Here is a 108354-nt window from a genome sequence, read left to right on the forward strand (position 1 = left end):
TTATACAGCTGCAACATGATTTCCCAACTCCTGTACTCCGTGCCCCGGCTGATGAAGGCAAACATAAGCCTTCTTAATCACCTTGGCCACCTGTGTTGACCACTTTTAAGGATGTTTCACTATTTTAAAGCACCTTATAGTTGTCAGTTGTTGTCATTGATTCTACACCGGAGATTTCCAATAGAAGTCCAGGATCAGGGATGGTGATCAGGTTGGTTAGCTGATTAGCTGGTAATAGAGTTAAACGTTTTATTCTCCACTGGGAAGGAAGTGACTAACGATGTCGCAGATGGTTTGGGCCTCAGATATTGACAAATAGTTTCATTGAGAGCCTAGTATCACAGTCTGCTGCTGACACAAAGATTAGTCAGGTAGTAAATAGTGGAGAGGGGAGCATAAACTGACATCGAGAGAGAGAGTGGACAAAATCATCAGCAATGGATTCAACACAGGTTCATGTGGGGTCATCCATTTCGGACCAAGAAAGGACAAATCCACCAGACCTGTCTTGTTGGGAAACCCTGGAGAGCCCAGAATGTCACAGTCCGTGAACACAGTCAGTAAATGGAGCAGACAGATGAAAGAAGTAATCAAGAAGGTTCACGTAATATAAAGGGAAGGTTTTCCTACAGCTACACAAAACCCGAGTTAGACCACATCTCACAGAATCATTAGGAGGAGGCCATTTGGCCCAATGAACGCACCCAGACCACAATCCCACCCAGGCCCTATTCCCATAACCCCACATATTAACTATGCTAGTCCCCCTGACACTAAAGAGCAATTAGCATGGCCAATCAACCAAACATGCACATCTTTGCAGTGCGGGAGGAAACCAGGAGGAACCCCAAGGAAACCCACGCAGACATGGGGAGAAAGTGCAAACTCCACACAGACAGTGACCCGAGGCCAGAATAGAAGCCAGGTCCCTGGCGCTGCACGGCAGCAGTGCTAACCACTGGTTCTGGAGCCCTGTTATAGACAATTCACCCTTAGGAAGATTGGATTTGAAAGGAGTACAGAACAGATTCACAGAGTGATACCCAAATTATGAGGAGATATTCTATAAACTCGAGTGGTGGAGGCTGCCTCGCTAAATATTTTTAAGACGCAGGTTGATAGGTTTTTGATAGGATTAAGGGTTACGGGGAGAGGGCGGGAATGTGGAACTGAGCCACTTCAGATCAGCCATGATCTTATTGAATGGCGGGGCAGTCTCGAAGGGCTAGATGGCCTACTCCTGCTCCTATTTCTTATGTTCTTATTCATGAGAAGATGGGAAATCGGGGTTGGACATTTTACTCTTTGCGCTCACTCTGTTGTCCAGTAAGATCATGGTTTGGGGTATATACAGGCGACACAGAGTGAGCGGGCGGTGGGGGGGTAAGATTCTCTGCTGGGGAGTCGGTACACACTCACTGGGCTGAACAGCCGCGTTCTGCACCGTAGGAATTCTGATAGAAAGGAGCTACGAGGTAACCTCATGAGAGTGAACATGAAGTTCCAATCAGAGACCGAGAGGAGGTAAGAAAAGGAGAAAGCAGTGGATTCTTCATTTAAAATCCCGGATTGATGGATGTTTCACCAAAGTATAAAAGGAGATGGAGACAAAGTAGGGGATTGGCTTTCAGATACAGACAAAACATGATCTCACTGAATGATAGAACAGGGGATTAAGGGGCTGAATGGCCATCTCCTGTCCCAAGGTTATTTCCCACAAGTCCACCAATCTATTTATTTATTACAAGAATTAATGAATCTGTTTTCACCCACTTTTCTGGCAGCACTTTCCAGATGTGTCAGATTTGTCCAGATGTGAAAGATTTGATCTCTTTGGGTCTTTCTGCCAATCACCTTCAATCTCTGACTCTCCTGCCATTGGAAGCTTGTCTCCTTATCCACTCGATCAAACCCCTCGGCACCTCGAGAAATACTGCTCAGATAGAATTATTTTTCATTCATAAATCTTTATTTGTAATTAAGTTCAGAGTACAATTGCTCTCTCCCTACCTGCCATTGTGCCATACAAACAGTTTACACCATTACCTAGCTTCGGTTTCGGTAGGACAAGTTATCAAAACCTAACTGTCCGTTCGGTCCACCGCTGTTTCCTTGGATCCTCCTCTTCCGCAGCCAGTAAATAATTCCCACAATTAAAAATCCCATCACAGTCAGGATAGTCATCACGCCAACAGCAATCACAGCAATGTGACTGGAATCTGTAATCACATAAATCCAATTAAGCACCATATACCATACTCCTTCAATCCAGTGTAGAGGGAGCTTTACTCTGTATCTAACCCCGTGCTGTACCTGTCCTGGGAGTGTTTGATGGGGGGACAGTGTAGAGGGAGCTTTACTCTGTATCTAACCCCATGCTGTACCTGAACTGGGAGTGTTTGATGGGGGACAGTGTAGAGGGAGCTTTACTCTGTATCTAACCCCGTGCTGTACCTGTCCTGGGAGTGTTTGATGGGGGACAGTGTAGAGGGAGCTTTACTCTGTATCTAACCCCGTGCTGTACCTGTCCTGGGAGTGTTTGATGGGGACAGTGTAGAAGGAGCCTTACTCTGTATCTAACCCCGTGCTGTACCTGTCCTGGGAGTGTTTGATGGGGGGACAGTGTAGAGGGAGCTTTACTCTGTATCTAACCCTGTGCTGCACCTGTCCTGGGAGTGTTTGATGGGGACAGTGTAGAGGGAGCTTTACTCTGTATCTAACCCCATGCTGTACCTGTCCTGGGAGTGTTTGATGGGGACAGTGTAGAGGGAGCTTTACTCTGTATCTAACCCTGTGCTGTACCTGTCCTGGGAGTGTTTGATGGGGGACAGTGTAGAGGGAGCTTTACTCTGTATCTAACCCCGTGCTGTACCTGTCCTGGGAGTGTTTGATGGGGACAGTGTAGAGGGAGCTTTACTCTGTATCTAACCCCGTGCTGTACCTGTCCTGGGAGTGTTTGATGGGGGACAGTGTAGAGGGAGCTTTACTCTGTATCTAACCCCGTGCTGTACCTGTCCTGGGAGTGTTTGATGGGGACAGTGTAGAAGGAGCTTTACTCTGTATCTAACCCCTATCTATGCTGTCAGTTGACTAGCTGCTGGTCTTTTTTGCTCTGAGGTGGGAGTTGGCCCACCTCAGAGCAAAAGCGGGAATGTGGAACTGATCCACGACAGATCAGCCATGATCTTATTGAATGGCGGGGCAGGCTCGAAGGGCTAGATGGCCTACTCCTGCTCCTATTTCTTATGTTCTTATGGCCCAGCTGTGATGTTCCTGCACTCTATTGCAGTGAGGTGACTTGCAACATAGAATGGAATGTCCGAGCAGGAGCTGTTCTTGTGATATTTGAACTGTCTTACCTGAATGTGCTCCATCCGTCCTAACTCCTTGACAATTCGTTCCAGGAAGATAAATAACATCGTCAATGGCAATGTAACCAACCTCCTCATTATTTGATTTCACAGCTTTAAAACCCACCTACAGTTAGAAAACAATCTGTCAGCAACAGGTCAGTTTCAGTAAGAGCCAGCCCACAACCCACTGAAGAGGACATTCAAAGGCATTCTCCTCACCATGTGGCCACCCTCACCCACCTCCCAATGCCTCGAGGCTGCAACTCATCACAGTCACGAGGTAAGGAGTGAATTAACACCCCACAATTCCCACCCAAACTTCAGTGCCGCACTGTCAGAGGGTCAGTGCTGAGGGAGTGCCGCACTGTCAGAGGGTCAGTACTGAGGGAGTGCCGCACTGTCAGAGGGTCAGTACTGAGGGAGTGCAGCACTGTCAGAGGGTCAGTGCTGAGGGAGTGCCGCACTGTCAGAGGGTCAGTACTGAGGGAGTGCCGCACTGTCAGAGGGTCAGTACTGAGGGAGCGCCGCACTGTCAGAGGGTCAGTACTGAGGGAGTGCAGCACTGTCAGAGGGTCAGTGCTGAGGGAGTGCCGCACTGTCAGAGGGTCAGTGCTGAGGGAGTGCCGCACTGTCAGAGGGTCAGTGCTGAGGGAGTGCCGCACTGTCAGAGGGTCAGTGCTGAGGGAGTGCCGCACTGTCAGAGGGTCAGTACTGAGGGAGTGCAGCACTGTCAGAGGGTCAGTACTGAGGGAGTGCCGCACTGTCAGAGGGTCAGTACTGAGGGAGTGCAGCACTGTCAGAGGGTCAGTGCTGAGGGAGTGCCACACTGTCAGAGGGTCAGTACTGAGGGAGTGCCGCACTGTCAGAGGGTCAGTGCTGAGGGAGTGCCGCACTGTCAGAGGGTCAGTACTGAGGGAGTGCAGCACTGTCAGAGGGTCAGTACTGAGGGAGTGCCGCACTGTCAGAGGGTCAGTGCTGAGGGAGTGCCGCACTGTCAGAGGGTCAGTACTGAGGGAGTGCAGCACTGTCAGAGGGTCAGTACTGAGGGAGTGCCGCACTGTCAGAGGGTCAGTACTGAGGGAGTGCCGCACTGTCAGAGGGTCAGTACTGAGGGAGTGCCGCACTGTCAGAGGGTCAGTACTGAGGGAGTGCCGCACTGTCAGAGGGTCAGTGCTGAGGGAGTGCCGCACTGTCAGAGGGTCAGTGCTGAGGGAGTGCCGCACTGTCAGAGGGTCAGTGCTGAGGGAGTGCCGCACTGTCAGGGGGTCAGTGCTGAGGGAGTGCCGCACTGTCAGAGGGTCAGTGCTGAGGGAGTGCCGCACTGTCAGAGGGTGAGTACTGAGGGAGTGCCGCACTGTCAGAGGGTCAGTGCTGAGGGAGTGCCGCACTGTCAGAGGGTCAGTGCTGAGGAAGCATCACACTGTCAGAGGGTCAGTGCTGAGGGAGTGCCGCACTGTCAGAGGGTCAGTACTGAGGGAGTGCCGCACTGTCAGAGGGTCAGTACTGAGGGAGTGCCGCACTGTCAGAGGGTCAGTGCTGAGGGAGTACCGCACTGTCAGAGGGTCAGTACTGAGGGAGTGCCGCACTGTCAGAGGGTCAGTGCTGAGGGTGTGCCGCACTGTCAGAGGGTCAGTGCTGAGGGTGTGCCGCACTGTCAGAGGGTCAGTGCTGAGGGAGTGCCGCACTGTCAGAGGGTCAGTGCTGAGGGAGTACCGCACTGTCAGAGGGTCAGTACTGAGGGAGTGCCGCACTGTCAGAGGGTCAGTGCTGAGGGTGTGCCGCACTGTCAGAGGGTCAGTGCTGAGGGAGTGCCGCACTGTCAGAGGGTCAGTGCTGAGGGAGTGCCGCACTGTCAGAGGGTCAGTGCTGAGGGAGCGCCGCACTGTCAGAGGGTCAGTGCTGAGGAAGCATCACACTGTCAGAGGGTCAGTGCTGAGGGAGTGCCGCACTGTCAGAGGGTCCGTACTGAGAGAGTGCCGCACTGTCAGAGGGTCAGTGCTGAGGGAGTGCCGCACTGTCAGAGGGTGAGTACTGAGGGAGTGCCGCACTGTCAGAGGGTCAGTGCTGAGGGAGTACCGCACTGTCAGAGGGTCCGTACTGAGGGAGTGCCGCACTGTCAGAGGGTCCGTACTGAGGGAGTGCCGCACTGTCAGAGGGTCAGTGCTGAGGGAGTGCCGCACTGTCAGAGGGTCAGTGCTGAGGGAGTACCGCACTGTCAGAGGGTCCGTACTGAGGGAGTGCCGCACTGTCAGAGGGTCAGTGCTGAGGGAGTGCCGCACTGTCAGAGGGTGAGTACTGAGGGAGTGCCGCACTGTCAGAGGGTCAGTGCTGAGGGAGTGCCGCACTGTCAGAGGGTCAGTGCTGAGGGAGCGCCGCACTGTCAGAGGGTCAGTACTGAGGGAGTGCCGCACTGTCAGAGGGTCAGTGCTGAGGGAGTGCCGCACTGTCAGAGGGTCAGTGCTGAGGGAGCGCCGCACTGTCAGAGGGTCAGTGCTGAGGGAGCGCTGCACTGTCAGAGGGTCAGTGCTGAGGGAGTGCCGCACTGTCAGAGGGTCAGTGCTGAGGGAGTGCTGCACTGTCAGAGGGTCAGTACTGAGGGAGTGCCGCACTGTCAGAGGGTCAGTGCTGAGGGAGTGCTGCACTGTCAGAGGGTCAGTGCTGAGGGAGTGCCGCACTGTCGGAGGGTCAGTGCTGAGGGAGTGCCGCACTGTCAGAGAGTCAGTGCTGAGAGAGTGCCACACTGTCGGAGGGTCAGTGCTGAGGGAGCGCTGCAGTGTGTGTCGGGTTATTGGAGTATAATTGCACACACGGTAACAGAATGTTTGAAATACTGTTCCTGTTGTGGGAAAGCAGCTGTTGATGGGATTGGTCACCTTGGGAACAGTGAGGTTTTTTAGGGATTTGTCTGGGATTATTTGTGTTTTTACCCCGGTGTTTGTGTAAGCCAGGGACAATCTCAGGTTTTGAAAGCAGCTATTTAAGCAGGTTTCCCAGTGCTGGATGCTGGGGTAAAATCCCAGGAACGTGTGACCCACCTGGAAGCGGACGGAACTTTCCACAGTGATATTCACAGCTTGCCATTCGGTACTTTGCGAACCTTTAGCCTCCCAGATCACATGCTCCTGGTGACTCTCATATCGAAACAGCTTCAGGACTCCGTGCACTGCAGAATAAACACATGCACAAACTCAGGAAGCAGCAATCTGCTTGAACTGTAATTTCAATACCTGTGTGTATTGTGTGCCTTGGCCAACTTTGTTCTGGATAGAGAATGATGGGAAACACAGTGATAGACAGGCTGAATTCTTTTTAACACAATTGAACACAGTAAGTATCTGTTTCTGGAAAAGCAAAAGGCAAGTTTAATAGGTGTGTAAGAGAGCGGATTTGTTTATGAGTAGCGAGGCTGGAGAAGTTTGGCAATCTGATTAGGATTGGCCAGATTCAGCCACAGAATGATTCCCTTTGCCAATTAAAATTTGCAGCTGTAAGCAGTGGCCTTTGTTACAAGAATTGACGTGGGTTCGGTTTCCTAACGGAGGGGGGGGAACCGACAGGGGCAATGAGCTAATGATCTCCTATTCCTGGTCAAGGTGGAATGTTATTGGCGAAGATAATTGTGATTGGACACTCCAGTCCGAGGTTGGGCGGGATATTGAAATGTTCAGAATAATATAACAATTTTACAATTGCAAAATTAGCTCAGAGAGGACAGTCAATCCTCATTGGCTGTGTCTTTCTCCTGCTGCGTGCGTTAGCAAATAAATTCCTTTCCATTCTTTAACTATACGCTGTCTTTCGTAGTGTATGTATTGGTTGAGTGAGATCAACTAAATACAGGGCACCCAGTGGGACACCTCAGAAAATGCCATTCCCACTCTTGAGCTGACTGTTCAGGGCCTGCTGCATTGTTCCAGTCAAACTCAACACAAACCCGAGGGGCAGAACCTCGGGTGAGATTCTCCCGGTTGCGTGTTCCCTGCCTGCGGGAGGGTGACACAATGTTTGCTCGTGGTGGGATTCTCCAGTCCCGCCGCTGTCAATGGGAATTCCCATTGATGTCGCCCCATGGCAGCAGGAAACCAGTGGGCAGGGAGACACTGCCGGCAGGACAGGAGAAATCTGCCAGCACGACTGAGGGGAGATTTGATGGAGGTGTATAAGATTTTGATGGGTATCGATAGAGTGAATGCAAGCAGGCTTTTTCCACTGAGGCTAGAGGAGAAAAAACCAGAGGGCATGGGTTAAGGGTGAAGGGGGAAAAGTTTAAAGGGAATATTAGGGGGGGATTCTTCACGCAGAGAGTGGTGGGAGTGTGGAATGAGCTGCCGGATAAAGTGGTAAATGCAGGGTCACTTTTAACATTTAAGAAAAACTTGGATGGGTTCATGGATGAGAGGGATGTGGAGGGATATGGTCCAGGTGCAGGTCAGTGGGACTAGGCAGAAAAATGGTTCAGCACAGACAAGAAGGGCCAAAAGGCCTGTTTCTGAGCTGTAATTTTCTATGGTTTCTATGGTGGCCGGCTGGAGAATTCCAGCCTTCACCTTTCAATTGGGCACTTTGAAGCTTCTGGACTCAACACTGAGTTCACCTGTTTCACATCACACCCTCTGCCCCCAGCTTGTTTCCACATTTTGGTTTCACTTCAGTTTTTCTCTGTTTGTTTCAGCTGTTCCTCACTCTGCCATTCACATCTCCACCTTTCCCCACTCTCCACCATTCCCTTTCACCTTCAACCCGCAACATTTTCCTTCTTTAATCTCTCCCCACTTCCTGAACAAAGAAAACTGAGGGGTGTCTTGATAAAGATGTAAAAAATGATGAGGGGGAGAGATGGACTGGACAGAATAAAATTGTTTCCCTTGCTGGAGAATTCTAGATGTGGAGATGTCGGCGTTGGACTGAGGTAAACACAATAAGAAGTTAGGTCAAAGCCTAACAGGTTTATTGGGGTAAACACAATAAGAAGACAGGTTAAAGTCTAACAAATTTATTTACTATCAAATTTATTTACTATCAAATGTTTACTATCAAATAAACCTGTTGGACTTTAACCTGGTGCTGTGAGACTTCTTACGGAGAATTCTCGAACCAGGGGAATGATCTAAGTGGCAGATGGTGTAGAAGGAGACATGAGAAAGAACTTTTTTTACACAGAGGGTGGTGGGAGTCTGGAATCCGCTGCCTGAGTTGGTGGTGGAGGCAGAGACTCTAAATTCATTTAAAACGTACCTGGATCTGCACCTTAAGTGATGGGCAGGTGAAGGAAGGGGGGCACTAAAAGGACGTCCTTGAAAGGGTGTCCTCGAGCTGGCATGGACAAGATGAGCCAAATGGCCCCATTCTGTGCAGGAACGTTTTGATGATTTCACCCATTACAGACTTTCCATTTTGTTCTTTTACCCCATCCTGCTCCCTTTCATTTCCTCAAACCTCTTCCATCTCCAATTTTTCCCTATTCTGATTGGGCAGCACGGTAGCACAGTGATTAGCACTGCTGCTTCACAGCTCCTGGGTTCGATTCCTGGCTCGGGTCACTGTCTGTGTGGAGTTTGCACATTCTCTTCGTGTCTGTGTGGGTTTCCTCCGGGTGCTCCGGTTTCCTCCCACAGTCCGAAGATGTGGGGGTTAGGTTGATTGGCCGTGCTAAGAAATTGCCCCATGGTGTCCTAAGATATTTAGGTTCAAGGGATCAGTGGGTAAATATATGGGGGTAGGGTCTGGGTGGTCAGTGCAGACTCAATGGGCCAAATGGCCTCTTTCTCTGGTTCTCTGAAGGTGACTGAGCTGAGATGTTAACGCAGTTTCTCTCTCCACAGGTGCTGTCAGACCTGCTGAGTATTTCCAGCATTATCTGCTTTTATTTCAGATTTTAGTATCTGCAGTATTTTGTTTCTGTCTGTAACGTTCCTTCACAGTTTAGGTGTCATTCTGACACTGGCTCTTATTAGTGGATGCACCAAAGACCTGAAACCCCACCATGCTCCAAATTTCCTCTGCTTCTGACCATTTTTCAAACATTCACGTTTGGCACAATGAACTCTGGGGAGGGGGGGCAGTGTGCGTATACCCTGTGTATGTGATGCGGAGATGCCGGCGTTGGACTGGGGAAAAGACAGTAAGAAGACTCACAACACCAGGCTAAAGTCCAACAGGTTTATTTGGTAGCAAAAGCCACTAGCTTTTGGGGCACTGCCCCTTCATCAGGTAATGGGAGATGTGTTCACAAACAGGACATATAAAAACACAAACCCAACTTACAAAATAATGGCTGGAATGTGAGTCTTTACAGGTAATCAAGTCTTAAAGGTACAGATAATGAGAGTGGAGAGAGGGTTAAGCACAGGTTAAAGAGATGTGTATTGACTCCAGCCAGGACAGTTAGTGAGATGTTGCAAGCCCAGGCAAGTCATGGGGGTTACAGATAGTGTGACACGAACACAAGATCCCGGTTGAGGCCGTCCTCATGTGTGCGGAACTTGGCTATCAGTCTCTGCTCAGCGACTCTGCGCTGTCGTGTGTCGTGAAGGCCGCCTTGGAGAACGCTTACCCGAAGATCAGAGGCTGAATGCCCGTGACCACTGAAGTGTTCGCCAACAGGAAGGGAACAGTTCTGCCTGGTGATTGTCAAGCGACGTTCATTCATCCGTTGTTGTAGCGTCTGCATGGTCTCCCCAGTGTACCATGCCTTGGGACATGGAAAGAGGAAAGAGTTGAATTGGACCCTCCGGAAGGCTGCTGCCGTCAACTTGACATGTCTGCCCAAGCCGTCAGGAGGTGCGTCAATGCCAGATTCATCAATCACACTCACAAGACAGCCCCGAACGTCACCCAAGCACAACCCAACACCATCCGCACTCTCTAAGCCAACCGCAACATTGTCATCAAACCAGCAAAGGAGGGGCCATCGTCATACTGAACAGAATGGATTACTGTAAAGAAATGTACTGACAACTAAACAATGAGGAACATTACAGACAGTTACCCACAGATCCAACCAAAGAACACACCCGTCAACTCAACAGACTCATCAAAACCTTTGATCCAGACCCTCCGTGCTCTCATCCCACGTACTCCCCGCGTTGGAGATCTCTACTGCCTCCCGAAGATACACAAAGCAAACATACCCAGCCATCCTTTCGTATCGAGCAATGGGACCCTGTATGAGAACCTCTCTGGCTATGTTGAGGGTATCCTGACACCCATTGTACAAAGAACCCCCAGCTTTTGTCGCGACACTACAGACTTCCTACAGAAACTCAGCACACGTGGAGCAGTTGAACCAGGAGCACTCCCCGTCACAATGGATGTCTCGGCACTCTACACCAGCATCCCCCACTACGACGGCATTGCTGCAACTGCCTCAGTACTCAATGCCGACAACTGCCAGTTTCCAGATACAATTTTACAACTCATCCGCTTCATCCTGGACCACAATGTCTTCACCTTCAACAACCAGTTCTTCATCCAGACACACGGAACTGCCATGGGGACCAAATTCACACCTCAAAATACCAACATCTTCATGCACAGGTTTGAACAAGACCTCTTCACCGCACAGGACCTTCAACCGATGCTATACACTAGATACATCGATGATATTTTCTTCCTTTGGTCTCATGGTGAACAATCACTGGAACAACTATATGATGATATCAACAAGTTCCATCCCACCATCAGACTCACCATGGACTATTCTTGGACAGGCATCTCCATCAAAGATGATCTCCTCAGCACCTCACTGTACCGCAAGCCCACAGACAATCTCACAATGCTCCACTTCTCCAGCTTCCACCCTAAACACATTAAAGAAGCCATCCTGTACAGACAAGCCCTCCATGTACACAGGATTTGCTCAGATGAGGAGGATTGCAACAGACACCTCCAGACGCTGAAAGACGCCCTCACAAGAACAGGATATGGCGCTCGACTCATCGATTGACAGTTCCGACGCGCCACAGCGAAAAACCACACCGACCTCCTCAGGAGACAAACACGGGACATGGTGGACCCTTCATCGTCCAGTACTTCCCTGGCGTGGGGAAGGTACAACATCTCCTTCAGAGCCTTCAACATATCATTGATGAAGATGAACATCTCACCAGGGCCATCCCCACGCCCCCACTTCTTGCCTTTGACTGCCTTTGTAACCTTTGATTATAAATTATAGAAATGTCTGAGATGGAAAAAACACAGAACACTCCAGTGCAGTACAGGCCCTTCGGCCCTCGATGTTGCGCCGACCAGTGGAACCAATCTAATGACCCGCTAACCTAAACTATTCCAATGTTATCCATTTGTTTATCCAATAACCATTTGAACGCCCTTAAAGTTGGCGAGTCCACAACTGCTGCAGGCAGGGCATTCCATGCCTTTACTACCCTCTGAGTAAAGAACCTACCTCTGACATCCGTCCTATAATTACCACCCCTTAATTTAAAGTTATGTCCCCTCGTGTTAGCCATCACCATCCGAGGTAAAAGGCTCTCACTGTCCACCCTATCCAATCCTCTGATCATTTTGTATGCCTCAATTAGGTCACCTCGTAACCTTCTTCTCTCTAACGAAAACAACGTCAAGTCCCTCAGCCTTTCCTCATAAGACCTTCCCACCATACCAGGCAACATCCTGGTCAACCTCCTCTGCACCCTTTCCAATGCCTCCACATCTTTCTTATAATGCGGCGACCAGAACTGTACGCAATACTCCAAGTGCGGCCGCACCAGAGTTTTGTACAGTTGTAACATGACCTCACGGCTCCGAAATTCAAATCCCTCTACCAATAAAAGCTAACACACCGTACGCCTTCTTAACAACCTTATCAACCTGGGCGCCAACTTTCAGGGAACTGTGCACATGTACCCCGAGATCTCTCTGCTCATCCACACTACTAAGAGTCCTTCCATTAGCCCTATATTCTGTACTCCTGTTATTCTTACCAAAGTGAATCACCTCACACTTTTCCGTATTAAACTCCATCTGCCACCTCTCGGCCCAGCTCTGCAGCTTATCTATGTCCCTCTGCAAACTGTAACATCCATCCTCACTGTCTACAACTCCTCCAACTTGACAGCAAGAAATCAACCAATCAGATAATGATGACTCCATTTGCTTTCTGATTGGCCAGTGTGGGTGCAGGGGGGCGGGGCAGTTGGAGATCACCTCGTGATGCCTCCAGGAAAATATTCAGCCACAGTTGTCAACCTTACTGTTAACACTGAGCTCCCATAGTCAGTTTGTGCAGAGTTCATGTTCCAGATCTGATTTTGAGGAACTGTCATTGACCTGGGACACTAACCCAACCTCGCTCCCTGAGCTGTCGAGAGTTGCCAGGGGCTCTGGGTTTGATTTTTCTCTCAGTGATGGTTAGTGTTTTCTAATTGACACTGGCTCACGGAGGGACTCACCGAGCTGTTTGGAGATATTGATGCGATAACAGAATTTGAGACAGGAACCCTTGGTCACAGGGAAGTCTTCACTCAGGAGCCAGGCTGTGTCATCAACATTCAGAGCCTTAGTGTCCACAAATAGGTAGTGACCTGGAGAACAAAAAAGGAAAACTTGTATTTATATAGCACCTGTCACGTCCTTAGAATGTCCCAATCTCTTTCGAGCCAATGAAATACTTTTGAGATGTTATGACAAAGAAAATGTGGCAATCAACTCATCAATAGAAATTGCCTCCAATGGCAATGCAACAATGTCTAGACATTGGAGAAAGGGAAGAGACAGTTTAAGGTCTCACCTGAAAGACAGCACCTCTGGCAGTGCAGCACTCTCTCAGTGTCAGCCTGATCAAGTGTCTTTTGAACCCATGAACCAGTCTTGAGCCAGGATTGTGATCAACTGAGATAAGACTGACAATGTAACACCAAGAGGTTAAACTGCAGCCCCATGTACACACCAACACTGAGTGCTGTGATATCAGGGCTGCCCTTTGCATGGAAATGTAAGAATTAACCACTTTGTGAATCGGGATTTGCCCAACAACTAGCACTTCCCTGGGGAAACGAAGGATAATCTATTCACTCCCCCATCACTTGCTCACCAATATCATTTCTATCACACCTGTAGGTGTTCCATTTGCCATTCTCATATTTCCATTTCCTTGTTCCTCACCTGCATCTTATCCAGATATCTCTCCAAGTCCTTCCCTCTCACTCCTTCACCTCTTCCTCACTTTCCTCTATTCCCTACTCCTGTCCTTACTCAATTAGACAATCCCACTCATGCATACACACACACTCACAGACACACACACACATTCAGACACTCTCACATACACACACATTGAGAGTGATTTTTTGGCCCCACTCGTGTTAAGGACAGAGATCTTTGTTGGGCATGAACCAAATTAGCAAATTTAAATTCTAATTGAAATATTCAGAATTGTTTTTAAGCTGAATGCACCCAGCCCCTGGAATTCTCTTAGCCTCTGGCGCAAAGACAGAGACCAGGCGTGATGACCAGGCTGGAGGAGCTCGGAGGCCAGAGTATCCTCTGATTGGTCAGGGACACAGTAAGAAGTCTCACAACACCAGGTTTATTTGGTAGTAAAAGCCACTAGCTTTCGGACCACCGTCCCTTCATCAGGTGAATGGAAGTTCTGTTCACAAACAGGGCATATAAAGGCACAAACTCAATTTACAAAATAATGGTTGGAATGCGAGTCTTTACAGCTAATCAAGTCTTAAAGGTACAGACAATGTGAGTGGAGAGAGGGTTAAGCCCAGGTTAAAGAGATGTGTATTAGAACATAGAACATTCCAGCGCAGTACAGGCCCTTCGGCCCTCGATGTTGCGCTGACCAGTGGAACCAATCTAATGACCCTCTAACCTAAACTATTCTAATGTTATCCATATGCCTATCCACTGACCATTTGAACGCCCTTAAAGTTGGCGGGTCCACAACTGCCTGCAGGCAGGGCATTCCACGCCCTTACTACCCTCTGAGTAAAGAACCTACCTCTGACATCCCTCCTATAATTACCACCCCTTAATTTAAAGCTATGTCCCCTCGTGTTAGCCATCACCATCCGAGGAAAAACGCTCTCACTGTCCACCCTATCCAATCCTCTGATCATCTTGAATGCCTCAATCAGGTCACCTCTTAACCTTCTTCTCTCGAATGAAAATAACCTCAAGTCCTTCAGCCTTTCCTCATAAGACCTTCCCACCATACCAGGCAACATCCTGGTAAACCTCCTCTGCACCCTTTCCAATGCTTCCACATCTTTCTTATAATGCAGCGACCAGAACTGTACGCAATACTCCAAGTGTGGCCGCACCAGAGTTTTGTACAGTTGCAACATGACCTCACGGCTCCGAAATTCAATCCCTCTACCAATAAAAGCTAACACACCGTACGCCTTCTTAACAACCTTATCAACCTGGGCGCCAACTTTCAGGGAGCTATGGACATGTACCCCGAGATCTCTCTGCTCGTCGACACTATCAAGAGTCCTTCCATTAGCCCTATATTCTGTACTCCTGTTATTCTTACCAAAGTGACCTCACACTTTTCCGTATTAAACTCCATCTGCCACCTCTCGGCCCAGCTCTGCAGCTTATCTATGTCCCTCTGCAAACTGTAACATCCATCCTCACTGTCTACAACTCCTCCAACTTTGGTGTCATCAGCAAATTTACTAACCCATCCTTCCACACCCTCATCTAGGTCATTTATAAAAATGACAAACAGCAGTGGCCCCAAAACAGATCCTTGAGGTACACCACTTGTAACTGAACTCCAGGTTGAATATTTCCCATCAACCACCACCCTCTGTCTTCTATCAGCTCGCCAATTCCTGATCCAAACTGCTAAATCACCCTCAATCCCACGCATCTGCATTTTCTGCAGTAGCCTACCATGGGGAACCTTATCAAACGCTTTGCTAAAATCCATATACACCACGTCAACTGCCTTACCCTTTTCCACCTCTTTGATCACCTTTTCAAAGAACTCGATAAGGTTTGTGAGGCACGACCTACCCTTCACAAAACCGTGTTGACTATCCCTAATCAAATTGTTCCTCTCTAGTTATTATAAATCCTATCCTTTACAATTCTTTCCAAAACTTTGCCCACAACAGAAGTAAGGCTCACTGGTCTATAATTCCCAGGATGGTCTCTAATCCCCTTCTTGAACAAGGGGACAACATTTGCTATCCTCCAGTCTTCCGGCACTATACCTGTAGCCAATGACGACGTGAAGATCAAAGCCAAAGGCTCTGCAATCTCCTTCCTAGCCTCCCAGAGAATCCTAGGGTAAATCCCATCCAACCCAGGGGACTTACCTATTTTCATACTCTCAAGAATTGTTAACACCTCCTCCTTATGTACCTCAATCCTGTCTAGTCTAAAAGCCTGTATCTCAGTATTGTCCTCGACTAAATTGACTTTTTCTTGGGTGAATACTGACGAAAAATACTCATTCAGTGCCTCTCCTATCTCTTCAGGCTCCACACACAACTTCCTACTGCTGTCTCTGACTGGCCCTAATCTTGCCCTAACCAATCTTTTATTTTTGACATGCCTACAGAAAGTTTTAGGATTTTCCTTGATCCTATCTGCCAAAGTCTTTTCATGTCCTCTTCTAGCTCTTCTTAACTCTCTCTTTAGCTCCTTTCTGGCTAATTTATAACTCTCCAGTGCCCTAACTGAGCCTCATGTCTCATCTTTACATAAGCCTCCTTCTTCCTCTTCACCAGAGATTCAACTTCCTTAGTACACCACGGTTCCCTCGCTCGACCACTTCCTCCCTGCCTGACAGGTACATATTTATCAAGGACTCGCAGTAGCTGCTCCTTGAATAAGCTCCACATTTCAGTTGTTCCCAGCCCCTGCAATTTCCTACTCCACCCTATGTATCCTAAATCTCACCTAATAGCCTCATAATTACCTTTCCCCCAGCTATAACTTCTGCCCTTCGGTATATGCCTATCCCTTTCCATCACTAAGGTAAACGTAACCGAACTGTGGTCACTATCATCAAAGTGCTCACCTATCTCCAAGTCTAACAGCTGGTCTGGTTCATTACCCAGTACCAAATCCAATGTAGCTTCACCTCTTGTTGGCCTATCTACATACTGTGTCAGGAAACCTTCCTGCACACATTGGACAAAAACTGACCCCTCTAATGTGCTTGAACTATAGCTTTTCCAATCGATATTTGTAAAGTTAAAGTCCCCCATAACAACGACCCTGTTACTTTCGCACCTATCCAGGATCATCTTTGCAATCCTTATTGTCTCCAGACAGGACAGTTAGTGAGATTTTACAAGCCCAGGCAAGTCATGGGGGTTACAGATAGTGTGACATGAACCCAAGATCCTGGTTGAGACCGTCCTCATGGGTGCGGAACTTGGCTATCAGTCTCTGCTCAGTGACTCTGCGCTGTCATGAAGGCTGTCTTGGAGAATGCTTACTTGAGGATCAGAGGCCGAATGCCTGTAACCGCTGAAGTGTTCGCCAACAGGAAGGGAACAGTCTTGCCTGGTGATTGTCGAGCGATGTTCATTCATCTGTTGTCGTAGCGTCTGCATGGTCTCCCCAATGTACCATGCTTCGGGACATCCTTTCCTACAGCGTATCAGGTAGACAACGTTGGCCGAGTTGCAAGAGTATTTACCATGTACCTGGTGGATGGTGTTCTCATGTGAGATGATGGTATCCATGTCGATGATCTGGCATGTCTTGCAGAGGTTGCTGTGACAGGGTTGCGTGGTGTCATGGTCTCTGTTCTCCTGAAGGCTGGGTAGTTTGTCAGGATGTGGGAATGCCGGCGTTGGACTGGGGTAAACACAGTAAAAAGTCTGACAACACCAGGTTTTAGTCCAACCGATTTGTTTGATAATACTCACAAGCTTTCGAGGGGACTGCCTCTTCGTCAGGTGAATGGAGAGTTCTGGCCTCAGACAGAGCATATAAAGCACAGACAGTATAGACAGTTTAGTTTAGTAATCTCTAAACTGTCTGTGCTTTATATGCTCTGTCTGAGGCCAGAACTCTCCATTCACCTGACGAAGAGGCAGTCCCCTCGAAAGCTTGTGAGTATTATCAAACAAATCGGTTGGACTAAAACGTAGTTTGTCAGGGACATGGCAGGGGGGTGCCAGGGTGGCAATGCCAGGTTTTATTATAAGTCTAATAACTGTCACTAGTCAGAAAAGCTGCATGAGAGGTGACAGGGTTGTGTCGAGATGCAATGCACAGCACAGTATGGAAAGCCTTCTCAACAAGCTTCAACAGCACAAACTGATCACAATCGTATAATATTGACCTTTTGGGTAAGATCAAGCCCAAGTTCGGACACAATGCCTCGTCTTGTCAGCTTGGATCTTCTTTGTCTCTCTTGTGGCAACTGTGAATTGGATTCAATTTGAATTTGGATTTTGGAGCAAGCTAGGAGATGAAATCGGGTGCAGCCGGTCCACTTTGTGCACTGGCTTTGTAACTTTAGGAATAGACTAAATTTTTTATAAAGCAACACCGGATTAGAAACATCTCCCTAATGACACCTGAAATCCAGGGAGGGATGGAACCAGCTGAGATCGAATGCTGTGTTGCTGCACAATGCACCATGCCTATAAATACTGCAGTTAATACATGGGCCAAACACATCGATCAACATAACTACAATCCAATCCTAATTTTCCAAGAATAAATCCAAATAAAAATTTCTTAGAAATTGAATGGCCAACCTAATTGCAATAGGAATCATTAATACGGGATAATGATTAACAGTGGTCTATTATAGAACAATTGGCCATGCCACCTTTTCATTATACAACACCACACATTCATTGTGAATATCTCGACATGATTTGAATTGTTAGATGTGTTAGAGAGGTTTGGCAGTGGTCACCTCCGCATCAGATCAAAGTAAATAGAAATAAAAAAAGACCAGGAAACGAAGAAAAAGAGATTGTAAAAGGTAGAAATTTGAAAAGTTGAACTTGAACTCTAGATAGAATTTTAATCATTTGGACCACTGCGTCTCTGGCGGCTGAAAACTAATTAATCTGCCTAAACATGTGAAATGATACGTGTATACACTCTGTGTTTGGGGATATAGCTCCGTCGTTGAGCATTTTACTGGAGATCAAGAGGTCTCTAATTCAAATCCTGGGGCCCCCTTTTTCTGCTTGCCATTCCATTCTATAAATATTGGTCAATCCACATTGAACCACCAGTCTGCACTTGGTCCTGGTCGAATTCTGTACAGTAGTGCGCTGATGTGGTAGAACATTAGACAGTAGATCAACAACCCCAGGAAGCCACACAGACACAACACACACACACAGATACACACACACACCCCCCTACATATAGAGACACACACATACGCATAGACACACAAACATACACACATACACACACACACACACACATACACACAAACACGCTCACTGTTTGGCTAATAGCAGCAGTAGTAACACCATTGCATACTCAGAAAGGCAGCAAACAGCAGCCTGCCAATGGAACCCACCTTGTGAGGTCCCCTTTGTGTGATCCACCTCAGGCCCTTTGAAGTAGCTGGGAGTTTGCCCACTGTTCCAGTCCCAGTCCTTGGAGTCAAGTTTGGGATTCAAGACATTCTTCCAGCCACACGGGTCCCGCTCAAAGTCACAGCTTCCTAGGATGGAAAAGTCAGATAATTCATTCCTCTGTCTTGCAGGTAAATATCTGCTCTTCCTGATGGTCAGCATCATCCAGACCCACCCAGACCGATCCACTGACCAGACCGGTCCAGTGACCAGACTGACTCAGATCCACCCAGACCAATCCACCAACAAGACCGGTCCAGTGACCAGAGTGACCCAGATCCACCCAGACCAATCCACCAACCAGACCGGTCCAGTGACCAGACTGACCCAGATCCACCCAGACCAATCCACCAACAAGACCAGTCCAGTGACCAGACTGACCCAGATCCACCCAGACCAATCCACCAACAAGACCAGTCCAGTGACCAGACTGACTCAGATCCACCCAGACCAATCCACCAACCAGACTGGTCCAGTGACCAGAGTGACCCAGACCGGTCCAGTGACCAGACTGACCCAGACCCACCCAGACCGGTCCAGTGACCAGACTGACCCAGTCCCACCCTGACCAATCCACCAACAAGACCGGTCCAGTGGCCAGACTGACCCAGGCCCACCAGACCAATCCAGTGACCAGACCGATCCAGTGACCAGACTGACCCAGGTTCACCCAGACCGACCCAGGTTCACCCAGACCAATCCACCAACCAGACCGATCCAGACTGACCCAAACTGACCCAGACCGACCCAGATCAACCCAGACCGATCCACCGTCCAGACTGACCCATCCCAGTCCAGCCTGGTACGGTCTAGTTGCCCCCAGTTGGTGGGATGTGGTGTGTGAAATGTCAAGGAGTAAGTGGAACCTTTATGATGCTATTTCAGGGGCACCCACTCTGATATCCCCAATGTGAAGCAAATGAGTCCAGCTCCATCTGGGGGAACTATCTGCAATAGCTTCATCCTGTCCCCTGACCTTCTCCTCTAACCTTGGCTATCTGGGTTCAGGCCCCTCCTGCAGCCTCAGTGGGGAGGGATTGCGAAGGGTGAAGATAGTAAAAAGTCTGACAACACCAGGTTTTAGTCCAAATGATTTATTTGATAATAGACTCACAAGCTTTCGGGTTAGTCCCTTCGTCAGGTGAATGGAGAGTTCTGGCCTCAGACAGAGCATATAAAGCACAGACAGTTTAGAGATTACTGATTAGAATGCGAATCCTTACACCTAACCTGCTGTTCAAGACCTGAAGTGGCTGACAATGTGTGTGGAAGGAGCACTGATCACAGGTTACAGAGATGTGTATTGTCTCCAGACAGCACAGTAAGTGAGGTTTTGCAAACCCAGGCAAGTCACGGGGGTTACAGATAGTGCGACATGAACCCAAGATCCCTGTTGAGACCGTCCTCATGTGTGCGGAACTTGGCTATCAGTCTCTGTTCAGCGACTCTGCGCTGTCGTGTGTCGTGAAGGCCGCCTTGGAGAATGCCTGGAGACAATACACATGATGGTGATAGAATTTCTGCTTTAAATAAAATGGTTTCAAGCTTTGCATCCTAATCTTACTGCATATCAGGGGATAATCTGTATTACTGTCAATATTGTAGTGGTTGTTTGTGTTGGGAATGCTGTTCAGAGATTCATATCTGGTGATCAGATCCAGCTGGTGTTTCCTGGACAACTTGTAACACGGTTTGTTTGGAATCATAGAGTCCCAACTGTACAGAAGGAAGCCATTCAGCCCATCGAGTCTGTACCGACCACAATCCCACCCAGGCGCCAGCGCCATAACCCCATGTATTTACCCTGACTAGTCTCTCTAACATTGAAGCTTTGCTTCAAACATGAATAAAAGCTGAATTCCAGAGGTGAGGTGAGAGTGACAGTAACATCAACGCTGCATTTGACTGAGTGTGGCATCAAGGAGCCTGAGCAAAACTGGAATCAATGAGTATCAGGGGGCAAACGCTCCACTGGTTAGAGTAATACCTGGTACATAGGAAGATGGTTGTAGTTGTGAAGTCATCTCAGCTTCAGGACATCTCTGCAGGAATCCCTCAGGGTTAGTGCCCTAGGCCCAACAATCAGCTGCTTCATTAATGACCTCCCCTCTGTTGTAAGGTCAGAAGTGGGGATGTTCACTAATGATTGCACAATGTTCAGCACCATTCGTGACCTCAGATACTGAATCAGTCCATGTTCAAATGCAACAAGATCTGGACAATATCCAGGCTTGGACTGACAAGTGACAAGTAACATTCATGTTGCACAAATGCCAGGCAATGACCATCACCAATTAGAGACATTCTAACCACTGTCCCATGACACTTAATGGTGTTACCATCACTGAATCACCCACTGTCAACATCACTGGGGTTACCATTGACCAGAAACTCAACTGGACTCACCACATTAACTCAGTGGCCAGAAGAGCTGGTCAGAGGCTAGGAATACTGTGGCCAGTAATTCACCTCCTGACTTCCCAGAGCCTGTCCACGATCTGCAGGGCATAAGTCAGCAGTGTGAAGGAATATTTCCCACTTGCCTGGGTGGGTGCAGCTCCAACAACACTCAAGAAGCTCAACACTATCCAGGACAAAACAGCCTGTTTGATTGGCACCACATCTACAAACATTCATTCCCTCCAACACCGATGCTCAGTAGCAGCAGTGTGTACTATCTACAAGATGCACTGCAGCAATTCACCAAAGATCCTTAGATAGCACCTTCCAAACCCACAAACACTTCCATCTAGAAGGAAAAGGGCAGCAGATACCTGGGAACACCATCACCTGGAGGTTCCCCTCCAAGCCACTCAGCATCCTGACTTGGGAATATGTTGTTCCTTCACAGTCACTCAGTCAAAATCCCGGAATTCCCTCTCTAACCGCATACTGGGTCAATCCATAGAACATGGACTGCAGTGATTCAAGAAGGCAGCTCACCTCCACCTTCTCAAGGGCAATTATGGATGGACAATAAATGTTGGCCAGCCATTGACACCCATGTCTCACAAATGAATAAAAAAACAGGGTTACTCACCAGAGAGTAAGGGTTAGGGACACATGATCACTCACCAAGAGATGGGAGTTGGGGGTTTCAGGGTCACTCACAAGCAGGGAAGGTTTGGGGGGTTCACAAGGTCACTTACCAGGGGTTAGGGGTCACAGGGTCACTCACCAGGGGGTTAGGTGTCACAGGGTCACTCGCCATGGGGTTAGGGATCACAGGGACACACCATGGGGTTAGGGGGTCACAAGGTCACTCACCATGGGGTTAGGGGTCACAGGGTCACTCACCATGGGGTTAGGGGTCACAGGGTCACTCACCATGGGGTTAGGGGTCACAGGGTCACTCACCATGGGGTTAGGGGTCACAGGGTCACTCACCATGGGGTTAGGGGGTCACAGGGACACTCACCATGGGGTTAGGGGTCACTCACCATGGGGTTAGGGGTCGCTCACCATGGGGTTAGGGGTCGCTCACCATGGGGTTAGGGGGTCACAGGGACACTCACCATGGGGTTAGGCATCACAGGGTCACTCACCATGGGGTTAGGGGGTCACAGGGACACTCACCATGGGGTTAGGGGGTCACAGGGACACTCACCATGGGGTTAGGGGTCACTCACCATGGGGTTAGGGGGTCACAGGGACACTCACCATGGGGTTAGGGGTCACTCACCATGGGGTTAGGGGGTCACAGGGACACACCATGGGGTTAGGGGTCACAGGGTCACTCACCGGGGGTTAGGGGTCAGGGGTCACTCACCAATATCAGGACATTCTTTATGATCAACTGTGACATCATCGATTGCAATGTATGACATTCTCGCTCCTCCACCAATCGCTTCAAAGATGAACTGAAAGAAGAGAGGCTGTCAGTAACCCGGCTCATCATTGCTCCCCTCCCCGACCCCCCTCCCCGACCCCCCTCCCCAACACCCCCCTCCCCGACCCCCCTCCCCAACAGCCCCCTCCCCAACACCCCCCTCCCCGACCCCCCTCCCCAACACCCCCCTCCCCGACCCCCCTCCCCAACACCCCCCTCCCCAACACCCCCCTCCCCGACCCCCCCTCCCCAACACCCCCCTCCCCAACACCCCCCTCCCCAACACCCCCCTCCCCGACCCCCCCTCCCCAACACCCCCCTCCCCAACACCCCCCTCCCCAACACCCCCCTCCCCGACCCCCCCTCCCCGACCCCCCCTCCCCAACACCCCCCTCCCCAACACCCCCCTCCCCGACCCCACCTCCCCAACACCCCCCTCCCCAACACCCCCCTCCCCGACCCCACCTCCCCAACACCCCCCTCCCCGACCCCACCTCCCCAACACCCCTCCCCGACCCCCCCTCCCCAACACCCCCCTCCCCGACCCCACCTCCCCAACACCCCTCCCCGACCCCCCCTCCCCAACACCCCCCTCCCCGACCCCACCTCCCCAACACCCCTCCCCGACTCCCCCTCCCCAACACCCCCCTCCCCGACCCCACCTCCCCAACACCCCTCCCCGACCCCCCTCCCCAACACCCCCCGACCCCACCTCCCCAACGCCCCCCCCGACCCCCCTCTGACCCCCACTCCCCGACCCCCCTCCCCGACCCCCCTCCCCAACACCCCCCGACCCCACCTCCCCAACGCCCCCCCGACCCCCCTCCGACCCCCACCCCGATCCCCCTCCCTGACCCCCCCTCCCCAACACCTCCCCGATCCCCCCGATCCCCCCGATCCCCCTCCCTGACCCCCCTCCCCAAACCCCTCCCCAACCACCCCGACACCCCCTCCCCAACCACCCCGACACCCCCTCCCCAACCCCCCCCGACACCCCCTCCCCAACACCCCCCCAACCCCCCCGCCCCAACCCCCTCCCCAAGCAGCTCCCTGCCCCAACCCCCTCCCCAGCCCACCCCCACCCCAGAGCACACCCTGTCCCAACCCCCTTCCACCCCCCTCCTCCCTCTTCAACCTCTCCCCCACCCCCTGCTTTGGTCAGAGGTTGGTGGGGGGTCCAGAGGTCTGAAAGCGATCCCTGCACTGAGGGACTGCAGATAGTCAGGATTCTAAGTTGTGGAACAGAAGGGGTTAGTGCCAGGAACCGGGAAGAAAATAGTTCTGGAAAGTTTTAAAAGATACTTCTGTTTGCACTGAAGTGTTACTTAGAGTTACAGCAGAGTGCATAAGTCAGAGTTTGGTGACTGAGGGAATTTAAGGGTTAATTTCGACTGGAAGTCTAGTCTCTCTTTAATTTTTTAATTAAGTAACATTTGCCGTTTGGGATGAAAAAGGTTCAGTTTTAGCCCAGTGCTCAGGCAGGGCTGATACAGAGTCTGATTGGAACTGCAATCAGTGAATTCGATAACTGGCTTCAACAAGTTTCCACAGGCTACATTCAACGTCTAAAAACAGGCAATCTTACAGTGCTTACATTGACTGTACTGGAGTACACAGGCTGTAGTAGAGTGTGACAGTCAGTGTCTCAGTGAGGGAGAGCTGCAGTAGAGTGTGACAGTCAGTGTCTCAGTGAGGGAGTGCTGCAGTAGAGTGTGACAGTCAGTGTCTCAGTGAGGGAGTGCTGCAGTAGAGTGTGACAGTCAGTGTCTCAGTGAGGGAGTGCTGCAGTAGAGTGTGACAGTCAGTGTCTCAGTGAGGGAGTGCTGCAGTAGAGTGTGACAGTCAGTGTCTCAGTGAGGGAGTGCTGTAGTAGAGTGTGACAGTCAGTGTCTCAGTGACGGAGTGCTGCAGTAGAGTGTGACAGTCAGTGTCTCAGTGAGGGAGTGCTGTAGTAGAGTGTGACAGTCAGTGTCTCAGTGACGGAGTGCTGCAGTAGAGTGTGACAGTCAGTGTCTCAGTGAGGGAGTGCTGTAGTAGAGTGTGACAGTCAGTGTCTCAGTGAGGGAGTGCTGCAGTAGAGTCTGACAGTCAGTGTCTCAGTGACAGAGTGCTGCAGTAGAGTGTGACAGTCAGTGTCTCAGTGACGGAGTGCTGTAGTAGAGTGTGACAGTCAGTGTCTCAGTGAGGGAGTGCTGCAGTAGAGTGTGACAGTCAGTGTCTCAGTGACGGAGTGCTGCAGTAGAGTGTGACAGTCAGTGTCTCAGTGAGGGAGTGCTGCAGTAGAGTGTGACAGTCAGTGTCTCAGTGACGGAGTGCTGTAGTAGAGTGTGACAGTCAGTGTCTCAGTGAGGGAGTGCTGCAGCACAGTGTGACAGTCAGTGTCTCAGTGAGGGAGTGCTGTAGTAGAGTGTGACAGTCAGTGTCTCAGTGAGGGAGTGCTGCAGTAGAGTGTGACAGTCAGTGTCTCAGTGAGGGAGTGCTGCAGTAGAGTGTGACAGTCAGTGTCTCAGTGACGGAGTGCTGCAGTAGAGTGTGACAGTCAGTGTCTCAGTGACGGAGTGCTGTAGTAGAGTGTGACAGTCAGTGTCTCAGTGACGGAGTGCTGCAGTAGAGTGTGACAGTCAGTGTCTCAGTGAGGGAGTGCTGCAGTAGAGTGTGACAGTCAGTGTCTCAGTGAGGGAGTGCTGTAGTAGAGTGTGACAGTCAGTGTCTCAGTGAGGGAGTGCTGTAGTAGAGTGTGACAGTCAGTGTCTCAGTGAGGGAGTGCTGCAGCACAGTGTGACAGTCAGTGTCTCAGTGAGGGAGTGCTGCAGCACAGTGTGACAGTCAGTGTCTCAGTGAGGGAGTGCTGTAGTAGAGTGTGACAGTCAGTGTCTCAGTGAGGGAGTGCTGCAGCACAGTGTGACAGTCAGTGTCTCAGTGACGGAGTGCTGCAGTAGAGTGTGACAGTCAGTGTCTCAGTGAGGGAGTGCTGCAGCACAGTGTGACAGTCAGTGTCTCAGTGACGGAGTGCTGCAGTAGAGTGTGACAGTCAGTGTCTCAGTGACGGAGTGCTGCAGTAGAGTGTGACAGTCAGTGTCTCAGTGACGGAGTGCTGCAGTAGAGTGTGACAGTCAGTGTCTCAGTGACGGAGTGCTGCAGTAGAGTGACAGTCAGTGTCACAGTGAGGGAGTGCTGTAGTAGAGTGTGACAGTCAGTGTCTCAGTGAGGGAGTGCTGCAGTAGAGTGTGACAGTCAGTGTCTCAGTGAGGGAGTGCTGTAGTAGAGTGTGACAGTCAGTGTCTCAGTGACGGAGTGCTGCAGCACAGTGTGACAGTCAGTGTCTCAGTGACGGAGTGCTGCAGTAGTGTGACAGTCAGTGTCTCAGTGACGGAGTGCTGCAGCACAGTGTGACAGTCAGTGTCTCAGTGAGGGAGTGCTGCAGTAGAGTGTGACAGTCAGTGTCTCAGTGAGGGAGTGCTGCAGTAGAGTGTGACAGTCAGTGTCTCAGTGACGGAGTGCTGCAGCACAGTGTGACAGTCAGTGTCTCAGTGACGGAGTGCTGTAGTAGAGTGTGACAGTCAGTGTCTCAGTGAGGGAGTGCTGCAGTAGAGTGTGACAGTCAGTGTCTCAGTGAGGGAGTGCTGCAGTAGAGTGTGACAGTCAGTGTCTCAGTGACGGAGTGCTGCAGCACAGTGTGACAGTCAGTGTCTCAGTGAGGGAGTGCTGCAGCACAGTGTGACAGTCAGTGTCTCAGTGACGGAGTGCTGTAGTAGAGTGTGACAGTCAGTGTCTCAGTGACGGAGTGCTGCAGTAGAGTGTGACAGTCAGTGTCTCAGTGAGGGAGTGCTGCAGCACAGTGTGACAGTCAGTGTCTCAGTGACGGAGTGCTGTAGTAGAGTGTGACAGTCAGTGTCTCAGTGACGGAGTGCTGTAGTAGAGTGTGACAGTCAGTGTCTCAGTGAGGGAGTGCTGTAGTAGAGTGTGACAGTCAGTGTCTCAGTGAGGGAGTGCTGCAGTAGAGTGTGACAGTCAGTGTCTCAGTGAGGGAGTGCTGTAGTAGAGTGTGACAGTCAGTGTCTCAGTGAGGGAGTGCTGTAGTAGAGTGTGACAGTCAGTGTCTCAGTGACGGAGTGCTGTAGTAGAGTGTGACAGTCAGTGTCTCAGTGACGGAGTGCTGTAGTAGAGTGTGACAGTCAGTGTCTCAGTGAGGGAGTGCTGTAGTAGAGTGTGACAGTCAGTGTCTCAGTGACGGAGTGCTGTAGTAGAGTGTGACAGTCAGTGTCTCAGTGACGGAGTGCTGTAGTAGAGTGTGACAGTCAGTGTCTCAGTGACGGAGTGCTGTAGTAGAGTGTGACAGTCAGTGTCTCAGTGACGGAGTGCTGTAGTAGAGTGTGACAGTCAGTGTCTCAGTGAGGGAGTGCTGTAGTAGAGTGTGACAGTCAGTATCACAGTGAGGGAGTGCTGTAGTAGAGTGTGACAGTCAGTGTCTCAGTGAGGGAGTGCTGCAGTAGAGTGTGACAGTCAGTGTCTCAGTGACGGAGAGCTGCAGTAGAGTGTGACAGTCAGTGTCTCAGTGAGGTAGTGCTGTAGTAGAGTCTGACAGTCAGTGTCTCAGTGACGGAGTGCTGTAGTAGAGTGTGACAGTCAGTGTCTCAGTGAGGGAGTGCTGCAGTAGAGTGTGACAGTCAGTGTCTCAGTGACGGAGTGCTGCAGTAGAGTGTGACAGTCAGTGTCTCAGTGACGGAGTGCTGCAGCACAGTGTGACAGTCAGTGTCTCAGTGACGGAGTGCTGCAGTAGAGTGTGACAGTCAGTGTCTCAGTGACGGAGTGCTGCAGCACAGTGTGACAGTCAGTGTCTCAGTGACGGAGTGCTGCAGTAGAGTGTGACAGTCAGTGTCTCAGTGAGGGAGTGCTGCAGTAGAGTGTGACAGTCAGTGTCTCAGTGAGGGAGTGCTGCAGCACAGTGTGACAGTCAGTGTCTCAGTGACGGAGTGCTGCAGTAGAGTGTGACAGTCAGTGTCTCAGTGACGGAGTGCTGTAGTAGAGTGTGACAGTCAGTGTCTCAGTGACGGAGTGCTGTAGTAGAGTGTGACAGTCAGTGTCTCAGTGACGGAGTGCTGCAGCACAGTGTGACAGTCAGTGTCTCAGTGACGGAGTGCTGCAGTAGAGTGTGACAGTCAGTGTCTCAGTGAGGGAGTGCTGCAGCACAGTGTGACAGTCAGTGTCTCAGTGACGGAGTGCTGCAGTAGAGTGTGACAGTCAGTGTCTCAGTGAGGGAGTGCTGCAGCACAGTGTGACAGTCAGTGTCTCAGTGAGGGAGTGCTGCAGTAGAGTGTGACAGTCAGTGTCTCAGTGACGGAGAGCTGCAGTAGAGTGTGACAGTCAGTGTCTCAGTGACGGAGTGCTGCAGTAGAGTGTGACAGACAGTGTCTCAGTGAGGGAGTGCTGCAGTAGAGTGTGACAGTCAGTGTCTCAGTGACGGAGTGCTGCAGCACAGTGTGACAGTCAGTGTCTCAGTGACGGAGTGCTGTAGTAGAGTGTGACAGTCAGTGTCTCAGTGACGGAGTGCTGTAGTAGAGTGTGACAGTCAGTGTCTCAGTGACGGAGTGCTGTAGTAGAGTGTGACAGTCAGTGTCTCAGTGAGGGAGAGCTGTAGTAGAGTGTGACAGTCAGTGTCTCAGTGAGGGAGTGCTGCAGTAGAGTGTGACAGTCAGTGTCTCAGTGAGGGAGTGCTGTAGTAGAGTGTGACAGTCAGTGTCTCAGTGACGGAGTGCTGCAGTAGAGTGTGACAGTCAGTGTCTCAGTGAGGGAGTGCTGCAGTAGAGTGTGACAGTCAGTGTCTCAGTGACGGAGTGCTGCAGTAGAGTGTGACAGTCAGTGTCTCAGTGACGGAGTGCTGCAGTAGAGTGTGACAGTCAGTGTCTCAGTGAGGGAGTGCTGTAGTAGAGTGTGACAGTCAGTGTCTCAGTGAGGGAGTGCTGTAGTAGAGTGTGACAGTCAGTGTCTCAGTGAGGGAGTGCGGTAGTAGAGTGTGACAGTCAGTCTCAGTGAGGGAGTGTTGTAGTAGAGTGTGACAGTCAGTGTCTCAGTGAGGGAGTGCTGCAGTAGAGTGTGACAGTCAGTGTCTCAGTGAGGGAGTACTGCAGTAGAGTGTGACAGTCAGTGTCTCAGTGACGGAGTGCTGCAGTAGAGTGTGACAGTCAGTGTCTCAGTGAGGGAGTGCTGCAGTAGAGTGTGACAGTCAGTGTCTCAGTGAGGGAGTGCTGCAGTAGAGTGTGACAGTCAGTGTCTCAGTGACGGAGTGCTGTAGTAGAGTGTGACAGTCAGTGTCTCAGTGACGGAGTGCTGCAGCACAGTGTGACAGTCAGTGTCTCAGTGACGGAGTGCTGCAGTAGAGTGTGACAGTCAGTGTCTCAGTGAGGGAGTGCTGCAGCACAGTGTGACAGTCAGTGTCTCAGTGAGGGAGTGCTGCAGTAGAGTGTGACAGTCAGTGTCTCAGTGAGGGAGTGCTGCAGTAGAGTGTGACAGTCAGTGTCTCAGTGAGGGAGTGCTGCAGTAGAGTGTGACAGTCAGTGTCTCAGTGAGGGAGTGCTGCAGTAGAGTGTGACAGTCAGTGTCTCAGTGAGGGAGTGCTGCAGTAGAGTGTGACAGTCAGTGTCTCAGTGAGGGAGTGCTGCAGTAGAGTGTGACAGTCAGTGTCTCAGTGTGGGAGTGCTGCAGCACAGTGTGACAGTCAGTGTCTCAGTGACGGAGTGCTGCAGCACAGTGTGACAGTCAGTGTCTCAGTGACGGAGTGCTGCAGTAGAGTGTGACAGTCAGTGTCTCAGTGACGGAGTGCTGCAGTAGAGTGTGACAGTCAGTGTCTCAGTGACGGAGTGCTGCAGTAGAGTGTGACAGTCAGTGTCTCAGTGAGGGAGTGCTGCAGCACAGTGTGACAGTCAGTGTCTCAGTGACGGAGTGCCGCAGCACAGTGTGACAGTCAGTGTCTCAGTGACGGAGTGCTGCAGTAGAGTGTGACAGTCAGTGTCTCAGTGACGGAGTGCTGCAGCACAGTGTGACAGTCAGTGTCTCAGTGACGGAGTGCTGCAGCACAGTGTGACAGTCAGTGTCTCAGTGACGGAGTGCTGTAGTAGAGTCTGACAGTCAGTGTCTCAGTGACGGAGTGCTGTAGTAGAGTGTGACAGTCAGTGTCTCAGTGACGGAGTGCTGTAGTAGAGTGTGACAGTCAGTGTCTCAGTGACGGAGTGCTGTAGTAGAGTGTGACAGTCAGTGTCTCAGTGATGGAGTGCTGCAGTAGAGTGTGACAGTCAGTGTCTCAGTGACGGAGTGCTGTAGTAGAGTGACAGTCAGTGTCTCAGTGATGGAGTGCTGTAGTAGAGTGTGACAGTCAGTGTCTCAGTGACGGAGTGCTGTAGTAGAGTGTGACAGTCAGTGTCTCAGTGATGGAGTGCTGCAGTAGAGTGTGACAGTCAGTGTCTCAGTGACGGAGTGCTGCAGTAGAGTGTGACAGTCAGTGTCTCAGTGAGGGAGTGCTGTAGTAGAGTGTGACAGTCAGTGTCTCAGTGACGGAGTGCTGCAGTAGAGTGTGACAGTCAGTGTCTCAGTGAGGGAGTGCTGTAGTAGAGTGTGACAGTCAGTGTCTCAGTGACGGAGAGCTGTAGGAGAGTCTGACAGTCAGTGTCTCAGTGACGGAGTGCTGCAGCACAGTGTGACAGTCAGTGTCTCAGTGAAGGAGTGCTGCAGCACAGTGTGACAGTCAGTGTCTCAGTGAGGGAGTGCTGTAGTAGAGTGTGACAGTCAGTGTCTCAGTGACGGAGTGCTGTAGTAGAGTGTGACAGTCAGTGTCTCAGTGACGGAGTGCTGTAGTAGAGTGTGACAGTCAGTGTCTCAGTGACGGAGTGCTGTAGTAGAGTGTGACAGTCAGTGTCTCAGTGACGGAGTGCTGTAGTAGAGTGTGACAGTCAGTGTCTCAGTGACGGAGTGCTGCAGTAGAGTGTGACAGTCAGTGTCTCAGTGACGGAGTGCTGTAGTAGAGTGTGACAGTCAGTGTCTCAGTGACGGAGTGCTGTAGTAGAGTGTGACAGTCAGTGTCTCAGTGAGGGAGTGCTGTAGCACAGTGTGACAGTCAGTGTCTCAGTGACGGAGTGCTGCAGCACAGTGTGACAGTCAGTGTCTCAGTGACGGAGTGCTGCAGCACAGTGTGACAGTCAGTGTCTCAGTGACGGAGTGCTGTAGTAGAGTGTGACAGTCAGTGTCTCAGTGACGGAGTGCTGCAGCACAGTGTGACAGTCAGTGTCTCAGTGACGGAGTGCTGTAGTAGAGTGTGACAGTCAGTGTCTCAGTGACGGAGTGCTGCAGCACAGTGTGACAGTCAGTGTCTCAGTGACGGAGAGCTGTAGTAGAGTGTGACAGTCAGTGTCTCAGTGACGGAGAGCTGTAGTAGAGTGTGACAGTCAGTGTCTCAGTGAGGGAGTGCTGTAGTAGAGTGTGACAGTCAGTGTCTCAGTGAGGGAGTGCTGTAGTAGAGTGTGACAGTCAGTGTCTCAGTGAGGGAGTGCTGCAGCACAGTGTGACAGTCAGTGTCTCAGTGAGGGAGTGCTGCAGCACAGTGTGACAGTCAGTGTCTCAGTGAGGGAGTGCTGTAGTAGAGTGTGACAGTCAGTGTCTCAGTGAGGGAGTGCTGCAGCACAGTGTGACAGTCAGTGTCTCAGTGACGGAGTGCTGCAGTAGAGTGTGACAGTCAGTGTCTCAGTGAGGGAGTGCTGCAGCACAGTGTGACAGTCAGTGTCTCAGTGACGGAGTGCTGCAGTAGAGTGTGACAGTCAGTGTCTCAGTGACGGAGTGCTGCAGTAGAGTGTGACAGTCAGTGTCTCAGTGACGGAGTGCTGCAGTAGAGTGTGACAGTCAGTGTCTCAGTGACGGAGTGCTGCAGTAGAGTGTGACAGTCAGTGTCTCAGTGAGGGAGTGCTGCAGCACAGTGTGACAGTCAGTGTCTCAGTGAGGGAGTGCTGCAGTAGAGTGTGACAGTCAGTGTCTCAGTGAGGGAGTGCTGCAGTAGAGTGTGACAGTCAGTGTCTCAGTGAGGGAGTGCTGCAGTAGAGTGTGACAGTCAGTGTCTCAGTGAGGGAGTGCTGCAGTAGAGTGTGACAGTCAGTGTCTCAGTGAGGGAGTGCTGCAGTAGAGTGTGACAGTCAGTGTCTCAGTGAGGGAGTGCTGCAGTAGAGTGTGACAGTCAGTGTCTCAGTGTGGGAGTGCTGCAGCACAGTGTGACAGTCAGTGTCTCAGTGACGGAGTGCTGCAGCACAGTGTGACAGTCAGTGTCTCAGTGACGGAGTGCTGCAGTAGAGTGTGACAGTCAGTGTCTCAGTGACGGAGTGCTGCAGTAGAGTGTGACAGTCAGTGTCTCAGTGACGGAGTGCTGCAGTAGAGTGTGACAGTCAGTGTCTCAGTGAGGGAGTGCTGCAGCACAGTGTGACAGTCAGTGTCTCAGTGACGGAGTGCCGCAGCACAGTGTGACAGTCAGTGTCTCAGTGACGGAGTGCTGCAGTAGAGTGTGACAGTCAGTGTCTCAGTGACGGAGTGCTGCAGCACAGTGTGACAGTCAGTGTCTCAGTGACGGAGTGCTGCAGCACAGTGTGACAGTCAGTGTCTCAGTGACGGAGTGCTGTAGTAGAGTCTGACAGTCAGTGTCTCAGTGACGGAGTGCTGTAGTAGAGTGTGACAGTCAGTGTCTCAGTGACGGAGTGCTGTAGTAGAGTGTGACAGTCAGTGTCTCAGTGACGGAGTGCTGTAGTAGAGTGTGACAGTCAGTGTCTCAGTGATGGAGTGCTGCAGTAGAGTGTGACAGTCAGTGTCTCAGTGACGGAGTGCTGTAGTAGAGTGACAGTCAGTGTCTCAGTGATGGAGTGCTGTAGTAGAGTGTGACAGTCAGTGTCTCAGTGACGGAGTGCTGTAGTAGAGTGTGACAGTCAGTGTCTCAGTGATGGAGTGCTGCAGTAGAGTGTGACAGTCAGTGTCTCAGTGACGGAGTGCTGCAGTAGAGTGTGACAGTCAGTGTCTCAGTGAGGGAGTGCTGTAGTAGAGTGTGACAGTCAGTGTCTCAGTGACGGAGTGCTGCAGTAGAGTGTGACAGTCAGTGTCTCAGTGAGGGAGTGCTGTAGTAGAGTGTGACAGTCAGTGTCTCAGTGACGGAGAGCTGTAGTAGAGTCTGACAGTCAGTGTCTCAGTGACGGAGTGCTGCAGCACAGTGTGACAGTCAGTGTCTCAGTGAAGGAGTGCTGCAGCACAGTGTGACAGTCAGTGTCTCAGTGAGGGAGTGCTGTAGTAGAGTGTGACAGTCAGTGTCTCAGTGACGGAGTGCTGTAGTAGAGTGTGACAGTCAGTGTCTCAGTGACGGAGTGCTGTAGTAGAGTGTGACAGTCAGTGTCTCAGTGACGGAGTGCTGTAGTAGAGTGTGACAGTCAGTGTCTCAGTGACGGAGTGCTGTAGTAGAGTGTGACAGTCAGTGTCTCAGTGACGGAGTGCTGCAGTAGAGTGTGACAGTCAGTGTCTCAGTGACGGAGTGCTGTAGTAGAGTGTGACAGTCAGTGTCTCAGTGACGGAGTGCTGTAGTAGAGTGTGACAGTCAGTGTCTCAGTGAGGGAGTGCTGTAGCACAGTGTGACAGTCAGTATCTCAGTGACGGAGTGCTGCAGCACAGTGTGACAGTCAGTGTCTCAGTGACGGAGTGCTGCAGCACAGTGTGACAGTCAGTGTCTCAGTGACGGAGTGCTGTAGTAGAGTGTGACAGTCAGTGTCTCAGTGACGGAGTGCTGCAGCACAGTGTGACAGTCAGTGTCTCAGTGACGGAGTGCTGTAGTAGAGTGTGACAGTCAGTGTCTCAGTGACGGAGTGCTGCAGCACAGTGTGACAGTCAGTGTCTCAGTGACGGAGAGCTGTAGTAGAGTGTGACAGTCAGTGTCTCAGTGACGGAGTGTTGCAGTAGAGTGTGACAGTCAGTGTCTCAGTGACGGAGTGCTGTAGTAGAGTCTGACAGTCAGTGTCTCAGTGACGGAGTGCTGTAGTAGAGTGTGACAGTCAGTGTCTCAGTGACGGAGTGCTGTAGTAGAGTGTGACAGTCAGTGTCTCAGTGAGGGAGTGCTGCAGCACAGTGTGACAGTCAGTGTCTCAGTGACGGAGAGCTGTAGTAGAGTGTGACAGTCAGTGTCTCAGTGAGGGAGTGCTGCAGTAGAGTGTGACAGTCAGTGTCTCAGTGAGGGAGTGCTGCAGCACAGTGTGACAGTCAGTGTCTCAGTGAGGGAGTGCTGCAGCACAGTGTGACAGTCAGTGTCTCAGTGAGGGAGTGCTGCAGTAGAGTGTGACAGTCAGTGTCTCAGTGACGGAGTGCTGCAGCACAGTGTGACAGTCAGTGTCTCAGTGAGGGAGTGCTGCAGTAGAGTCTGACAGTCAGTGTCTCAGTGACGGAGTGCTGCAGCACAGTGTGACAGTCAGTGTCTCAGTGAGGGAGTGCTGCAGTAGAGTCTGACAGTCAGTGTCTCAGTGACGGAGTGCTGCAGTAGAGTGTGACAGTCAGTGTCTCAGTGAGGGAGTGCTGCAGTAGAGTGTGACAGTCAGTGTCTCAGTGAGGGAGTGCTGTAGTAGAGTGTGACAGTCAGTGTCTCAGTGAGGGAGTGCTGCAGCACAGTGTGACAGTCAGTGTCTCAGTGAAGGAGTGCTGCAGCACAGTGTGACAGTCAGTGTCTCAGTGACGGAGTGCTGTAGTAGAGTGTGACAGTCAGTGTCTCAGTGAGGGAGTGCTGCAGTAGAGTGTGACAGTCAGTGTCTCAGTGAGGGAGTGCTGCAGTAGAGTGTGACAGTCAGTGTCTCAGTGAGGGAGTGCTGTAGTAGAGTGTGACAGTCAGTGTCTCAGTGAGGGAGTGCTGCAGTAGAGTGTGACAGTCAGTGTCTCAGTGAGGGAGTGCTGTAGTAGAGTGTGACAGTCAGTGTCTCAGTGAGGGAGTGCTGCAGCACAGTGTGACAGTCAGTGTCTCAGTGAAGGAGTGCTGCAGCACAGTGTGACAGTCAGTGTCTCAGTGACGGAGTGCTGCAGTAGAGTGTGACAGTCAGTGTCTCAGTGACGGAGTGCTGCAGTAGAGTCTGACAGTCAGTGTCTCAGTGAGGGAGTGCTGCAGCACAGTGTGACAGTCAGTGTCTCAGTGAGGGAGTGCTGCAGTAGAGTGTGACAGTCAGTGTCTCAGTGACGGAGTGCTGCAGCACAGTGTGACAGTCAGTGTCTCAGTGAGGGAGTGCTGCAGTAGAGTCTGACAGTCAGTGTCTCAGTGACGGAGCGCTGCAGTAGAGTGTGACAGTCAGTGTCTCAGTGAGGGAGTGCTGCAGTAGAGTGTGACAGTCAGTGTCTCAGTGAGGGAGTGCTGTAGTAGAGTGGGACAGTCAGTGTCTCAGTGAGGGAGTGCTGCAGCACAGTGTGACAGTCAGTGTCTCAGTGAAGGAGTGCTGCAGCACAGTGTGACAGTCAGTGTCTCAGTGAGGGAGTGCTGCAGTAGAGTCTGACAGTCAGTGTCTCAGTGACGGAGTGCTGTAGTAGAGTGTGACAGTCAGTGTCTCAGTGACGGAGTGCTGTAGTAGAGTGTGACAGTCAGTGTCTCAGTGACGGAGTGCTGCAGCACAGTGTGACAGTCAGTGTCTCAGTGAGGGAGTGCTGTAGTAGAGTGTGACAGTCAGTGTCTCAGTGAGGGAGTGCTGTAGTAGAGTGTGACAGTCAGTGTCTCAGTGAGGGAGTGCTGTAGTAGAGTGTGACAGTCAGTGTCTCAGTGACGGAGTGCTGTAGGAGAGTGTGACAGTCAGTGTCTCAGTGAGGGAGTGCTGGAGTAGAGTGTGACAGTCAGTGTCTCAGTGACGGAGTGCTGCAGTAGAGTGTGACAGTCAGTGTCTCAGTGAGGGAGTGCTGTAGTAGAGTGTGACAGTCAGTGTCTCAGTGACGGAGTGCTGTAGTAGAGTGTGACAGTCAGTGTCTCAGTGAGGGAGTGCTGCAGTAGAGTGTGACAGTCAGTGTCTCAGTGACGGAGTGCTGTAGTAGAGTGTGACAGTCAGTGTCTCAGTGAGGGAGTGCTGTAGTAGAGTGTGACAGTCAGTGTCTCAGTGATGGAGTGCTGCAGCACAGTGTGACAGTCAGTGTCTCAGTGAGGGAGTGCTGCAGTAGAGTCTGACAGTCAGTGTCTCAGTGACGGAGTGCTGTAGTAGAGTGTGACAGTCAGTGTCTCAGTGACGGAGTGCTGTAGTAGAGTGTGACAGTCAGTGTCTCAGTGACGGAGTGCTGCAGCACAGTGTGACAGTCAGTGTCTCAGTGACGGAGTGCTGTAGTAGAGTGTGACAGTCAGTGTCTCAGTGAGGGAGTGCTGTAGTAGAGTGTGACAGTCAGTGTCTCAGTGATGGAGTGCTGCAGCACAGTGTGACAGTCAGTGTCTCAGTGAGGGAGTGCTGCAGTAGAGTCTGACAGTCAGTGTCTCAGTGACGGAGTGCTGCAGTAGAGTGTGACAGTCAGTGTCTCAGTGAGGGAGTGCTGCAGTAGAGTGTGACAGTCAGTGTCTCAGTGAGGGAGTGCTGCAGTACAGTGTGACAGTCAGTGTCTCAGTGAGGGAGTGCTGCAGTAGAGTCTGACAGTCAGTGTCTCAGTGACGGAGTGCTGCAGTAGAGTGTGACAGTCAGTGTCTCAGTGAGGGAGTGCTGCAGCACAGTGTGACAGTCAGTGTCTCAGTGAGGGAGTGCTGCAGTAGAGTCTGACAGTCAGTGTCTCAGTGACGGAGTGCTGCAGTAGAGTGTGACAGTCAGTGTCTCAGTGAGGGAGTGCTGCAGTAGAGTGTGACAGTCAGTGTCTCAGTGACGGAGTGCTGCAGTAGAGTGTGACAGTCAGTGTCTCAGTGAGGGAGTGCTGCAGTAGAGTGTGACAGTCAGTGTCTCAGTGAGGGAGTGCTGCAGTAGAGTGTGACAGTCAGTGTCTCAGTGAGGGAGTGCTGCAGTAGAGTGTGACAGTCAGTGTCTCAGTGACGGAGTGCTGCAGTAGAGTGTGACAGTCAGTGTCTCAGTGAGGGAGTGCTGTAGTAGAGTGTGACAGTCAGTGTCTCAGTGAGGGAGTGCTGTAGTAGAGTGTGACAGTCAGTGTCTCAGTGACGGAGTGCTGCAGTAGAGTGTGACAGTCAGTGTCTCAGTGAGGGAGTGCTGTAGTAGAGTGTGACAGTCAGTGTCTCAGTGAGGGAGTGCTGTAGTAGAGTGTGACAGTCAGTGTCTCAGTGACGGAGTGCTGTAGTAGAGTGTGACAGTCAGTGTCTCAGTGACGGAGTGCTGTAGTAGAGTGTGACAGTCAGTGTCTCAGTGACGGAGTGCTGTAGTAGAGTGTGACAGTCAGTGTCTCAGTGACGGAGTGCTGTAGTAGAGTGTGACAGTCAGTGTCTCAGTGACGGAGTGCTGCAGCACAGTGTGACAGTCAGTGTCTCAGTGACGGAGTGCTGTAGTAGAGTGTGACAGTCAGTGTCTCAGTGAGGGAGTGCTGCAGTAGAGTGTGACAGTCAGTGTCTCAGTGACGGAGTGCTGTAGTAGAGTGTGACAGTCAGTGTCTCAGTGAGGGAGTGCTGTAGTAGAGTGTGACAGTCAGTGTCTCAGTGATGGAGTGCTGCAGCACAGTGTGACAGTCAGTGTCTCAGTGAGGGAGTGCTGCAGTAGAGTCTGACAGTCAGTGTCTCAGTGACGGAGTGCTGCAGCACAGTGTGACAGTCAGTGTCTCAGTGACTGAGTGCTGTAGTAGAGTGTGACAGTCAGTGTCTCAGTGACGGAGTGCTGCAGTAGAGTCTGACAGTCAGTGTCTCAGTGACGGAGTGCTGCAGTAGAGTCTGACAGTCAGTGTCTCAGTGACGGAGTGCTGCAGTAGAGTCTGACAGTCAGTGTCTCAGTGACGGAGTGCTGCAGCACAGTGTGACAGTCAGTGTCTCAGTGACGGAGTGCTGCAGCACAGTGTGACAGTCAGTGTCTCAGTGACGGAGTGCTGTAGTAGAGTGTGACAGTCAGTGTCTCAGTGACGGAGTGCTGTAGTAGAGTGTGACAGTCAGTGTCTCAGTGACGGAGTGCTGCAGCACAGTGTGACAGTCAGTGTCTCAGTGACGGAGTGCTGTAGTAGAGTGTGACAGTCAGTGTCTCAGTGAGGGAGTGCTGTAGTAGAGTGTGACAGTCAGTGTCTCAGTGAGGGAGTGCTGCAGTAGAGTGTGACAGTCAGTGTCTCAGTGAGGGAGTGCTGCAGTAGAGTGTGACAGTCAGTGTCTCAGTGAGGGAGTGCTGTAGTAGAGTGTGACAGTCAGTGTCTCAGTGACGGAGTGCTGTAGTAGAGTGTGACAGTCAGTGTCTCAGTGAGGGAGTGCTGCAGTAGAGTGTGACAGTCAGTGTCTCAGTGACGGAGTGCTGCAGTAGAGTGTGACAGTCAGTGTCTCAGTGAAGGAGTGCTGCAGCACAGTGTGACAGTCAGTGTCTCAGTGACGGAGTGCTGCAGTAGAGTGTGACAGTCAGTGTCTCAGTGACGGAGTGCTGTAGTAGAGTGTGACAGTCAGTGTCTCAGTGACGGAGTGCTGCAGTAGAGTGTGACAGTCAGTGTCTCAGTGACGGAGTGCTGTAGTAGAGTGTGACAGTCAGTGTCTCAGTGAGGGAGTGCTGCAGTAGAGTGTGACAGTCAGTGTCTCAGTGAGGGAGTGCTGCAGTAGAGTCTGACAGTCAGTGTCTCAGTGACGGAGTGCTGTAGTAGAGTGTGACAGTCAGTGTCTCAGTGAGGGAGTGCTGCAGTAGAGTGTGACAGTCAGTGTCTCAGTGAGGGAGTGCTGCAGTAGAGTCTGACAGTCAGTGTCTCAGTGACGGAGTGCTGTAGTAGAGTGTGACAGTCAGTGTCTCAGTGACGGAGTGCTGCAGTAGAGTCTGACAGTCAGTGTCTCAGTGACGGAGTGCTGCAGCACAGTGTGACAGTCAGTGTCTCAGTGAGGGAGTGCTGCAGCACAGTGTGACAGTCAGTGTCTCAGTGAAGGAGTGCTGCAGCACAGTGTGACAGTCAGTGTCTCAGTGACGGAGTGCTGTAGTAGAGTGTGACAGTCAGTGTCTCAGTGAGGGAGTGCTGCAGTAGAGTGTGACAGTCAGTGTCTCAGTGAGGGAGTGCTGCAGTAGAGTGTGACAGTCAGTGTCTCAGTGAGGGAGTGCTGCAGTAGAGTGTGACAGTCAGTGTCTCAGTGACGGAGTGCTGCAGTAGAGTGTGACAGTCAGTGTCTCAGTGAGGGAGAGCTGCAGTAGAGTGACAGTCAGTGTCTCAGTGACGGAGAGCTGCAGTAGAGTGACAGTCAGTGTCTCAGTGACGGAGAGCTGCAGTAGAGTGACAGTCAGTGTCTCAGTGACGGAGAGCTGCAGTAGAGTGACAGTCAGTGTCTCAGTGATGGAGAGCTGCAGTAGAGTGTGACAGTCAGTGTCTCAGTGACGGAGAGCTGCAGTAGAGTGACAGTCAGTGTCTCAGTGACGGAGAGCTGCAGTAGAGTGACAGTCAGTGTCTCAGTGACGGAGTGCTGTAGTAGAGTGTGACAGTCAGTGTCTCAGTGAGGGAGTGCTGCAGCACAGTGTGACAGTCAGTGTCTCAGTGAAGGAGTGCTGCAGCACAGTGTGACAGTCAGTGTCTCAGTGAGGGAGTGCTGTAGTAGAGTGTGACAGTCAGTGTCTCAGTGAGGGAGTGCTGTAGTAGAGTGTGACAGTCAGTGTCTCAGTGACGGAGTGCTGTAGTAGAGTGTGACAGTCAGTGTCTCAGTGAGGGAGTGCTGCAGTAGAGTCTGACAGTCAGTGTCTCAGTGAAGGAGTGCTGTAGTAGAGTGTGACAGTCAGTGTCTCAGTGAGGGAGTGCTGCAGTAGAGTGTGACAGTCAGTGTCTCAGTGAAGGAGTGCTGCAGCACAGTGTGACAGTCAGTGTCTCAGTGACGGAGTGCTGCAGTAGAGTGTGACAGTCAGTGTCTCAGTGACGGAGTGCTGTAGTAGAGTGTGACAGTCAGTGTCTCAGTGAGGGAGTGCTGCAGTAGAGTGTGACAGTCAGTGTCTCAGTGAGGGAGTGCTGCAGTAGAGTCTGACAGTCAGTGTCTCAGTGACGGAGTGCTGTAGTAGAGTGTGACAGTCAGTGTCTCAGTGAGGGAGTGCTGCAGTAGAGTGTGACAGTCAGTGTCTCAGTGAGGGAGTGCTGCAGTAGAGTCTGACAGTCAGTGTCTCAGTGACGGAGTGCTGTAGTAGAGTGTGACAGTCAGTGTCTCAGTGACGGAGTGCTGCAGTAGAGTGTGACAGTCAGTGTCTCAGTGACGGAGTGCTGCAGCATAGTGTGACAGTCAGTGTCTCAGTGAGGGAGTGCTGCAGCACAGTGTGACAGTCAGTGTCTCAGTGAAGGAGTGCTGCAGCACAGTGTGACAGTCAGTGTCTCAGTGAGGGAGTGCTGTAGTAGAGTGTGACAGTCAGTGTCTCAGTGACGGAGTGCTGTAGTAGAGTGTGACAGTCAGTGTCTCAGTGACGGAGTGCTGCAGTAGAGTGTGACAGTCAGTGTCTCAGTGAGGGAGAGCTGCAGTAGAGTGACAGTCAGTGTCTCAGTGACGGAGAGCTGCAGTAGAGTGACAGTCAGTGTCTCAGTGACGGAGAGCTGCAGTAGAGTGACAGTCAGTGTCTCAGTGACGGAGAGCTGCAGTAGAGTGACAGTCAGTGTCTCAGTGATGGAGAGCTGCAGTAGAGTGTGACAGTCAGTGTCTCAGTGACGGAGAGCTGCAGTAGAGTGACAGTCAGTGTCTCAGTGACGGAGAGCTGCAGTAGAGTGACAGTCAGTGTCTCAGTGATGGAGAGCTGCAGTAGAGTGTGACAGTCAGTGTCTCAGTGACGGAGTGCTGCAGTAGAGTGTGACAGTCAGTGTCTCAGTGAGGGAGTGCTGCAGCACAGTGTGACAGTCAGTGTCTCAGTGAAGGAGTGCTGCAGCACACTGTGACAGTCAGTGTCTCAGTGACGGAGTGCTGCAGTAGAGTGTGACAGTCAGTGTCTCAGTGAGGGAGTGCTGTAGTAGAGTGTGACAGTTGGAAATGGACATGATGTGGGTATGCCGGCGTTGGACTGGCGTAAACACAGTAAAAAGTCTGACAACACCAGGTTTTAGTCCAACCTATTTATTTGATAATATACTCACAAGCTTTTGGGGTTAGCCCCTTTGTCAGGTGAATGGGCTAACCCTGAAAGCTTGTGAGTATATTATCAAATAAATAGGTTGGACTAAAACCTGGTGTTGTCAGACTTTTTACTGTTGGAAATGGACACAGCCAGTAGAGATGATTTCTGATTAAACTCCCCAACATCCATTTAAATTAAAGTGAAAAGTGAAACTAAACTGTCACATTTTATCGAAGAACTCTTTATAGTGAGAATAGCCGGGAGATTAGGAATACTGTGAAGAATATTCCCTGCTGGATCCGTGTGGAACTGAGCAGACAGTGCTGACGAACCTGTCTCCTGCCGAAGGGGCAGTGCTCCAAAAGCTACCGAATAACCTGTCAGACTTTACCCTGGTGTTGTGAGACTTCTTCCTGAGCCTATCTCCTCCAGCGATTACAATCTTACCGATCCCAGGCATCAGAGGACCACACTCGGGGTCATTCTTGGTTGCAAAACCTCTTTCGAACTTTTTGCAAGGCTGCCAAGTGAACTGTCAGCTAATACATCGGGAAGTGTGCTGGCATGTAGGCTATTGGGGTGTTAGTAGCAGTGTGTTGAGGGCAGGGGTCAGAGGGCATCACCTTCCAGCTGTGTGCTATGTGAATGTTGACTCTGATGAGACTCCATGTCAGATCCGGGACCATACTGCTACTCCACACCTTCTCTCTCTGCTCTCTCTCTCCTTCCACGTAAATGGTCAGAGTTCCTGTGACAAAATAAAGATCTGAGTGTGGGGAGATTCACACTGGCATTGATCACTATATTCATTCTTACACAGAACGCACAGTGTGTCAACACAGATTCCTGAATAGACACTCAAATCGAAGCAGGAATCAGTCAATATTTCAACATCAGGCAGTAATTCTAACTCTGTATCTAACCCCGTGCTGTATCTGTCCTGGGAGTGTTTGATGGGGGGACAGTGTAGAGGGAGCTTTACTCTGTATCTAACCCCGTGCTGTATCTGTCCTGGGAGTGTTTGATGGGGGGACAGTGTAGAGGGAGCTTTACTCTGTATCTAACCCCATGCTGTACCTGTCCTGGGGGTGTTTGATGGGGGACAGTGTAGAGGGAGCTTTACTCTGTATCTAACGCCGTGCTGTACCTGTCCTGGGAGTGTTTGATGGGGACAATGTAGAGGGAGCTTTACTCTGTATCTAACCCCGTGCTGTACCTGTCCTGGGAGTGTTTGATGGGGACAGTGTAGAGGGAGCTTTACTCTGTATCTAACCCCGTGCTGTACCTGTCCTGGGAGTGTTTGATGCAGAAACAGTGTAGAGGGAGCTTTACTCTGTATCTAACCCCGTGCTGTACCTGTCCTGGGAGTGTTTGATGGGGGACAGTGTAGAGGGAGCTTTACTCTGTATCTAACCCCGTGCTGTACCTGTCCTGGGAGTGTTTGATGGGGGACAGTGTAGAGGGAGCTTTACTCTGTATCTAACCCCGTGCTGTACCTGTCCTGGGAGTGTTTGATGGGGGACAGTGTAGAGGGAGCTTTACTCTGTATCTCACCCCGTGCTGTACCTGTCCTGGGAGTGTTTGATGGGGACAGCAGTTCCCTTAGTTGAAGGGTCAATAACAGAGTTTTAAGGTGAAGGTCAGGAGGTTTAGCAGGGATTTGAAGATAATCTTTTTCACCCAGAGAGTGGTGTGAGTCTGGAGTGCACTGCCTGTGAGGGTGACAAAGGCAGGAAACCTCACAACTTTGAACAAGTACCTGGATGAACACGTGGAATGTCAAAACATTTGAGGATATGGGCAAAGCGCTGGAAAGTAGGATTAGTGTAGATTTAGTGTCATTTTGTCACTGCAGAGCCGATGGGCCGAAGGGCCTCTTCCTTACTGAATGACTCTGAATGGATCAGAGGACATGCATGTGATTGTGGGGGGCAGGAAGTTCAGTATCTCCAACCTCAGGCCCTTGGCCAGGCTCTCAGATACACTTCCGGGTTGGGGTGGTGGGGGGGTGTGGGGGGGTGGTGGGGGGGTGGGTGATGTGGGGTGGGGGTGTGGGGGTCAAGGCTGGAATCTGGGTCTGGGGGTGGGAAGTCAGAGGCAGGGAAGGCCTGCTGGAGGGAGGCCGATGGTTACTCCTGCTCCTTCAGGCCCAGAGTCAATGAGAGTGACACAAGCTGCCCATTCTGGGCTTCCCCGACCCCGTTACCTCTTCCCATTCAATTGACAAGGTGCCAAAGTCACAAAGATTTCCCCACACAGGCTTGTAGATAACACCACTGAGAGGCCCTGAGAACAGGAACTGTGTGTTTGGAGAAGGACCCTGCTGTCTCAGAGTGTCTGAACCGCGCGAGAGCCCCGATTATCCTGGGGAGTCAGTTTGATGAGATGCTGCAGACCTTGTGACTGGGAGTAACAAATTGGACATGTTAGCACACCGTGAGGTCCTGGTCGTGCAGGATCAGTCCACTTTCTGATGCATCTGACCCTCTGAGGAGGGAGCTCAATACTGTCTCTGGAATAAGCTAAAGTCAAGAGCACTAGCACTGCATTGAGGAGCAGTCACACGGCACTGAATGAAGTTGCTGGCCTTGCAGATGGAGAGGTCACATTGCAGAGGGTCAGGTCTCTGAGCAGATAGTGTAAAGATGTTACCTGGACTGTCGCCAGCCGTCTGCAACCAGAACTGTAGACAAACTCCAGAATCTTCTGGCTCATGGAGCGGTGAGACCAGGAGCATGGCCTCGCCGATTGGAAGAACCGCAATACTGGTATCAGCAAACATGACGTGTCCTGGAAACAACACACACAAACCACCATCAGTCAAACTCCGGCGTGTGAAAGGACAGCGAGTGATCCAGTGTCCCAGAGTGTGGGAGGACAGTGTGTGATCCAGTGTCCCAGAGTGTGAAAGGACAGTGTGTGTGATCCAGTGTCCCAGAGTGTGAAAGGACAGTGTGTGATCCAGTGTCCCAGAGTGTGGGAGGACAGTGTGTGATCCAGTGTCCCAGAGTGTGAAAGGACAGTGTGTGACCCAGTGTCCCAGAGTGTGAAAGGACAGTGTGTGACCCAGTGTGCCAGAGTGTGAAAGGACAGTGTGTGTGATCCAGTGTCCCAGAGTGTGAAAGGACAGTGTGTGACCCAGTGTCCCAGAGTGTGAAAGGACAGTGTGTGACCCAGTGTCCCAGAGTGTGAAAGGACAGCGAGTGATCCAGTGTCCCAGAGTGTGGGAGGACAGTGTGTGATCCAGTGTCCCAGAGTGTGAAAGGACAGTGTGTGACCCAGTGTCCCAGAGTATGAAAGGACAGTGTGTGACCCAGTGTCCCAGAGTGTGAAAGGACAGTGTGTGATCCAGTGTCCCAGAGTGTGAAAGGACAGTGTGTGACCCAGTGTCCCAGAGTGTGAAAGGACAGTGTGTGACCCAGTGTCCCAGAGTGTGAACGGGCAGTGTGTGATCCAGTGTCCCAGAGTGTGAAAGGACAGTGTGTGACCCAGTGTCCCAGAGTGTGAAAGGACAGTGTGTGACCCAGTGTCCCAGAGTGTGAACGGACAGTGTGTGACCCAGTGTCCCAGAGTGTGAAAGGACAGTGTGTGACCCAGTGTCCCAGAGTGTGAACGGACAGTGTGTGACCCAGTGTCCCAGAGTGTGAACGGACAGTGTGTGACCCAGTGTCCCAGAGTGTGAACGGGCAGTGTGTGATCCAGTGTCCCAGAGTGTGAAAGGACAGTGTGTGACCCAGTGTCCCAGAGTGCGAAAGGACACTGTGTGACCCAGTGTCCCAGAGTGTGAAAGGACAGCGAGTGACCCAGTGTCCCAGAGTGTGAGAGGTCAGTGTGTGACCCAGTGTCCCAGTGTGTGAAAGGACAGTGTGTGACCCAGTGTCCCAGAGTGTGAAAGGACAGTGTGTGATCCAGTGTCCCAGAGTGTGAAAGGACAGTGTGTGACCCAGTGTCCCAGAGTGTGAAAGGACAGTGTGTGATCCAGTGTCCCAGAGTGTGAAAGGACAGTGTGTGACCCAGTGTCCCAGAGTGTGAAAGGACAGTGTGTGACCCAGTGTCCCAGACTGTGAAAGGACAGTGTGTGACCCAGTGTCCCAGAGTGTGAAAGGACAGTGTGTGACCCAGTGTCCCAGTGTGTGAAAGGACAGTGTGTGACCCAGTGTCCCAGAGTGTGAAAGGACAGCGTTTTACCCAGTGTCCCAGAGTGTGAAAGGACAGCATGTGATCCAGTGTCCCAGGGTGTGAAAGGACAGTGTGTGATCCAGTGTCCCAGAGTGTGAAAGGACAGCGTTTTACCCAGTGTCCCAGAGTGTGAAAGGACAGTGTGTGACCCAGTGTCCCAGAGTGTGAAAGGACAGTGTGTGATCCAGTGTCCCAGAATGTGAAAGGACAGTGTGTGATCCAGTGTCCCAGAGTGTGAAAGGACAGTGTGTGACCCAGTGTCCCAGAGTGCAAAAGGACAGTCTGTGATCCAGTATCCCACAGTGTGAAAGGACAGTGTGTGACCCAGTGTCCCAGAGTGTGAAAGGACAGTGTCTGATCCAGTGTCCCAGAGTGTGAAAGGACAGTGAGTGACCCAGTGTCCCAGAGTGTGAAAGGACAGTGTGTGACCCAGTGTCCCAGAGTGTGAAAGGACAGTGTGTGATCCAGTGTCCCAGAGTGGGTGAGGACAGTGCGTGGCCCAGTGTCCCAGAGTGGGTGAGGACAGTGTGTGACCCAGTGTCCCAGAGTGTGAAAGGACAGTGTGTGACCCAGTGTCCCAGAGTGTGAAAGGACAGCGTGTGACCCAGTGTCCCAGAGTGTGAAAGGACAGTGTGTGACCCAGTGTCCCAGAGTGTGAAAGGACAGTGTGTGACCCAGTGTCCCAGAGTGTGAAAGGACAGTGTGTGATCCAGTGTCCCAGTGTGGGGGAGGGAGTTTCTGGACTGTAATTTATGCCTGAAGCTTTGATTTAATTAGAAAATTGAAGAGTTAGAATGGAAGAATGAGGGAGCTGAGGGTGATGTGCTGAGTAATGTGTCCTCACCTTGAGTGGTCTCTGTTGTATGGTCAGTGGTTGGCCTGTTGGTGCTGTTTCCTCCTGACAGCCGCTGCCACCTCTGCATTCCTGTCGATGTGTACTGACAGGAATTAGCTTCGAAGGAGCACATTCCCTCAGCTTCACACGCACCTCCCACAACACTCAAATCATCGATCGAAATATCCCCCATGGTGCCTCCTGGAATTGCCTCAAATATTAGCTGCAACCAATGGGAGATTTAGCTTCAGTTCCAGAGGTCCTCGTATGTCAAAGGTTAAACCGATCATGTGAAGACTGGTGTCTCCAATCTGGGTGGCAAAGAAAGCGTGGGGGGGGGGGGGTTCTCCCAGAAGTGCTGAATTGGTGAGAAAACTGTTCTCGATCCAGGCTGTTTCACCCCAATCTCCCTCACTCTGAGATCTGCAGAGGGCCCAGTTGTGAATCTCATGGAAAGCTCGGGGGTGGGGTGGGGTGGAGTGGTGGGGGGGAGTGGTGGTGCGCGCGGGGCGGGGGGGAGCATGGCCTATTCGCGTTGGAGTCTGACAGTGCTGGAGTTCTGTGCATGCTCAGGGGCCCCAATCTACCAGTCTCCCCATGCCAGGGCCAGCCCTGACTGCCTCTACCCCGTGCCCCAACGCCCAGATATCCATCTCACACCCCCCCCCGCCCCAGCAGTGGCGATCCCCCACCCCTCCTCACCCCGACAGACTCCACCCACCCCCCCGCCCACCACCGCTGACCCCTCTGGGGTCAGAACTACCCCCTCCTGGGAGGCAGGCCCCCAACTGCCCCCCCAAGCAGACCATTGCCCCACCCCCCCAATCGCTGCCCTCCCTCCATTTCAGAACGATCCCAAAGCAGAGCGACAGCGAGACCCCCACCCCCACCAATCACCCCTAGGCCCTGCCCACAGGCACCAACCACTTGGCAATGCCTGATGGTCAGTGGCAAAGTGCCCCCTGGGCATGGGCAGTTTGCCCCTTGGGCACTGCCAGGGTGCCCATGCCCAAGGGGCACCACCCCCCCCCCTCCCCGACACCTGACTCTCTCAGTGGCCCCGACTGGCCTCCCCCCCCCCCCCACTTCATTCCGCCAGGGTCTCCCGCGAGATCCCTGAACATGGGGGTCTAACCTGAACCCACTGGAATGAAGGGCTCCTGCTGGGGTGGGAGATTCAATCGGGATTGGCAAGTTCCCGATAGTGAAATGTAAAACATGTTTAAAATAAACTAAAAAAGAATGTAAATGACTGACCTGCCTTCCTGCCAGTTTCCAGCGTGGTCAGCTCTCCGATTGTTCTCCGGCTCTGGGAGATATGCACATGTTCCCGACATATGCACAAATCCCGGAACAAGGCTGGCAGCGTGCTCCCAGCCCTACCCCCCAGAAAAGTTGCAGGTCGCGATGGGGGAATCGCGCCTCCCACACCACGCTCCCCCCCACCCCGCCACCCTCTCAACCTCCGCCCCCCCCCCCGCATTTCCCATCACAGAGACACTCAAACCACATCATTACATCATTGTTCAATCAACCCCTCAGCACTGACCCTCTGACAGTGCGGCACTCCCTCAGCACTGACCCTCTGACAGTGCGGCGCTCCCTCAGCACTGACCCTCTGACAGTGCGGCGCTCCCTCAGCACTGACCCTCTGACAGTGCGGCGCCCCCTCAGCACTGACCCTCCGACAGTGCGGCACTCCCTCAGCACTGACCCTCTGACAGTGCGGCGCTCCCTCAGCACTGACCCTCTGACAGTGCGGCGCCCCCTCAGCACTGACCCTCCGACAGTGCGGCACTCCCTCAGCACTGACCCTCTGACAGTGCGGCGCCCCCTCAGCACTGACCCTCCGACAGTGCGGCGCTCCCTCAGCACTGACCCTCTGACAGTGCGGCACTCCCTCAGCACTGACCCTCTGACAGTGCGGCGCCCCCTCAGCACTGACCCTCCGACAGTGCGGCGCTCCCTCAGCACTGACCCTCTGACAGTGCGGCACTCCCTCAGCACTGACCCTCTGACAGTGCGGCGCCCCCTCAGCACTGACCCTCCGACAGTGCGGCACTCCCTCAGCACTGACCCTCTGACAGTGCGGCACTCCCTCAGCACTGACCCTCTGACAGTGCGGCACTCCCTCAGCACTGACCCTCTGACAGTGCGGCACTCCCTCAGCGCTGACCCTCTGACAGTGCGGCACTCCCTCAGCACCGACCCTCTGACAGTGCGGCACTCCCTCAGCACCGACCCTCTGACAGTGCGGCGCTTCCTCAGCACCGACCCTCTGACAGTGCGGCACTCCCTCAGCACTGACCCTCTGACAGTGCGGCACTCCCTCAGCACTGACCCTCTGACAGTGCGGAACTCCCTCAGCACTGACCCTCTGACAGTGTGACAGTCCCTCAGCACTGACCCTCTGACAGTGCGGCACTCCCTCAGCACTGACCCTCTGACAGTGCCGCGCTCCCTCAGCACTGACCCTCTGACAGTGCGGCACTCCCTCAGCACTGACCCTCTGACAGTGCGGCACTCCCTCAGCACTGACCCTCTGACAGTGCGGCGCTCCCTCAGCACTGACCCTCTGACAGTGCGGCACTCCCTCAGCACTGACCCTCTGACAGTGCGGCACTCCCTCAGCACTGACCCTCTGACAGTCCCTCGTGCTTTTTGCGATAGTTAGGATTTTGGGTGTGGTGCCTTACCTGGAAGTGTTGGTTTTGGGGTGGAATGGTCTGAAATCCACGCCTCCATTGATTTCCGTGTGTTCCTGTCCTGGTCCATAGCAGCTCCTCACTCTGGCCTTGCTGCACCTTGAGGCTCAGTGTCCCTGTGGGCAGAGCTGAGCTTTAATAACACACACACCCACCTATGCCTGGCTCCAAGAAGCTGGGGCAGCTGCAGCATCCTGCTTCACCAATTCCACAGGGTCAAACTGAATTGGGGCTGGGTGGGAGAACTCCGGCAATGTCCATCTCCAGCATGTGGGTGAATGGTTGGCAGCTTGGATGATAACCATTTGTCTCTCAACAGCTGCCAGTTCCTGTGTGTTTGAGATTGGGCAGTGCCACAAATGGGCAATCTCTCCATGACACATGGTCTGACAAACAGGTTCTCATGGAAAGGCAGGATGGCACAATCCGTGTGAAGCAAAAGACCACGGTTTATGAAGTTCACCAACACATGCTGTTACAAATGGGAGAGTTCCGTACCAATAGTGAGAATCAGTATAAGGAACGAGGTTGAGGAGGAACTTCTTCACCCAAAGGGTTGTGAATCTGTGGAATTCCCTGCCCAGTGAAGCAGTTGAGGCTCCCTCATTGAATGTTTTTAAGACAAGGATAGATGAATTTTCGAACAGTGAAGAAATTAAGGTGAGCGGGCAGGTAAGTGGAGCTGAGAACATGAAAAGATCAGCCATTATCTTACTGAATGGCGGAGCACGCTCGAGGGGCTAGATGGCCGACTCCTGCTCCTAGTTCTAACTGTACCCCAGTGAGAGTCAGTGTGTGTGGAACCCGTACCCCAGTGAGAGTCAGTGTGTGTGGAACTGTACCCTAGTGAGAGTCAGTGTGTGTGGAACTGTACCCCAGTGAGAGTCAGTGTGTGTGGAACTGTACCCCAGTGAGAGTCAGTGTGTGTGGGACCCGTACCCCAGTGAGAGTCAGTGTGTGTGGAACTGTACCCTAGTGAGAGTCAGTGTGTGTGGAACTGTACCCCAGTGAGAGTCAGTGTGTGTGGAACTATACCCCAGTGAGAGTCAGTGTGTGTGGAACTGTACCCCAGTGAGAGTCAGTGTGTGTGGAACTGTACCCCAGTGAGAGTCAGTGTGTGTGGAACTATACCCCAGTGAGAGTCAGTGTGTGTGGGACCCGTACCCCAGTGAGAGTCAGTGTGTGTGGCACCCGTACCCCAGTGAGAGTCAGTGTGTGTGGCACCCGTACCCCAGTGAGAGTCAGTGTGTGTGGCACCCGTACCCCAGTGAGAGTCAGTGTGTGTGGCACCCGTACCCCAGTGAGAGTCAGTGTGTGTGGCACCCGTACCCCAGTGAGAGTCAGTGTGTGTGGCACCCGTACCCCAGTGAGAGTCAGTGTGTGTGGGACCCGTACCCCAGTGAGAGTCAGTGTGTGTGGGACCCGTACCCCAGTGAGAGTCAGTGTGTGTGGGACGCGTACCCCACTGAGAGTCAGTGTGTGTGAGACCCATACCCCAGTGAGACTCAGTGTCTGTGGACCCGTACCCCAGTGAGAGTCAGTGTGTGTGAAACCCGTACCCCAGTGAGAGTCAGTGTGTGTGGAACTGTACCCCAGCGAGAGTCAGTGTGTGTGGGACCCGTACCCCAGTGAGAGTCAGTGTGTGTGGAACTATACCCCAGTGAGAGTCAGTGTGTGTGGGACCCGTACCCCAGTGAGAGTCAGTGTGTGTGGGACCCGTACCCCAGTGAGAGTCAGTGTGTGTGGCACCCGTACCCCAGTGAGAGTCAGTGTGTGTGGGACCCGTACCCCAGTGAGAGTCAGTGTGTGTGGGACACGTACCCCACTGAGAGTCAGTGTGTGTGAGACTCATACCCCAGTGAGACTCAGTGTCTGTGGACCCGTACCCCTGTGAGAGTCAGTGTGTGTGGAACTGTATCCCAGTGAGAGTCAGTGTGTGTGGGACTGTATCCCGGTGAGAGTCAGTGTGTGTGGGACTGTATCCCGGTGAGAGTCAGTGTGTGTGGAACTGTACCCCAATGAGAGTCAGTGTGTGTGGAACTGTACCCCAGTGAGAGTCAGTGTGTGTGGAACTGTACCCCAGAGAGAGTCAGTGTGTGTGGAACTGTACCCCAGTGAGAGTCAGTGTGTGTGGAACTGTACCCCAGAGAGAGTCAGTGTGTGTGGAACTGTACCCCAGTGAGAGTCAGTGTGTGTGGAACTGTATCCCGGTGAGAGTCAGTGTGTGGGGAACTGTACCCCAGTGAGAGTCAGTGTGTGTGGAACTGTACCCCAGTGAGAGTCAGTGTGTGTGGAACTGTACCCCAGTGAGAGTCAGTGTGTGTGGAACTGTATCCCAGTGAGAGTCAGTGTGTGGGGAACTGTACCCCAGTGAGAGTCAGTGTGTGTGGAACTGTACCCCAGTGAGAGTCAGTGTGTGTGGAACTGTACCCCAGTGAGAGTCAGTGTGTGTGGAACTGTATCCCGGTGAGAGTCAGTGTGTGTGGAACTGTACCCCGGTGAGAGTCAGTGTGTGTGGAACTGTATCCCAGTGAGAGTCAGTGTGTGTGGAACTGTACCCCAGTGAGAGTCAGTGTGTGTGGAACTGTACCCCAGTGAGAGTCAGTGTGTGTGGAACTGTACCCCAGTGAGAGTCAGTGTGTGTGGGACCCGTACCCCAGTGAGAGTCAGTGTGTGTGGAACTGTATCCCGGTGAGAGTCAGTGTGTGTGGAACTGTACCCCAGTGAGAGTCAGTGTGTGTGGAACTGTATCCCGGTGAGAGTCAGTGTGTGTGGAACTGTATCCCGGTGAGAGTCAGTGTGTGTGGAACTGTATCCCGGTGAGAGTCAGTGTGTGTGGAACTGTACCCCAATGAGAGTCAGTGTGTGTGGAACTGTACCCCAGTGAGAGTCAGTGTGTGTGGAACTGTACCCCAGTGAGAGTCAGTGTGTGTGGAACTGTATCCCGGTGAGAGTCAGTGTGTGTGGAACTGTACCCAGTGAGAGTCAGTGTGTGTGGGACTGTATCCCGGTGAGAGTCAGTGTGTGTGGAACTGTACCCAGTGAGAGTCAGTGTGTGTGGAACTGTATCCCGGTGAGAGTCAGTGTGTGTGGAACTGTATCCCGGTGAGAGTCAGTGTGTGTGGAACTGTACCCCAGTGAGAGTCAGTGTGTGTGGGACTGTATCCCGGTGAGAGTCAGTGTATCCTCACTGTGCCGTTAGCTTTCGGGACGAGTGCTATGAGCTGCTCAGCAGCTGACTCACCGACATCGGGTCCATACATGTGATACCAGAAGGAAAAGCACTGATTGGCTGAGGTCGCTGTCTGTAGGATGGATATGTACCTCTCTCTCTGATCACCACTGTTTGCTGATGTACTAACAAACAAATAACGACCTGGAATTGTAAGAGTTCTGTGTTACAGTTGACAGATTGCAACTTGAAGATGGAGAGAAATTTTCCTGTTCTTCCACATGAACAAGTGAAAATTGTGACAAGATGTTCTTCTCACACAGTGCACTGAAAACCTGAGCCTCTCTCACACAGTGCACTGGGAACCTGAGCCTCTCTCACACAGTGCACTGGGAACCTGAGCCTCTCTCATACAGTGCACTGAAAACCTGAGCCTCTCTCACACAGTGCACTGGGAACCTGAGCCTCTCTCATACAGTGCACTGAAAACCTGAGCCTCTCTCACACAGTGCACTGGGAACCTGAGCCTCTCTCACACAGTGCACTGGGAACCTGAGCCTCTCTCACACAGTGCACTGGGAACCTGAGCCTCTCTCACACAGTGCACTGAAAACCTGAGCCTCTCTCATACAGTGCACTGAAAACCTGAGCCTCTCTCACACAGTGCACTGGGAACCTGAGCCTCTCTCACACAGTGCACTGAAAACCTGAGCCTCTCTCACACAGTGCACTGAAAACCTGAGCCTCTCTCACACAGTGCACTGAAAACCTGAGCCTCTCTCACACAGTGCACTGGGAACCTGAGCCTCTCTCACACAGTGCACTGGGAACCTGAGCCTCTCTCACACAGTGCACTGAAAACCTGAGCCTCTCTCACACAGTGCACTGGGAACCTGAGCCTCTCTCATACAGTGCACTGAAAACCTGAGCCTCTCTCACACAGTGCACTGGGAACCTGAGCCTCTCTCACACAGTGCACTGGGAACCTGAGCCTCTCTCATACAGTGCACTGAAAACCTGAGCCTCTCTCACACAGTGCACTGGGAACCTGAGCCTCTCTCACACAGTGCACTGGGAACCTGAGCCTCTCTCATACAGTGCACTGAAAACCTGAGCCTCTCTTATACAGTGCACTGAAAACCTGAGCCTCTCTCATACAGTGCACTGAAAACCTGAGCCTCTCTCACACAGTGCACTGGGAACCTGAGCCTCTCTCACACAGTGCACTGAAAACCTGAGCCTCTCTCACACAGTGCACTGAAAACCTGAGCCTCTCTCACACAGTGCACTGAAAACCTGAGCCTCTCTCACACAGTGCACTGGGAACCTGAGCCTCTCTCACACAGTGCACTGGGAACCTGAGCCTCTCTCACACAGTGCACTGAAAACCTGAGCCTCTCTCACACAGTGCACTGGGAACCTGAGCCTCTCTCATACAGTGCACTGGGAACCTGAGCCTCTCTCATACAGTGCACTGAAAACCTGAGCCTCTCTCACACAGTGCACTGGGAACCTGAGCCTCTCTCATACAGTGCACTGGGAACCTGAGCCTCTCTCACACAGTGCACTGGGAACCTGAGCCTCTCTCATACAGTGCACTGAAAACCTGAGCCTCTCTCACACAGTGCACTGGGAACCTGAGCCTCTCTCATACAGTGCACTGGGAACCTGAGCCTCTCTCATACAGTGCACTGAAAACCTGAGCCTCTCTCATACAGTGCACTGGGAACCTGAGCCTCTCTCACACAGTGCACTGGGAACCTGAGCCTCTCTCACACAGTGCACTGGGAACCTGAGCCTCTCTCATACAGTGCACTGAAAACCTGAGCCTCTCTCATACAGTGCACTGGGAACCTGAGCCTCTCTCATACAGTGCACTGAAAACCTGAGCCTCTCTCATACAGTGCACTGGGAACCTGAGCCTCTCTCATACAGTGCACTGAAAACCTGAGCCTCTCTCACACAGTGCACTGGAAACCTGAGCCTCTCTCACACAGTGCACTGGGAACCTGAGCCTCTCTCACACAGTGCACTGGGAACCTGAGCCTCTCTCATACAGTGCACTGGGAACCTGAGCCTCTCTCATACAGTGCACGGGGAACCTGAGCCTCTCTCATACAGTGCACTGGGAACCTGAGCCTCTCTCATACAGTGCACTGGGAACCTGAGCCTCTCTCACACAGTGCACTGGGAACCTGAGCCTCTCTCATACAGTGCACTGGGAACCTGAGCCTCTCTCATACGGTGCACTGGGAACCTGAGCCTCTCTCATACGGTGCACTGGGAACCTGAGCCTCTCTCATACAGTGCACTGGGAACCTGAGCCTCTCTCATACAGTGCACTGGAAACCTGAGCCTCTCTCACACAGTGCACTGGGAACCTGAGCCTCTCTCATACAGTGCACTGGGAACCTGAGCCTCTCTCACACAGTGCACTGGGAACCTGAGCCTCTCTCATACAGTGCACTGGGAACCTGAGCCTCTCTCATACGGTGCACTGGGAACCTGAGCCTCTCTCATACAGTGCACTGGAAACCTGAGCCTCTCTCATACAGTGCACTGGAGACCTGAGCCTCTCTCATACAGTGCACTGAAAACCTGAGCCTCTCTCACACAGTGCACTGGGAACCTGAGCCTCTCTCATACGGTGCACTGGGAACCTGAGCCTCTCTCACACAATGCACTGGAGACCTGAGCCTCTTCTTTGATTGAATTCTTCGAGGAGTTAACTAATTGCGTAGACAAAGGTAGAGCAGTTGATGTCATATATATGGGTTTTAGTATGGCGTTTAATAAGGAGTGTGTGGGGTGTCAGGGAGGGGTATAACCTTTGGTGGGGGAACATGTCACGTCCTTTCAGGGCAGTTTATCCATCCTTTGTCCCCACCTGGCACTCAGCTCTCACCTGTGGCTCCCTGTAGCTATTTACACGCGACAGCGGCCACACCTCGGGCAACGGCCCCAACAAGCCGGCTGAACCAGGTGAGGGTAACTGACGGGTCTCAACCCTCGGTGAGATAGGGAGATGTCTATCCCAGCATGTGGGGACAGAGTCTGGCAGATTGAGCGGACAAGACCAATGGAAGGTCCAACGATCAAGAAGGCGGTTTCTGTAAGTGTCATGGAACGTGAAGAGCAGGACAAGACACAGAAGACGTCCTGGTCATCCACTGCACCTAGTCCCATCTCCAGCCGGCTTAACTCTCGTCTTGCCACTGGATCTGGATGGGAATTGGGAAGAGAGAGTGAGGCTGACGCTGCACAACTCTCCCTCACTTTAATCCAAATCAAGCGCTGGTCTCGACACCACCATCATCATCATCAGCGTCCTGTTAAACCCTTGAAGTCCTGTGGTGATGGGCGAGTGATGAAGCAGTAGGTGTGGATACACTGGGAGCTGTAGTCACGGACCTGCACACAGGCAGCTCGGGTCTAATGGTCGTTTTCCACTGACTGAAGCAGCAGTGAAACTCGGTGTCTACCTGGGCGACTGAGCAGTCCTCTTCAGGAACACACTGCTCACCTCCATAGAATGAGGAAGGGGCTAGAAAAGGTGCCCTAAACATTGCCTGCTTCACTACACCCTGGCCAGTTTACCACGGCTGGCGGGGATCCCATCTTGCAGTCGAATAAACAAAATAAAACACAAGGTGACATCGCTCACCATTGGCACTTGGAACGTGCACACGCTTTTGGACAACCCTACAGCAGACAGACCAGAGAGAAGAACAGCCTTAGTTGCCAGAGAGCTTGCAAGATACAACATTGACATTGCTGCCCTGAGTGAAACTCGTCTTGCTGACGTAGGTCAGTTGAGTGAAACTGGAGGTGGATACACTTTTTTCTGGAGCAGCAGCGATAAGCATCGTGATGCTGGAGTTGGATTCACCGTCAGGAGTCACCTTGTTCAGAAACTTGATAGTCTGCCCAAGGGTGTGAACGACCGGCTTATACATTACAGCTTCCGCTACAGAAGTCAAGCCACCCTGACCAGCGCCTATGCCCCCACAATGAACAACCGAGACGAGATAAGAGACAAGTTCTATGAAGAACTAGACACCCTCCTATCAGCAGTGAGCAGCACCGACAAGCTGATCTTGCTTAGCGATTTCAATGCAAGAGTAGGGTGTGAGTCTGAAATGTGGCAGGGAGTCATTGGGAGGTATGGAGTGGGCAAGTCTAACAGTAACGGCCTACTCTTACTGAAGACCTGTGCAGCACACGGCCTCCTCATCGCCAACACAACCTTCCGTCTGCCTACCCGTAACAAGACCTCCTGGATGCATCCCCACTCTAAGCATTGGCATCTTATCGACTATATCAGTGTCAGGAGGAAAGACAGGCAGGATATCAGTGACCAAGGCCATGTGTGGTGCTGACTGCGGGACAGATCACAGGCTCATTGTCTCCAAAATGAGGCTCCACATCAGACCCAAGAGGCGACCACAAGGAAGCAAAGTTATGAAAAGAATCAATGCGGCCGAGCTAAAGAACCCCAGCATTGCTCCAGCACTGGCTGAAGACTTAGAAATCAAGCTTGCTGACCTACACCTCGCAGGCAGCGCTGAGGATGACTGGGAACGCTTCAGGGATGCTATCCATACATCTGCACTGAAGACACTCGGGCCCTCCACCCGCAAGCAGCATGATTGGTTTGATGAGAATGATGAGGAGATACAGGCTCTACTTGTTGAAAAGCACCATCTTCATCAGGCCTGTCAGAATGACCCATCTTCGCAGGACAGTCCAGAATAAACTGTGTAAGATGCAGGATGCCTGGCTGAGCGCCAAGGCAGATGAAATACAGGGATACGCTGACAGAAACGACTTGAAACGGTTCTATGAAGCCCTCAACACTCTCTACGGACCTCAATCTCTCAGGAGCTCCCCCCTCCTGAGTACAGATGGTACAACTCTCGTTACAGAGAGGGCTCAGATCCTGCAGAGATGGGCTGAACACTTGGAAGCCGTCCTCAACTGACCGTCATTTGTTAACAATGAGGCAATAGACAGGATTCCTCAGGTTGATATCAACAGCACCATGGATGATCCACCGGTAGTAGCAGAAGCCACGAAAGCTGTCAGCCAGCAATCCAGTGGCAAAGCCCCAGGGGCAGATGCCATACCCACAGAGATCTACAAAGCTGCTGGTCCTGTACTTATCGAGAAGCTCACCAAGTCGTTCCTGTCCTTTTGGAAACAAGGATCCATTCCTCAGGAACTTAAAGATGCTTCTATCGTACACCTCTACAAGAGGAAGGGCAATCGGCAAGTATGCGACAACCACCGAGGAATCTTGCTGCTCTCCATCACAGGAAAAACCCTCGCAAGAGTCCTGCTAAATCATCTGGTCACTCATCTGGAGCTGGGCCTGTTTCCAGAGTCACAGTGTGGCTTCCACAAAGGTCGTGGGACTATGGACATGATTTTTGCTGTGTGCCAACTTCAGGAGAAGTGTCAGGAGCAGAATCGTGAGCTCTACACAACCTTTGTTGACCTTGCGAAAGCCTTCGATACTGTCAGCTGACAAGGCCTGTGGAGGATCATGTCAAAGTTCGACTGCTCCCCCCCCAAATTCATTCAGATGGTACGCCAGTTCCATGATGTCCAGAGTACTGGATGGTGGAGAATCCTCTGAGGCATTCTCAGTCACCAACGGCATCAAACAGGGCTGAGTGCTCACACCCACACTGTTCAGCATGATGTTTACTGCCATGCTGAATGATGCCTTCCAGGACAGTGTTGCTGGAATCAGCCTTGAGTACAGAGTGGACGGGAAGCTCTTCAACCTGAGGAGACTTCAAACTATTACCAAAGTGAAGGAGACTGTTCTGAGAGATTTCCTCTTTGCCAATGACTGCGCTCTGTGTGCTGGCTCAGAGCCAGAGATGCAAGTCAGTATGGACAAATTTTCCATGGCTTGTGACAACTTTGGACTCATCAACAATAAAAAGACCGAAGTCATGCACCAGCCTGCTCCTCATGCACCATACACACAACCCATAATCACAATCAAAGGGCAGAAACTACAGGCAGTGGACCAGTTCACTTATCTTAGCAGCACCCTCTCCCAAGCAGTGACTATTGATACTGAAGTTAACTGCAGAATAGCAAAGGCAAGTTCTGCTTTTGGTAGACTGTACTCCACTGTATGGGAACATCGAGGAATCAGCCCAGCAACAAAACTGAAGGTCTACAGCGCCGTGGTACTCACTACCCTCCTGTATGCCTGTGAAATGTGGACTGTGTATCGAAGGCATGCGGACAGCTCAATCATTTCCACATGACTTGTCTTCACAGAATATTACACATCCGATGGCAAGACAAAGTACCAGACACTGAAGTTCTCTCTAGAGCAAGTCTACCATCAGTCCACACACTGCTGATGAGGGCACAGACCCGGGGGGCAGGTCATGTCATCCGTATGTCAGACGAGCACATACCCAAGCAGCTCCTTTTTGGGGAACTCTCTGCTGGAAGACGCTCGCATGGAGGGCAGAAGAAACGATTCAAAGACACACTCAAAGCTTCCCTGAAGTCACTTGACATTGACACGACCACCTGGGAAATGCTGGCACAAAACTGCCCTACCTGGTGCTGCCTCATCCACAAAGGCTGTCAAGCTTACGAAGCAAGGTGTATTGCTGAAGCACAACTTAAGCACGAGCTGCGCAAGTCCAGAGCCACCAGCGCAACAACTACAGTGTCTACACAAGTCTGTCCAGTATGTGCGAGGGCATTCATCAACAACCTTCCCTGGTAACCAACCTCCCTTCCCACCCAGTGAGGAAGGTACAGTCCCCTGGCATGGGACCATAATCCTCACTTGTTTACTTTAACTATGTGCGTTATGTGGTTTAACCTTGTGAACCGTCTCGATTACCTTTGCCGTTAAGGGTGTGATCATAGTTTGCACCATTATGTAGTAGGGGTGGCTCATGGCCAGAAGCTTGCTTCCACTTCAGGTTAGCATTGTCCTGTTTCCATTCAGAACAAACCGTCTCAAAATTACAGGAAATGGCTGTAAGCAAACAAACCAGTTAGGACAGGTTTTTTGAGAATATGCTTTGCTATTTCAGAAATGTTGCACACAGTATTATATAATATCAGCATTACACTTCCAGAAAGCCCAGGCTGAGTGAGAGATAAGTACCAAGCCTTGTGCTGGTGATATTAAATAATTCTCCCCTGGACGCAGAAAAATCTGGAGGGCAAAACCAAACATCACAGCAACCCTGACCATCCCATAAGAAAGTCCCTCATTTTTACCCCCTCCCCCTGCCTCCTACAGAGCTTATTCCCAAGAGTGAAGGTTCGAAGGAGAACCCTTGTCAATGTCCTCTGAAATATGCCAGTTTTTTGGTCACAAGAAGGTTTACATTAACACTGCAATGAAGTTACTGTGAAAATCCCCTAGTCGCCACAGTCTGGTGCCTGTTCGGGTTACACCGAGGGAGAATTTAGCATGGCAAATGTACCCTAACCAGTTCGTCTTTCGGACTGCGGGAGGAGACCGGAGCACTGGAGGAAACTCACGCAGACACAGGGAGCATGTTCAAACTCCACACAAGCCGAGAATTGAGGCTGGGTCCCTGGCACTGTGAGATGGCAGTGTTAACCCCTGTGCCACCGTACTGCCTTCAGGAAGGTGAATAGTCACAGTATTTCAGTTTGCTGGGGGAGGGGGGGAGTTGATTATAAACCTCCTCTTAGCATTGCTGCCTTACAGGTTCGGAGACCAGGGTTTGGGTCACTGTCTGCGTGGGTTTCCTCTGGATACTCTGATTTCCTCCCACCGTCCAAAGACCATTGGCCATGCTAAATTGAGCCATAGTGTCCTGGGATGTGTAGGTTAGAGGGATTAGCGGAGTAAATATGTAGGATTACAGGGATAAGGCCTGGGAGGAATTGTTGTTCGGTGCAGGCTTGATGGGCCGACACGGCCTCCTTCTGCACTGTAGGGATTCTATGAGAAACCAACAGATAAATCTTGAGCAGATCTGTACAAACAGGAAACTCACAATTGTTCGGAATTCCAACATTCTCACTGTACAAAGTGTAGAGTGTTTTTACAAGCCTTTTTTCCAATGTAATTGTTTTACGGGGGTCTGATTCTGAGCATGTGCAGGCTTGGACGAGCTTTTCGGTTTGCCAGAGAGTGTTCTGTAAGCGTGCCCTGTTTTATAGTGCTCCTGTTTTCATAGCTAATACTAAACTCATACAAACTTGCTGTAACCAATGAAACGTCCTCCTGATCAAATCCAGCTGGTCCTTGGATCTCTGTCACTCACTGACCACACTGAGACATTAACACAGAGACTAAATCTAGCTCAGTCCCTCCAGTTGCTCCATATAAACTACTCCAATCCCTTCAAAGAGGCACTGAAACAAAACATAGAGATAAATTAGGCCTCTCCCAGTTACAACCGTTCATAGCTTGTCATCTATATACAGAATCCTACAGCTTAGAAAGAGGCCACTCAGTCTGTGGTTTGCTCTTTGAAAGAGCTGCTCTTTCCTCATAACCCTGCAAAGACTCTCCCTTCAGCACCTCCCCAGTTCTGTTGAATCTGCTCCCGGTGACCTCTCCGTCCGTGCATCCCAGATCACAACTCGCTGTAAAAAAGAAATTCCTCTTCAACTCAATGGGTGCTTTACCAATCAGCTTAAATCCCTGTGCTCTCTTACTGACATTTAAAGTTTATTCAATTAGTGTCACAAGTAATGCTTACATTCACACTTCAATGAAGTTACTGTGAAAATCCCCTAGTCACCAAACCAGCACGTCTTTTGGGCTGTGGGAGGAAACCCCCCCAGACACAGGGAGAACGTGCAGACTCCACACAGTGATCCAAGGCAGGGTGCCTGGCACAGTGAGGCAGCAGTGCTAATTACTGTGCTGCCCAACTAGGTTGCTTAGGTTAGAGGGATTAGCCAGTAGAATATGTAGGGAATTGGGGGTAGGGCCAGGCTGGGATTGTGTTCGGTGCAGACTCGATGGGCTGAAGAGCCTCTTTCTGCACTGTAGGGTTCTATGATTCTATGGTTGACTCTCCTGCCACCGTATTTACTCTTATAAAAACCTTTTTAAACATCTTGGTTAAGTCTCCTGTGAATGTGTTGCTGGAAGGACAGCAATCCCAACTTCTCCATTCTCTCCATATGGCTGCATTTCTTCATGCAGACAAGGGGTCATCATTTCAAACAGGGATGGGGCCAGATTTTCTTCCTCAGATGTTTGAGAATCTTTGGAACTGTCTTCCTGAAAAGGTGTTGGAAGCAGAGGCTGTGAATATTTTTATGGCAGAGGTGGACAGATCCTTAGTAAGCGAGGGGGCGATGGGTGATCTGGGGTGGGTGGGATGCAGAATGAAATACATAATCAGATAAGCCGTGATCTTATTCAATGGCAGAGCAGGCTCGAGGGGCTGAATGTTCCACTCCTGCTCCTTGTTTGTATCCCAGTCCCATTCCAGTAAATCTCCTGTGCACACTCTCCAAGACCTACACAACTCTCCTGAAGTGTGGTATCCAGAATTGAACACAATACTCCAGCTACCAGTTATAAAATTCCTTCCTTTCTATTCTATTCCTCAACTCATGAAGCCGAGAGTCTATATCCGCTTTCTTCTCAGCTATGTCCTGCCACCTTACACACATCTCCTCTTCCTGCACCCCCTTTAACAATCGAACATTTTCACTGCCTCCCCTCACATTTCCTATCAAAGTGTATCTCATCATTAAATTTCATCAGCTATGTAGCCACGTATCTCTCTGTCCATTCAATTACGTCTGCCATCATAGCAAAGCTCAGCAAAAGCTCCCAATCTCTGGGTGGAATTCTCCAGCCTGGGACTAAGTCCTGTGTTGGGGGTAGGGACATGCAGGGATTCCCGCTGCAGAGGCTGGCAGGAAACCTGCCCCAACCTCATTAATGATGTAACTGGGTGTTTTGTGCTATGATCCATGGTGAGGCGGACTTGATGGTGTGCAGTCTGTTGTCATATCTGGGTACCATATCGAAAAGACGCCCAACATCACTGACCCACTGATGAAGAAAGAAGGGTGATCTCCTGAGGAAGATGATGGATCCCCACTTGGAGTACTGTGCTCAGTTCTGGTCGCCTCATTACAGGAAGGATGTGGAAGCCATTGAGGGTGCAGAGGAGATTTACAAGGATGTTGCCTGGATTAGGTGGCATGCCTTATGAGGATAGGTTGAGGGAGCTTGGTCTTTCTCTGTAGAGAGATGAAGGATGAGAGGTGACCTGATAAAGGTTTATAAGAAGTTGAGAGGTATTGATCAGGTGGATTCTCAGAGGCTATTTCCCAGGGCTGAAATGGTCGCTACGAGAGGACACAGGTTTAAGGTGCTGGGGAGTAGGTACAGAGGAGATGTTAGGGGTAAGGTTTTCACTCAGAGGGAGGTGAGTGAGTGGAATTAGCTGCCATCAGTGATGGTAGAAGCAAATTCGTTCGGGTCTTTAAAGAGACTTCTGGATGAGTACATGGGATTTAATAGGATTGAGGGTTATAGGTAAGCCTAGGAGGAATAGATATGATCGGCACAACATGTGGGCTGAAGGGCCTGTTTGTGCTGTAGTTTTTCTATGATTCTGGGAATACCTGAGGCTGGAGAACTGTCCTCCCTAATGACACTGAATCTGGAAAATCTGTAGATGCTTCCCCCACTGACTGCTGTGATATTCCTGGACCCAAGGTGTTGGTGGCCTCTGTCCTGAACTCCAGACGCAGGCCCATTCGGATGAGACCCACTCTCTGCATGTCATGTTGTTCCAGAGGTACTCTGGTCTGGTGGCATTCTGGAGAATCGGGCACATGGGGAGGATTCTATTTCGCACTTCATCTGCATCATTCATTACCGGGATGCAAATCAGTTTCACGCTGGCCTCTGTTGGGATTCCTGATCTGCTGTAGCAGACACCAGCGGAAGATCTGGCTGGGACTTTAAGCAGATGTAACTGATTTTTGGGTTTCCTGCTGAATTCTCTTCCCCTCCGGCATTGTGTTCTCCACTGAACCTGCCAGCAGCATCCCGCCCTCTGGATTTGACAGAGGTATCACATCATTGACTAAACTGACTGAATAGCATCAAGATAGATAAGTCGCCGGGACCGGATGGGATGTACCCCAGGTTACTGTGGGCAGCGAGGGAAGAGATTGCAAAGCCTCTGGTGATGATCTTTGCGTCATCGATAGAGACGGGAGAGGTTCCAGAGAATTGGAGGATTGTGGATGTGGTTCCTATATTCAAGAAAGGGAATAGAGATAGCCTAGGAAATTATTGACTGGTGAGTCTAACATCAGTGGTTGGTAAGTTGATGGAAAAGGTCCTGAGAGACAGGATTTATGAACATGTAGAGAAGTATAGTATGATCAAAAGTAGTCAGCACAGCTTTGTCAAAGGCAGATCGTGCCTTACGAGCCTGGTTGAGTTTTTTGAAAATGTGACTAAGCACATTGACGAAGGACGAGCGGTGGACGTGGTTTATGTGGACTTCAGCAAGGCATTCAATAAAGTCCTCCATGCAAGACTTATTGAGAAAGTGAGGGAGCATGGGATCCAAGGGGACGTTGCTTTGTGGATCCAGAACTGGCTTGTCCACAGAAGGCAGAGAGGTTGTCGATGCGTCTTTTTCTGCATGGAGGTTGGTTGGTCACCACTGGAGTGCCCCAGGGATCTGTTCTGGGACATTTACTCTTCGTGATTTTTATAAATGACCTGGATGAGGAAGTGGAGGGATGGGTTGGTAAGTTTGCTGATGACACGAAGGTTGGTGGTGTTGTGGATAGTCTGGAGGGATGTCAGAAGTTGCAGTGTGACATAGATAGGATACAAGACTGGGCGGAGAAGTGGCAGATGGACTTCAACGCAAATAAATGTGTAGTGGTCCATTTTGGCAGGTCCAATGGGATGGCAGAATATAATATTAAGGGTAAGACTCTTAGCAGTGTGGAAGATCAGAAGGATCTTGGGGCCCAGGTCCATAGGACTCTCAAATTGGTTTTGCAGGTAGCGGATGTGGTTAAGAAGGCATATGGCGTACTGGCCTTCATCAATCGAGGAATTGAGTTTAGGAGTCGGGAGATAATGCTGCAGCTGTATAAGACACTGGTCAGATCCCACTTGGAGTACTGTGCGCAGTTCTGGTCGCCTCATTACAGAAAGGATGTGGAAGCCATTGAAAGGGTGCAGAGGAGATTTACAAGGATGTTGCCTGGATTGGGGGGTATGCCTTATGAGGATAGGTTGAGAGACGAAGGATGGGAGGTGACCTGATAGAGGTGTATAAGATGTTGAGAGGTATAGATAGGGTGGATTCTCGGAGGCTATTTCCCAGGGCTGAAATGGTCACTACGAGAGGACACAGATTTAAGATGCAGGGAAGCAAGTACAGAGGAGATGTTAGGGGTAAGTTTTTCACTCAGAGGGTGGTGGGTGAGTGGAGTTGGCTGCCGGCGGTGGTGGTGGTGGCAAATTCGATACAGTCTTATAAGAGACTTCGGGATGAGTACATGGGACTTCACAGGATTGAGGGTTATATAAGCCTCGTAGGTAGAGATATGATTGGCGCAACTTGTAGGCCAAAGGGCCTGTTAGTGCTGTAGTTTTTCTATGTTCTAAACTGAATATAGGATGTCAAGCAGTTTCTTGGATGTATTGAACTTAATACTTAATGTTTTGAGACTTCTTACTGTGTTTTTACCCCAGTCCAACGCCGGCATCTCCATGTCATGACCTCCATCACTACCAGGAACTAACATCGCTGTTGGGCTGGGCAGTAAATAGTCTGATTAAGTAAATGTTTGGCCTTGTGATTTTCATACCGGGAGGGAGTGGTCACAACTCAGTGGGTGGGTTTCAGGGGCTGAGTGGCCTACTCCTGCTCCTAATCCATATGTTTGTTATATACGTTCATATGTTTGTACATCTTACAAACTGCGTTATGACAAAGCAAAATATTTCACAATTTGGAGCAATTTTATTTCCTCCCTTTTCTCTGTGTGACTATATGGGTTGTTGTTTGCAGAATCTTCATGCCAGCCCACTTGCTGGGTCTCTGCCCTTGTGATTCAGTCAATCAGCATCAGCCCAGATCTTTAAGCAGGATCTAGATGGAGTAGATGGGAGCCGAAATCCAGGGGAACAGGTTTCCAGTCTCGGGTCAAGAAATTTGCTGGTGATGGGGTGAAGGGGGTGAGGGGTGGGGGAAATGGGTGACGCAGGGGAGATAAGCATCAGAGAAATGAAGAGCTTGAGGCTGAGCAGGAGTGAGTTCACACACGGACAGCAGAGTTTTGGATGAGTTTGAGATGACACACTTTGTGCGAAGTGAATTTTGGGGAGGCCACGGCTAGAATACTGTGTGCAATTCTGATCGCCACATTACAGGAATGGTATGATTGCACTGGAGGGGGTGCAGAAGAGATTCACCAGGATGGTGCCGCGGATGGAAGCTTTAAGCTGCGAAGAGAGCTTGGGTAGGCTTGGCTTGTTTTCATTGGAGCAGAGAAGACTGAGAGGCGACCTGATCGAGGCGTCCAAGACTGAGGGGCACAGACAGAGTGGGTAAGGAGCAGCTGTTCCCCTTAACTGAAGGGTCAGTCACAAGGAAACATTGGTTCAGGGTGAGGAGCAGGGGCTTTAGGGAGGAATGTGAGGAAAACATTTTTACCCCAGGTGTGGTGACAGTCTGGAGTGTGCTGCCTGGGAGAGTGGTAGAGGCGGGTCACCTCACATCCTTTAAAAAGTACCTGAATGAGCACTTGGCACATCATAATACTCAGGGCTGCGGATCAAATGCTGTAAATGGGGTTAGATGGGAGTCCAGATGTTTCGACCGTGTCGGTGTAGACTCGATGGGCTGAAGGGCCTCTTCTGCACAGTATGAATCTATATTCAACCTTCTGTATCATAGAATCAATCATGTCTGAAGTAACAAGGGTATGAAGGTTTCAGCAGCAGGTAACACAAGGAAGCAGCAGAGTCAGCTGATGCTACAGAGATAGAGATAGGTCACCTTAGCAATGGCACAAATATAGTCCTATGATCTAGAATGATCTTACAACGGCCAGGGGGTGGAACAGAATAAGAACATAAGAACTGGCAGCAGGAGTTGGCCATCAGGCCCCTCGAGCCTGCTCCGCCATTCAGTAAGATCATAGCTGATCCTTTTGTGGACTCAGTTCCACTTACCTGCCCGCTCACCATAACCCTTAATTCCTTTACTGTTCAAAAATGTATCTATCCTTGCCTTATAAACATTCAATGAGGGAGCCTCAACTGCTTCACTGGGCAGGGAATTCCACAGACTCACAACCCTTTGTGCAAAGACGTTCCTCCTCAAATCAGTCCTAAAGGTTGACACAAAGCGCATGGGAACATAGATTCATACTGTGCAGAAGAGGCCCTTCAGCCCATGGGAACATAGATTCATACTGTGCAGAAGAGGCCCTTCAGCCCATTGAGTCTACACCAACATGTTCAAAACATCTGAACTCCCACCTAATCCCATTTACAGCATTTGGCCCATATCAGTCCCCCTTATTTTGAGGCTATGCTTTCTGGTTCTAGTTTCATCTTAAGAAGTCTCACAACACCAGGTTGTGGCTTTTGTTACCAAATAAACCTGTTGGACTTTAACCTGGTGTTGTGAGAGTTCTTACTGTGTTTACCCCAGTCCAATGCCGGCATCTTCACATCTAGTTTTACCTGCCAGTAGAAACAACCTCCCTGCTTCTACCTTATCTATTCCCTTCATAATCTTGTGTTTCTATAAGATCTCCTCTCATTTTTCTGAATTCCAATGAGTTTCTAAGTTTTTGTTGTCTTTTAGGATGAATTTCTAAGATTGGTGGCATAGTGGACAGTGAAGAAAGTTCTCTCCAATTGCAATGGAATCTTGATCAATTGGGCCAGTGGGCTGACGAATGGCAAATGGCGTTTAATTTAAACAGATGTGAGGTAATGCATTTTGGTAGATTGAACCAGGGCAGGACTTACTCAGTTAACGGTAGGGTGTTGGAGAGAGGGTATTGCCGGTTAGCTTAACGTCCGTAGTTGGAAAAATGCTAGAATCCATCATCAAAGAAGAAATAGCAGGACACCTAGAAAAGAACGGTTTGATCAAACAGACGCAGCATGGATTCGTGAAGGGGAAGTTGTGTTTAACGAATTTACTGGATTTTTATGAAGATGGATTTTTATGAAGACTAGTGCGGTAGACAGAGGGAAACCGGTGGATGTGGTGTTTTTAGATTTCCAGAAGGCGTTCGATAAGGTGCCTCACAAAAGGTTGCCGCAGAAGGTTAGGGTACACGGAGTTGGGGGTAAAGTGTTAGCGTGGATTGAGGATTGGTTACCTAACAGGAAGCAGAGAGTTGGAATCAATGGATGCTTTTCTGGTTGGCGGTTGGTGACTAGTGGAGTGCCGCAGGGATCGGTGCTGGGGCCTCAACTGTTTACCATTTACACAGACGATCTGGAGGAGAGGACTAAGTGTAGGGTAACGAAATTTGCTGATGACACGAAGATGAGTGGAAAAGCGAATTGCGTGGAGGATGCGGAAAGTCTGGAGAGAGATCTGGATAGGCTGAGTGAGTGGGCGAGGACCTGGCAGATGGAGTATAATGTTAGCAAGTATGAGGTTATCCACTTTGGTAGAAATAAAGTAGGAGGGATTATTATTTAAAAGGCAAAAAGCTGCAGCATGCTACGGTGCAGAGGGACCTGGGGGTCCTTGTGCACGAATCGCAAAAACCCAGTCTGCAAGTGCAGCAGGTGATCAAGAAGGCAAATGGAACGTTGGCCTTTATAGCGAGGGAGTTAGAATATAAAAGCAGGGAGGTCTTGCTGCAACTGTACAGGGTACTGGTGAGGCCGCAACTGGAGTAATGTGCGCAGTTTTGGTCCCCTTATTTGCATAAGGATATATTGGCCTTGGAGGGAGTACAGAGAAGGTTCACCAGGCTGATACCAGAGATGAGGGGGTTAGCTTATGAGGAGAGATTAAATACACTGGGCTTGTACTCGTTGGAGTTTAGAAGGCTGAGGGGGAATCTTATACAGACTTACAAGATAACGAAGGGGCTAGGTAGGGTAGAGGTAGAGAGATTCTTTCCGTGTATAAAGGAAAGCAGAACTAGAGGGCACAGCCTCAAAATAAGGAGGGGGGCAGTTCAGAACGGAGTTGAGGAGGAACTTCTTCACTCAAAGGGTGGTGAAACTCTGGAGGTCTCTGCCCATTGAAGCGATGGAGGCTACCTCACTAAATATATTTAAGTTACGGGTAGATAGGTTTTTGACAGACAAGGGAATTAAGGGTTATGGGGAGAAAGTGGGAAAGTGGAACTGATCCACTTCAGATCAGCCATGATCTTATTGAATGGCGGGGCAGGCTTGAAGGGCTAGATGGCCTACTCCTCCTTTTTATGTTCTTGAGAGTTACAGAACAAAGAGATGTAAGGGTATATGTTCATAGCTCCTTGAAGGTGGAGTCACAGGTGGACAAAGTGGTGAAGAAGGCATTCGGCATGCTTGGTTTCATCGGTCAGAACATTGAATACAGGAGTTGGAATGTCTTGTTGACGTTGTACAAGACGTTGGTAAGGCCACACTTGGAATACTGTGTGCAATTCTGGTCACCCTATTATAGAAAGGATATTATTAAACTGGAAAGAGTGCAGAAAAGATTTACTAGGGTGCTACCGGGACTTGATGGATTGAGTTATAAGGAGGCTGGATAGACTGGGACTTTTTCTCTGGAGGGTAGGAGACTGAGGGGTGATCTGACAGAGGACTACAAAATACTGAGGAGTACAGATCAGCTAGATAGTCAATATCTTTTCCCAAAGGTAGGGGAGTCTAAAACTAGAGGGCAGAGGTTTAAGGAGAGAGGGGAGAGATACAAAAGTGTTCAGAGAGGCAATTTTTTCACACAGAGGGTGGTGAGTGTCTGGAACAAGCTGCCAGAGGTAGTAGTAGCAGCGGATACAGTTCTGTCTTTTAAAAAGCATTTAGATAGTTACATGGGTACGATGGGTATAGAGGGATATGGGCCAAATATGGGCAATTGGGATTAGCGTAGAGGCTTAAAAAAATAGGCAACACGGACAAGTTGGGCTGTAGGGCCTGTTTCCATGCTGTAAACCTCTATGACTCTATGAGTATAGCCCCAGTTTACTCAGTCTCTCCTCATAAGCTAACCCTCTCAACTCTGGAATCAACCTAGTGAATCTTCTCTGCACCCCCTCCAGTGCCAGTATATCCTTTCTCACGCAAGGAGATTGAAACTGTACACAGTACTCCATGTGTGGCCTCACCAGCACCTTATACAGCTGCAACGTAACCTCACTGTTTTTAAACTCCATCCCTCTAGCAATGAAGGACAAAATTCCCTTTGCCTTCGTAATTACCTGCTGCACCTGCAAACCAACTCCTTGTGATTCCTGCACAAGGACACCCAGGTCCCTCTGCACAGCAGCATGCTCAATTTTTTACCATTTAAATAATAGTCCATTTTGCTGTTATTCCTACCAAAATGGATGACCTCACATTTACCAACATTCTATTCTATATGCCAGACCCTCACCCACTCATTTAGATTATCTATATCCCTTTGCAGACTTTCAGCATCCTCTGCACACTTTGCTCTTCTACCCATCTTAGTGTCATCTGCAAATTTTGACACACTACACTTGGTCCCCCACTCCAAATCATCTATGTAAATCGTAAACAATTGCAGTCCCAACACTAACTCAAGGCACATCTCTAGCCACTGATTGCCAGCCAGAAAAACAGCCATTTACCCCTACTCTTTGCTTTCTGTTAATTAACCAATCCCCTATCCATGCTAATACATTACCCGCAACATCATGCACCTTTATTTTATGTAGCAATCTTTGGTGCTGCACCTTGTCAAATGCCTTCTGGAAGTCCAGACACACCACATCCACAGATTCCCCATTGTCCACCACAAACAAAGTTCTCAAAGAATTCCACCATGTTAGTCAAACATGACCAGCCCTTCATGAACCCATGCTGTATCTTCCCAATGGGACAATTTATATCCAGATGTCTGAATAGGGAGCTAGTGAACAGAGGGTCACGTGGACCAAAAACATTGGCTTCAGTCTTCCCAATGTTTACCTTGGAGGAAATTGTCTAAAGCCGATTGTCACACAATTCATGTGAGAGCTGTACCCACTAACAGCTGCCATACACATACCTGAATGGAGCTGCTAAGGCAGCTAGCCACATTGTCACATGTACCACACATCACAGGCGCTGGAGTCCATTCAGCTGAACCCAGATACTGAGTCTTGGGCAGAGGGGCACAGGGTCACAAGGGGAATCAATGAAGAGGACAATTCTAGGGCAGGAGATAAGGTGTGAGGTTCAGCATTTCCCACAGATAGAGCACAGCCTTGGAGTGAGATTAGAGGAACCCAACTTTGCCACAACAGTGTGATGTCCCAGGTTTTTGTTCTGATTTGCACCTGCAAGGAAGGAGTGGCCACCTGCTTGGATCATCAAACACAGCAGGAATGCGATCACATATTAACCCTAAACAGTGGCCTGCACACTCAGTTTAAATAAGATGGAGGAAAGCCTCACCTTAGTCACTTAGAGACTCACTGATGTGCAATGAAGAGCTCTCGAGTTCTTGCCTAACGGGGAGGTGTAGGTGGGCCGTGACAGAAAAGGCAAAACCCCCACTCCTCTCATCTTGCCCCTTCTTCCCTCAGTCAGAGCCTCACACGGAGCTGAAACCTTTTCATGATAACTGACCCTGTTGTAGATCATTGAATCCATTCACTGACCCTCGGACAGTGCTGGAGTGGTGATGAAAGGCAGATAAGCTTTGAGGAACACAGCCTGCAGGAACAGCTTTGTGTTGCAAAGTTGCATCTCAGTGAGTTGACTGTCAGCTATGTGTAATAGTTCATATGACCCTACACTCACCTCCAATAGCGAGTGTGAGGAGCTGACATATTACTGTATTACAAAAGTGAATATTATTCTTTAACTGGTCCTTTCTCTTTGCTCTTGAAGGTCAACCATCGCCTTCTCTCTGCTGCTTCTGTCCAAATACCCCTCACTCCAAGCTCATCTTGCCCATGTGGCCATCTTGCCTTCTGCACTTGCGCAAGGATATATTGGCCTTGGAGGGAGTGCAGAGGAGGTTCACTAGGCTGATACCAGAGGTGAGAGGGTTGGACTATGAAGAGAGACTAAATAGACTGGGTCTGTACTCATTGGAGTTTAGAAGGATGAGGGGTGATCTTACAGAGATGTATAAGATAATGAAAGGGATGGATAGGGGAGAGGTAGAGAGATTCTTCCCGCTTAGAAAGGACAGCAAGACTAGAGGACACAGCCTCAAGATAAGGGGGGGCGGGGGGGCAGTTTAGATCAGAGTTGAGGAGGAACTTCTTCACTCAAAGGGTGGTGAATCTCTGGAATTCTCTGCCCGTTGAAGTGGTGGAGGCAACCTCGCTAAATATATTTAAGTCACGGGTAGATAGGTTTCTGATAGACAAGGGAATTAAGGGTTATGGGAGAAAGCAGGAAAGTGGAACTGAGCCACTTCAGATCAGCCGTGATCTTATTGAATGGCAGGGCAGGCTCGAAGGGCTGGATGGCCGACTCCTGCTCCTATTTCTTATGTTCTTATGAGTTCCAGCTCCTGCTCCCTCCTGCTATCCCCATGAAACCCGATTATCCTCAGGCCCTCTCTCCTTGGTTATACCAGTGTGCTGATGATTCTGAGCTCTAGCTCACCATCTCTCTTGACTCCTGTACTATCTCTGATGTATCATGCTGCTCATGTGATAGCCCGTTGAGATGAGCCACCATCTCCTCTAAGGTAAACTTTGGGAAGACTAAAGCCAATGTTTTTAGAAATAGAGAATCCCCTCAATGCAGAAGGAGGCCATTTGGCCCATTGAGTCTGTCCCATCTCTGCACCCAGCCCCTCCCCTCCGTCCTAACCCTGTAACCTCGTGCATTTACCAGAGCCAATCCACCTAACCGGCACATCTTCGGAGTGTGGGAGCATCCAAAGGAAACCCATGCAGACATGGGGAGGATATGCAAACTCCACACAGTCACCCCAAAACTGGAACTGAAGCCAGGTTCTTAGAGCTGTGAGGCAGCAGTGCTATTTTAGCATATTTAAAACCGACAAAATCCTTGTGTGCTCATAAACACACTCTAAAGGGGTGCTTTCTTATTGGCTTTGAACACCTCACAGGCACCGACACCCACTGTACCAGCAGGTTAAAATTCCCCCTTGTGCCCCACCCTCTCACTATCTAAAACCAGACAAAGATTATAAAAGGGATCAGGTTATAATAAAAGCAGGAAAGCTGAAACGATAACAGAAAATGCTGGAAAATCTCAGCAGTTCTGGCAGCATCTGTGGAGACAGAAACAGCTCACATTTTGAGCCCAGATGAATCTTTTTCAGAGATAAAGAGTGAAATGTGATGGATTTGATACTGTTTGAGGAAGTAGAGCAATCAGTGGATCGATGGCTGGGGCAGGGAGGACTTCCTAATCTCTCTCACACACACAATCTGTACAAAGCAAACAGTGAAGGTGATCTTTAAAAAAGGAATAAAACTTACCCAGTAGGTGACATGGGGACAGGAGTAGCAGGAAAAGAGTGGCAAGAGACATTTGAAAGCTTCTTCGCTGAGCAATGAGTGTGTAACGGAGAGGACGGAGGACAATGCTGAATGTGACACCTTGTCCACAGAGTTTGATAAAGCTTTGGACTTTAATCATCCTGTCAGCAATTCCCCAACTTGCTCCTGTTTCTCAATCACTCTCAACTTGGTTTTATGGGTATTTGTAACAACTTGAACTGCGAATTGCACTGGTTCATTTTAACCCTTTGCAGTCCAGGTTCCTTTCACAGGTTCTTGGGACAGAGGGACATTAACAATCAATTTGTTATCCCAGCTGCACAAACCGCAACCTAGCACAGTTTATATTGACAGAGCTGAAACAATTCGATCTTGTTTCATTTTGGTCACAATAACTGAGTACAGCTGAACTCCCAGCTCCAGCCCAACTGGGCAGGTAAACAAAGAAAGAACTTGCAGTTGCACAGTGCCTGCCACATCATTCACTCGCGCAAGAGTAAACAGTTGCTGCAGGAAACATAGCAGTCAACTTGTGCACAGCAAGAACCCAGAAACAGAAATGATGGAATGAGCTGTTAATCTGTTTTGTGACAGTAATTGAGGGATTACTGTCAGCCAGGATTGGGAGAATCCCTCTATTCTCTGAGGTAGAGCCATGGAAGCTCTTACCTGAGAGGACAGAAAGAATCACAGTTTAATCTCTCATCTGAAAGACAGCTCCTTTGATAATGCAGCACTCCTGTAATGCAGTCTTAGCCGGGATTATGTCCTCAAGTGTCTGGAGTTCAACCCACAGTCACTGATTCAGAGGCAAGTCTGTGACCTGTAAAGAGGCCAGTGGGAGATGGGGATGAGTTCCCGCAGCAGGGATTGCTGGCAGAACCTGAGGTCTTTACACTGCTGCCTCCTGCCCCAAAGCAGCATGCTGCCAAGCCCTACAGAGGGTAAAAATATCAGGTTCATGCAGAGGATGTTTACATGTGATTAGAAATTCTTTGCTCCTGTAGCAATTAAACATGAAGATTAATGATTGGAACAATCAGACTACTTGCCTTATTTTTCTGTGTACCAACCCATGTGCCAGCGGCACAGCTCAAACACCTCAGACACTCTTTTCACCAGAAGCTGGCTGCAATCCTGGGAAAATGATGTAGAAGTTGAAATAATGACAGTCATGCCTAATTTAAATATTCCTGACTGTTTCACATATGTGGGAGCACCATTGCATCCTTTAACCAAACTTCAGCCATTCACTCCAAATGCACAGAATCCCAGTGGACCATCTCTTCCCATTCACTCCTACTGGACTTACATTTTAGGGATTTACAGGAGCTTTGATCTCCCAAGGTTTTAGGGTATTCTTAATGGATAAATCCATTCATGTAGATTTGAGGTTTCTAATGGGTATTAAAAGAACCCGACACAGAGCAATAGCTAAGGTACAGTATTATTTCTGTGTGTCCCCAGCATGGGCAATAGGCAATGTATTGATCCTGTGTGTGTTCATATGGTGTGTGCTGCAATTAAACTGGTAATGTATCACAGCATCAGATATCACATGAAATAACACAGTGGTGATAGTCAGCAGAATCACTAATCAGTCTGTTTACAAATCAGTTGGTTTACAAATTGGAGTCTTTATCTGAACTATAGAAGCCCTGATGCAAAAGTAGCATTTCTGACTAAATGGGCTTTGAACTGTGCATTCACGGATTACTGATCAAGGTGGAACTGTACCGTGAGCGATGAGTGAGTGTGCTGACCACCTGGATACTGGGCACATGATGGGAATGTCTGCCTGCAGGATACAATGCACCAACAGTCTGCAGAGGCAGCAGATCAGACACACGTGGTCATGCTGGCGACATTTCTACAGTTCCTTTCATAACCTTGAGCTGCCCCAAAATATAAAGGTGCAAATGAAGCGTTATCACAGATGCCACAGAGGAAATTTGTCAGCCAACATGCGCACAGCAAGATCCCAAAACAACAACGAGTGAGAGGAATCACTACAATTTGTTCCAGTGCCCGTGGGCTGGGAACCTGCTCAGGAACTGGGCACATATTAGTAGTGGAACAGACAGGAAGGTGAAGTCACAATTGGATGAATCTGGCAAAGGACCATCCTGACTTGAAATGTTGGCTCTATTCTCTCTTTACCGACCTGCTGAGATTTTCCAGCATTTCCTGTTTCTGAGACAAAATTGCAATTGGATGTGGTTCCCATCGATGTTCGACATTAAGGCTCAGGCTTGAATAATGTACAGCTGGCTGAGGTACCAGAAGCTGAGAGTGGGGGTGATAGTGCCCATGGCACACTACCCCACCTCAAATCAGTGCCTTCAGGGGAGAAAGGGTGAAAGATAAGTCCAGCATTGACTTAATACCATGTAAAGAAAAGGATTCTACTCCAGGCGGTGTTTCAGTGAAGGCAATCAAACTCTAACAAAGTTCACTGCTGGTAATAAAGTAATTGGGAGATGTAGTTCTCAAAAGCTGAATGTGAGAGAGTGCAGAGATAACCAGGTACAAGTTCTACAACCTTGAACAGATTGCAAAGGCTTGCTGAGCAATACTACTTCATACTCTTGACATTGTTTTGCAACATTATTCACTAAACCCTAGGACAGAACCATTGCACAACAATCATCTTCCTGAACTTTCAGATTACATTTACGCTAAGATTAAGCTCAGGAATGTTAATTTTGCTGACAGGGCAACTTCTACTTCAGACATGGGGGGCTTTAACATCAAACACTCCCAGGACAGATACAACAAGGGTTAGACACAGAGTAAAGCTCTCTCTATACTGTCTCTTTCAAACACTCCAGGGCAGGAACAGAGCAGGATTATATACATACACAGTAAAACTCCCTCTACACTGTCCCCCATCAAACAATCCCAGGATAGGTACAGCACGGGGTTAGATACAGAGTAAAGCTTCCTCTACACTATCTCCCCCATCAATCACTCCCAGGGCAGGTACAGCACGGGGTTAGATACAGAGTAAAGCTTCCTCTACACTATCTCCCCCATCAAACACTCCCAGGACAGGTACAGCACGGGGTTAGATACGGAGTAAAGCTCCCTCTACACTGTCCACATTAAACACTTCCAATACAGGTACAGCATGGGGTTAGATACAGAGTAAAGCTCCCTCTACACTGTCCCCATCAAACACTCCCAGGACAGGTACAGCATAGGGTTAGATACAGAATAAAGCTCCCTCTACACTGTCCCCCCATCAAACACTCCCAGGACAGGTACAGCACGGGGTTAGATCCAGAGTAAAGCTCCCTCTACACTGTCCCCCATCAAACACTCCCAGCACAGGTACAGCATGGGGTTAGATACAGAGTAAAGCTCCCTCGACACTGTCCCCTCATCAAACACTCCCACGACAGGTACAGCACAGGGTTAGATACAGAGTAAAGCTCCCTCTACACTGTCCCCCCATCAAACACTCCCAGGACAGGTACAGCACGGGGTTAGATACAGAGTAAAGCTCCCTCTACACTGTCCCCCCATCAAACACTCCCAGGACAGGTACAGCACGGGGTTAGATACAGAGTAAAGCTCCCTCTACACTGTCCCCATCAAACACTCCCAGGACAGGTACAGCACGGGGTTAGATACAGAGTAAAGCTCCCTCTACACTGTTCCCATCAAACACTCCCAGGACAGGTACAGCACGGGGTTAGATACAGAGTAAAGCTCCCTCTACACTGTACCCCCCATCAAACACTCCCAGGACAGGTACAGCACGGGGTTAGATACAGAGTAAAGCTCCCTCTACACTGTCCCCATCAAACACTCCCAGGACAGGTACAGCACAGGGTTAGATACAGAGTAAAGCTCCCTCTACACTGTCCCCCCATCAAACACTCCCAGGACAGGTACAGCACAGGGTTAGATACAGAGTAAAGCTCCCTCTACACTGTCCCCCCATCAAACACTCCCAGGACAGGTACAGCACAGGGTTAGATACAGAGTAAAGTTCCCTCTACACTGTCCCCATCAAACTCTCCCAGGACAGGTACAGCACAGGTCTCAAACTGATGTCCTTGCTGATTTACATTGGTAAATCCCATTTAAAATTCGGAAGCTTGTTTGAATTCTTTCCTTCAGGAAGCACTGCAGCTCACCAGGTTCACTCCTCTAATCAAAGACTAGAAATTCCTGCTTCAATTCCTCCACCAGCCTCTCCTCTTTTCAAACGCTCTCTCATCGACAGCTCTTTGATTGATTATCCTAGTCCCGATTCAATATATTTCTTAGAGACCGCTGAAACACCGAGGGATGGGTTTTTTTTCTCAGAACAACCTGTTTTTTCTTGAACATTCCCAGTGGAACTCAGGTACTTCTTTTAGTGTGCCAACAAATTAAACTAACTCAAATTAACAGAGAGACAAAGCAAAAAGGCAGCTCCCAAAAAAGAGGGGGAGCAGCCTGAACCAAAAATCAAAGTAGAAAGGAAACTTAAAACATCAAATTAAAATATAGACTATCGGGGTACTGGAACTCAGGTGAGAGTACTGCTTCGTGTGAACTGGCTGAACCACTGAGTAATCATTTCAATTCTGTGAATGCCTGTGGGGGAGTGCCACTTAGTTAAAGGGAACAATGAAGCAGCTGAAGAGGAGCTTTTATATGTCTGATATTCAGGACAGGTTTGTAAGATTGTGATGATAGTGGTGCAATTGATAGGGACATTTTTTGTTGTATTCATGGGGAATATTAAAAAATTCAGCTTTATTTCAAAGGCAGTCAGTGTCTTTAGTAGGAATGCAACTCAGATGTTGAGAGAGCAGAATAACTACTCATTTAAGCCTAGCAAGTAGTTATGTTAAGTGGATAATACCCTTCTGTTTACTTAGGTTCCCCAGGGATTTCAGATTAGAGAAACAGGGCCATGTAATGCTGTGGTTTATGCACATTCCTATGTCAGTAGCAGAGAAAAAAGGTTTTGTAGAAAGCAATTTAATTCATAGGAAAAGTCTGGTTGAGGTTAGGATTTTGCAGGCTACCTGGAACCCTATCTCTCTCTCGCTCTCTGAAAGCTTCAAGACTGTCTACACACATTATAGCAAGTATATTTATGGTTGCCAAATGTATTTAAAGTGGAATTTAAGCCTGTAAGAGGAATGCTGCTTATTTGGAACTGAATGTGATTTAAAAAAAATTTATTTATTAGAATTTATTTGTGGATTCGATTGGGTCTTTTAAGAGACTTAGATAAATAGATGGGACTTAGTAAGGTAGAGGGTTATAGGTTAGCCTAGTAGGTAGGCATACGTCCGGTGCAACTTGTGGGCCAAAGAGCCTGTTTGTGCTGTAGTTTTTCTATGTTCTAACAAAGAAAAAGCACAGCACAGGAACAAGCCCTTCGGCCGTCTAAACCTGTGCCGATCATGATGCCCGAACTAAAAAAAAAATCTTCTGCCCTTAGTCCATATTCCTCTATTTCCTTCCCATTGATGTACTCATCCAAATGGCTCTTAAATGTTAAGAATGTGACATCCTCTGGCAGTACGTTCCAGGTACCCAAGACGTGTGAAAATTCCCCTTAAGCTCTGTCCTTTCACCTTCAACCTGTGCCCCCTTGTAATTGCCACTTCCACCTTGGGAAAAACTATCCATCCTTTTTTGCATCTCATAATTTTGTAGACCTCTCCCCTCAGCTTCCAGTGAAAACAATCCTAATTTATTCAATCTCTCCTCACTGCCAACACCTTGAGACCAGGCAACATTCTAGTGAACCTTCTTTGCACTCTCGCCAAATCTTCCATGTCCTTCTGATAATGTGGTGACCAGAACTGCACGCAATACTCCAAATGTGGCCTAACCAAGAATTTATAAAGCTGCAACAGTATCTCCCAACTCCTATACTCAATGCCCTGGTTGATGAAGGGATTATAGTCGCTAAGCCCACAATGCTCCCCCACTGAAACATTTATCACCTGGCCCGGCTCATTCCCCATGCCTAGGCCATAGGCCATGCCTAGTCTTGCCCCTCCTGGTTGGATTGTCAGCATACTGGATTCTATTTTACCATTTGGTTCTAAGTGCTGGGGGCATTTGAAACTGGGAGTGTTTCAGATCCAACATTTAGACCCATTCTTACGTGCTCCCATTTGCACTCTGCCTGAAAAAATAGCAGTGATTTTGAATTGTGCTGCGAAAGCCTGTGGACGGGGCTCAACCTGCCTGAAATCCGATCAGCGCCTCCAACTGCACACACGCAGTTTAAAAAGATAGAAAAATGCTCCCCTGCCGCATTGTTCCCGGGCTAGATAATGTCTCTCCTTGGCCACCACAGACATTGCCCCACCCCACAGCATTAATAAGCCCCTTATCCCCCATCCCCTGCTACCCAGACCAATCTCTCTCACAGTGGTAGAGGACACCTCTTCACCCTCAATGAGCAGAAGCAAAGTGGTAACAGACTCCCCCTGCCCGTCCTGCACTGATCTGTATCTAACCCTGTGCTGTACCTGTCCTGGGAGTGTTTGATGGGGGACAGTGTAGAGGGAGCTTTACTCTGTATCTAACCCCGTGCTGTACCTGTCCTGGGAGTGTTTGATGGGGGGACAGTGTAGAGGGAGCTTTACTCTGTATCTAACCCCGTGCTGTATCTGTCCCGGGAGTGTTTGATGGGGACAGTGTAGAGGGAGCTTTACTCTGTATCTAACCCCGTGCTGTATCTGTCCTGGGAGTGTTTGATGGGGACAGTGTAGAGGGAGCTTTACTCTGTATCTAACCCCATGCTGTACCTGTCCTGGGGGTGTTTGATGGGGGGACAGTGTAGAGGGAGCTTTACTCTGTATCTAACCCCGTGCTGTACCTGTCCTGGGAGTGTTTGATGGGGACAGTGTAGAGGGAGCTTTACTCTGTATCTAACCCCGTGCTGTACCTGTCCTGGGAGTGTTTGATGGGGGGACAGTGTAGAGGGAGCTTTACTCTGTATCTAACCCTGTGCTGTATCTGTCCTGGGAGTGTTTGATGGGGGGACAGTATAGAGGGAGCTTTACTCTGTATCTAACCCCGTGCTGTACCTGTCCTGGGAGTGTTTGATGGGGGGACAGTGTAGAGGGAGCTTTACTCTGTATCTAACCCCGTGCTGTACCTGTCCTGGGAGTGTTTGATGGGGGGACAGTGTAGAGGGAGCTTTACTCTGTATCTAACCCCGTGCTGTATCTGTCCTGGGAGTGTTTGATGGGGGGACAGTATAGAGGGAGCTTTACTCTGTATCTAACCCCGTGCTGTATCTGTCCTGGGAGTGTTTGATGGGGGGACAGTGAGCCACTGACTCACCTCCCCCACACTTGGCCCCCAGACCACTGATCTGACGCAGAGAGCCAATGAACTCTCGGAACTTACATTCTCAAAAGCTGAAGCGCCCAAATCAGACCTTTGCGGACCGTGTCTCGCACCGAATCTGGACAGCAAACGTGGCGGCAAAGGGGGAAGTGCCAGTAAGTTTGGGCCTGCAGCCCATTAAGTCAATTTAAATGCATGCAATTGGCCCTCACCCAATTAAGCACCCTCATCCGAGAGCTACTTGGGTGCAATGCGACGTTAAGATCGGGCCCACTGTATCAAAAAGCCCTCCTGGATATATCTAACAAATTTCTCTCCATCCGAGCCCCTGGCTGTAAAGGACTCCCAGTTAATACGGGGGGAAGTTAAAGTCACTCGCCACAAATCCCCTCCTTTTCTCACACCTCTTCAGTATCTAATTACACATCAGCTCCCCTGTCTCCTATGGGATGTTCAGAGGTCTATAATACACTCCCAACATTGTGATTTCACCCTTCCTGTTCCTGAGCTCCACCCACAATGCCTCACTGCAAGATTCCTCCAATGTCTCCTGCTAAAACATAGCTGTGATCTGCTCCTTAATCAGCAAAGCAACTCCGCGCCCCCCCCCCCCCCAATCCCATCAAAAACAATGATATCCTGGCATGTTAAGGTGCCAGTCCTGTCCCTCAACCATGTCTCTGTAATTGCAATTACATCATAATTTCAGGCAGTAATCCAGGCTCTCAGTTCATCTGTCTTACGGGTTATACTTCTTGCACTGAAGCAAACACACTCCAGATCTACAGTCCCCCTGAGCCCTGTGGCCTCCCTCTGCCTGCTCTTACTCTGCGCTATGCTTACTCACCTGTTGTTCTGGTTCTCACCCCCCCAACAGCAGTTTAAACCCTCCTGAACAGCATTAGCAAACCTCCCAGCCAGGACACTGGCGCCCCACTAGTTCAGGTGCAATCTGCCCTTTTTGTCCAGGTCCCACCTTCCCCAGAAGACATCCCAGCAATCCAGATCTCAAAAGCCCTCCCTCCTACACCAGCTCTTTAGCCACATGTTCAACTATCTCCCTGTTTTAAGCCTCACTAACACTTCACGCAGGGAGTATTCCTGAGATTACTACTCTAGGGGTCCTATTTTTTAGCTCCCAACCTAACTCCCTGAATCATCTTTGCAGGAGCTCTTCCTGCCTATATCATTAGTACCAATGTGAACAATGACATCTGTTTATCCTCCCGTTTCAGGATGCCCTGTACCCACTTAGAGACATCCAGGACCCTGGCACCAGTGAGGCAACACACCATCCTATAGTCTTGTTTGCAGTCACAGAAACACCTGTCTGTGCACCTTAGTCACAAGTAGGCTTACATTACCACTGCAGTTAAGTTACTGTGAAAATCCCCTAGTTACTGCACTCTGGTGCCCGTTCGGGTACACTGAGAGAAAATACAGTATGACCAATGCACCTAACCAGCACATTTCAGACTTTGGGAAGAAACCAGAGCACCCAGAAGAAACCCATGCAGACATGGGGAGAACATGTAGCTTCTGCACGGACAGTGATCCAAGCCTGGAATCGAACCTGGGTCCATGGTGCTGCGAGGCAGCAGTGTTAACCACTGTGCCACCGTGCCGCCCTGTAACCGGACTTCAGCTGCAAACTAAACTGCTTTCTACAAAAGCTTTTTCTCTGAGACAGATGCAGGAATGCACATAAACCACATCATTCCATGGCCCAGTCAATCACTAATCTGAAATTCCAGGGGAACCTCGGTTAGAAATTAAAGTTGTTTCCTTTTCATTTTTAACTATTGTTCAACTGTTAATAGTTAAGCTGCTTCAGTTGCTCAAGCTATATTTAGACTGTGTTATTAAATAAAGTTTATTTTACTATAAAAGATCCCTTCTAGGAGTGAAGTACCTTTTCTTCACATTCATGTCAAAATGGAACATTTGTGGGGATCTAGTCTGGTTCCACAATAGATTTTGTGTTCTAGACCAGGATCCTAACACAGTGCAGCACGAATAGGCAGTGACAGTGAATCCAGCGCAACAAGCATGGGTCTAACTGCAGTGGGGTACGAGTGGAAGTTCAGTGCAGTGTTCCTAGTTTCTAACCATTTAACATTTCTTAGGTCCACAATGGATGAGCTCACACCTTGGCCCAATGAACTCCAGCTCTCACAGTTACAGCCAGTCACCCAGTCTGTGAAGGTTGGTGTGGGGAAGGACGGAGCAGGGTTGGTTGGATTGTGGTATAGATTGTAGACACTCAGCTCCAGAGACACGAGAGACAAATCTGTTCTTATGCAGTGCAGAAAGATTCAGTGATAATTTAATTCAGATCTCAATCATTCACGATCATGGCATCTCCAACCAGGGTCCAGTGAAATGAGTGGAGCCTCTGACAAACTGCAACAGTTGTGCTGTGCTGCCCCAGCAAGCCCCCAGCCCTCTCCATCCTCCACAGGCCCAGTCAAGGGTATTCAATATTCCAGAAGGATAGACAGGATGGGATAGGAAGTAGAGTTGCTTCTATGGAGACAGGGCGGTCAGGCCACCTCAGTAACCCTCATTCGCCCAGGTCACACTGTAGTCTGGGTACCTGGATTTCAGGATCGTTGTAGTTATTTCATGGTTTGCCCGACCAAAGCCCTGTACAAAAGAAGAAAGTTAACAGTTAGTCTTCAGGCACCACAGGAGATAGAACATAGAACACTACAGCACCAACAGGCCCTTCAGCCCACAAGTTGCGCCGATCATATCCATACCTACCAGGCCTATCTATAACTCTCAATCCCATTAAATCCCATGTACTCATCCAAAAGTCTTTTAAAAGACCCCAGCGAGTTCACCTCCACCACCACCGACGGCAGCCAATTCCACTCACTCACCACCCTCTGAGTGAAAAACTACCCCTGACATCTCCTCTGTAAAGATGTGAGATATCCCATCTGTGTCACTGTGGTTCCCGCCTGATTCTGCCCATGGTTCACTCATTAAATGTCAGCTTGTGGGTTAATGGACTTGTAACATGGTCAATCTTCACAGAGAATCAGACTGTGCCAACAGTACACATGACCCGGAGAAACTGAACCTTGGCAGATCCTGTCTGCACCAGCCACTCGTCCATAGTCACACCCATGAACAGCACAAGGGCAGCCTGTGCACGTACACATCCCCTCCTTCCCCAGTTCACACACAGCCACAACCTTCCACAGCAAACCCCCAGCCCTCTCCATCCTCCACAGGCTCACAGATAGGAAGCTGAGTTGCTTTTTTGGTTAAAGATGATACCAAGACTGTATTAAGAAATGACATTGGCACTAAGGGTGAACGTGTTGAATTGATCTGGGTAGAAATAAAAAACAAAGGAAAAAATATCTTGGTAAGAGTAATTTACAGGCCCCCGAGCAATGCTTCCAAAGTGGAGCATAGTATAAACCAAGAAATAATGAAGGCTTGTGAGAAAGGCACAATGGCTGATTTTAACATGCATACTGATTGGATTAATCAAATTAATCAAAGGTAATCGCGTGTGAGGGATTGTTTCTTAGAGCAATGTGTTATGGAGCTGACAAGGGAGCAGGCTATTTTAGATTTACTTTATGCAATGAAGACAGGTTTATAAATAGTTTTGTCGTTAAAGATCCTCTTGGAAAGAGTGATCACAGCATGCTAGATTTTCAGACTGATCAAGAGAAGACAGTGTGCCATACTAGAGTTTTACCATTGCACAGAATAATAAGAACCAGGAGCAGGAGTGGGCCATCTGGCCCCTCGAGCCTGCTCCGCCATTCAATAAGATCATGGCTGATCTTTTTGTGGACTCAGCTCCACTTACCTGCCCGCTCACCATAACCCTTAATTCCTTTACTGTTCAAACATTTATTTATCCTTGCCTTAAAAACATTAAATGAGGGAGCCTCAATTGCTTCACTGGGCAGGGAATTCCACAGATTCACAACCCTTTGTGTGAAGAATTTCCTCCTCAACTTAGTCCTAAATCTGCTTCCCCTTATTTTGAGGCTATGCCCCCTAGTTCTAGTTTCACCTGCCAGTGGAAACAACTTCCCTGCTTCTATCTTATTTATTCTCTTCATAATTTTATATGTTTCTATAAGATCTCCCCTCATTCCTCTGAATTCCAAAGAGTATAGCCCCAGTCTATTCAGTCTCGCCTCATAATCCAACTCTCTCAACTCCGGAATCAACCTAGTGAATCTCCTCTGCCCCCCCTCCAGTGCCAGTATATCCTTTCTCAAGTAAGGAGCCAAAACTGTACACAGTACTCCAGGTGTGGCCTCACTAGCACCTTATACAGCTACAACATAACCTCACTGTTTTTAAACTCCATCTCTCTAGCAATGAAGGACAAAATTCCCTTTGCCTTCTTAATTACCTGCTGCACCTGCAAACCAACTCCTTGAGATTCCTGCACAAGGACACCCAGGTCCCTCTGCACAGCAGCATGCTGCAACATTTTACCATTTAAATAATAGCCCATTTTGCTGTTATTCCTACCAAAATGGATGACCTCACATTTACCAACATTGTACTCCATCTGCTAGACCCTCGCCCACGCATTTAGACTATCTATATCCTTTTGCAGAATTTCAACGTCCTCTGCACACTTTGCTCTTCTACTCATCTTAGTGTCATCTGCAAATTTTGACACACTACACTTGGTCCCCAACTCCAAATCATCTATGTAAATCATAAAAAATTGCGGTCCCAATACTGATCCCTGAGGCACATCACTAGTCACTGATTGCCAATCAGAAAAACACCTATTCACCCCTCCTCTTTACTTTCTGTTAGTTAACCAATTCTCTATCCATACGAATACATTACCTGCAACACTGTACACTTTTATCTTATGCAGCACCTTGTCAAATATCTTCAGGAAATCCAGATACACCACATCCACAGGTTCCCCATTGTCCACTGCACATGTACTGTTCTCAAAGAATTCCACCAAATTAGTCAAACATGACCTGCCCTTCATGAACCCATGCTGTGCCTGACCAATGGGACAAATTTATATACAGATGTCTTGCTATTTCTTCCTCCTTCTGAGGAAAGAATTAGCCAAAGTAAACTGGGCACAAAAAATTGAGGACAGGACAGTTGAGGAGCAATGGCAGATATTCAGGGAGATACTGAATACCTTGCAGTTAAAGTATATTCCTGAGAGGAAGAGGGATTGTAAAACGAAGAAAATCATTTCCTGGCTGGAAAAGGAAGTCAAATGGGAAATAAAGGCAAAAACTAGGGGCCACCGAGCTACTACCAAAGTTAGTGGTAAGCTGGAGGACTGGGAGAACTTTAAGGTTCAGCAAAAGGCTACTAAAAATAGAATCAAAAGAGCTAAATGAACTGCAAAAGGAAACTAGCAGAAAACATAAATATAGATACTAAAAGCTTCAGTAAGTATATAAAGAGGAAGAGAATAGCTAAAGTAAATGATGATCCTTTACAGAACAATACTGGTGAGGTATTAATGAGGAACACTGAGATGGCAGAGGCACTAAACCAATATTTTGCCTCTGTCTTCATGGCAGAGAATAGTGAAGATTTTCCAAAAACTGTCGTTAATGCAGAGGAACCTGGTGCAATAACCACCACATGGGAGAAGATATTGAATAAACTAATGTGATTAAAGGCAGATAAGTCTTTGGGACCTGATGACTGCACCCTAAGGTATTAAAGGAGGTGGCAGCAGAGATAGTGGGTGCATTGGTTGTGATATTTCAAAATTCCTGGGATTCTGGAAACTTGTTAATGTGACGCCCCTATTCAAAACAGGAAAGAGGCAAAAAGTTGGAAACTACAGGCGGGTTAACTTGACCTCTGTGGTGGGGAAGTTGCTGGAATCAATCATTAGGAGATGAATGAATGTTTGGAAAAGCAAGGCTCAATTCACCATTGTCAGCACGGTTTTATGAAGGATGAGTTGGCGCTTGACAAACTTGCTTGAGTTCTTTGAGGACATAACCAAGAAGGTGGATCGTGGGAACCTGTTGATGTGGTATATCTAGACTTCCAGAAGGTGTCTGACATGGTGCCGCATAAAGACTGATCCAGAAGGTGAGATCTCAGGGGATTGGGGAGTAGAATACTGGATTGGTTTGAGGATTGCTAACTGACAGAAAGCAGAAGGTCTGGATAAATAAGTCCTTCTCAGGCTGGCGAAATGTAACTAGCAAGGTGCCACAGGGGTCAGCCTTCAGAACTTAACTGTTTACAATCTATATAAATGATCTGCAAGCAGGGACAGAGTATAACACAGCAAAATTTGCAAATGAAACTAAAATAGATGGGAAAGCAGGCAGTGAAGAGGATATAAAGATTTTACAGGTGGGTATCGATAGGCTAGGAGTATGGGCCAAAAGCTGACAGATGGAGTTTAACGTGGATAAGTGTGAGGTTATCCATTTTTGCAGAAAAAAATAGAAAGGCAAATTATTACCTAAATGGAGAGCAGAGCCAAAATGGGTCTGGGCAGAGGGATCTGGGTGTCTGTGTTCCCGAACCGCAGAATGTCGGAATGAAGGTGCAGCATGTTATAAAAAGGCAAATGGGATGTTGGCATTTATCGCAAAGGGACAGTAGTATAGAAGTAGAGAAGTGTTATTGCAAATGTGTAGGCCGTCAGTGAGATCACATCTGGAGTATTGTGTCCAGTTTGGGTCTCTGTATTTGAGGAAGAATGTGGTGGCATTGGAGGCAGTTCAGGGGAGGTTCACCAGATTGATTTCCAGGGATGGAAAGGGTTGACATATGAGGAGAGAGTAAACAGTTTGGGCTGATACTGGCTGGAGTTTAGAAGGATGAGAGGGGATCTGATTGAGGTATATAAAATACTAAAAGGGATTGACAAGGTAAACTTAGACCAAATGTTTCCTCTTATGGGGCAATCTGGAAGAAGATAAAGGTGTAGATTGAGATGCTGTAGATTTAAAACTGAGATGAGGAGGGCTAAGGTTAGGGAGTGGTGAATTTGTGGAACTCGCTGCCCCATAGCACAGTGGGGTCTGAATGGTTTCAAGAAGGAGATAAATATATTTCTAATAAAGAGGGGCAAGGGGATGTGGGGAATGGGCACTTACCACCCCCACACATCCCCAGCCCCACTCCTCCTGCACATCCCCAGCCCCACTTCCTCCCCCTGCAAATCCCTCCCCCACACATCCCCAACCTCACTCCCTCCGCACCATTCCCTGCCCCCCTAAAACCCCAGTGCATATATGCATCCTCATCTCACAAAAGGGACAGACATGCACAAACCCTTCTTTAATCAGGTAGTGCTCTTGACTGAATCATAGAATAGTGTAGAAGGAGGTCATTCAGTCCATCAAGTTTGCACTGACAACAATCCCAACTATGCCCTATCCCCGTAACCCCACGTATTTACCCTGCTTAGCCCCCTGGCAGTAAAGGACAATTGAGCATGGCCAATCCACCAAACCCACACATCCTTGAACTGAATCAGATGAGCTTACTTAGCAAAGCCAAGTCTAATGCTTCTCTCCAAGCTGATGTTTAACAGTGAACACTGCCTATAAGCACTGAATCAAGGTGATATGGAGTCTGCAGCTCGCCCTATGCATTTTCCCAAGACTGTTTTATAATAAACCATACTGTACTTACCAAGGAGTATCCATACACGTGGATTTTTTTCTCTGCACTATTGTGGTCAATTCGCCCACCGCCTTGGCACTCGCAATGCAGACCCTTTTTCTCAATCCAGGTTGACACCTCATCATAGATATCAGCTGTAGTTTCAGTAAAAGACAAAACTGTTTCAGAACTGGAGGAACTGTTTTCGCTAAAGCACTGCAAGCATTCACAACATGGGTTACAGTAAAGTCCCCACAATACCAGGGATCTGTCCAAGAGAATCCTAGAATTGAAATTTTTTAGTTTGCAAGTGGAAAGTATATGTACAATCTCCAGAATTAACCATTCTTGCTTCACTGCATCCTGGCCAAAGGAGATGGCCTTTAAGAACTTACCAAACATGACAAGTATCCTCAGACAACTTTTCTCCAATCATGAGGAATATCTTCAACAAAGTTATTCCGTTCACTTTCAATACTCAAAACATAAATTTTTCCCTGTCCTTCATGAAGTTGGGCTGAAGGGCCTGTTTCCATGCTGTAAACCTCTTACGACTCTTATACTGTTTAGTGTTTGATAAACTTAGCCGCTAATATTTTTAAAGCTCTGCTGACACTTACTATTTTTATCATCAGTTTCTTCAGGATATTCACATATACCTTATCTTCCTTCATTTAGCTCATTGTTGTCGCCTTACTGTTAAGGTGTGTGATACGTGATCATCATTCACAACTTTTCTTGTCTTACCATCACTGACATTTCCTTTTAAGAATCTGAATAAAAAAATTCAGAGACCAAGCTAAACAAATGACAACCATCTGTCAATCCATTTTAGTAGCCCAGTTCCTGTTCAGATAGATTCTTTTTTATTTCTCAGTTTATATAATCTCCTCAAAACTGCACACAGTACTCCACTGGTGAGGCTGCAGCTGGAGTACTGTGTGCAGTTTTGGGCGCCGTACTTACGCAAGGATATTTTAGCCTTGGAGGGAGTGCAGAGGAGGTTTACTAGGCTGATACCGGAGTTGAGGGGGTTGAGCTATGAGGAGAGGCTGAATAGATTAGGCTTGTACTCGTTAGAGTTTAGAAGAATGAGGGGAGATCTCATTGAGACGTATAAGATGATGAATGGGATGGATAGGATAGAGGTGGAGAGACTCTTCCCGCTCAGAAAGGATAGTAGGACTAGGGGGCATAGCCTCAAGATAAAGGGGGGGCGGTTTAGAGCAGAGTTGAGGAGGAACTTCTTCACTCAAAGGGTGATGAATCTCTGGAATTCTCTGCCCGTTGAAGTGGTGGAGGCTGCCTCGCTAAATATTTTTAAGACGCGGGTTGATGGGTTTTTGATAAGAGAGGGGATTAAGGGTGATGGGGAGAGGGCGGGAATGTGGAACTGAGCCACGACAGATCAGCCATGATCTTATTGAATGGCGGGGCAGGCTCGAAGGGCTAGTTGGCCTACTCCTGCTCCTATTTCTTATGTTCTTATGTTCTCTTTCATTTTCTCTCTCAGTGCCGCCTGTTGTAACTAAATTTGTATTTGCATCAAGGTACTTCCATTAAACGCAATCAACTAGCACATGATCCCTAATGTAAAGGGACAAGACAAAGACGGGTACCCCCTGTGCGGCCTACATCAGATGTGGTATCAGAGAGAAAAACAGAAAACGCTGGAAAATCTCAGTAGATCTGACAGCATCTGCATAGAGAGAACAGGGCTAATGTTTTAGGACTCTGTCAAAGCTTCTTTGCTGTTGTATTGCATGCCTCTATTTTTAATGTCCAGGATGCTTTATGTGTTATCAACTAATGTACTCTCCAAACCAGTTATGATTTTGCACTCTTGCATCAAGTCTCCTCTTCACTTTGTCTTCACCAAAGAAAATGGACTCAAGTTCTCCAAACTAACACAAGTGTCTTATTCCATGAACCATTCTCATGAATCTTTTCTACACTCTTTCCAACCTTAAGCATGATGCCCAGAATTAGATACAATACTTCAGTGGAGGCTAAGCCAGTAGTTGATATGGGTTTATCATAACCCACCACACACCATCCTGACTTGGAAATACATCAGTGTTCCTGGGTCAGAGTGCTGGAACTGCCTCCTTGACAGCACTGTGGCTGTATCAGGGATTGCAATGGTTCAGGAAGGCAGTTCACCAGCACCTTCTGAAGGGGCAATTAGGGACAGACACTGCCACATACACATCCCGGGGATGACTCAGCCCCCTGCCCTATGCCCAAGGGTGAGAAATCGCCGGTTACCGTGATATTCAGCAGAGGCCCAGCCCCGCACAATGTTCTTCTCTTTACCGTCGCCGTCCTCCTGCCAAATCCGGATTAAGACATATTTAAAAACGCCGCCCGAGTCAATCTTCACATCATCAACTGCCTGTATCTCCGCTGCCATGACACTCCAGCTAACATGCACACATCCACAGCCCAGGAGGATCGCCGAGCATGCGCACATCCATAGGCCAGGAGGATCGCCGAGCATGCGCATATCCACCCAGTGTGGCCCGTCGAGCATGCGCATATCCACACACTGTGGCCCGCCGAGCATGCGCACATCCACATCGGTGGATCGCCGAGCATGCGCATATCCACAGCCCAGGAGGATCGACGAGCATGCGCACATCCATTCCACCGGAGGATCGCCGAGCATGTGCACATCCATTCCACCGGAGGATCGCCGAGCATGCGCATATCCAACACCCCGCCGGAAGCCGAAGAGCATGCGCACATCCACAGCCTAGGGGGATTGCCCGAGCATGCGCACATCCGGAAGCCCGCCGAGTATGCGCACATGCAAATCCCCAAGGATCGCCGAGCATGCGCTCATCCACTCCCTGGCGCCCGCCGAGCATGCGCACATCCACGGCCCGGGGAAGCCTGCTGAGCACGCGCAGTGGAGCCATGGGGCCCGGCGTGTGCGTATCTATTCAGGCCGCCATGCAATTCCTGTCATTCGTTGAAGGGGCAGCAGCAAAATTTAGATGGGGTGAGTGCCATGGAAACAACGGTGGCATCTCCTCAAACAGTGTGAAAAGCCAAGTGTTCCGGCAGCTGTGTGCCTGACAGCCAGCTTCAGCGTGATCGGGCGCCATTGCAACGGGGCAGCCCAACGTCCTGATGCACGGGGACAGGCCATCCCACAGCATCCCCCCCCACCCACCATCCACACACACCGGCATAGGGACCCCTCTCCCCACAGCATCCCCCCCACCCACCCTCCACACACACACACACACACACACCGGCATAGGGACCCCTCTCCCCACTCCCCACAGCATCCCCCCCACCCACCCTCCACACACACCGGCATTGGGACCCCACTCCCCACAGCATCCCCCCCACCCACCCCTCCACACACACCGGCATAGGGACCCCTCTCCCCACAGCATCCCCCGCCCACCCCCACCACACACACACCGGCATTGGGACCCCACTCCCCACAGCATTCCCCCCCCCCCCCTCCACACACACCGGCATAGGGACCCCTCTCCCCACAGCATCCCCCCCACCCCCCCTCCACACAGACCGGCATTGGGACCCCACTCCCCACAGCATCCCCCCCACCCCCCACTCCACACACACCGGCATTGGGACCCCTCTCCCCACAGCATCCCCCCCACCCCCCACTCCACACACACCGGCATTGGGACCCCTCTCCCCACTCCCCACAGCATCTCCCCACCCACCCCACCACACACACACACACACACACCGGCATTGGGACCCCTCTCCCCACAGCATCCCCCCCACCCACCCCACCACACACACACACACCGGCATTGGGACCCCTCTCCCAACTCCCCACAGCATCCCCCCCCACCCACCCCACCACACACACACACCGGCATTGGGACCCCTCTCTACACCCCCACAGCATCCCACCCCACCACACACACCGGCATTGGGACCCCACTCCCCACAGCATCCCCCCCACCCACCCCTCCACACACACCGGCATTGGGACCCCACTCCCCACATCAGACCCTCCACTCCAACCCTCACCTTCTACTCCCCCCCCCCCCCCACAACCATTGGGCACTGACCTGCCAGGCCCCAGACCATTAGACATTGTGCCCTTATTGGGCATCAAGCTGTTCTAGCCAGTAAAAGAAGGCCGAAAATGAGCGCAAATCAGATTTTGCCATATTGATTTATCAACCAGAACCCAAAAAAAAACGTCACCCAAAAAAAAATCACCACTCAAACACACATCAACACCCCGATATACGCTGAGACTCATGTCGACACACCAATAAACACTGAGACACGCAAATAGACATACATCGACGCACCAATACATGCTGAGACCCACATCAACAGTTATACACACTGACTCACATTGACACACCAATACACACTGAGACACAGATCAACACACCGATACACACATCGACACACATACACATTGAGACACACGTCGACACGCTGATACACACACAGACACACTGAGACACACAAATAGACATTGAGACACACATTGACACACCGATACACAGTGAAACCCACGTCAACACACCAAAACACGTTGAGACACACATTGACACACTGAGGCACACACCAATACACATTGAGACACACATCAACACATGGATACATACCGAGATGAACATTGACACACTGAGGTACACATTGACGCACCAATACACACTGAGACACAAATCAACACACCGATACGCACTGAGACACAGATCAACACACCGATACACACATCAACACACCGATACACACTGAGACACACATCAACACACCGATACACACTGAGACACACATCAACACACCGATACACATCAACACACCGATATACACTGAGACACACATCAACACACCGATATACACTGAGACACACATCAACACCGATATACACTGAGACACACATAACACACCGATATACACTGAGCCACACATCAACACACCGATATACACTGAGACACACATAACACACCGATCCACACTGAGACACACATCAACACACCGATATACACTGAGACACACATCAACACACCCATATACACTGAGACACACATCAACACAGCGATATACCCTGAGACACACATCAACACACCGATATACACTGAGACACACATAACACACCGATACACACTGAGACACACCAGTACACACTGAGACGCACATGGACACACTGATACACACTGAGACACGCTGATACACACTGAGACACACATCGACACACCGAGACACACATCGACAGAGTGATACACACCAAGACACACATCGACAGAGTGATACACACCGAGACACACATCGACAGAGTGATACACACCGAGACACACATCGACAGATACACACCGAGACACACACCGACAGAGTGATACACACCGAGACACATATCGACAGAGCGATACACACCGAGACACACATCGACAGAGCGATACACACCGAGACACACATCGACAGAGCGATACACACCGAGACACACATCGACAGAGCGATACACACCGAGACACACATCGACAGAGCGATACACACCGAGACACACATCGACAGAGCGATACACACCGAGACACACATCGACAGAGTGATACACACCAATACACACTGAGACACCCATCGACACACCGATACGCACTGAGACATACATCGACACACCGATACACACTGAGACACACATCGACACACCGCGACACCCATCAACACGCTGATAGTGTGTATCGGTACACACTATCGGCGTGTTGATGGGTGTCTCAGTGTCTATCGGTGTATCGATGTGTGTCTCAGTGTGTATTGGTGTATCGATGTGCGTATCGGTGTGTTGATGTGTGTCTCTGTGTGTCGATGTGTGTCTCGGTGTGTATCACTCTATCGATGTGTATCACTCTATCGATGTGTGTCTCAGTGTGTATTGGTGTATCGATGTGTGTATCAGTGTGTCGATGTGTGTCTCAGTGTGTATCGGTTGTCGATGTGTATCTCAGTGTGTATCGGTGTGTCGATGTATGTTTCAGTGCGTATCAGTGTGTCGATGTGTGTCTCAGTGCGTATCGGTGTGTCGATGGGTGTCTCAGTGTGTATTGGTGTGTCTCAGTGTGTATTGGTGTGTCTCAGTGTGTATCGGTGTGTCAGTGAGTGTCTCAGCGTGTATCCGTGTGTCGATGGGTGTCTCTGTGTCTATTGGTGTGTCGATGGGTGTCTCAGTGTGTGAGACACCCATCGACACACCAATACACACATCGATGCACCGATACACACTGAGACACACATCGATGCACCGATACACACTGAGACACACATCGACACACCAATACACACTGAGACACCCATCGACACACCAATACACACATCGATGCACCGATACACACTGAGACACACATCGACACACCGATACACACTGAGACACCCACCAACACACCAATACACACTGAGACACACATCGATACACTGAGACACACATCGATACACTGATACACGCTGAGACACACATCGATAACACTGATTTGCACTGAGACACACATCGTTACACTGATATGCACTGAGACACAAATCGACACACCGATACACACTGAGACACACAACGACACACCGATACACACTGAGACATACATCGATACACCGATACACACTGAGACACACTTCGATACACCGATACACACAGACACACATCGATACACTGATATGCACTGAGACACAAATCGACACACCGATACACACTGAGACACACATCAACACACTGATACACACTGAGACACACATCGACACACCGATACGCACTGAGACATACATCGATGCACCGATACACACATCGACACACCGATACACGCTGAGACACACATCGATACACTGAGACACACATCGATACACTGATACACGCTGAGACACACATCGATAACACTGATATGCACTGGGACACACATCGTTACACTGATATGCACTGAGACACAAATCGACACACCGATACACACTGAGACACACATCGACACGCCGATACGCACTGAGACATACATCGATGCACCGATACACACTGAGACACACATCGACACACCGATACGCACTGAGACATACATCGATGCACCAATACACACTGAGACACACATCGATACACTGAGACACACATCGATACACTGATACATGCTGAGACACACATCGATAACACTGATTTGCACTGAGACACACATCGATACACTGATATGCACTGAGACACAAATCGACACACCGATACACACTGAGACACACATCAACACACCGATACACACTGAGACACACATCGACACACCGATACGCACCGAGACACACATCGACACACCGAGACACACATCGACACACCGATACAATCATACATCAGCAACCCAGAGTTAACTGAAAGTAGTGTAAAATGCTTGTACTTTAGAAAATAACAGGATTGAAAGTTAATAAGTCCCTAGGACATGATAGTGCGCGTCTCAAGAGTGTTTACTGTAGAAATAGTGGATGCATTGATGATCATCTTTCAAAGTTCTGTAGATATTGCAATGTACCAAATGTTACCTCACTATTTAAGAATGGATGGAGCGAGAAACCAGAACTGCAGACCTATTAGCCTTCCATCAGCAACTGGAAAATGCTAGAATCTATTAGAAAGGATGTTGTAGATGGACACTTGAACAATCATGATCTGATTGTGTCGAGTCAGCTGACATTTACAAATGGGAAGTCATGTTTGGAGTTTTTTGAGGATGTTACCAGCATAATTGATGAAGAAGGGTCGATGGACGTAGTATATTTGGACTTTTAGAAGACTTTAAAGTCCACTACAAGAGGTTAATTAGCAAGATTAAAGCACATGGGATAGAAGGCACACTGGTACAGTGGTTAGCACTGCTGCCTCACAGCACCAGGGATTTGGGTTCGATTCCCAGCTTGGGTCACTGTTCAGAGTTTGCACATTCTCCCCGTATCTGAGTGGGTTTCCTCCAGGTGCTCCAGTATCCCCGCACAGTCCAAAGATGTGCATGTTAAGTTCATTGGTCATGCTAATTTCTCCCTCAGTGTATCCAAACAGAAGCCGGAGTGTGATGACTAGAGGATTTTCACGGTAACTCCATTACCGTGTGAATGTAAGCCTACTTGTGACTAATGAATATACTGGTATGGATTAATGATTAGTGAACAGGCAGGAAACAGAGTACGAATAAGTGAATCTTACTTGTGTTGGCAGGCTATGGCAAATGGGATACCAATCTATTAGAGTTTTAAGAACATAAGAACATAAGAAATAGGAGCAGGAGTAGGCCATCTAGCCCTTCGAGCCTGCCCCGCCATTCAACAAGATCATGGCTGATCTGAAGTGGCTCAGTTCCACTTTCCCGCTTTTTCCCCCATAACCCTTAATAACCATCTTACGATAATGAGTGGATAACCTGTCCCTTTTTTGCTCATGCTTCAGAAACCTTATATCTTTTAACAAGTTGCAGATGTCCTCTTACCCTATCCCAATGCTGCTGTATCAGCACCAAGTAGGTATACAATATGGATATACATGTTAAAAATTAAGTACACTTCCTGCCAACTTTTAGAATGAAAACTACCTTCATAAACTTGAAATTGGAACACCCCTTGAGTACAGGTGCCACATAAAACAGATGTTTTAATAGGTATAAACGAAGTATTTAATATTCCACTTATCACTGGGCTCTAACACAATTTCACCCAATTACTTTATTCAATTTTCTGTCTGTGTTCAATGCCAATGGAGGTTGACTTTTAAAATATTTCCCCTTTATCTCATTACAACTATCAGATTTTTTCACAGTACTTACTTTTTTGAGGAGGTTACCAGGAAAGTGGATGAAGGGAAGGCAGTGGATGTTGTCTACATGGACTTCAGTAAGGCCTTTGACAAGGTCCCCCATGGGAGGTTAGTTAGAAAGGTTCAGTTGCTAGGTATACATGGAGATGTAGTAAATTGGTTTAGACATTGGCTCAATGGAAGAAGCCAGAGAATGGTAGTGGAGGATTGCTTCTCTGAGTTGAGGCCTGTGACTAGTGGTGTGCCACAGGGATCAGTGCTGGATTCATTGTTATTTGTCATCTATATCAATGATCTGGATGATAATGTGGTAAATTGGATCAGCAAATTTGCTGATGATACAAAGATTTGGAGGTGTAATGGACAGTGAGGAAGGTTTTCAATACTTGCAGAGGGATTTGGACCAGCTAGAAAAATGGGCTGAAAAATGGCAGATGGAGTTTAATGCAGACAAGTGTGAGGTATTGCACTTTGGAAGGACAAACCAAAGTAGAACATATAAGGTAAATGGTAGGACATTGAAGAGTGCAGTAGAACAGAGGGATCTGGGAATACAGGTACAGAATTCCCTAAAAGTGGCATCAAGGTAGATAGGGTCGTAAAGAGTGCTTTTGGAACATTGGCCTTTATAAATCAAAGTATTGAGTGTAAGAGTTGGAATGTTCTGGTCAGGTTGTATAAAACATTGGTGAGGCTGAACTTAGAGTATTGTGTGCATTTTTGGTCACCTAATTATAGGAAGAATACTAATAAGGTTGAAAGAGTGCAGAGAAGGTTTACAAGGATGTTGCCGGGACTTGAGAAACTGAGTTACAGAGAGAGATTGAATAGGTTAGGACTTTATTCCCTGGAGCATAGAAGATTGAGGGGAGATTTGATAGAGGTATATAAAATTATGATGGGTATAGATAGAGTGAATGCAAGCTGGGTTTTTCCACTGAGGCTAGAGGAGAATAAAACTAGAGGGCATGGGTTAAGGGTGATGGGGGAAAAATTTTAAGTGAATATTAGGCGGGGGGAGGGGGTGGTTCTTCAGACAGAGAGTGGTGGGAGTGTGGAATGAGCTGCCAGATGAAGTGGTAAATGCGGGCTCACTTTTAACATTTAAGAAAAACTTGGACAGGTACATGGATGAGAGGGGTGTGGAGGGATATGGTCCAGGTGCAAAAAAATGGTTTGCCACAGCCAAGAAGGGCCAAAAGGCCTGTTTCTGTGCTGTAATGTTCTATGGTACTATTAAAGGATCAGTACTTGAGCTCCAACTATTCACAATATGTATCAATGATTTGGATGTAGGAACCAAATGGAATTCCAGGTTTGTGGATGACTCAAAGCTCGGTGAGAATGTGTTGTGAGGAAGATGTAAAGTGGAGAATCATCGGGAGGATTTGGACAGATTTAGTAAGTGGGCAAGGACATGGCAGATAGAATGTAATGTGGAAAAATGTGAGGTAATCCACTTTGATAGACGGAACAGACGTGCAGAGTAAGAAGGAGATGTAGATGTAAGAGTAGACGGTAAGAAATTAGAAAGTGTCGATGTGCAAAGGGGCCTGAGTGTCCTTGTCCGTACGTTACTGAAGGCTAACGTGCAGGTGCAACAAGTTATTAGGAAGGCTAGTGGAATATTGGCCTTTATCACAAGAGGATTTGAGCACAGGAGTTGTAAGGTCTTACTTCAGTTGTGCAAAAGCTTAGTCAGACTGCAGCTGGAGAACTGTTTGCAGTTTTGATCCCCTTACCTCAAAAAGGATAATATTGCCAAAGAGGGAAAGCAATAAAGGTTCACCAGCCTTGTTCCAGGGATGGGAGACTGTCTTATGAAGAGAGATTGGACAAACTGGACCTGTATCCCCTTGAGTTTTGAAGATTGAGAGGGGATTTCATTGAAACCTACAAATTACTCAAAGGAATAGACAGGTAGATGCAGGTAAAGATGTTTCCTTTGCATGGGGAGTGTAGAACCAGAGGGCATAATTCAAAACAAGGGAGAAGCCACTCAGGACTAAAATGAGGAGAAATTTCTTTCCACATAGGATTATGAATTTTTGGAACTCTGTACCGCAGAGAGCTGTGGAAGATCAGTTATTGAGCATGTATAAAGCAGAGATTGCTAGATTCTGATTAACAGTAACGTAAAGTGTAATGGGGATAGTGGGTGTAAGAGGCATTGAAGTGTCCAATAAGCCACGATCATATTAAATAGTGGAGTTGGCTCAACAGGCTGAATGGTCTACTCCTGTCCCTATGTTCGTAATGCACACTCACTCATCTACAAGCCAATACAAACAGAAGCCTAGAAATGAACACACTGACACACATGCCCACCCGCCTGCACACCTGGAACCTAATGAATATTCAGTAATTTAAAACTGGTACACAATCATCTTAACAAACTAATACACACAGATATGTGAACTATGTGTATGTGAATGGCTTGGATAGAATAGGCACCAGCAAGCACAGTAATCACTTCACCCACCAACAAACACTGCTCAAACAATTCCACCCTGGATACACAGGCAAGCACGCACTTACACACTAACTTTAACACAGATACTTTAGTACATCATTAATGTATCTGTTTACATCTTTGCACACAAGTAAACAATTTTTCATTGCTGAACAAAGATATATGGTACTGAGAACTTGAGAACATTTTCATGAGAAGGATGCACCGTCCACAACTAACAAAGGAAGTTAAATATCGTATGAAATCTAAAGATTAGATGCTGCAAAGATTAGTAGTAGGCCAGAGGATTAGAAAAACTAGCAAAGGATGACTAAAAATGTAAAGAGGGAGAAATTGGATTTTGAGAAAAACATAAAAATAAGCCAAAGTTTCTGCAAGTATGTAAAGAAAAAAGGAATAGAAACAGTGAGGGTGAGACCAAGAGACTAATAATGGGGAACACGGAAATGGGAGACTTTGAAGAAGTATTTTATATCTGTGTTGACAGATGAAAATGGTGGGCGCCATGGTGCCTCACTGCTGCCTCACATGTCAGGGAACCAGGTTCAATTCCGGCTTCGGGTGACTGTGTAGAGTTTGCACTTTCTCTCCATGTCTGCATGGGTTTCCTCCAGGTGCTCTGACTTGCCCCCTCCGTTCAAAGATCATAGAAACCCTACAGTGCAGAAGGAGGTTATTCAGCCCATCGAGTTTGGGCTTATCCCCACTATCCCACACATTTATGCCACTAATTCCTCTAACCTACATATCCCAAGACACTAAGAGGCAATTTAGCATAGCCAATCAACCCAACCCGCACATCTTTAGACTGTGGTGTGCTGGTTATGTTGATTGGCCATGCTAAATTGCCCCTTAGTATCTGGGGAACTATCTGGGGTTGTGGAGATGGGATTGTTGTCAGTACAGGCTCAATGGGTTGAATGACTTCCTTCTACACTGCAGGGATTCTATGCAAACATCCCCACGACAGTAGAAAAACAAGCGAGAAAATTCAAATAGTCACAATCACTAGAAAAAATGTACTGGAAAAGCTAATGCGATTCGTTTATTTATTTGTTAATTAGTGTCACAAGTAGGCTTACATTAACACGGTAATAAAATTACTGTGAAAATCCCATAGTCGCCACACTCTGGCACCTGTTCGGGTATGCTGAGGGCAAATTTACCATGGCCTATACACCTAATCTTTTCCATAGATTCTGGACACTTCCCAGGGGATCGGAAAACCACAATTGTAGCATCTCTCTTCAAGAAAGGAGACAGGAAACTACAGGCTAACTGAGCTAATGTCCGCCATTTGGAAAATGCTACAATCCATCGTTAGGAAGGTAGTATTACGACATTTAGAAAGTCATAATACAATTAGGTAGAGTCAGCATGGTTTTGTGAAATGGAAATTGTGTTTGAAAAGTTTATAAGTTATTTGAGCATGTAGATAAAAGGGGAACCAGTAGATGTAAATCTATTTGAATTTCCTGAAGTCTTCAATAAGCTGCCACATAAAAGGTCATTACACAAGACCAGAACTCTTGGTATAGGGTGAGGCAGAAACTCAAAACTCATTTAAAAAGTACCTGGATCAGCACTTAAAGTGTTGTGACCTGCAAGGAAATGGAGCAAGTGCTAGAAGCTTAGATTAGAATGGGTGATATGATGAGCTGAATGGCCTCTTTCTGAGCTGTAATTTTTCTCTGGTTCTATATAATAGTATGGACTGGGTAACTAACCGGGACATCAGTACAAAAAGGTCATTTTCAGGTTGATGATATAACTTATGGAATTCAACAGGGGTATTAACTACTTACAATCTATATTAATGAATTGAATGAAGGGACTGAGTGCATTTTAGCCAAATTTGCAAATGACACAAAGATGGTTAGGAAAGTAAGCTATGAGGAGGATATAAAGAATCTGCAAAGGGATATGAATAGATTTAGTGAGTGGGTAAAAAATTGACAGAGTACTATTTGGGAAAAGGTGAAGTTGACCACTTTAGGAAAAATAGAAAAGTGGAGTGTTATTTAAATGGAGAGTACTGCTGTACAGAGGGATCTGGGTATCCTTGTTGATGAATCACAAAATGTCAGCATGCAGGTACATCACAAAATTAGCATGGAACGTTGCGAAATCTTATTCCCACTGTACAGAGTTTTAGTGAGACCACACTGAGAGTATTGTGTACAGTTTTGGCTCCTGGAGGGGTATACTTACATTGGACACAGTTCAAAGGAGGCTCCCAAGGCTGCTTCCTGGGATGAAAGGTTGTCTTACGAGGAGAGGTTGGGCAGGCCAGGGCTGGACTCACTGGAGTTTAGGAAAATAAGAGATGATCAATATGAGCGAGAGGATTCCGAGAGGAATTTCTTCTTTCTTGGTTAGTTTTTGGAATTCTGTCCCTCAAAGTGGGGGCTGGTTGTCGTGCATATTCAAGATGTCGATTTTTGATCGACAAGGAGGCAAAGGTTATTGAGGGCAGACAGGAAACATCTTATTGACTGGTGGAGCAGGATAGTGGGTCCAAAAGGCTGCTACTGTTCCTTATGATTTCACTCATATTTATACACACACACACACACACACACACACAGAATGATATACAATAACTTTCATTTTTTAGTGCTGTTTAAGTTGTAAAACATCCCAAGGCAAATTCACAGGAGCATTACCCTAACAAAATTGGCACTGAGCTATTGAAAGGGTGCAGAGGAGATTTACAAGGATGTTGCCTGGATTGGGTGGCATGCCTTATGAGGATAGGTTGAGGGAGCTAGGTCTCTTCTCCCTGGAGAGACGAAGGATGAGAGGTGACCTGATAAAGGTTTATAAGAATGTTGAGAGATATAGATTGGGTGGATTCTCAGAGGCTATTTCCCAGGGATGAAATGGTCACTATGAGAGGACACAGGTTTAAGATGCTGGGGAGTAGGTACAGAGGAGATGTCGGGGTAAGTTTTTCACTCAGAGGGTGGTGGGTGAGTGGATTCGGCTGCCATCGGTGGTGGTGGCGGCGAACTCGTTGGGGTCTTTTCAGAGACTTCTGGATGAATACATGGGATTTAATGGGATTAAGGGTTATAGGTAGGCCTAGTAGGTAGGGATATGATTCGCACAACTTGTGGGCTGAAGGGCCTGTTTGTGCTGTGGTTTTCTATGTTCTATAAGATGATATAGAACATAAAACATAGAAAAACTACGGCACAAACAGGCCGTTCGGCCCACAAGTTGCGCCAAACATGTCCCTACCTACTAGGCTTACCTCTAACCCTCTATCTTACTAAGTCCCATGTACTTATCCAAAAGTCTGTTAAAAGACCCTATCGAATCCGCCTCCACCACCATTGCCGGCAGCCTATTCCACGCATCCACCATCCTCTGAGTGAAAAACTTACCCCTGACATCTCCTCTGTACCTATTCCCAGCACCTTTAAACCTGTGTCCTTTTGTGGCAGCCATTTCAGTCCTGGGAAAAAGCCTCTGAGAATCCACTTGATCAATACCTCTCAACATCTTATACACCTCTATCAGGTCACCTCTCATTCTTCGTTTCTCTAAGGAGAGATATTGGGATACGTGATCAAATGCTTGATCAAAGAGTTAAGTTTTGCAGAATTTCTTAAAGAAGGAGGAGGATAGGTCGAAAGAGGGAGAGAGAGGAAGATGTAGGTGGGTTTCAGAGTTTAGGGCACAGGCATCTGAAGGCACAGCTGGAGGAATGATGGGCCATCAAAGGGCCAGAACTAAAGAAATGCAGATATTGAAGGAATCTGGAGTTGGGGGAGATTACAGAGATAGGGGGGTGAGCTCACAGAGGGGTTTGAAAACAAAGATTAGAATTTCAAAATCAAACTATTGCTTAATACAGAGCCAGTGTAGGCCAGCAAGGGGAACAGCTGAATGGGTTTTGCTATGAATTAGGAACATAGGTATGTTAGAGTTTTGGAGTTCTGCTGTTTACAGAGGGTAAAATGCAGGAGTCTGGATGTAACAAATGGATAACTGTGTGTTTGAGCAGCTGTGTTGAGTCCGGGTGAAAGTAGGTAATATTACAGAGGTGGAAGCTGGCGGTATCAATGACAAAACAGTGACAATGGTTGGAAACTCACCTTGGGGTCAGGTTTGTCACCGAGATTGTGAAGAGTATGATTCAATGTTAGTGAGTTGCCAAAGAGAGAGATGGAGTTTGAGGCTAGGGAATGGAGCTGGCTGTTCCTTCTGAAGGTGACCCTCCGTAGCAGCAGGGCTGCAAACAACAGGAAACCCTGTTGACAGCGGCAGTACTGGAAGATACCACCACTGGCCACTGGTGGGTCTCTGCCACCACAACACATGCTCTGGGATGGGGGAATTGTCTTCAGAATTTACTTTTGTTCATTTCCAGCATGTGGGCGTCACTGGTTAGACCAGCATTTATTGCCATTCCTAGTTGTCCTTGAGAAGGTGGTGGTGAGCCACACCCTTGAACTGTGAGGTGTAGGTACACCCATAGTGCTGTTAGGGAGGGAGTTCCAGGATTTTGACCCAGCAATAGTGAAGGAACTGCGATGTATTTCCAAATCATGGTGAGCGGCTCGGAGGGGAGCCTTCAACTGATGTGCTCCCATGTGTCTGTCACCCTTGTCCTTCTAGCTGGGAGTGATCATTCCATTCAAAGAATTTTAAAAATCTGTAGAAGTATTTTTGCAGAAAAGCACACTTATGGACATGTATATACATGTGTGCGCACACACATATAAATATAGATAAAGATGACATGAACATATATATTCTGATCATATATACACACACATATGCAAACATACTCATACAAAGAGCCACATACCAATAAAATATACACAGCGCGCAAACACATATGTAAACCTGTGCACAATCTGATATATCACACGGTGACCAAGTGAACCTGAAATAACATTCTTTAATCTCTGCTCTCATAATAACCACAAATTACAGAGATCCTGAAAGTTATGACAGAGCAAAAGAAATGAGGCACCCAGGATCAGGAGCAGAACCAGAGCAGAATCAGGAACTTGACTAGGACCAGTACTGGGTTCAGGATAAGTAATTTCAGAGTTAAAACCAGGACCAGAACTCGGATCACAACCAGTATCAGGAGCTGACCGCTTCACTCAAATCAAAACAAAGATGACAGTTCACACATCTGCCATCCATCTGGTTTTCCCTCTCATCCTCTCATAATCAGATGCAGATTCTTACTGTGTCCAGAATCAATGGCTGATTTAACTAGGATCACCGGCTGATTTAACCAGAATCACTGGCTGATTTAACTGGGATCACCGGCTGATTTAACTGGGACCACTGGCTGATTTAACTGGGAATACTGGCTGGTTTAACTGGGATCACTGGCTGGTTTCCAGGCCTCTAACCCAAGCACCAAGGCCGAGCTGTAATATCCATTTTTCAATCTGGGAGAGAGAATAAAATCAGCACAAATTGGCTTTCCCATTCTGATCCTGGTTGGTCGGATAATTCACTCCTGGTGTGCGAGATAAAGACCAGGTCTAAGAATCCACAGTCAACATTCTCCGTCATTTTAAAATACTATACAGACCATGAACGTAACATAACAACAACATCCCATCAACATCTGAAGCTGAATATTAAGTTAGAAATCGAGATTAAGGATTTTAGGGAGGGATAGGGGGAGAGAGGCAGAGAGGAGGATCAGGGAGGGGGAGAGGCAGAGCAGGAGAGGGAGCAGCTGCAGGGAGACTCTGGAGTGGAGAGGAAGGATGAGGAATTGAGAATAGGATAAGAGTAGGTGAGAGAGTAGTGGGGGAGAGGAAGGAGTGGGAGAATATGAGGGAGAGGACAAGCGATGAGAGTGAGAGAGAGGAGGTTGAGGAGAGATGAGCAGGTGTGGCAAGGATACACAGCATGAGAGGAAAGGGGTGGAGAGGAAGAGGGTGAAAATTCCCTGACACCATGGGGTGCTGACTGTTACCATTCAGTGTGGATTGGAGAGAGGAGCTGCAGCCACCAGCACAACATGGGATCAGAAGTCAGACCATAAGACATAGGAGCAGAATTAGGCCACTTGGCTCAATCATGGCTGATATTTTTCACATCCCCATTCTCCTGCTTTTTCCCCATAACCCCGATCCCCTTATTAATCAAGAACCTATCTATCTCTGTCTTAAAGACATTAATGACCTGGCCTCCATAGCCTTCTGCGGCAAAGAGTTCTAGCACCATGTTCAAATCTGAGAAAGGGGCTTACTGGGGGGGGGACACTAACTGAGAAAGGGGCTGCCTGGGCGGGGGGGGACACTAACTGAGAAAGGGGCTGCCTGGAGGGGGGACACTAACTGAGAAAGGGGCTGCCTGGAGGGGGGACACTAAGTGAGAAAGGGGCTTCCTGGGGAGGGGGCACTAACTGAGAAAGGGGCTGCCTGGAGGGGGGCACTAACTGAGAAAGGGGCTGCTTGGGGGGGGCACTAACTGAGAAAGGGGCTTCCTGGGGGGGGAAGACACTAACTGAGAAAGGGGCTTCCTGGGGGGGGGGAGACACTAACTGAGAAAGGGGCTGCCTGGGGAGGGGGCACTAACTGAGAAAGGGGCTGCCTGGAGGGGGGACACTAACTGAGAAAGGGGCTTCCTGGGGGGGGGAGACACTAACTGAGAAAGGGGCTGCCTGGGGGGGGGAAACTAACTGAGAAAGGGGCTGCCTGGGGGGGACACTAACTGAGAAAGGGGCTGCCTGGAGGGGGGACACTAACTGAGAAAGGGGCTGCCTGGAGGGGGGACACTAACTGAGAAAGGGGCTGCCTGGAGGGGGGGGACACTAACTGAGAAAGGGGCTGCCTGGAGGGGGGGAACTAACTGAGAAAGGGGCTTCCTGGGGGGGGGGGACACCAACTGAGAAAGGGGCTTCCTGGGGGAGAGACACTAACTGAGAAAGGGGCTGCTTGTGGGGGGGGGAGAGACACTAACTGAGAAAGCGGCTGCTTGGGGGGGGACACTAACTGAGAGAGGGGCTGCCTGGGGAGGGGGCAGTAACTGAGAAAGGGGCTGCCTGGAGGGGGGACAATAACTGAGAAAGGGGCTGCCTGGGGGGGGACACTAACGGAGAAAGGGGCAGCCTTGTTGGGGGGGACACTAACTGAGAAAGGGGCTGCCTGGGGGGGACACTAACTGAGAAAGGGGCTGCCTGGGGGAGATCCCACTAACTGAGACATCAGTGTCATCCTTCCCTTTACCCTGACTCCATATCCCAGTCCTTCTAAAGCCACCAATTATTCTCAATGTCCCCTCCAGATCAGCATAAAGAACTCCGGCTGGAACGCTCTCAGTCCAACTCAGCACATCATCCATGCTGACTCCATGGGCTGGATTCAATGTGAGTGACCGAGTTCTGAACCAGTGGCTGGATAGCCTGCAGGGAGCTCTGTGTGACCTCTTTTGAGAGCTCAACTATATTAAGTCTCATTCAAGCACTTGACAAGCTGATTCTCCCTGGGACAAGGACCCCAGGGATGGAAATCCAGCCAGTAAGAACTGCCAGCCAGTCAGAGACTGGCTACAGTCTGGTATTTCTACCTGAACCTCAGACTGAGGAGGATCCCAGGCACAGTGGTGTTGGTGGGACAGGGGGTGAGTCATGGTGGGGGTGGGGGGGGTTCATCAGTAAGAGTAGGGGTGGCACGCTACCCTATCTCTTCCTGATGCAGGATTCCTCTAGCATACGTTGAATACCTTAAAATGAGTGACCACCTCAGGAGCCCACTAGCAAACACACCTCCACCGTCCCCATCAAACATGATGTGGAGATGCCGGCATTGGACTGGGGTAAACACAGTAAGAAGTCTGACAACGCCAGGTTAAAGTCCAACCAATTTATTTGATAGTAAACTCACAAGCTTTCGGGGTTTGCCCCTTTGTCAGGTGAATGGAGAGTTCTGGCCTCAGTCAAAGCACATAACAGCACAGACAGTTTACAGTTTATTGATTAGAATTTGAGTCTTTACAACTAACCTGCTATTCAAGTCTTTCCACTCACATTGTCGGCATCTTTAAGCCTTGAATAGCAGGTTAGTTGTAAAGACTCGCATTCTAATCAGTATTCTGTAAACTGTCTGTGCTGTTATATGCTCTGTCTGAGACCAGAACTCTCCATTCACCTGATGAAGGGGCAAACCCCGAAAGCTTGTGAGTTTACTATCAAATAAATTGGTTGGACTTTAACCTGGTGTTGTCAGACTTCTTACTGTCCCCCATCAAACACTCCCAGGACAGATACAGCACGGGGTTAGATACAGAGTAAAGCTCCTTCTACACTGTGCCCCATCAAACACTCCCAGGACAGATACAGCACGGGGTTAGATACAGAGTAAAGCTCTCTCTACACTGTCCCCATCAAACACTCCCAGGACAGGTACAGCACGGGGTTAGATACAGAGTAAAGCTCCCTCTACACTGTCCCCATCAAACACTCCTAGGACAGATACAGCACGGGGTTAGACACAGAGTAAAGCTCCCTCTACACTGTCCCCCATCAAACACTCCCAGGACAGGTACAGAAGGGGTTAGATACAGAATAAAGCTCCCTCTACACTGTCCCCATCAAACACTATCAGGACAGATACAGCCAGGGGTTAGGTACAGAGTAAAGCTCCATCTGCACCAAGTATCTGAGTGTGAAAGGACAGTGTGTGACCCCATGTCCCAGTGTGTGAGAGGATAGTGTCTGACCCGTGCCCCAGTGTGTGGAAGGACAGCATGTGAGACAGTGTCCCAGTGTGTGGAAGGACAGTGTGTGACCTGTGCCCCAGTGTGTGGAAGGACAGTGTGTGAGACAGTGTCCCAGTGTGTGGGAGGACAGTGTGTGAGCCCATGTCCCAGTGTGTGGGAGGACAGTGATCATAGATCATAGAACCCTGCAGTGCAGAAAGAGGCCCTTTGGCCTATCGAGTCTGTACCAAACACAATCCCACCCAGGCCCTACCCCCATATATTACACCCACTAATCCCTCTAACCTACGCATCCCTGGACACGAAGGGGCAATTTCTTAGCATGGCCAATCAACCTAACCCTCACATCTTTGGACTGTGGGAGGAAACCAGAGTACCCGGAGGAAACCCATGCAGGCACGAGGAGAATGTGCAAACTGCACACAGACAGTGACCCGAGCTGGGAAGCGAACCCAGGACCCTGGAGCTGTGAAGCAGCAGTGTTTACCATGTGTTACCGTGCCGCCCTGTGAGACAGTTCCAGAATGTGGGAGGAATGTATGAGAGAGTGTCCCAGTGTGTGGGAGGACAATGCGTGAGTCCGTGTCCCAGTGTGTGGGAGGACAGTGTGTGACCCAGTGTCCCAATGTGTGGGAGAACAGTGTGTGAGACAGTGTCCCAGTGTGCGGGAGGACAGTGTGTGAGCCCGTGTCCCAGTATGTTGGAGGACAGTGCGTGAGACAGTGTCCCAGTGTGTGGGAGGACAGTGTGTGAGACAGTGTCCCAGTGTGTGGGAGGACAGTGTGTGAGACAGTGTCCCAGTATGTGGGAGGACAGTGTGTGAGACAGTGTCCCAGTGTGCGGGAGGACAGTGTGTGAGTCAGTGTCCCAGTGTGCGGGAGGACAGTGTGTGAGCCCGTGTCCCAGTGCGTGGGAGGACAGTGTGTGAGACAGTGTCCCAGTGTGTGGGAGGACAGTGTGTGAGACAGTGTCCCAGTGTGTGGGAGGACAGTGTGTGAGACCCTGTCCCA

At 49.4% G+C, this 108354-nt stretch overlaps 2 protein-coding genes across 2 annotated transcripts; both read right to left on the reverse strand.

The window, feature by feature from the left end:
• Window positions 1–2002: 2002 nt before the first annotated feature.
• LOC145358323 (apical endosomal glycoprotein-like) lies at window positions 2003–82000 on the reverse strand. Its single transcript, XM_080212239.1, has 14 exons — window positions 81943–82000; window positions 72453–73610; window positions 58684–58821; window positions 51873–52004; window positions 48620–48744; window positions 45933–46146; window positions 43562–43699; window positions 41533–41657; window positions 22674–22764; window positions 18847–18993; window positions 12764–12895; window positions 6389–6516; window positions 3360–3477; window positions 2003–2219 (listed from the first exon to the last, which is right to left on the reverse strand). The coding sequence occupies exons 2-14, from the start codon at window positions 72610–72612 to the stop codon at window positions 2047–2049; spliced, it is 1821 nt and encodes a 606-aa protein (XP_080068365.1). The 5' UTR covers window positions 72613–73610; window positions 81943–82000; the 3' UTR covers window positions 2003–2046.
• Window positions 82001–82102: 102 nt separating this feature from the next.
• On the reverse strand, window positions 82103–89891 carry LOC145358324 (14 kDa phosphohistidine phosphatase-like). Its single transcript, XM_080212240.1, has 3 exons — window positions 89676–89891; window positions 87438–87562; window positions 82103–82439 (listed from the first exon to the last, which is right to left on the reverse strand). Exons 1-3 carry the CDS (start codon window positions 89878–89880, stop codon window positions 82347–82349), a joined length of 423 nt encoding a protein of 140 aa, XP_080068366.1. The 5' UTR covers window positions 89881–89891; the 3' UTR covers window positions 82103–82346.
• Window positions 89892–108354: the final 18463 nt, after the last annotated feature.

The sequence above is a fragment of the Carcharhinus amblyrhynchos genome, chromosome 25 (assembly GCF_965287045.1).
Source record: "Carcharhinus amblyrhynchos chromosome 25, sCarAmb.v2.hapA, whole genome shotgun sequence".
Lineage (NCBI taxonomy): Eukaryota > Metazoa > Chordata > Chondrichthyes > Carcharhiniformes > Carcharhinidae > Carcharhinus > Carcharhinus amblyrhynchos.

Bases quoted from the DNA above. Each gene is read 5' to 3' on its own strand.
- LOC145358324 (XM_080212240.1), bottom strand. From the start codon at position 89,880: ATGTGCGCATGCTCGGCGATCCTCCTGGGCTGTGGATGTGTGCATGTT. The intron at 87,563-89,675 runs GTAACCGGCGAT...CTGAAACTACAG, and splicing joins GGCCTCTGCTGAATATCACG to CTGATATCTATGATGAGGTG. The intron at 82,440-87,437 runs GTAAGTACAGTA...TCTTTTGTACAG, and splicing joins ACGTGTATGGATACTCCTTG to GGCTTTGGTCGGGCAAACCA.
- LOC145358323 (XM_080212239.1), bottom strand. From the start codon at position 72,612: ATGATTAAAGTCCAAAGCTTTATCAAACTCTGTGGACAAGGTGTCACA. The intron at 48,745-51,872 runs GTGAGTCAGCTG...CTCTGCCCACAG, and splicing joins CATGTATGGACCCGATGTCG to GGACACTGAGCCTCAAGGTG. The intron at 22,765-41,532 runs GTGATGCCCTCT...CTCTTCTTTCAG, and splicing joins ACATAGCACACAGCTGGAAG to TTCATCTTTGAAGCGATTGG.